Source organism: Pseudonaja textilis, chromosome 1, assembly GCF_049901715.1.
Source record: "Pseudonaja textilis isolate UNSWEBS1 chromosome 1, rPseTex1.2, whole genome shotgun sequence".
In the NCBI taxonomy this organism is placed as follows: domain Eukaryota; kingdom Metazoa; phylum Chordata; class Lepidosauria; order Squamata; family Elapidae; genus Pseudonaja; species Pseudonaja textilis.
Window position 1 is genome coordinate 291195008 of NC_141990.1, and position 144179 is coordinate 291339186.

Here is a 144179-nt window from a genome sequence, read left to right on the forward strand (position 1 = left end):
TGTCTTACAACCTGTTTGTTAATTAAAATCCTCATGTTTGATGGCAGCTATGTAATCAACAAGGAAATTTCATTACATTTCTATTCTAAAAGCATTACTGAGATTCTGAATATTCTTGCACATTATCCCTTTAGTTACAATCAACCTAGATAAAGCATAATGAAAGAAATGCATGTAGTCAATTGAGGTAGACTGATCTAGCTACGTCTACAATGGGTCAACTGTTTTTATATTTTGTTCACTTTTTGCACTGACATAAATTTTCATGCATACAAAAATATAGCTTTAAATTTGGATCTAAATATATTCAGTTGCTCAAATAAAAACAATATTAACAATAATTTGTAAAAGAGCCTGAGTTACTCCAAAGCAATCGTATTGTTTCTTATTTGTACAGCTATTGACAAATGAACCATTCATGGATGAATCTTACAATGGTCAGACAACTACTAACATTTTACTATTAAAATATAGGTACAAGAGGAAGAAATGTATCAAGGGTACTTCTATTAATGTTTACTAATAAGAATAAATACCATTGCTGAATTTAAAATTCTAACTTATTAAGGTGCCATGTCCTATAAGATTTAATCAATTAAACTTTTTTATTAAATTATTTAATTAAATTCTGTATATGTTTTTCTCTTGTTTTCATCTATGAGTACTTTCCAGGCTGTTCTATATTCACAAAAGCCTATGTCCTACAAAATTTCACAAGAAACATATTTTATCATGTATCTTTTCTTAATAATCAGAAATAGGCAGCATCAATAATTACTATTTTATTCTAATATGGTTTTTATGATGTATTCAGCGATCTAAAGATACAAACCTCTAAAAATGACACCTTGACATTTTTAACCAACATGATTAAAGCAGAAATTAAAAATATATTCAAGGCTGTAGAAAATTTGTCTTACTCTATATGTTCTGAACATGAATGAAGCAGAAGCAACTGGATGAGAGATTGTGGATACTTACTACCTCCCCAAGAGTCATCAAAAGATAGATTTCCTTTTAAATAAAGCGGTCAAATTACACAGAATATCAACTTCCATTACTGACAATTAAATTCAAATAAGATTATTTCGATCACATAACCCTCAAAGATTCAAAACTGGCATGCAACAATAAAAAAAATAAAACTCTTTCATATTCTATCCAATGTAATTTCTAAGTTCAGTTCCATAATAACTAGTCAATATCATTCAAATGGAAAAATGAAAACCAACAAATATAAAGAGAACAATCCATGCCTTGCAAGCATTCCTTCACTACTGAACAACAATTCTTGCCTACAGTACTGAACTGGAGAAAAATACTCATAATTATACTGTAATAGAAAAGGTGACTGTGTCTTGCATATCAACCACTGAGATACAGCTGTCACACAACTATGGCTAGAAGTATTTTTCCACTGATACAAGTAGAAGCAATACTATATTATTCATCAACACAAGTTGAAAGGTATCATGCTGTGTGAAACATGGATGGAGGAAAAGAGATGCATTCATAGAATATTAAAGTATTACATGGTGAAACAAATCGAGCTCATGAGTATACTACATATGAATGTAGATACTGAAAAAGGATAAAAGCACTATAATAAGCTTTACTCCTGAAAGTTATGGCAATTATCGTAACAGAGACTCTTTGGCCTACCTTGCAGAAGAGCTCCATTTCTCTTGATAAAGGTGCTTCCTGGCCAAATGGGTGGACTAGATGTGCTAAAGTTTAAAAAGAAGAAATGGTGTAAAGAAAAACATTTATATTTGGTGATTTGAAAATTGTCTAATCATACTTTTTATACATTTTTGTAAATTGGGACATCAGTTTTAAGAAAATAACAATTATCTTTTGAACAGAATTAAATATGTATTAATCATGTTCAGTTTGCAAAAAGAAAAAAAAGTACCTATTGTCTACCTATACACATTTAAGAAAGGGAAACTGGAAACAAAATGTTTAACCTATGTATTATTTCTTTAAAAACCATTAACAGTAAAGCATGCGTTAAATTTAATTTTAAAACACAATTTTTACATTCTCATATGCTTTGAGACAATTTTAAACAGAATTATATAAGCTGTTGATCTGGCCCTGAACTAGATACTATTTTATTTTAGTCTAGAACAACTTCTACCCTTAAAAAAAAAGATAAGCTATTCTAACCTTCATGAAATGTAAAAACATGTACAATATTAATACACTGCTAAATGCAAGTGTCCAGTCTGAGTAAACTATAAATAATTAATAAATAATTTCTGTATGTATTGTCAGATCAGATACATCATATAAAGACTTATGGGTAGCAGAACAGGAAGTGCCCTTGATTGATATGTGACATCAGAAACTAGAATAAGGACATTTGGGGAAAGAAATATATATATTTTACCATAAATTTGGATTTTGGAACATTCCTGGTCTGAAAAATGTAAAGCCACAATAAAAAATAAGTAAAATTGCATAAGTGGTAAATCAGGTATAACTAAGGAAGTTGCTTACAGTAAAATCTGCATCAGGGCCTCCAAATCAAATTAAGGCAACAATTTGCTCACAATCTGATTTGGAATGAGCACAAAGAACACTCAGGGAAAAATAATAGGCTTTTAAACTGTATTAGAGGTCCCATCTATGTACAGTTATTTTATCACACAATGCTGCTGTATTTGCAAAAATGCAGTAGCCCGGAAACAACCACTTACACCAAAGTTTTGCAACTCAGTTTCAAGATTTTCAAAAGACTATATGTACAAAATCAAACCATGAAATATGTATGTTTTAATAAATACATGAAATTATGATCAGCTATTTTCAGAGCTTGACTGATTTGAAGATATTTAAGCTTTAAACAAATAAGAATGAATTGACTGTAAGTAAAGTAACAGAAGCTATGATACAATCATCACTGTCTTGTGGAAAAACTGATTTTTTACCAGTTGCCAACTTTAGATTGATGATGCAGTCTGACCTTCACTTATTGTAATGATCATTAGTACTAGTACAGGATAAAGCAGTATTTCCTAAGAATGATCTATGCAAGATTGGCCTGGTATTATTAATCCCGATTAGCTGTGATTTTTCAGCTCTGTCAGGAAGATATGTATCAGATCTTATAAAGAAAAGTACCCCAAATATATAATGAAATCACAGACAAGACAACAATGTTCAAATATTTATATTTAAAGTGCAAAGCAAAAAACATGCCAAGCCTCCTCCTTCTTGTTCCACAAATATTTATCCCATAAGTAACACTTATTAAATTATCTGAACTTTTGTTTTTAACATTTTTAAATTTTCTTCAAATTACAAGCTTTGAGAAGACAACATCTGAATTCAAATATGTATACAAGTAAAATTCAGCACAGATCATTTTAAAATATACTTAATGTTAACATGTAGGCCCACTGCATTCTCATGTACTACTTTCCAAACATTACATTCACTAAAATATATACAAAATAGATATTGCTTAACTCTACAGATTCCTTCCCACCAATGTTCCTTATACAGGAGAGTTATCAACGTATGACAGTAATTCAGCCCAGTTGTTAAGTCATTGACATTATGAGCATTTTTTGTCAGAAACCGGAAGTAAATGTTAGCCTCTACTTGATTTGTCAATGAAAGGTTTAGGATACTGCTGTCACACTACCCAACAGCTTTTTTTGCCAAAGATTCAAAGAGTAAAAAAACACTTTAGAGTGTTTTTTACTATCCTTTGTTTCCCTAGTTTATTCCTTGAAAATCTATCATAGAAATTGGAAGATCTCAAATGACATCGAGTGACAGAAAAGTTAGAAAGAAAAACTGCCATTTACAAACCCACAATTTGTATGTAAAAGTCCTTCCTGTGTATTTATATGGTTGTTATGATTTCTGGGAAGAACAGTTACCATGTGAAAACCACTCAAACATGGGTGGAATTGATTGTTCATAATCAAGTTAGCAGGTAGCAATCAGAAACTACATAGCTATATTTGATAAATGCTATTATTCCAGCATTTTATAGATATTTATATATGATTAATCATTATGAGCACCAAAATATAGTTCTCACAATGTAATAAAAGTTGCTAATATTTAAGCCAAGAGAAAGCACTTTTAAAATTAAAAAAACAGTCTAATAGTAATTTAGATTTTTTTTTAAAAAAAGTCTAATAGTAAGCCAAACTATATCACAACATTATAATATTAAAATTAAAATGGAGTATCTATGTATGGAAATCACTTTAGTAATTTTTATTAAGAAGATCAAAGAATTTACTATACCTTCTGACAACTGTTGGCAGTTAATATCACAATTAGATGTTACCTAGCAACAGCTACCATATTATTTACAATTCAAGGCACAGAAGAAACAGAAAAATAACTGGACTAATTAAAATTGTATTTTAATATTTTACTGTACACAACATTTAGAGAAAAAACAAAATCTATATTTTCAGTGGGATAGATTAAAGGACATGCTTGATGTCAAAAGCATTTAAAAGGCTTAAGTGAATTTAGATTACAATGTGTTATTACTAATTTAATAAATTGCAAAAAAAAACCTGTGTAATTAACAATTTCTTGGTAATCTAATACAGTGATGCTGGCTACCACCTTGGCTAGCTTCAAAAAAGGGTAGACCTATCCATGGAAGTCATGAGATCAATAGCTATTGGCCTTGATGGCACTGTGACTGCCTCTGAAGGTCACTTTGTGAGAGACTGGTGGGCTTCCTTGTGCATTTAAGTGGCACTGTGAGTACAGGCTGCTGTATGTGATAGGCCAAAGGTCTGACCCAGAACAGCACTGTTTATGTTCTTATAACTGGCCCAGAGTCACCCAATGAGCTATGGCTGAGGTAGATCTTGAGCTTGAATCTTAGTCCCAGTTCAACAGCTTAACCAATATGCTGCAATCGTGGATTGATTACAACTTGAAACTGAAACTGAAACTTGAAACTGAACCACAACCACAAGATTTTGTGTTAGGAACATGAAAGAAAATAGTTAACTAAAATGAAAGTAAAATTTATTTATTTAATTTTAAATATTTCTATGGCTGCTCATCTTAATTCAAACTTTGGGCAGCTTATCACTAAAGGCTAACTTTGGACATTCTCCAAAGTGATGCAGAGGAAGCATATGAGTTTCAGGCTTTCTTTACTTCATATATATTACACTAGATCATGCAACTGTTTAGTCAGATTTTCTTAGTAACTCGTTTTTAAAAAATACTAAGCTTTTTAACTAACCATTTTTGATATATGACACCATTCTACACGTACATATTTCACAACCACGACCTAACGATATTAAATTAACCTTTATTATTTTAAAAAATAGCTTCCATATATAAAACATCCCGGAGCAGAGTTTAAAGATTTCATTGTAAATAATGTTCATTTTTTTCTAGCTTTCCAACTGCTCCCTGGACAAACAAGAGTGTAGTCTGTTTATATTCCACAGACACATACTTTGCATCGTGTTACAGGAATGGTATGTAAAAACCATGGTGATGGTAATGTATGGCAAGTGCAACTGATTCATATTTTTTCTTCCTCCAGAAGAGCATTGGGGGTGGGGGAGAAATACCACAACTCTGCTGTCTATCAGATGGCTATTCATAAAAAATAGAAACCCAAATATCCTCCAAAGGCTGAAAAGTAGGATTTATGTATGTTTTTAGAAAACTGGGCAGTTAAGACAATCTAACCATGGTTGCATTTTAAATAGAACAAGATAGCACTATTTGCAGACCAATATCTCACATCCAAATAGTCAGCTAGGTTTTGAGGTCTGAATTGCATCTTACTTGAAAAACTGGGAGTGGAAAGTGTACTATCCCTGATAGGGTTCTTTTTTTCCTCTAGAACAGTGGTTGCCAACTGGTGGGCCGGGGACCACTGGTGGTCAGTGCGAAAATTTTGGTGGTCCGCAGAGAAATGTCACCCCCAAAGCAATTAATCCAGGCTGCGTGAGAACATAAGGCTGCACCGCCACATGGCCTGTGGGAACACAAGGCTTGCGTCACTTACATTGTGAACAACATGAGGTAGTGAGGAGAGGGGGAAAAGGGCAGAGGGGGGGACTTGCCCCACTCACCCCACATGCCTGGCCTGGCCACCGGGCTGCTTCTTTCTTCCTCTGCTTTTGGCTGTAAACTTCTGTTGCTTCTGCTGCTTTCCTTACATGAAGCAAAAAGTATCTATCTATCTCTCTCTTTCTCCCATAGAATGGAGTTGGAGATGGTATCCTGCAATCCCAAATAAAGAACGATCTATCCGTAGGAAAATGGGGTGGGGAATTTTCCTGCATCTTTTTTTTTTCCCCCCCCCCAGGGTCGTTGCTGCTTCTGCTTTTTCCGCAGAGCTCCAGGATGATCAAAGGGCCAGTCCTGTGACTACTACACCTCTGGAATATAGGACCAACTTTCCCACAATGTCAGCAAGCCACTGTCAGTCAAAATTCATATTAGTGGTCCAAGGGATTTAAAATTATGAGTTTGGTGGTACCTGAGGTCCAAAAGGTTGCCGACCCCTGCTCTAGAAGAAATTTAGGGGATGGAGGGCTTTAAGCTTTAATTAGCATCATTCTTTTTTCACACTGCAATTCACTTTTCAAAAAAAAAAAACCTGAGATCTTTTGGCAATATAATTTCCTGGCATATAAAATAAGAGTGGCAGCAGGCAAAGACTGGATCCATTCCCATCAAACCCTCCAGGCTCAAAATCATCATCATCGTCATCATCAACAATGAATAGTATAATTCTTGTCTTTGATTGGTGATGATATCAGCACATTTCAGAGCCTGGTATTGGCACTTCAGTTGAAACAATGTTCTTAAAACAGATAGCAAAGTCAGATGAATACACAAATGGAAACTGCCATTTTGAATCACTTGTATTTAAATCCAAATGGCTATCCTTATGGGTTTGAATGGTGAGGTCAAAGGCCATATGCTCCAAATTAACTTCAAGTAAAGCAAAGACATAGGTAAATAAATGTTATTTAATATAATGTACTTGTAATTAGTAAGTTAATATAGTTGATATGATTACTTTTCACGCATTGTAACGATTTCCCCCATTGGCAAAACACTACAAATTATGTTCTGTAAGTCATACCCCAAAATATTTGGGGGGTCACACATAATTTCAGAAACAAAATACATTGCATGCATTACTGGATAGAAGTTATTTGTTAGCTATGTAAATATCCAATATATCTGGAAGACATCAGGCCAACCAACTATTTAAAAAAAAAAAAGGCTATAATTTCAAAATACCTTTCAAAAGGTATTAGATTAAAATGCTAATCTGAATGTCCTAAGGCAGAGGTGTCAAACTTGTGTCATGATGGCGGTGTCATGTGACTTATCAGTACTTCCCCTCGTACACTAAACCAGGCATGGGGGGGGGGGCAGCACATGATGCATGCAGGCAGCAGGCCGCGAGTTTGACACTCCTGTCTAAGGCATGAATGACCAAATCATTCCTTTTCAGCAAGGGATGCAGTAGCAAACTTTTCTAAATTGATGGGGGCTGGCTTATGTGTTATCACAATCCTACTTCAGCTTACTATCTGGGAATCAAGCAGCAATTCTATATAAACACTATCAGACATCAGATATACCAACTGAAGAGAGATGAGAAGAATGTACCATTTATTTATTTAATGGAAAAATTGCCGAGTTATGTAAACAATCTTGTGCACTTTTCACAGAAGTGAATATTATTTCTCTTCAAATACTGTCAATATTTTTGCAGCAATATTTTTACGTACAGGTAGCTCTTGGTTTGGTATCATTCATTTAGCACCTTCTGAAGTTATGACTGTTGCCTGATGTTACAGCCATTGCAGCATCCCCATGGTCATGTGATTGCAACCTAAGTGCTTGGCAACCCATTTACACTTATGGGTTGCCAAGGCCCCTGAGATCATGTGATCACTCTTTGTAATCCTCCCTGTGGAGTGCTTCCTAAGCCAGTAGGAAAGGTCACAAACCACTACTAGTGCCGAGAGGACTCCTTCTCATCTCTTACCTTCTGTTCTAAGGGCTGAAAATCCTGCTAAAAATCCTGACAGCAGCAAGAAAGCAATTGCAAATTGGACATTTTGTCTGTGCTGGTGGGCTGCAGCACACCCTATGCTGAGCTTCCTTTACCGAGACACTCTGCATTCCTTACTTGAGATTCTCTCTGTTTAACAACCTGCAAGATCATTTAACAACCAAAAAAGGGAGTGCCAGGATTACAGTCATTGAGTGAAACAGTCACATTAAATCTCATTTAATTATTGCTTTACTCAATGACCAAGACTCCAATTCCAGCTATGGTCGTAAGTTGAGGAGTACTTGTATGTGGAATATATCAATTGAAGTCCCTGTTTAATTTTAATGTTTCTCGAGTTATTTAATAAATTTACAGTTTCTACTATGTTAGTAAAGCAAACCTCTTGCCAGTTGAAAAGCTTTTTTAGTAAAACAAACCTCTTACCAGTTGAAAAGCTTTTTTACCTAGGGATTAAAAGCTGTAAGATGTGAGTACAACTATTTTATTCCTTTTTGCTTTACAGGTTAGAAAATTACCATATATGCCTTACTTTTGAAACCACATGTATAATTTCACATGATATTATTGTAGCCAATTGACATCTTCCATTATCAGGTGAATGAAAGACCTACTGAATATGAAATATGCAGAAAATGAAATTGAAAATAAGAACAGGAAATCTGAATGCATACACTTATTGGAATCACTTAAGCTGTATATTTAACACTGTTCATTGAAAATATTTTTTGCTTAAGCAGAAGTTTATAGACCATTATTATTTAATTTATTATGAATTTTATCCATCTATTTTTAGAAAAATTACAACTGATAAATTCAGCACATACACTGTCTAAATATATAAATAAGCACCAGTTTCTATCCAAAATCAGAGGTTTCATACTCATATTTAGTGTAGATCTACTGATCTGTTGTAAATCTGCTTTACAGGTAGTCCTCAACTTATAACCACAAGTGAGTACAACATTTCTATTCCTAAGCAAGGCAGTTGTTATGTGAGTTTTGCCCTATTTTATGACTTTTTTTGCCACAGTTGTTAAGTGAATCACTCCAGTTGTTTAGTGAATTATATGGTCATTAAGCAATCTGGGTTTCTCTGTTGACTTTGCTTGTCAGAAGCCAGCTGGGAAAGTTACAAATGGGGATCACAAGAGCTTGGGATAGTGCAACTATCATAAATTCATGCCAGTTGCCAAGTGCCCAAATTTTGATCACATGATGCTGTAGCAGACATAAGTGTGAAAAATGGTCATAAGTCACTAAACGAATGGTTGTAAATTGAGGACTACATGTATAAATTCTGTGCTAAAATGAAAATGAATGCTACACATGGAGAGACCAGTTCTGATATACAGATGGAAATAAAAAAAAAGACTATTTTCTATACTAGCAATTTTTAAAATCATTCTTTGCCTCCCAGGTTCTAGAATCCAGAATTCTTAAGCAAGTGTCTGCAATAAAATATAACATGTATCTCACTAGAAGGGAAAAATGACCAGTCTTCACCTACAACGAGATTTAGACTTACTTATTTTCTAACATTCAGTACTGCTGTCAGCCTTCTGAGAATGTTGAAAGTCTCTTTCCTTACTAAATTCAAGGCAAGCACTGTGTTGTTTTCCAAGACAAATGACGCTAATTACAAAGGTAGTGCAGTAATTCATTAAGCAGCAATAATCTTTCCATAATGAATGCAGAAGAGGTCAACTTTCTCTCTGTTCCTTGAAATTCTTCAGATAACTAGTAAAATACCAAAAAGAAAAAGGGGTCATACTGCATATCATGTAAGCATCTTGACTAATCTAGTTCTCCTTTCTTCCCTCAACTACTATTATGCATAAGGCTTTGCCTAAGTAAGCTACCAAAAATTTCTTCCACATCTATGACACATATTACTTTCCTTTACCAGTACTAGTTTCCATTACCCTCAATTTATTTTTTACTGATTTTTTTTATTTCCAAATTTTTCCTTTGCTATCATTGTAAAAGCAAGATGCGAAGGTATTGTATCAGCCAGATCAAAGAACAAGAGAACAGCAGGGTTGCATATTTGCTCCAGTCTTATTGTGCATGACACTAGGATAATCATAAACAATTATTTACATTGTTCTGATTTTATTTCATTTAGTAATAAAATTTTTACCATTGCAAGCCAACTGAATGTTTATAATACAAAGCCACTGCACAATTTTAATAAGAAAAATAGTCTTTATAAAGTATCAATGTCTTCAATAATCAGACAACTGTCTAAGATAAATTTTCAATGAGAACTAATTATATTAAAAACTTCAAAGGCAATTTAAGAAACTGTACTGATTTATAAATACTGTTTGAAATCTGAATTATTTACATATAATTACATAATTATAATTATATAATAATTATGTCTAAAGGACAAAGCACATTAAAACTCAGATTGAGCTATATCCTCAGGAAAGTTTCTTTTTTTATTATATTCACAAACTCTCCAATTCTAAATTAATTTAATTACGTGACTATAAGTAATTCACAGAGGATGTAACTTTCATTTTCCATGTTTTAACTTCTCTGAAAATACTCTTTTTTAAATTCCTCATCCCAATTTCCAGCATGTTTCTATTTCAGGAAAAAGTCTACTCTCCTGATAAGATGAACATAAATTCTCCTTTCACATTCTGAAGAGATAATTGGTTTTTGCTCCCTCATTTATTAAAGCTAATTGTTTTGAAAACTTTACTCTAAATGTTAACAAAGTCACATATGAAATCAGAAAGAAGTCAGGCTATCTGCAAAATTAATATTTTTGCAAAAGTCAGACATGGAATATGCATAGGTCATATAGAAAGGTATCATATTTTTAACCTAACTCTATACATGAGGTGTAAAGCAAAATTTCTATAAACCTCTATCTATATAATTTACTATGCATGGAGCCTTCTGGGACCTTGACCAATTTTTTCAATATTCCAGATTGAAAAGAAGTCACACATAGAAAAGATCTGTCCCCTTCAGATATTTATGATAAGTCTACCTTCTTTAGTGGATGACCTCCAGAAATTTTTAACGATGGTAGGGAGGGACAACCAGGTTTGGCTGAGAGTACTGGTCTGATTCTGCTACTTGACCTGATGGATCAGATGTTGTCAAACAGTAGGGCTTGAAGGTATTATGTGACAAGTTAAGCACTATTCCATAATGTCATTCTTTCCTTCTCAGATGCCTCCCATTGCTCCTTATATTGTCAAGCACTGAGAAAAGAGTAATGTCTGATGGGTATCTTCTCTCAGTGATGTGTACTGAATGAAGCAGGAACATGTATAAAAGCTCTTAAATGTTATTTTTACTCATGCTCCACTATTCTAAGAGAAGAGGGAAAGACGTGACAGGATGAAGAGACCCAATCCTTCTTGTAGTCCTTCAGGTATGCTGACTAGATGAACTCCAGCTTAGTTTTATCTCTGTCCCACTGTTTGCCTGCATTGGGAAAGGCAGAGACAAAATGACCTAATTCTGTCAGCACTCCTCTGCTTTATACATGCTATAGTCTCAAATAAAGGGACAACGTATAGAGCAATGGAGGATGGGCCTTGGGCAGGGATTCCTCACTAAAAGTATCACAGACCAGATGGGCAAGTCTTGTATTTAGGATTAGATCTCTGAGACAAAGATTTTCATTCCTAGATTGTACCTTCCGTTTTTCATCCCTGAATACTGCTTTAAAAGACCATGACATCTAGCAAGCAACTCTATGAGAGAAATTGTCATGCAGAAGAGCTGACACACACACACAGGCACACACAGGCACACAGACAAATATGGAGGTTATCATAGGGCTACCCAAACTGTATCATCAAGACTGTTTTGTAGAAGTACATTTAGCGTTTATATAAAGATCAGCTGCACCTTCAAATTCACAGGACAATGATCACACACACAAGCTTTCCAAACCGAAATGGCTCATTAGCTTGAACAAAACTGTTGAATTATTCTTAACAAAAGAAAGGCTCTTTATAAGATTCATAGCCACTTTTCATGACCTTCTGCTCTACTCCCTACTCTTTTTTGGCCTTCAAATTCCAATCCACTTTAAACTATCTCAAGACTAATTGGTGCCAGGACTACTTTGCTTTGCCATTTATATTATTTTCCTTTTCAGTGTTGTTGAACGCCTAGAGAAGAGCAGGATCTGTAACACCTTGCTTCCCTGTGGGTGTAATTTAATAATCAGCAGAAAGTATTTTTTTAATTGATTGAGCATCAAGGTTTTACAGAGACATGTTTCACTGTCAATTAAGGGAAGACTGTTTTGGCTATTCGTATTTTCAGCATAGAGGACAATGGAAAAGGACTTATTTGCTGCTATGCACAACTCAATTTTATTAATGGGTCAAATATTTGCTTTTTAACCTGTGCTGCTTTCCAAAGACAAAACAGTAATTACATTTATCAAATAGTTTTGGGTCTAAATTAAATGTAGAGGTAGATGTGTGGGGTTGGGACAAAGTAGACATGGTCTCATTGGTGAGAACAAGGAGAATAAAGAAGTGATGTTCTACTTGGCAAGATTAAAGAAGTAGACAGTAAAAAAGAAACTTTAGAAATTTGCATATATTCTTTGGCTTTTAACTTTTTACTATGCTTATAGCAGAATGTGTCTTTCAAAAGTCATCCCTCTCCATTTCTATTCTCGTAACCACCTCAGAAAGAGATTAGGTTACAAAAATGCAACTGGTACATTCAGTGAGCTTCATGGCTAAATGGAGATCTTAATTTGGTTAACACAAAACCCTAAATTGCTAAATTGACACAATCAACAAGGAATGTGAGAATCAAAATAGATCACAAAATCTGGCTAAGTGTAGGATAAAATACCCTGTTTGAAGAAGTTATAAGTGCTTCTTTGAAAGAGAGTTTAAAATCTATTGAAAAGGCTATTTCCCTTTTAACAGTTGCTATTCATTGAGGAAACCCTGAAATCTTTGGTATGGAGTTCAATGTCTTTGGGCTATAACTTTATCTACCTCTCCATGAAAGACATGTTACCCTGAGCTGCACACATTTAACTGTAATGAATTGCTTACCAACAGAATGGAGTAACATCTGTCATTATGTAACATGTCCTTTTTTATTCTGCCATGGTGACATAGTGTTGGTAATAACAGTGTTTTTCAATAAAATTAATGACCTTACTATTCTTAGCCAGGATCTGGAAAAAATTACACTATAGTTGCCCTAGTGCAGTGGTTTTCAATGGCTGTACTATGGTACACTGTATACTAAAAAAGGTCTACATCAGGGTTGTCAAACTCCCGGCCCATGGGCCAGATGTGTCACCACGCTGGCCACCCCCCCACGCCCGGTTTAGCAAAGGGGAAAAAAGTCTCAATGGATCATGCGATGCTACCTGGACGGCCTGTGTTTGATACCCGTGGTCTACACGCAAACCGCATCAGCCAGAACTGCACCTCCACGACATCACTGGGGTAGACTGCTTCCATTTTTCCTCTCAAGCTCCAGTAACCTGTGATGTCATGGGATTTTGGTTTTGAGACCCAGAAGTCTCACCTACAGGATTTGTGGCAATGAGATTTAAAAGGTTGAAAATTTTGCCCTAGTGCAAAAACAGGCAACCTGCAGGCCTGCAGATGCTTTGGATTACAATTCCCCTAATCCCTGATTGACTATGTGCCTATATTTTGTTTATGCTGGGAATTACATATATTTTAGAGATTTAATTCCTGCATTTTTAATGAAACAATGCTGGGATTCTATTACTAGACTTCATCCAATTTATTCTAGTCTCTAATCTTGGTGGCCCAGTGATTAGAATGCAGTATTGCAGGTTAACTCTGCCCACAGCCTGGAGTTTGATCCTGATGGGGCTCAAGGTTAACTCACCCTTCCACCCTTACGAGGTTGGTAAAATGGGGACCCAGATTGTTGGGGGCAATATGCTGACTCTGTAAACCATTCAGAGAGTGATATAAAGCACTATGGGATGGTACATAAATCCAAGTGCTATTGCGGTTTTCATAGAGTTTCACAGAGAATTTATTTCACAATTTGTGGTGAAGGACAGTCAGTATGCAGACACCCAATCTATATATAAATTTTCCATTCAATTCTTTGAATAAGTGTCCAAGGGCAATGGTCAACAAACACATAACATTAGTTTGCTTAATGATAATGAAAAACAAAAAATATAAGATTATAAATTCGTATCAGCCAGCCCGTGTTTTTTTTTTTACAATCCTTCAAACAAGGTGCCTGGACCTAGCTGGTTTTGCTGAAAGTGTGCAACATGTAAGTGAATAAGTATACAGGTTCTCTTCAACTTATGACTGGTTGCTTAGCAATCATTCAAAATAATGACAAAACCCTTAAAAGTACTTATGAACCAGACTCAAAGATCTGATGGCCAGCACCCCCCAAAGTCATGTGATCACATTTTGAGTGCTCAGTAACCAGCCTGCATTTATGGTGGTTTGCAATATCCCAAAATCATGTGAACCGCAATTTATGTTTTTTGCTCAATTTATGTTTCCAGTGTTCTGGTTTCTGGAAGTCATTCATTAAAAAAAATGGGTCAACCATAAAAAAATTTTGAGTCACCCAATGCACAGTTGATCATAAATGTGAGCTGGTTGCCAATCACCGGATAATGTGATCATGCGACCCACAGGGCAATAATGATGGTGGCAATTGTAACTTTGAGGATGTGTTTCAAGTAACTTTTGTTGAGTCTGATGCAATTTTATGTCTATACTACTAAAACTCGTGTCCAGTAGGATAAAAATATAAATATGATTAAATATAAAAGTTATAAAATTTAAATTGATTAAAACTATGTGTAAAGCACATGAGTGAACAAAAAATATCAAAATCAGTTGTTTCATTTATTTCATAAAGCTATCCAGCATGTTATATTGCAGTGTGAAAAAATATTAATTGCTCTGTTCCTTCAATCAGTTCAATTAAACTTGTAAGTTATCGGAAGTACTGTAGAACTAGCTGTAAAAATGGCTGTTTGAATTGGGCCACCACTTACTTTGTATCAATCTCACAAATTTTGTTTCCTCTACCACACACATTCTAGATCTATATCATACTATATTCAAAAGAAATTCTTGAAAATCTCAGTAAAACATAATAATTAATGCTCTTTAGTTTGGAAAAGGTTAGAAAACTATAAAGTTTTGAAGCTCCACCAATCCAGTCTAACATCAAGTGTATTTTATATTCTAAGTGACCAAGTGTTTCTTGATTGCAGTAAGTAGAAAATCAACAAATAAATTGTCTGAAATGAGGACAACTTGGGACCATAGTATGTCTTTTCAAGAATGGCAGTAATAATAAACTCACTATAAAAGCACAGCATTACATCGTCCAAGCATTCACAAAGAATTCAAAAACAACATCAAAATACCTACAGGTTTTTCTTTTCTTAGCTAAAGTCGGCATTCATGAACTTGCCACGAAGAAATGCAGGTAGACCTTGTTTAACAGAATAACAGAGGGATCAAGAGGGATATAGGAGGTCTTCTAGTCCAACCTCCCGCTGAAGCAGGAGACCCTATATCATTTTAGACAAATAGTTGTCCAGTCTCTACTTAAAAGCCTTTGATGTTGGAGCACCCACAACTTCTGAAGGCAAGCCATTCCACTGGTTGATTGTTTTTATTGTCAGGAAATTTCTCTTTAGTTCTAGATTGCTTCTCTCTTTGTTCTGTTTCCAGCCATTGCTTCTTGCCTTCCAATTCTTTGGAAAATAAATTGACCCTCCTCTTCTTTGTGGCAACTTCTCAAATATTGGAACACTGCTATTATGTCACCCCTAGTTCTTCTTTTCATTGGACTAGACATACTCAATTCCTGCAAACATTTTTCATATGTTTTAGCCTTCAGCCCCCCGGCCATCTTTAACAATTGCCCTGTTTAGCTACTATTTGAAGTTATGATTGTTTAACAATTGCCCTGTTTTGCTATGGTTTGAAGTTATGATGGCACTGAAAAAGTAACTTTACAACTGGTTCTCACACTTACAACCTTGCAGCGTTCCCATAATGACATGATCAAAATTTGGGCACTTCACATCCTGTGGCAGTCTTCTGGCTATGTGAACTTGAGCAGCCAACTTACTACAAGTAGAGTCAACTGTGAAGCCAGTGGAGAAAGTAACAAGTCATAGTTACATGATGGCTCACTTAACTACAGCATCTAAGCGTGTTAAGTAAAACTGGAATTCATTAAGGCAGAAGCCATAACTCACTAAGTATAACATTGGTACTTGTCTGAGATAGTTAAGTCAAACTGTACACCAACACCTCATAGAAAAATCATGGCAGGTTATTTGAGGAATTCCACAAAATTTGAAACAGTTTGTTACAGAGAAGTTAGCTAGTATTCCTATAAAGATATGAAAGATTGATAAATAGAATAGAATTCTTTATTGGCCAAGTGAGATTGGACACACAAGGAATTTGTCTTGGTGCAAATGCTTTCAGTATACATAAGAGAAAAGATACATTCGTCAAGAATAATAAGGTACAACAATTAATGATAGTCAAAGGGTACAATAAACAATCAAATCATACTATGAAACAGTCAATATAAATCATAAGGATGCAAGTGACAAAGTTACAGTCAAAGAGTCACAAGTGGGAAGAGATGGCTGATAAGGATCAATGAAAAGATTAACAGTAATAGTAGTGCAGACTTTGTAAATAGTTGAACAGTGTTGAGGGAATTGTTTAGCAGAGTGATGGCTTTCAAGGAAAAACTGTCCTTGTGTCTAGCTGTTCTGGTGTACAGTGCTCTATAGCATCATTTTGAGAGTGAAAAGAGTTGAAAAGAGTGTTGGGCTTACCTGAAACGCATCTTCTAGTTGTACAGGAGGAGAATCCAAAGTGTGGGCTGTCTCCTGCTTCCTTGCTTAAAGATGGAGTCAATCAAAGTTTAGTCCAGCCCCCTTTCCACTGCACATGCCCAGTTTTTGATGAAGGCTGATGATTGACTTGGAGAGTTCTTTGGTGCTCGTTCTTAACTGTTCTGAGCTTGGGACAAACTATCTAAGGGTGGGATTTGGATTCTCCTCCCGTACAACTAGAAGATGCATTTCAGGTAAGCCCAACGCTCTTTCTCAGTTGTATGGGTTGGAGAATCCAAAGCATGGGACGTACCCAAGCTAATTGTCCTGAGGGTGGGCCAACTCCTTGTCCTGAGCCCCCATCTCCATGTGAACTCTTTGTAGCACTCTTCTTCCAAAAGATGCTTCCACTGATGCAAATGTATCCAGTTTATAATTTCTGACGAATGGAGATGGCGATGACCACGTTGCTGCCCTATAGATCCCTTAAATCAAGGCCTGTGTGTTCCATGCCGCTGATGTGGCTGCAATCCTGATTGAATGTGCTGTTATGTTACCCGGCAATTGCAACGATTGGCTTTCATAAGCTTTTGTGATACATGTCTTGATCCATCTGCCTATGGTAGATGGTGAAACCCTTTGTCCCAACGAACTCAGTCTAAATGAAATGAACAATGCTTCCGTTTTTCTAATGGGCTTTGTTCTCTTAATATAAATGCGTATAGCTCTCCTAACATCCAGGGAATGCCACTTCCTTTCTAGGCTATGGACCGGTTCTGGGCAGAAGTCTGGTAGTACTAACTCTTGTGCTCTATGGAATGTAGAATTGATCTTTGAGATAAAGGTCGGGTCTAATCTTAATACTACCCTATTTGGGTGAACTATACAGAGGTCCTCCCTCACAGATAATGCTGCCAACTCTGAAATTCTTCTGGCTGATATAGTGGCTATTAGGAAGGCCACCTTAAGGGTGAGTGAAGGTAGTCTTACTGACCTCAGCGGTTCAAAGGGCTCAGACATGAGCGCCCTTAGCACCCTTGTCAAGTCCCAAGTAGGGTACCTGTGTATTACTGGTGGCTTTAGATTGGTTGCTCCCCTGATGAACATGTGGATTAGGGGGTGTCGTGAGACAGACTCTGAGGTCCTGCAACTCAACATTGAAGCTATCGCTGCTACCTGCCTCCTTAAGGTGTTAGGGGTTAAACCCTTCTCCAGGCCTTCCTGGAGAAAATCCAGAACTTGAGTAACTAACATTGTGGTTGGATCTATTTGTTTCTTGGAACACCAAGTTCCAAATGCTCCCCAAGTAGCATCATAAATTCTGTTGGTTCATGGTCTCCTGGATGCCTGGAGTGTCTGAATTACCTTGTCTGAGCACTCTAAATGCTTTAGCATGGTCCTCTCAAGTGCCATGCGGTTAGTTGCAGCCGTTGTGGCTCTGGGTGTTATATGGCTCCCTGACTCAATTCTACCTTGTCTGGGGGAATTCTCCACGGTCTGGATACTGACAGATCTACCAGATCCACGTACCAAGACCTCCTGGGCCAGTGAGGTGCTACCATTAAGACCTCCGCCCACTCTTCTATCATTTTCTTTATTACCCTTGGTATCAAGGGGAGTGGGGGGAATGAGTAGAGCAAACCCCTTGGCCATGCTTCTCAGAGAGCATTGGTTCCTTCTACTCCCTGTGTTGGGAATCTCAAGTAGAATCTCGGGAGTTGTGCATTTGCTGGCGTTGCAAATAGGTCCAGGACTGCTCCCCCAAATCTGTGTGACAATTCCCTGAACAGGTCCAGGTGTAGGCGCCACTCTGAGTGGTCGACCATTGTTCAGCTGAGCCACTCCTGATATGTGTTCCGCCCTGATCGATAGAAGGTGCGTCTCCACCCAGCGGCCCAATCGCTCTGCTTCTTGCATGAGCGCTAGGGAGTGAGTACCCCCCCCGCCTATTGATAGGAGTCTTGGTGGTCACGTCTGTCAGGATCAACACATGCTGTCCCACTATCACTGACCTGAAGGCCCTTAGAGCCAGATGAGATGCCCTAAGTTCCAACCAGTTGATTTTGTTCTTGAGGTCTGACTGAGATCACTGACCCTGTGTAATCTGGCTCTGACAGTGGGTTCCCCAGCCTACTAAACTTGCATCTGTTGTGATAGTCAGTTGGGTGGGTTCCTTGAACCCACATCCCCTCGTCACTGCAGGTGATCTCCACCACTGGAATGACTGCTTCACTCTGGGGGGGACTCATACCTTGGTTCCTGTAGTGCCCTTGCCTGCTCTCTGGTAGGGTAATAGGAACCACTGCAATGTCCTTACGTGCAGCCTGGGCCAAAGTCCTATTGAGATGCACGATATCATCTTCCCTAGTATTTGTGACAGCAAGTCCAGGGACACCCCCGGAGCTGTGCTCACTTGATTTATTGATGACCTTATGCTGTCCTGTCTTTCCTGTGACAGGTAAACCTCACAGGAGTTGGTGTCTATTACAACTCCTAAGTGTTGTAATCGCCTGGTCGGTTCTAAGTGGCTCTTTTCGAAATTCACCAAAAAGCCATGCTCTTGTAATGTTTGTATCATGGTTTCTAGATCGCTCGGTGCTCTTAGAGTTGACTTTGACTGATTATTATGTCATCTAAGTAGCATTGGACCCATATGGGCTTTGTCCTGAGGAAGGCTGCAACTGCTGCCAGGACCTTGGTGAAAGTCCTCGGCGCTGAGGGCAGGCCGAATGGTAGAGGCCTGTACTGGTACTGTCTCCCTGCATAACAAAACCGCAGGAACTTCCAATGCCTCCTGGGAATAGGTATGTGTAGGTAAGCATCTGTGAGGTCTACTGATGTCAGGACATTCCCCTCCCGTATGCTCCCTAGTATAGCTTGCAGGGACTGCATCTTGAATCTCCTGTATACTATGTGCCTGTTTAGTAATTTGAGATCCAAAATTGGTCTCCACCCCCCGACGCCTTCTGCACAACAAACAAGTTTGAATAGAACCCTTGTCCCTGTTCATTCTCTGGTACCACTTGTACCACCCAAATGTCCAGATGATGTTGAACTGCTGTTTCCATAATTACCCATTTGGTTCTGTCCCTTGGTGTCACGCATCTTATGAATGAGCTCGGGGGTATGGAGATGAATTCCAGAACTAGGCCTTTCCTTAATGTGTCTAGGACCCACTTGTCCATTGTAGTCGACACCCATCAGTCGGTGAATAGGCCCAGCCTCCCGCCAATGGACGCATTGTTCCGGCTGTCACTTTGTATGCCGGAAGGCCCTACTGGTCGAACTCCAGAAGGGGCGCCTTCCCTTGGACTGTTGTCACCCAATCTCTAAATCCTGACCTATCTGGATGTCTCGTAGGCGTCTGTGTGTACTGTCTCTGTGTGTGTAGAGAGTGGCTGAAGCCACCCCCCGATAGGAAAGGGCTATTGCTGTGTATATGAAAAAGGTCGCCTATCTGCCTGACCAAGTTTCCTCTTGTCCTTGGTTTCAATCAGTAATGGCTCAATGGCCTCCCCGAAAAGTTTGTCCCCTTTAACTGGAGCTGATGCCAGTTTTCATTTATGTTTCAGATCTGCCTGCCAGTGGCGGAGCCAAACAAGTCGCCTTGTAGCCACTGAAGCTGCGATGACCTTAGTTGCGTACTTGACCCCATTAAGTGTGGTATCTGCTATGAACTCTGTTGCAGCAGTTATTTTGTTCAAATCCTGTTGCAATCAAAGATTGCCAGGTGGCATTCTTTCCTGCATCTGTTCAATCCATATCAGGACTGCTCTGCTGAAAAATGATGCCATGAACGTTGCCTTTACCGCCCACGCCACGACCTGGTGAACTTTTTGTAGGGTCTGTTCTGTTTTCTTATCCTCCCCTTTTAGACATCCTCAGTTTCGTTAGCCAACACTGTAGCAGACATGGAGGCTGCCACAGGGCTGTCTATCGTGGTAACTGGGAATAGGTCCACTAGTTCCACATTATAAAATTTCCTCTTATTCCCTGGTGTTGGGAAAATAACTGGTCTGTCCAACTGATCTTCCACCACTTCCCTGAACAATTCAGGTGAAGGTATGGATTCACTTTCACTTGGTTCTAATAAAAGATCTTATTTTTGGGATCAGATGGTTCTAACTCAGACCTTTCTGTCCCTGTGATCCTCCCCAGGCTTGTTGCTATCTTAGCCTTTCCCAGCAGCATCTTAAACAGCTGGTGACGAAATAGATCTGTGAATATTGGAGTTTCTGGTTCACTAGTTTCCCCATCTGAGAAAGCTGACTCCCTATATTCTTCCTCTCTTGAAACAGAGGCCTCACTATGAGTATCTGATCTACTGAAACTGTCTCCCTGGAAGCCCAGTTCTTCCCTTACTCCTCCTGCTCGAGTAGAATGATAATGAGCATCCAGTCTCCTCTCATTATGTATCAGGCTGGGTCTGTTACCCTGACTGTCCCTGAATTCTGCTATCATTTCTTTCATCATAGCCCTCATTTCCTCTTTAAAGGACTGTTCCCTGACTTCCAATGCTGTGAAGGAAGAGCTAGACTCTGTCGAAAATCTCTTTCTCTTGGAGGAGGGCTCTTCATTGCATGCCTGAGAGCACTGTCTTTCTGATTCACTCAATCCTTCGTTCACACAAACAGCAGGCCGAAAAGGCTGATCTTCAGCGCCTTCTAGTGTTGCGCTCCTTTCCTGATACTTCGCTTTCATTGGTTTGCCTGTTGGAGCATGGGAATTTCCATTATTCTCCGCCTCCTTTTCTGCCCTTGGGAAGCATTTCTCAATGGCCCTTTGCCTCCTTATTGCCTCTCTCTCATCTGCCTTGGACACCCTGCTGAGAAGCCTTTCTGAAGGTCTCCCAGCCTTTCTGGGTTCCTATGTGCTTTGCTCTCTGCTCAAACTGGGAGCAGGGGATTCCTGCTCCTCCAGGCTTGCCTCTTTCAGAAATTCGGCCATAGTCTTTCCCTTTGGCTTTTGCCGATAAGAGTATACTCAGACTGGCCCGAGCATGGACTCTAGCCTCCCTTTCTCCTGGGGAGGCTTGTGTGGCTGTGATGGAAGCTTGCTCAGCCTAAGACTAAGTTTGCCCCCAATTAAAGAGAGCGCTGGAAGCTTGTGCAGCTTCTGGTTTGTTTAACAAAGGCTTTGGGAAAGCTGAATTAATTTGCCCTCCTTTTTGCTAGCCTATTGAGAGCCTGCCTGCTCTTACTGAGGCTGCTGCCGCTTATTCTCTTAACACCAAACAGCTATGTGGGCTTTCCCGTCTTGGGATGAGGTCCCGGCTCTTTCGCTTGCTCACGGTTTGCTGACTTTCACTCTTTCTCTTTTCTCTCTTTTCTTTTTCTCAAAGAATCCAAAGCGTTGATCCTATATTTTCTATCTTTCCTTCTGAGCACTCTCTCCTTGTTGTCCTCTTTGCATGAAGACGGAGTCAAAAACTGAACATGCACAGTGACAAGGGGGCTGGACTAAACTTTGATTGACTCCATCTTTAAGCAAGGAAGCAGGAAACAGCCCACGCTTTGGATTCTCCGACCCATACAACTGAGAACAGTTTATGTCCTGGATGTGAGGAATCTGTAAATATTTTTATAGCCCTCTTTTTGACTCATGCAATATACAGCTCCTCGATGGAAGGCAGGTTGGTAGTAATTGTTTTTTCTGCAGTCCTAATTATCCTCTGAAGTCTGTGTCTGTCCTGTTGGGTTGCAGAACCAAACCAGACAGTTATAGAGGTGCAGAAGATAGACTCAATAATTCCTCTGTAGAACTATATCAGCAGCTCCTTGGGCATTTTGAGCTTTCTGAGTTGGTGCAGAAAGAACATTCTTTGTTGTGCTTTTTTGATTACATTTTTGATGTTAGGTGTCCATTTTAAGTCATGTGATATAATAGAACCTAGAAATTTGAAGGTCTCTACTGTTGATACTGTGTTGTCTAGTATTGTAAGAGGTGGTAGTATGGGAGGGGTTCTTCTAAAGTCTACCACCATTTCTACGGTTTTGAGTGTGTTCAGTTCCAGATTGTTCCGGTTACACCATGAGAAAAGTTGTATAACCTCCTGTCTGTATGCGGATTTGACGTCTCGAATGAAACCAATCATTGTTATGTCATTTACAAACTTCAGTATTTTAACAAATGGATAATTTGAGATGCAGTCATTAGTATATAGGGAGATGTCGAGAAAGCGCACAGCCTTGGGGGCGGGGGCTGTGCTAATTATACAGGTATCAGATGTGATTCTGCCTAGCTTCACCTGTTGCTCTCTGTCTGTTAGAAAGCTTATGATCCATTACAAATGTGTTCAGGTACTGCTGGTTGGTTAAATTTAGTTAGAAGAATGTCTGGAATGATGGTACTGAATGCTGAACTGAAGTCTACAAAGAGGACCCTTGCATAGGTATTTGGAGATTCAAGGTGTTGTAGGATGTAATGCAGAGGCATATTAACAATTACAGGAAATATTTTGTTGCATTTATTGCTGCTAAAGATGGTACAATTATTGACTGAACCATCAGGGAAGTTAATTTTTTTAACACTAGCATCCTACCTTTGGATTGCTCTGTTCAGTCAAATGAAACAACCATTTGTTGTTTGTTTCTAAGATTTGGGTCATATATCAGCAGGATCCAATTCTCTTTAGATATCAACAAATCCCGAAGAAGCTCTGATAACATTAAGTGCCAAAAATTAAGCAAAATTTCAGAAAATCCAAGAGATACTTTTCTCTGAATCCTACATATGTACCATTGATAAAAAAAACATTTTGTTCTTTTGATATTTTTTTTAAATATGTGCTTTTGTGGTTGGTTTTAAGTTTTGAGTCACAGTTACAGGGCAAGTCCCTGCAATTACCCTGGCAACAATATGAAGCTGATTTACCTTTGTTTTCTTTCAGGATTTTTCAAACTTTCCAATCTACCCCAAAGATTTAGGATTTCCTATCAAATACTAAGCTAGTCCAACCTTTCTTTATATTTTTGAAATTCTGCTTAAGGAAAAATAAGAAAAGAAAGTCCTACAGGAAATATCTTCTGCTTGTCTATTTTTTTATTGATTTTGTAAATGAAAGATGCTTATTCTGATAAAGAAAATTGATGTTGAATCAGCAAAATAATACAAAAAAAAAAAAAAAGCTGGCCAAACTTGGCATGTCCTGGTAGTATTGGAATCTTATATAAAATATTGGCAGCTATTGCAATCAATGCATGAACAGCACTGCATTCAGATTACAACATATATTAAACCAGATGAAGCTTGCAATATTTGGATCATACTACACCCAGATCCCAGATAACTGAAAAAGAATATGCGCACCACAGAAGCAGCACTGAGTAGAATAAGCTCTAAAAACACTGTCTGTCAAACTCAGCAAATGCCTTGCTTTTTTCCAAGGTTTGAAAGACATGACCAGTGGGTCACTTTCCCTCTGTGGTTTCCTGCCAGACAAACTGTATAAATCTTCTAATTCCTTCTCTTAATCCAACCCCCTAGAGGTTTTTTATTACTGGAAGAATTAAAGCCATTTTGCGTGTAGTTTGAACTATGTAGCAAGATCCACTGTTTTGGGGAATGCAGTGGAATGCTGACATTTGATTTCTCCTTGAAGATAGCATCTGTTCATGTAAAATCACAGTCTTATTACAAAATGCTGACTTGCAGGAGAGAATCTGCTTTCATTTTTGGAGATTTCAATCACTTCTGAAAACTAGTTCTGCAGGTTTACAACAACAGAGAATATCTGACCGGAATGAATGCTTCAGGTACATATATACATACATACATACATACATACATACATACATACATATGCAAAAGCATTATTTAAGAAATTGCACGTAGGATTTCATGAAATGCTTTCAGTTTCAAACAGCACCTTGTAATGACCTCCCAATAGAAGTTTATATAATAGGAAAAGTTTCAGCAATGTGTATTTTGCATTCATGAGCTAATCCAATATTCTACTTCAAATACTTTATTGGTATTTTAAATAAGAACTAATAAGCTTCCCAAGTGAGAGGGAAAAAAGACTTCAATTTTTAAAACATTTTTTCCAATTTATTTTCCTCAAAATACTTCCCAAAAAAGTTGAATGCACAAATATTACAATATTAACTAAGGTTTCCGTGATTTCTGAGCTGGAAGATCAGATATTTTTTCCCTTCAACTACTTGTCATCCAAATTTCCCAATCTTCTTGAGACAATGAATATTATTATTATTACTTTTACTGTCAGAGTACAACATGTGTACAATGAGATTGGCTGAACCTCCCTTCATGCACCCCCCCCCAAAACACAACTCACAGTGAGGACAGAAGTCCCTAACATTTGGAACATTTATGGTTATTCTTTCACAAATGATTTAATACAACAGGCACAGCCAATCACATAGCACCCATTTACCAGAAGGAAAACAGAGGATTAGGGTTAGGGTTATCCACAAGTAATTTTAGGTCCTGCTCTAACTCCTCAGCTAAACTTTGAATTTTGTTATTGTGAGTCTAGCATATTTCCAAACAAAACACAGTCCCATAGTCTTATGACAACTAATAAAATTGTTAGAAATATATATTTGCATTACTACCATAATTATTACTATCTAAAAATAATAAAAAATAAAACCAGATAGGACAATAACTTGGTGTGGCACCGAAATTTTTTTTTTAAGTATACATTCGCACTCTGGTTATAATCCAACAGTAACAAAATTTACCACTTTACCGCATTTCAAGCTGCAATCTCCAATTGGAGGCGTACTTTGAATTACACACCTTATTTAATTTGTAGATTTTCTTGTTCTTTTCCATCTCTTACATTTTTAAATATCTTGCCCACTGAGGAAAACAGTCGTGCCATTCTGATTAGTTCTCAGAAAGATACTGCCCTATTTGTGCGTTGGGTTTTTTTTTATAGACCAACATGATTGTTGTTGCTTTTAATGAGCAAAAAAAGTATATTGTACAGTCCAGAAGTTAATAGGAACTACACAAAGATGCAGAAATGTAAATTATTGCTTTTAATCTATTGCATAGGAAGAATCAGATGCAATAGCTGATTTTTGTCAGCTTCAGAGAATATCTATGTCTTCAGTTTAAAGGCAGATTTTTTTGTACAACTTTACCATATAAGTCAAAAGTGCTATAGTATTGTAAGAAACAAATGAAAATAATTTCAATCCAGGTAAAAAAGCTACATCTTTATTTTCATTTTTCTTATAGAAAAAAAGTTCACTTCAGTTGTTTAATAAACTATTATTCCAGTTCTTTAAAGGCTATATTTTTTCTATAAATTTAAACATCAAAGTGGAATGTTATCTATTAGTTTAATATACACTGCTAAAAAAAATAAAGGGAACATAAAAATAAGACATCCTAGATCTGAATAAATGAAATATTCTTATTAAATACTTCGTTCATTACATAGTTGAATGTGCTGAAAACAAACTCACACAAAAATTAGCAATGGAAATCAAATTTAGCAACCCATGGAGGTCTGGATTTGGAGTTACACTCATGACCTCCCTACAACGCCTGGGCATACTCCTGATGAGGTGGCGGATGGTCTCCTGAGGGATCTCCTCCCACACCTGGACTAAAGCACCCCCCAACTCCTCGACAGTCTGTGGTGCAACATGGTTTTGCTGGATGGAGCAAGACATGATGTCCCAGATGTGCTCAATTGGATTCAGGTCTGGGGAATGGGTGGGCCAGTCCATAGCATCAATGCCTTTGTCTTGCAGGAACTGCTGACACACTCCAGCCACATGAGGTCTAGCATTGTCTTGCATTAGGAGGAACCCAGGGCCAACTGCACCAGCATATCGTCTCACAAGGGGTCTGAGAATCTCATCTCGGTACCTAATGGCAGTCAGGCTACCTCTGGCGAGCACATGGAAGGCTGTATGGCCCCCTAAAGAAATGCCACCCCACACCATTAGTGACCCACTGCCAAACCAGTCATGTTGGAGGATGTTGCAGGCAGCAGAACGTTCTCCATGGTGTCTCCAGACCCTGTCACGTCTGTCACATGTGCTCAGTGTGAACCTGCTTTCATCTGTGAAGAGCACAGGGCGTCAGTGGCGAATTTGCCAATCTTGGTGTTCTCTGGCAAATGCCAAATGTCCTGCACGGTGTTGGGCTGTAAGCACAACCCTCACCTGTGGACGTCGGGCCCTCATACCACCCTCATGGAGTCTGTTTCTGACTGTTTGAGCAGCCATATGCACATTTGTGGCCCGCTGGAGGTCATTTTGCAGGGCTCTGGTAGTGCTCCTCCTGTCCCTCCTTCAACAAAGGCGGAGGTAGCGGTCTTGATGCTGGGTTGTTGCCCTCCTATGGCCTCTTCCACATCTCCCGATGTACTGGCCTGTCTCCTGGTAGCGCTTCCATGCTCTGGACACTATACTGACAGACACAGCAAACCTTCTTGCCACAGTTTGCACTGATGTGCCATCCTGGATGAGCTGCACTACCTGAACCACTTGTGTGGGTTGTAGACTCCGTCTCATGCTACTACTAGAGTGACAGCACCACCAACATTCAAAAGTGACCAAACTATCAGCCAAAAAGCATAGGAACTGAGAAGTGGTCACCACCCACAGAACCATTCCTTTATTGGGGATGTCTTGCTAACTGCCAATGCTTTCCACCTGTTGTCTATTCCATTTGCACAACAGCATGTGAAATTGATTGTCAATCAGTGTTGCTACCTAAGTGGACAGTTTGATTTCACAGAAGTGTGATTGACTTGAAGTTATATTGTGTTATTTAAGTGTTCCCTTTATTTTTTTGAGCAGTGTATATTCACTGCAACAAGTATCAGCTAGAAGTTAGGTAATATTTTCTACACTAGCACTCAAATGTCACTACAGTCATAAAAGTAAAGTGATTACTGAGACATGGACAATACAGAATTGCTATCACTTATACCAACCTCAAATACTGTTTATTAAATATCCAAAATAGCACATATCAAGATGGACTCAACTAATTTGGAGGAGCCCCAAGCTTTGCAGAGGTGGGAGAAAGTATTTAATGGGGTACCTAAAACTACAAAATCTACAGTATTTAATTGTGAAGGATTGGGGAGCTACAAAAGAGCCATGAAAGAATTTGAAAGAATATAATAAACTTTGTGAAATAAAAGGGGTGACTGTTTATAAAGATTACTAGGTGTAAATAGAAATACACATTATTTCCATAAGCAAGGAAGATAAAGCAGCAATGGTTAACTTGATTATTTTATTTAAAGAGGAAAATGTGTTCTTATTTGGGTATCACTTCTGGAATTTGTACTTTGAAGGAAAAAAAATGAAACTCTTATTTTGGTTTTGTTGATTAGAGAGATTTGGTGTTATAGAAATGGCTGGTTATATATTAATGTGTAAAAGCAAAAAGTTGAGGCTGGAGTGTGTTTATCTTGTATTGAACTAGGAAGAGTTGAAAAGAGCTTTGGTCTTACCTAAAACGCATCTTCTAGTTGTACGGGAGGAGAATCCAAAGCATGGGTTGCCTCCTGCTTCCCTGCTTGAAGACGGAGGCAATCAAAGTTTAGTCCAGTCCCCTTTCCACTGCACATGCCCAGTTTTTGATGAAGGCTGATGATTGACTTGGAGAGTTCTTTGGTGCTCGTTCTTGACCGTTCTGAGCTTGGGACAAACTATCTAAGGGTGGGATTTGGATTCTCCTCCCATACAACTAGAAGGTGCATTTCAGGAAAGACCAACGCTCTTTCTCAGTTGTACAGGTTGGAGAATCCAAAGCATGGGACATACCCAAGGTAATAGTCCTGAGGGTGGACCAACTCCTTGTCCTGAGCCCCCATCTCCATGTGAACTCTCTGCAAAACCCTTCTTCCAAAAGATGCTTCTGCTGATGCGAATATAGCCAGCTCATAGTTTCTGATGGAGATGGTGATGCCCACGTCGCTGCCCTACAGATCTTCTCAATCGAGGCTTGTGTGTTCCATGCCACTGATGTGGCTGCACTCCTGGTTGAGTGTGCTGTTATTTTACCTGGCAGCTGTAAAGATTGGCTTTTGTAAGCCCTTGTAATACATGTCCTGATTCATCTGCCTATGGTTGATGGTGAAACCTTTTGTCCTAATGAACTCAGTCTAAATGAAATGAACAATGCTTCCGTCTTTCTAATGGGCCTTGTTCTCTTAATATAAATGCGTATTGCCCTCTTCACGTCTAAGGCGTGCCACTTCTTTTCTAGGCTATGGACCGGTTCCAGACAGAAGTCTGGTAGTACCAACTTCTGTGCTCTATGGAACGCAGAATTGACCTTTGGGATAAAGGTCAGATCCAATCTTAATACTACCCTGTTAGGGTGGACTATACAGAGGTCCTCCCTCACAGATAATGCTGCTAATTCCGATATTCTTCTGGCTGATGTTATGGCTACTAGGAAATCCACCTTAAGGGTGAGTGAGGGCAATCCCACTGACCTCAGTGGTTCAAAGGGCTTTGTCATGAGCGCCCTCAGCACCCTTGTCAAGTCCCAAGTGGGGTACCTGTGTATCACTTGGTGGTTTTAGATTTGTTGCTCCCTTGATGAACATACAGATCAGGGGATGTTGTGTGAGGGACTCCGATGTCCTACAACCCAATACTGATGCTATCGCTGCTACCTGCCTCCGTAAGGTGTTAGGAGTTAGACCCTTTTCCAGGCCTTCCTGGAGAAAGTCCAGCACTTGTGTAACTAACACTGTAATTGGGTCTATCTGCCTCTTGGAACACCAGGTTCCAAATGCTCTCTAGTAGCATCATAAATTCTATAAGTCAATGGCCGCCTGGAGTGTTGGCTGAATATTCTAATTGCTTTAGTGTGGCCCTCTCAAGTGCAATACGGTTAGTTGGAGCCACTGTGACTCCAGGTATTGTATTGCTCCCTGGTTCTGCTCTACCTTGTCTGGGGGAATCCTCCATGGTATGGATACCGACAGATCTAGTAGATCTGCGTACCAAGACCTCCTGGGCCAGTGAGGTGCTCCAAGTAAAATCTCTGCCCCTTCCTCTATCACTCTCTTGATTACCTTTGGTACTAACAGAAGTGGGGAAAATGCATAAAGCAGCCCCCTAGGCCATGCTCCTCAGAGCGCATTGGTCCCTTCCGCCGCCGGTGTTGGAAATCTCAAGTAGAATCTCAGGAGTTGTCCATTTGCTATAGACGCTAACAGATCCAGGACTGGTTTGCCTAATCTGTGTGACAGTTCCCTGAACAAGTCTAGGTGTAGGTGCCACTCTGAGTGGTCGACCGTTGTTCTGCTGAGCCAATCTGCCTGAGTGTTCTCCACTCCCGATATAAGTTCTGCTCTGATTGATAGATGTATCTCCGCCCAGCAGCCCCATCGTTCTGCTTCTTGTATGAGTGCTAGGGATTGAGTGCCTCCCTACCTGTTGATATGCATCTTTGCGGTCACATTGTCCATTAGGATTAACACGTGTTGTCCCACTATTCCTGACTTGAAAGACCTTAGGGTCAGGTGAGTTGCCCTGAGCTCTAACCAGTTGATGTTGTTCTTGAGGTCTGTCTGAGACCACTCTCCCTGTGTAATTTGGTTCTGACAGTGGGCCCCCCCAGCCTACTAAACTTGCATCTGTTGTGATGGTCAGTCAGGTGGGTTCCTTGAACCCACATCCCCTGATCATGGCCTGCAACCTCCACCACTGGAGTGACTGCTTCACTCTGGGAGGGATCCACACCTTGGTCTCTGCATTGCCCTTGCCTGCTCTCTGGTAAGGTAATAGGAACCACTGTAAGGTTCTTGCATGCAGTCTGGCCCAAGGTACTATTGAGATGCACAATATCATCTTCCCTATGTGACAGTAGGTCCAGGGTCACCCATGGGCTGTGACCACCTGACTTATCAAGGATCTTTTGCTGTTGTGTCATTCCTGTGATAGGTAAACCTCACAGGAGCTGGTGTCTATTACTGCTCCTAAATGTTCTAGCCACCTTGTCGGTTCTGGGTGGCTCTTTTCAAAGTTCACCGAAAATCTATGTTCCTGTAATGTCTGTATTGTGGTTTCTAAGTCTCTCTTTGCTCTTAGAGTCGATGTTGAATGTATTAATATGTCGTGTATGGGTTTTGTCCTGATATAAGCTGCTACCACTGCCAGTACCTTGGTGAATGTCCTTGGTGCTGAGGACAGGCTGAATGGTAGAGCTCTGTATTGGTAGTGACTTCCTGTATAACAAAACTGCAGGAACTTTCGGTGCCTCTTGGTAATTGGTATGTGCAAGTAAGGTCTACTGATGATAGGACATTCCCCTCTCGGATGCTCCCTAGTATAGACTGTAGGTATTGCATCTTGAATCTTTTGCACACTATGTGTCTGTTTAGTAATTTGAGATCTAGAATTGATCTCCACCTCCCACCCACCCCGACGTTTTCTGTACAACAAACAGGTTTGAGTAGAACCCTTGTCCCTGTTTGCTCTTTGGTACCACTTGAATAGCGACAACTTCACCCAGACTTGATACATTTTATTTCCACAGATCTGCCTGGCCAAGAAACTTCAAGCAATAATTTAATGTTTGGTTAATGCATCAACAAATATCCCTTAACTGAACTGATTTTAATCACATTGTTTTCTTTAAGAATGTAAATATGTTGGTACGTAAGCTTATTTGTATCACAGAAAAACTTTAAAGCTGTATTTGCTTTGACATAAAATGCATTATGTCAATTGTCTCAATGATAGTAATTCTGAAACAAATTAAAAAACTGTTTTGAAACCTACTGTCAAACCTAGTCAAATAAACATAGAAAACCTCTGTATGGAGAGAGTCACATTGTTCAAATTATCTTCTTTTCCCATACAAAAAGTGGAATGCAACAACAACATTCAGAACAAGTAGGATAAGGGAGGGAATACACTGTTTCTAAACCATTACTGTTACACTATTGCCATGATGGTGAATCTATGGCACAGGTGGCACGCACAGCCATTTGTGTGGGCATGTGAGTCCCAGCAAAACTTACCTGCACTACTCATGCGCACGCCTCCCAGCTGATTTCCTGCCCATTTGAGGCAGTTTTTGGCTCACAGAGGCTCGAGGGAAGCCTCTGCAGCCCCAGGAGACTGAAAAATGGGCCCATTTTGGGCCCATTTTTTGGCTTCCAAAGGCTGCAGAGACTTCCCTCGAGCCACTGGGAGGGCAAAAACAGCTTACCCCGAGCTCCAGAGGCCTTCCAGAGGCTGAAAGCAGGCATTTCCGGTATTTCCAAAGGCCCATTTTTCGGCCTCCCAAGGCTACAGAGGCTTCCCTCGAGCCTCCGGGAGGGCGAAAAAGGCTTCAAACAGGCTGAAAATCAACTGGGTGGCACACCCATGCGTAGTGCAGGTAAGGGGAATGTTGCGCATGCATGCGCAGTGGGATGGGGCGCATTGCACTGTGGGTGCTGGCACACACACTTTTGGCACACCAGAACAAAAAGGTTCACCAACATTGCACTATTGCATCCAAGAACTGAGATTACACCAAATATGATATCTACAATACGCTGGCAAAGACAAAATGGCCCTTCATTGTAGACTATCTGAAGCTTTCTCGCATGCCCAATTGTATTCTTCACTTAATGGGGGGAAAAAATCAAAATAAATATTTGAATGGCACATATAACAAGAGCTTTGCAGAAGAGGGTTATTGTTGCTGAAGCATATAATGTGACCCAGTATGCTTGCAAAATATTTAACTAGCTCAGCCTTCCTCCAATCTGGTTCCCTCCAAATGCTGCAGCAGCAGCTTATAATTACCAAAATTCCAAGCAAGCCAGTGAATTTCTGGATTTAGTTGAATTATTGAATTGTATTCCAGCACATTTGGAGAACGAATCTGCTTCCTAATTCATACATGAATAATACAGAATGAACCATAAACCAAATGTTTTTTTTTTTTATGGAATTCATTGATCAGGAAGACACTGTAGATTATAGTTATAATACGTTTAAGTTATAATCACTTGAATATAAAACTTTCAATTGCTGTTCTTTATTCTTTCATTTTTTACTACAACAAAACATTTTGTAACTTCAAATGACCATACATAAGGAGTTCTTAATAATCAAATTAAAAATAAGGAAAAGAAAATGAAATGTCTCCCCCACCTTTTTTTTTAATCAGGATGATAAAATGTTCAAACCCACTGTAGTTTCTATGTAAGGTTATCTGTTACCAAGGCAACAGTGCATGTCTTAGTACTAATGGCCTGTCCTTTTGCCAGGCAACAAACAGCCTTGTGATGTAACTGCACCTGTCTCAGCTATGCGTTGCTATGGAGGCCTTCTAGTTACTATGGTTACCATCACGCTAATCGCCTAGCAAGGGCAGACATACAGCCGTTGCCTGCAAAAGCCCAGCTGTTCTTCCCAATCTCTGCCTGAAGATTGATTGTTTGGGCCATGTGATGGAACGCACGGCTCAGCAGAGATGCTCAGGCACTTTATTAGAGTTACCAGAATGAAATTACATTGCAAGTTGCCACTTCTTAAAGGAATATTATAACTGAAGGGTGTAACTGAACCCCCAAATCTCAATCTTAGTAAGCATTCAAAAATTGCTATCAGACAATCATTTGTGTAACTGATGTCTGGGCTCAAGAAAAAAATGAAGCCATGGCTCTATTTTATACAGTTTTCACAAAACATTTATTATTCATAACTATCTAACATCATGCTAAGTGCTACAGCAATTATGGATTCCAAACTTCCTATAACAAATCACATATTTTCAAGCAGATTTGAAATGTGGCAGGTTTTACATCTGCCATACCTTTTTTCCACTGCAGTAGAACAAAACGACAAACTGATCCATGAAGGTTTTTTATTTCCTGCTATTTTAAAGTTACCAGACCTGACTGACCCTTTTACCAAACAGAAAAGCACTATGGCAACTAACATAATTGCTCACATTTGCTTTGCAGAGCAGGTAACCACAACAGCAGCAGTTTAAAAACAAAACAAAACACATACTTTCATCACCTGGAAGCCAAAGTTTATAATGAGGCAATCTTCCAAACATAGCATTAGAGAGAAAGATTCGGCAGCAATCTATCCACTCATGAAAGCATTACATGAAAAGCTGGAATCTTTTCTTATACTTCACAGCTTCTAACACAAGTACAGAGATTTTTGATAATAATTACAGAAGCAGTGCAACATAGAGTAATTAATTGAAGTGGACATGTGATTTTCATCAAAACTGGTAAGAAATTCTATAGTACAAAGTAGGGCTGTAAGAATACCTATGGATTGGCAACAGGTGGGGACCTACCTTTTTTATAATTAATGCAACCATATATGACTGGGATTGGCAGGCTCTAGTTTTTGTTGATTATCATGTAGTTTTGAGAGGACCACTCAATGTATTCAGGTAGTTTGATACACTCAAAGAAAAATGCTGAATAAGCCTTACTCTGAACATCAATTGGTGGGAATAACCTTGATATGACTGCAAGCCCCAGCATTTTTTTTTTAATTATGTCTAAGAAGTTGTCATAAGCAGGACAGTATGTCTATGGAGATTCTTAGTAATCCAGGTCATGGTTGTCCCAAAGATGTTTGTTTTTTTAATGGCAACTAGATTTTTTTTTCCTTGAAGATGTTCTGCATTCTTATCCAAGAAGCTTCTTGGATGAGGATGAGAATACAAAACGTCTTCAAGGAAAAACAAAGTCCAGTTGTTTTTTTGAAAAGGCACCTTTGGGACAAGCAGGGCAGTACTTTCCTAGTTTTTTCCCTACTTTTTGAACAGAGGTATCTTAGAATTGTGAGGCCAATAGCTATTTTATTCTTTTAAATACATTCTAAGGCTTATATGGTAAGGTAACCGCTAAATATTTTAAAAAATTGATCTGATTCTTGATTTTGCAGTAGTGAACACTAAAGAAGGAAATAAATTATCAGTCTGAGGATTACATGCCATTTATTGGATGCAGGTTGCTCATTTCTACTTCGGCCACTTATCATACATTAGTTAAATTTTACTTATTTAAAAATTGCATGTATGCATTCCTTCTAGATTTAACATATTTGAACAGATGAATTCACTTGCAAACCTGAAGTCAGTACATAGCTGATTTACAGACTTTGCCATGTTCATATAAAGATATATTCAAGTTTTCTTACCTTTGATATGCCTGAGGAGATGCTGGAGGTGTGCTGAACACATGGGAATATGGGTGATAGGGTGTCTTTTTCAAAGCCTGGATAAGATTTTGTCTATATTCTGGGTCTATACACCACAAAGACCCCTTGCCAATACTCTGCAGAGGATAATACAAAAAAATCATAATTTTAAAATAATATATTTTTCACATTTCTCAGAACACCGAGAATATTTCTTCCTGCTCATAAAAGAAAGCAGATCTCATTCTTTGACATAAATTTCAGAGAAAATCCTGCTGCACTTCATTGCTAATGTTTAGGAGATACAAATGCTATTTGATATTAAAAATGGTAATAGCTCTTCTTGTTTAGATTTTTATCCTGCCTTTTAAAAAAGATATACAACTTAAAGTGGCGAGCATACCAATACTCCTTCCTCCTCCTATCTTCCCCACAACAATCACCCGAAGTGGGTTGGGTTGAGAAATGGTGGCTGACACAGTCACCCAGGCATTTTCCATGCCTACAGTGGGACTAGAACTCACAATCTTCTAGTTTCTAGGCTAGCACCTTAATCGCTACATCAAACTACTTCCCTAATTTGGGGGGAAATTCTCTTTCTCCACAAGTTGTTTAGCAGGGGGCGGAGAATCACAGTCCGGATGGATAATGAATAAACTTCTCAGATTGAACTTCTGTTGTGGATATTCTAAAAGAAAATTGGAGACAGTGGTTTTGAACACTAACCATCAATGAAATAGTTTTGATTGTACAGCCAGAAGACATTAATCCCATTCTTTACCATAACCTTATCAACTTTCTGCACTGTCTGATTAGTACCATAGCTCCAAAAGTAATAATCTAAATAAACTTGGGTAGATAAACGTATTTAAGACTGTTATCAGTTTGGGTGCAGCTGCAGTACGGCTTCTGGTCCGTGGTCATGTCTCATCATCTGTGTGGGTATGAGTCTGCTTTCTACGTGGAAGTTTGGTGGTAGCATCTTGTGTGGCCCTCGTGGGTGTGGGTCTGGTGTCATTCTTCATGTTAAGTACTCATTTGTTAATTAGGGCAGGTTTCCAAATGGCTGGTAGGTGGGAGGTATCATCTCGTTTACTCATGCTGTGTGGGCGTTTTTTCTATCTCTATGGCTTCTCTGATTATTCTGTTGTTGAAGTGTTCAGTTTTGGCGATAGTTCTGGTATTTTTAAAGTCAATCTCATGTCCTGTGGCTTTGAGGTGTTGGACCAGGGAAGAGGTCGGTTCTTCTTTTTGATTGAGTTCTTGTGTTCTTCAATGCGTGCACTTATTCTTCTGTTGGTTTGTCCAATGTATGTGGTGGGGCAGGCGGTGCAGGGGATTTGGTATACTCCTTGCTTTTCTAACTCGATTCTGTCTTTAGGGTTTCTTAGGATGGTGGTTTTTCTTCTTCTTGTGCAGAATCCTGTCTTAATGTTGTGTTTTTGAAGGATCTTGCTGATTTTGTCTGTAGTGCCTTTTATATATGGGAGGAGGGCTTTGCCGTTCTCTTGTTCTCTGTCTTAGATTTTGCTTGGGGTTTCTTTTTGAATTAGGTGGGTAATCTTTCTTTGGAATCCATTGACTGTTAGTATGTTAGTGAGAGCGTGTAGTTCGGTTTTTAGGTGTTGTTCGTCGGCTACGCATTTTGTTCTGGAGATGAGTGTCTCGGCTACAGAATTGATCTGTGCTGGGTGGTGGTGTGAGAGTGCATGTAGATAGCGGTTTGTATGTGTTTTCGTCTGCTAGATGGTATGTCCTAGGGAGCCATTGGATTTTCTGTATACTAAGACATCTAGGAAGGGAAGTTGATTGTTAGCTTCTGTTTCCATGGTGAATTGTATTTTGAGGTGTAGGCTGTTGAGGTGTGTGAGGAAGTTGGATATAAATTACTATCCAACACTGAACACTCCAGCAATAGAATAATCAGGGAAGCCATCGAGATAGAGAAACACCCCCATAACATGAATAGACGGGACGATACCTCCCGCCTACCAGACATCTGGAAGCTAGCCCTCACCAACAAACAAGTCCCAGCCACGAAAACCAACACCAGACCCAAAACAACACAGGACATCACCGCCAACCCCCCTCATCAGACCCAGGCCCAAGCCCATCCTATAAACGAAGGACAACCACCATCTAGAAAACAGACCACGGCTGCTTCGCCAGCTGTCACACACCCCAACCCCAAAACCAAACAAGTTGACACGTGCCAAGAACACAGACCCAGACCCCAAACTCGACGCCAGACTAAAACCCAGAATGCTACATCACAGCCACCCGCTCAGGATATCACATCAGAAAACTCAGGAAATTACACCACAAGAACTCAAGAAGTTGCAACACAGCAAATGAACCAGGATATCACAGCACAAGACCAAGGATACCACAGCAATAAGTCTCACAAGGTCATCACACAACCCATTACCCAAGCCGTTACTAGACAGGCGGCTAATGGAAAAGAGATCAAAACACAAACGACCCAGGAGATTACAACACAGGACCCAGGATACCACAACAAAAGAACTCACAAGCCCATCACACAACCCATTACCCAAGCCGTTAAAACACGAGAGGCTAATGGAAAAAAGATCACTACAAAACAAAAGACCCAGGAGATTACAGCACAAGATCCAGGATACCTCCACAACAAAACTCACCAGGCCATCACACAGTCCATTATACCAACATCAACCCCATCAACCAATCAAGAGGCAGCAGCGCAGCCAACCAGCCCAGCACACCAGCCCCCGTCTTTATAGAGACGGCAGCTCCAATCACATACTGTTTGCACTGGCACAAAGCCGAAAGCACCAGCCTGAGGATGGCGAGTGGGACCTCGCCGAAACGTCGCCAAGATACTCTTAATCTTACACAGGAAAAGACCCGAACATGTGTGTGTGTGTGTGTGTGTGTGTGTGTGTGTGCGTGTGTGTGTGTGCATGTGTGTATGTATGTATGTATGATGTATGTATATATGTATATGTGAGATATAGATACAGATATATATACACACACACATATACATATATGGTTTATCCTAGATCTGGTACCCATTGATATGAGGATGGGGACAATACTGCATGAGCCCAACCCAACATGTTATTTATTGATGATCCTTTTAATCTGACAACTCTTTCCTTTCCCCTCGTTATATCAGCTGCTTTTAAAACATCAGCATGTTGGATACCATCTGGACTATAGCTTATAACACTGCAATATACAAATAGCACTGTTTGCAATATTATATAATAATTCAAGAAAAAGTTCAGAGCACAGTGGTTCTCAACCTTTTCTTCACCATGGAACCCCTTTAAATATTCTTTGTGGTCACGGACCACCAAGACTTAACTCTGCGAACAGGTTGAGAACCACTGACGTAAAGCATAAATTTTAATCTTAAGCTTGTCTAATTGGCTGCATTTAGAGTTAATTCTAATCCATGATTTTAATAACCATGGTCTGCTGAACAAACCATTGGTGTACATACATTAAAAGTAAACTAACCACAAATATCAGAAGGGTATCTAGCTCAATTGTACATTTATTTTTAAATTATTGATGCTGCTCTTCTAATTTAGATATTCCCATGGCAACTTACACCATACACACAAACAAACAAAAAATTAGATTTATTAAAATGAATAAATTGTATTATATATAATAAGATCAATAAAAACATTAGCTGGAATATTTGTAATGTTTCTATTGATATTTAGCACATTAGTGGTGGTTCAGTGGCTAAGACGCTGAGCTTGTCGATCAGAAAGGTCGGTAGTTCCGCAGTTTAAATCCCTAACACCATGTAATAGAGTGAGCTCCTATTACTTGTTCCAGCTTCTGCCAACCTAGCAGTTCAAAAGCATGTAAAAATGCAAGTAGAAAAATAGGGACCACTTTGGTGAGAAGGTAACAGCATTCTGCCCGCCTTTGGCATTTAGTCATGCTGGCCAAATGACCACAGAGACGTCTTTGGACAGCGCTGGCTCTTCGGCTTTGTAACCGAAATGAGCACCACCTCCTAAGCCAGAAACGACTACTACATATGTGTGGGGGGAACCTTTACTTTTACCTATATTAACTAATGATTCTTGTTTTCAAATTAATTAATTTTGGATATATTTCTATATGTCCCTGGAGAGATATTAATTTTGTAATTTATTTATTTAATTTATACAGTCGCCTATATTGAACTAGCAACTCAGGGTGGTAAACTATAAGGCCTGCATCTGGGTAGTCATTTTTTGTACCTAAGCACAAAACAATACTAAAACCATGATTCTAAATATAATCTTGGGAAATGGATGTGAAAATATAGAATATGCATTCCATCAAGCACCAGGGTTTCCATTCATGATAACTATTGCTGTTTAATACTTGTATCTTAAACTGGGACTGGAAACAAAGACCCAGTGAGATTTGACTAAAGCAAATATAACAAGTTCATAATGTAATTCAGTTTGGTATAGTGGTCAAGGCATCAGGCTATAAACTGGGTGACTGTTAATTCTAGTCCAATTTTAGGCATGAAGCCTAAAGATCTTGGGCCAATAACTCAGCCCTAGGAAGGAGGCAATTGAAAACCAGTTCATAAAATCTTGCTAAGAAAACTGCAAGGACTTCTTCAGGTGGTCACTGGGAGGTAAAAACTGATTCAAAGGCACGCACACACATTCAAAAGTTCCTAATAACTAAATCATGATTCGGCAATTATGAATACATTGTCTACTTTTGTATTGTCTCCCTGGCATACATATCCTATTTTCTAGTTTTGAACAAAATCAAAATAGTTTTTTTTTGTATCACAGAATTAGAAAGCATAGCTTGGAGGAAAAACGGCAGTAAAGTAATTTCCAAGCAATGTTTTCAAGTCTGAAAGCCAGCTAAGGTCTCCTCAAATCCAAAATGAAATTGGAATTTAGAAATAGAGATGACAAGAACTGGCTTCTTTATCTTCAAAACAAAGATAACTTAAATTGCATACATTCTAACAATCTCAACTGCACATATACAAAGATATATCATACAAATGGGCTAAAAATATATGTATTATGCATTAACAAATATCCTCTTATATCATTACTATAATACATTCCTGTATTATGGAAAAATATTATTGAACACCTGCTAGGTAAAAAGTTGGGATATAAATCATCAGTATTATGTAACTTTCTTGTAAACAAAAAAACCAATGGCATGGACACATAATTATTGATAAACCTAACCTAATATTTTGTAGCACATCCTTTTGAGGCAATAACTACAATCAAATGCTTTCTGCAGCTTTGAAGGAGACTTCACTTCTCATCTGGCAATTCGACCCATTCTTGAGCAAATTATTTCAGCTTTCTTATGTTCAGACGATTCCTTTTCCCAACAGTAAGTTTCAGCCCTTTTCATAATTGGTCTATTGGATCCAAATCAGAATTTATAACAAGCCACATTAAAACAATCCAATGTTGGTTTTCAACCATTTTTGGCTTCTCTTAAATGTACGTTTTGGGTCATTATGTTGCTAGTGGGCGCATGACCAGAAACTGAGACACAGCTTTCTAGTACTAGGTATTATATTTCGCTCCAGAATGCTTTGATAACTTCTGATTTCGTTGTATCTAGCACAGATTCAAGGAACTCAGTACCAGAGGCAACAAAACAACCTCATAACATTATAGAACTTTCTATATGTTTCACATTAAGATGGCATTTTCTTTAAAAGTGTTGTTTTTTTCTTCTTTGAACATATCTGCTGTGACTTACTAAATAGTTCTAATTTTATTTTGTCTGTCCAAAAATCAGTCTCCCAGAAGAACTGTCAACTTCAATGTGGATCTACTGTGTCTATCAAAAGTGGGGTCTTCCACCACAGAAGCTAACTTTAAGACAGATGGAAAATGTATAGTGTAACTTTATATTGTGGTATCTTGATTTTGGAAATTAGCCAGGATTTTTTCTGATTTATTTTCTTGCTCAATCATTGAAACTATTCTTCAATTCAATCTGGGGTTTGTTTTTCTCTTGGAACTATGTCCAGGGAGGAAAAAGCAAAGTCTCTGCTCTATAGACTATGGAACAAAGAATGACGGATGACATTTATGTGTGTTAGTTTCAACTTATTTCAGAGCAAATTGGGATTATTTGGGAAAAGTCAAAGGGACCCCATACTTTTGGCCACATCATTTATCATTTTAAAATGTTATAACTACACAAATTTTAGTCAACTCTATTGTTGAACTTACGATATTTTAAATAATTTATCTATCCAGAAAGTCTAAATTTCATGAGCATTGTTATTATTTAACTCTTTCCTGGCTCTGCTTCACCAATGTCTTCTGGGATTACCTGAAAAACTAGAGCTCTAAATCCATTGGGAATACTCAAATTTAGCCCAAATAGCGCCAGGTGATTTTAGTGATGTGCACTCTTCTCCTGCTTTGGCCAGTATGTCTTGTGTTAGTACCACAAGTACCATTTTATAGTGTCTAGGAAGACCACATGTGGAATATTGCACCAAGTTTTAGTCACTACAATGTAAAACAGATGCATTCTAGAAAGCGTGCAAAGAACAGCATAAAAATGATTAGAGAACTGGAAGCTAAAACATATGAAGAAAGACTACAGGATTGGATATGTATAGTTTAATGAAAAAAGGAATAGAAGCAACATAATAGCAATGTTCCAATATCTAAGGAGCTGCCACAAAGAAGAGGGGGTCAAACTTTTCTCAAAAGCACCTGAAGATAGAACAAGAAGCAATGGATGAAAATTAGATCATCCAACAATGGATGAAAGTAGACCAGGGGTCTGCAACCTTAAGCACTCAAAGAGCCATTTGTACCAGTTTCCCACAGGGGAAAAAAATACCGGAAGCCATAAAACCTGGGTGGGCATGGCCAACTCGATGTCACTCACTCCCACTCAGTCACATGATCCCCTAGCCACACCTACCCAGCCACAAAACCCTATGTCTCTCTCCCCATCTCTCCCCTCTCTATATCTCTCTGCCTCTCAGCTGTTCAGCTGAAGTCCAGAAAGAAAGGGAAACAAAGCTCCACTGCAAGTAGAAAAGTCTTTATTCGTCCATATATTATTCCAGGTTCGGGTAACAACAAGCATAAAAAATGATAGTAAAGTCAGCTCTGGAGCACGTCGCAGCCAGAGCTGTATTTATACACCAGATAATAATGTAATAAGTTTATCCACCATCCAGTGAACGCTAACGCTTACTTTCCGGTCACTATGTAATCCTCGATACCATGCATTCTTCTGTTAATTATCCACCTGCCTTTACCATACCCTCGCCACAGCACACTCTCCATATCCCACCAACTCCCCTGTGCCCTCCCAGTGTATATTCACCCCCTGAGGTCATTATTTTAATGGTCAGCATGTTCATCGCTCTGCCGATAACTGCCTGCAACATGTGCTGGTTAAGCATCTGACATCATCAGGACTCGTCGTCCATCTCCATCGGCAATTCCGACCCGGTGTCGGTCGGCTGGCAGGTGCTTCCTACCGCGGTAGAATACTCAGACGCAGTGGAATGCTCAGTGTCACGGCTCCAGCATGCCATGGGGACGTGACAGGCGGCCCCCTCTACCAGGAATCCGCCTGCAACACAGTAAAAACATCAGTGTTAGTGACATCTATGATAGTTAATCTAATTACAATGTGGGCCCAGGTTTGTCAGGGTATGTATTATTGAAACAACGCACTAAACAATCTGCATATACATAAGATGCCTTCACCCAGGATGCCTCTGAGACCGGATATCCTTTCCAGCGTTCTAAATATTGGATATTATTCCTTCTTTTGAGGGAGTCAAGAATTCTATCTATTTCAATTTGATCCGTATTTGATCAGTGGTTTCTTTTTTCTATTTCAGGCGCTTCGTTTTGGGAGTCAATGGTTTTCAATAAACTGATATGAAACACTGGGTATATACGACCCAACATTGATAGTAACTTTAACTCGACCGTGACAGGGTTAATGATTCTTGTAACTGAGAATGGGCCCAAGTATTTGGGTCCTAATTTCTTACTGTTCAATTTCAGCTTAATATATTTTGTTGAAAGGTATACTCTATCTCCAACCTGAAAAGGTTTATGGTCTTGCCACTTCTTGTCAGCATATGTTTTATAATCCATCGCTGTTTTATCCAGAGCTTTTCTGACATGTACCCAACTAGCCTGTACCCGTTGTGCCCATTCTTGGACACTGATTGGGTCATTGGGGTGACAAGTAAAATCCGGTAATGGGCTAAATTCCAGGTCATTCACCACATAAAATGGACTGTATCCTATACTATTGTATACCGCGTTATTATATGTGACTTCTGAAAACGGTAACAATTCCACCCATTCCTGTTGTAGGTAAGACACATATGATCTTAAGTATCTTTCTACCATAGCATTCACTTTTTCTGCTGCGCTATTTGTGCTTGGATGATAGGCCGAACTTAATCCCTGGGATGACCCCAACAAGCGGAGGAATGTTCTCCAGAATTGTGCAGTGAACTGTACTCCTCTATCAGAAATTACTTGTCAAGGGGTTCCATGTAATCAGTAAACCTGTAGTATAAACATATTGGCTAAGGTCTTAGTTGATGGTAAACCCTTACAAGGTACAAAATGTGCCTGTTTCGAGAATAAGTCGATGATAGTCCATATAACTGTATGACCATTACTGTTTGGTAACTCCACAATAAAATGTTGTGGTTCAGATACTGTTTGTAACAACCCTAATGGCTTACCCAGTCTTGGTTTGGATATCGCACAGACATGACTTTTTTTTACATGCTTCTCTATGTTGAGCCTCATCTTTGGCCACCAAAATTGTCATCGAGCTAAAGGCAAGGTTTTTAAAAACCCAAAATGTCCGGCCTGTTTGTCATCATGACACTTTTCCAAAATATAATTCCTACATTTCTCTGGTACATAAATCTTGTTTCCTCTCCATGCCAAATTATCTCTATAGGAACCCAAGTCAGCATTACTGATAATCCTATCTGTTTGAGTAGCTTCTCATAACATATCCTGCTTTACATCCTTTAATCGTATGGCTTGTCCCATGTTTCTGGGTATGGTATCTGATATGAGAGGCTGAACAATCACGTCTCAGATCATGTTGTATTGAGGTAAACGAGACAGGGCATCCTCCATGAAATTTTGGCCCCCTGGTACGTGGCACAGATGAAAATTAAATCGCTTGAAATACATAGCTCATCTAACCTGTTTGGGAGATAAACGGGGGCGCTTTTGTAAAGCCTCCAAATTCTTGTGATCTGTCCAAACTTCAAAAACTTCTTTTGTGCCTTCTAACAGATGTCTCCATGTATGTAATGCCCACTTCACTGCAAAAGCTTCCTTTTTCCAAATTGCCCTTCCTCTCTCTTGGAGTGAATTTACGGGAAGTATAAGCACAGGGTTGCAACATTCCTTGTTCATTTAGTTGTAAAAGGACAGAGCCGACAGCTACGTCGCTGGCATCTGCTTGAACAACATATTGTTTCATGGGATCAGGATGTGTGAGAATTGGTGCCTGGGAAAATAATGCCTTCAGATTGTAAAATGCTTGTTGACACTTTGTGGACCACTCAATTTTTTGACCGGGTGTTGGCTTTGTTTTCTGATTCTTTGTTTGTAGCAGTTGCATTAATGGCAACTCAATGCTAGTGAATTGGGGCACAAACTGCCTATAAAAATTCACAAAGCCAAGGAAACTCTGCAATTGTTTACACGTTTGTGGGATTTCCCATTCCAAGACAGCAGTCACCTTGTTGGGATACATTTCCCAACCATCACTGGAAATACTATACCCAAGATAATCTAATTTATTACATAAAATTCACATTTCGACAATTTCACATATAATTTAGCATCTAATAAATTTTTTAATACACTTCATACTAACTGTACATGTTCTTCCAAAGTCTGCGTGTAAATTAGGATGTCGTCTAAATAAATGAGTACTCCCTGATATAAATGTTCATGCAGTACCTCATTGATTAGCTGCATGAATACCATTGGGAGAAGCCTGAAACCCAAAAAGCATCACCTTCAAATGGAAACTACCCAGGGGACAGTTGAAGGTAGTTTTCCATTTGTCTCCTTGTTTGATACATACCCTGTAATATGCTTCACGCAGATCTAACTTCGTGAAGACTTTTCCAGTAGCTAAGGTGGCCAATAATTCGCTAATTAATGGTAGAGGATGTACATTTTCCACACATACAGCATTAAGCACTTTAAAATCCACACACAAGAGCAAAGTTCCATCCTTTTTCTCCCTAAATAACACCGGGGCTGTTATATGTGATCTTCCAGGTTGTATGAAACTGCGAGCTAGGTTTTTATCCAAATAATTCCTCATCTCCTCCATCTCCTTGGGAGTCATAGCATAGATATGGGGCTTAGGTAATTTCACTCCTGGGATTAATTCTATAGCACAGTCCGTTTTGTGGTGTGCGGGTAAGATTTTGCACTCCTCTTCACTGAATACCTTTGCTAAATCCTGATACTCAATCGGATCGGGGAGATTTGGGTGTTCAACTATGGTGGCTGCTAATTCTTTCCGTGTATTCAGTGTGGATTCCCCTGGACCTGACTGAGGGGTTTTTGGTCCTACTACAAGTCGTAAATGACAGCAACCACCTTCCCACCATATAGTGGGCTCCCACTTATCCAACCATACAAGTCCAAATATCAGTGCCTCGCACATATGTGGGACAACAATAAACCATAGATGTTCCCAATGAGTTCCAATTTCTACTTTAACAGGAGTAGTCATCATCATTGCTGGGGATCCACCAAGCAGGGACCCATCCACCTGTTTGAAATTCATTGGCGTAGGCAACCGTTCCACCCGTAAGTTCAATTCATCCACCACTCGTTGGCTAATAAGACACCTGACAGCCCTTGTCTATCAGTCCCCATATCTACCCCTCAGTCCCGTGTTCACGCCTTCCAATACCACTGGTATCACAAAAGGACGTACTGGAGCACTCACCATAGTATCGACGTGGCTTTCCTCACCACTATCATACAACCCTGAAACAACCCTGGGTTGACTCCGTTCCTCCAATTGATGTTGTCTTGATGGTGATGCTTCTCCCTTCAGTTTTAGAGTTAGTCCTTGTGATTTTTCAGCACCAATTCCCTGTTTCCTAAAGCTGAATTTTGTCACTGCTCCGACAGGTGCCTTTGCCGTTTTTTTCACACACTCATTGGCAAACTTGGGGCATTCTAATGCCCTATGTCCTATTAGGTTATATCTGAAACACCTAATCGCCGGTCAGCCCCTACCACCCGGTGGACCATCTCCTTGCCTGCTCCGACCTCCCATAACACCAAGATCAGCTTATAGATTTTTCGGATTGGTTTGGGCTTGGTTCTGAACTCCCTCAGTCCAACATCCAATTCAACCGCAGTTCTGTACCATTCTGTCAATCGTTGAGGGACTCCTCTATATAGACAAGCCTGTCTTAAACTATGATCCAACCCAGCACAGAATTCCCAGAGCAGCAGACACTCAGGCCAGAATCTTAACTTCCCAGCTAAACGTCGGAATTCCTGTATATACTCAGTTGCTGGTCTCCCATCTTGCTTCAACACCATGATAGCTCCCTCAGTTTGGTGGACGTGAGACCTGTCCTCAAAATGATTGCAGAGTGAGTCCAAAAAAAGATTTACATCTATCAATTCTCTGGCCCATTCACTATGTAATTCCGCGACCCAGTCCGCTGCATCCTCAGTTAAAACCCCCGTGATAGCTACCACTATGGACCATTGTGATGGATAGCAAGAGGCATATAATTCTAGGTGATTGACAACTTGGCTTAGGAACAGTGTGATACGGTCTGGGTTACCGTCAAATGTAGTTTGCAATGGTGGTGGTCCCCACACCATGCATTGTGGCCACTGGCCAGACATCCCCTGATGACCCCAGGAACCCTCCTGCTGTATACGGCGAGATGGTGAATCCCCTCAAACAAAACTTGATGACATATGCTTGGTACCTCCTGTCCTGGGTTCTGATGGCCCGACTACATCAGCTAATGATGCATCAAACCCAAGTGTAAAGTCACTTCCAGTCCTTTTACTATTACATTCTCTTCCTTCTCTAGGGATGGAACTGAAATAGGAAGTATCATCAATACGAGCTCCTGACTTCTCCCATCTACTCTTTGGGCTGGGGTCCTGTATACTTAGATCTCCATACTTCATGCACAATAGTTCTATAGTACTGGCTCCCAAACTGGAGGTGGAGGTACTCCAGGCATCTTCTTCAACTATCCTCCTTTCCCTCCACTTCTCAAAAACTCCAGCATTGAGAGGTGAAAAGGCAGGGGTTTTTCCACGAATACCTCGTGCCCCACACTCCTCCTGGAGCTCCAAATCACTCCTCCTTTCGTCCCTTGTCTAGGGCCAAAGAGTTTTCCATGCCTCCCCTTCCATGTCTCTGCGTAGTTTAGGTCTAGTAACTCTTTGTATATCCTTGAGAATATCCCCAGTATCACCAGTAGATGGCGGTTCTCTGCTCACAAGCCCATCTGTAGACTCACGCACTTCGCTGTCCTCTGGAGACGTCTCTTCCTCATCCACCTCAGATGCAAACGGCAAATCTGAATCCACATTTGTGCCTCCCGCCATCACTCCTCAATGCAGCAACACCGAACAACCAATGGAGGGAAGGAGGGATGACAGGAGCATAAAAGGATTTGAGAGACTGCCCTTCTCCCCCACTCTCTGTATCTCTCTCCCCACTCCCCCCCTCTCTCTGTATCTCTCTCTGTATATCTCTCTCCCCCTCTCCCTATCTTCCCCTCTCTCTGTATCTGTGTGTGTGTGTGTGTCTATGTCTATGTCTGTGTCTGTCTGTCTCTCTCCCTCTCCCTCTCTCTCAGAAAGCCGTGGCTGGACCAAGCCAGCAAGCTCTCCTTGGGGCTCTCCGCTACTCCTTTTATTTCTTCTTTTTGGGGGGAAATATTGGCTGGCTGAGGAATGATCACCAGCCGCAACGGAGGCTTCCCTTCAGGCAATCCTCCTCCTCCCCTCCTTCTCTTGCAACCCTCTGGTGGGCTGTAGTAGGGCCAGGAGGGTGCACATGCATGGGGAGACTCTTCTTAAGCAACTCTTCTCTGGCTGCTCTGCGTGTGCCTTTGCTGTGCTTTGGCGCTCGCTTGAACGTCTTCCCATGTGTGCGCACCCTCCCGACCCTGCCACAGCAGGCCAGAGAGTCGCGAGAGGAGAAGGAGGGAGAAGACGTTTGCCCGAAGGGTTGCCGACACCCAAACTAGATCTCTCCTGGGTCTAGACTAGAAAGAGATCCAGACTAGAAAGAAGGAAAATTTCCTGGCAGTTAGAACACTTAATCAGTGTTAACAGCTTGCCTTCAGAAGTTATGGGTGCTTCATCAGTGGAAGATTTTTAGAAAGAGATTCATCTGAAATGGTATAAGATATCTTGCTTGAGCAGAGTAGGACTAGAAGATCTTTATGGTTTTCCAACTCTCTTGTCCCATTATTCTGTTATTCTTCTTCTCTGAAGGATATATGGGTAATAACAAGCCATAATAATAAAAGAGTTTCCAGGGAATTGGAAACACTCGGCACTTAGGGGCCTTCAGTTCTGCAGATTAAATGGGTGTTGTGAATGATGTTACTGAGAGAAAATTCACATATTGGGATACCCAGAGGTTATGCATCATCAACTCTATGTTAACATCATGGGATTTACTTAATAAGACACATTAAAAGCCAGATTGAGCATTTATTGTTCCACCTGGACTGTAACTATCCCATTCAACTAATGTTGGGAGCCATGGTTTTCAAATCAGCCACAGGATTAAATGTCCCCTATGAATTCTCCAAATTCTGGCAGCATCTGCTATCAACCCTAAAGCCAACAGAGGCTCTAGTTGTGTTTCAAGATCTTATAAACACCAAATCATTCCTAAAATCTCCCCCTTGGGCTAGGAGAAGATCCAGTGATATCCCTTGATGTTTTGACCAAGAATGCATTTCTGTCAAGGGAGAATTACAAAAATAGCCCTCAAGGCTGATACATTAAGTTACTTTTCACAATAAAAATCCAGTTGATTGACCAACAATTGGAAGCTAGGATTCCAGCTACCAAATAGGAATTTGTAGCACATTTTATAGCTTGTTTCCTTATCTCCCAGCCTCTTCAATGAGACTGGGTATAGTAATCCTCCATGCCCCATTGTACCTCAGTGAGAGATCTTGAAACTACCATACTAAATCAACTGAAGTACAGGAAAGTGACCGAACCCTACCCTTTATAAAAAATATTGACTTCTTTCCTGATATTCCTTGGTATACATCTCCTACATTCTGAGTAATGAGTATACCCTATTAACTGAGTAATGAGTATACCCTATTAACTATATGCTGCTTTGCTGATGGACTGGCTGAAACTGGGAAATTCCTGACAGACAACCTGGCATGATTTATAGAGGATAGATCTACAATAGATCAATGCACCATTGATCTTGCAATTTTTTACAGAAAATATACACATGGACAGCTTCTCATTAATTACTTTGAATAATCTAAAATCACCTTTCAATTCTATCCCAAGACTTTGGTGGAAGTTTCCCTTTCATCTATCACCCAATGGATACTTTCAGTAATCAGGATGCTCTGTAAAAACATAATCACTCAAATAAGGTGTAACAAAGATGAGGGTTTTTTTTTTACTGCAGATACTATCATCTGCCAAGGTGTAAAACAATTTAGTTCCCCTACTGCTGCAACAACAATAAAAGTATTCACAGTAGGATATGTTATTCTTTCAGGCAGCTTTTCCCAAACTGGTTCCCTCCAGATGTACTTTGCTACTTTGGTTGTCCAAGAAAAGAAATGGCATATTAATAGAAAGTATAACCCAGAATGCTTAACCCATATACAATCAATTTGGGAAATACAACTTCAGCATGTATTTTTTTAAATAATTGTTTTATATAAAAGTGTATCAATGGGAAAAAGATTTATTATATGAGTCTTAGTAATAGTAATAAAGTGTGCACCTTTGCAGGCTAACCAGCCTCAGGTTGCGGTGCATTTTCTCTGGCTGTTTTTCACAAGATTAAGTTCTTCTATTAAGACAGTATTCTCCTCCATGCTGCATCGAGAGCCCAGGATGGGTTGACTCCTTCCTATGATGTCATAGCTGAGTCTGTACTAAGATATAAAAGCCAGCCCCCGGGAGAGACCCCAGCTTTTGACTCAGCTCCTTTCAGTCAGTAGCTGTGTCTCTGAAAGCGTTCTGTTAGATAGCAATCACCAACGATCTTCAGTACTTTTTTCCTCTCTTCAAGCAGCTCCGAGGAGAGGAGGTCTCTCTCCCTCCGTCCCTCCCTCCCTCCCTCCCTCCCTCCCTCCCTCTCTCTCTCTCTCCTGCAACGTTGGGAGCAGCTTTACAGAGCTCTGTGCAGGCAAGCTGGGCAGCATCTGCAGACCTCCCCCACGCCAGCAGTTTGGAGGGATCGTAAACACGATCGGCAAACTGATAAGAGCTCAACCCAGCTGATTGTGTAGCTGGTTGCTGTGTTTTTCCCTTGCTGACTTCGCTCGGGGCTCTGTATAGCCTAAGGAGCGATTCTTCAATTTTGGAGCCTGTTTTCCTGTAGTCAGTGGCCATCTTGGATTCAAGCCTTCCACCATGAGGTGAGCGGCCATTTTGTAAGCCCAGGGGCCATTTATACCCTAAGGGGCTTAATAGAAAAATTTCTAAACAGCTTCTTTCCAACGCAAGAGCCTTTATTTTACAAATGGAGCAAGATAAGGCTCTGGCAGAGCTTTCCCCACCAATGGAACAGTCTCTTAAGCCCAATAGGAGAAAAAGACGTAGGCAACGCACCCAATCAGTCCAGAGGGAGGTGGCTTCAAAAATCAAGGGTAAGGTTCTAGCCCCTAAGAAGGCAACTCAGGCTGAATTGAGGGCAGAGAAGTGCAGACATGCAGCTCTAGAGAGGCAGATCAACAGAACTATTCAACAGAAGGGAGTGCAACTACAGCATGTTTCAGGTGATACTCGTTGGCCCCAACCAAGCCCTCCCAGGGGAGGAGAAGTTATCTATGAGCCTTTCCATCCTCCATCCTGGTCTCCTGAGGCTCTTGCTGTACAGTCAGATCCTCAGGATTTAAGCAGATCTGGGCCTTATTTCCAACAGGCTTCTGTGCCCTATGCTCCTCCCCCTCCCTCCAGGCCATGAACCTCTCCTCAGTCTAGGCCTGAAGCCACCTTCACTTCCACATATCCAAGATGTAGTCTCATCAGCCATTAGGCAGGGATTGGCTGAAGGCTTCAAGCAAATTCTTCAACCTCTGGAAAGGGTTCAGGCCCTTCTCCCTTCTCAATCTATAAGTTCCTTGCCTCATCATCCTGATTTACACAGGCCTCAGGACCTCAGCGTCCATTCTTCTCTACCAGAATGGGAGGAGGTTGATGAGGAAGGAAGGCCTTCACCATCTGAACACAGTTACTCCTCTCATTCAGAGTGTGAAGAGGGTGAGATTTTTGACCAAAATCTTTCAGAGGAAGAGGCTTCTCGCCCAGAGCAGACATTCTCTGCATTGGTCTTCAAACCTACTCTCTTCAGACCATTACTCAGCAAGGCCTTGGTCACTGCCAAGCTGTTGCCAGAGGAAGTGGCTCCCGAGCCACAAGGAAATCCCTCTAGCCAAGGGGATTCACTCTTCTCCAAGCCTGTAGTGCGTGCAGAGGTTTTGCCTTCTCCCATTTTGTTCCTGGACATGGTTAAGGAACAGTGCGCTCCTCCTTTGGCAGGTCCTCGCCCATCTTCTCTAGATAAGCATTTCTACAATGTCAGCGCAGCTCTGGACAATGCCCTGGCAGTGCCTTCTATTGACATTCCAGTTCTGGCCTCGTTCTCATCTTCTGGCACTCCCACAGAGCCAGAAGATATCCTGAAACCGGATGATAAACATTCTGAACAGACCTTCAAGCGCAATCACTAGGCTGCTGCTTGGGCTGTTCGGGCTTCAACAGCAGCATCCTTCTTCACCAGGGCATCCATACGGTGGCTGCGCCAACTCCAGAATAGATTGCCTGCTTCTGACCTTCGGTCTCACCAAGATCTTAATAAGATTATTGCAGCGGCGGAATTCACTGCGGATGCCACTCTCAATTCCGTCAAATTTGCATCCAAGGCCATGGCATCTTCTGTAGCAGCAAGAAGACTTTTATGGCTCCGAAATTGGCAGGCAGAGTCATGCCAAAAATGGAAGCTGGCTTCAATTCCTTTTGCAGGTGATAAGCTTTTTGGCGATGCTCTGGAAACTTACCTCATCGAAACCAGAGATAAACGTAAAATTCTCTCTTCCTCTGGGAAGAAAGCCGACTATCGCCCTGCTCCTTATCACCCTCCTGCCTTTCAAGCGGAGACCTCATCTCGCTTCCCCCGCTCTCACAGGCCATACTCCCAACGCCAAGACCAACAGGCGGAAACATCTGGCAGGCAACAACCTTCTACTGGTAAACAGCCCTTTCGGGGGGAGGGGGGCATTCCTTCCGTCGCTCTAAGTAATCCCTCATTCTCCCCACCCATCGGAGGTCGCCTGGCCTTCTTTGCCTCCAAATGGGAGGAGTCAACGATGGACGCCTGGGTGCTCAGCACTATTAGGTCAGGGTTACAATTGGACTTCCTAACCCCACCCCCCCAATTTTTTTTGATCTGTCCTGTGTCTCGGGACATTTCCAGGCAAGCCCTCATGAATCAGGCCATTCAGCACCTTCTTGAAATCAGGGCTATTCAACCTGTTCCCCCGTCTCAACAGGGATGTGGGCTTTACTCTCGCCTTTTCATCGTTCCCAAAGCCTCAGGGGGGTGGCGAGCCATCCTTGATCTAAAATTTCTCAACCAATTTGTAAAATACAGGCAGTTTAAAATGCAGACTCTGCATTCTATTTTAGAGAGCGTTTCCTCTTCCATCCTTGCGACCCATTTGGATCTGTAAATTACCCTGTCATGTCTCCAGAGCCAAGGATTTTCCATCAACACCAAAAAGAGCCAGCTCTCTCCTACAACCAAATTGCAACACTTGGGAGCAGTCATCGATACCATGTCGTGCCCGGTTTTCCTGTCCCCAGCTCGTGGAAAGAGCCTTGCAGAGATCATCAGCCAGATCCAGCAACATCAAATTGTCCCCCTGTTGCTGCTGTCCAAACTTCTGGGGAAGATGGTTTCCTGTATTGGCATCGTCCCGTGGGCTCGGCTCCACTCCCAAGCCATCCAATGGTTCCTGCTTCCCTACCAACGAGCAGGAACCAGCCACTCATCCATCAAGGTCCCACTCCTGCCACAAATCCGGAGATCTCTCAATTGGTGGCATTCCCCATCTATCTGGAGGGGACTCCTGTTCAGGGACCCAGACAGGCTAGTGATAACCACCAATGCCAGCCTCCTGGGTTGGCGTTCCCATATGCAGGGCCAGATAGCTCAGGGTGTTTGGTCCAGATCGGAACAGACCCCTTCCCATAAATTGGCTAGAGCTCAGAGCCATTTTTCTGGCTCTCAAGCATTTCAGGCAATCAGTGACCGGCTCTCATGTTCTAGTCCTTATGGACAACATGGCCACAAAGGCTCATGTCAACTGGCAAGGGGGGACGAGGTCCAAAGCCCTCATGACAGAGGCTCTACGGCTGGGGTTATGGGCAGAGAAACACCTGTTATTGATCTCAGCGGACCACATCTCCGGGGTCAACAACTCCCAGGCTGACTGGCTCAGCAGGAGCCTAGTCAACCAGGCAGAATGGTCCATTCCTCCGTCTCTATTCAGGGATCTTTCCCTCAGATTCGGAACACCGGAGGTGGATCTTTTCTCCACTCTTCAAAATGCCCAAGTCACCAGATTCTTCACCAGGTTTCCTTGCCAGGGAGCGGAGGGGAACAATGCTCTTCAGTGCAGATGGCCCAAGGGTCTCCTGTACGCCTTTCCCCCGCTTCCCATCATTCCGGCAGTAATTTGGAAGATGTTGGAGGAATGTGCGGAGCTCCTCCTCCTGGCACCCTATTGGCCAAGGAGGACCTGGTTTGAGGACCTGGTCAACCTATCGGTGGCTTCTCCTTGGAGGATCCCTGCCCATCTAATCTCCCTTCACCAGGGGGCCCTCCTCCACCCAGAGCCCCAGTGGTTCAAGCTGACCATGTGGCACTTGAGCGGCAGCTGCTAGATCTTCCAGAAAGGGTCATCCTCACTATCCTGGCTTCTCGCAAACCTTCTCAGAGGTGCATCTATGATACCACCTGGAAGGCTTTTTCCCGATGGTACCTCAGGGAGGGAGCCCAGTTGGCAGAAGTTCTTAGCTTCCTTCAGCATGGGCTGGAGAAAGGTTTGGCCCCCCCAACACCTTATGCAGGCAGGTTGTGGCCCTCTCCTCAGTCCGTTCATGGGGTTCGCTTCCTTCCTTATCCCATCACACTTCAGTCAGGAGGTTTTTGAAAGGGGCTTCCAACCTGCACCCTCCGGTGGTTCACAGGTATCCTTCCTGGGACCTTCATTTGGTCCTTAATGCCCTTACAAAGCCTCCCTTTGAACCCTTTAGAACAGTGTCTTTCCATTTCAACTCTGAAGGTAGTGTTTCTTGTTGCCATCACTTCTGCCAGGAGGGTTTCCAAGCTTGCTGCTCTTTCCATCAGACAGGACCTTTGTTCCTTTCACGATGATAGGGTTGTTCCTCGTCTGGACCCCTCATTTATTCCTAAGGTTAACACCTGGTTTCACAGGTCCCAGGACATTGTTTTGCCTGACTTCTGTCCTCTCCCGCACCATGACTTAGAGCGGCAGTGGCACACACTAGACGTAAGAGGGGCTCTTAGAATATACATTAAGCGCACTTCCTCCTTCAGGAAGTCGGAAGCCTTGTTTGTTTCCTTTTTCCCTTCTCACTTGGGGCACAAGGCCTCTTCTCCTACTATTAACAGGTGGGTCAGGTCTTGCATTGAGCAGGCCTACAAAGCTGCAGCCTTCCAGTTCCCCGAGGTCTGATGGCGCACTCTACCAGAAGTGCGGCCACTTCTGCTGCCTGGGTGACCCAAGCATCCTTGGAGGAGATTTGTTATGCGGCCACGTGGACATCCCCGTCTCCTTTCATCAGACACTACCATCTGGATGCTTTTGCCTCAGCAACTGCAGCGTTTGGCAGATGGGTGCTTCAACCAGTGGTTCCACAGTCGGTGTGATGAGCCAGACAAGGACCCGCCCGTGGACGTGCAAGCTTTGGTATGTCCCATCCTGGGCTCTCAATGCAGCATGGAGGAGAATGGGCGTTGGTAGAAGTTACTATGAACGCCCTTTCTATCTATGCTGCGAGAGAGCCCAGCCCCTCCCTTGATTTGTCCAGAGAGGGTAAGACATATTTCTGTATTTATTTTGGGCTTTCAGAGACACCTTTCAGTCTGTCAAGTATCTTCGCCAAAGCTGGGGTCTCTCCGGGGGGCTGGCTTTTATATCCTAGTACAGACTCAGCTATGATGTCATAGGAAGGAGTCAACCCATCCTGGGCTCTCTCGCAGCATAGATAGAAAGGACGTTCACAGTAACTTCTACCAACGCCCATTCTACACCATCTCTTTGCTTCTTGAAATTTAGAATTGGCAAATGTAATGATCTGGCATCTGATTTAAATTTCACTTGCCAGTTTACATATGCTTGCAGAAATATTTCAAATGTGAAATGCCCAGATGGTGCTTCTGGAAAAAAAAATCTGTTTTACATCAATAATGCTTCTCTTTTACTACATTCCTCTTCATTGCACTACTTCCAAGCTTTAAAAAAACGTTATGCCATTAGGTAGCTGAAATCACTTTCATGACCTAAAAAGCTGTTTCGCAAACAAGTTGTTAAAAATGAATGCAATTTGTAAAACTGTGTGCTGTGTATACTGCAACACCATGCAGCAGGAATCTAGAACCCAAATGTATTTACCTATGCTGAGCTTCTAAATAGAGAATTCTACAGGGAGACAGGAAGGTGTTCCAGGACATCCTTTGCCCATTTCAGGCTGCATTGTCCACCTAATTCCTATCTTCAACATGAGACCCACTTTATTGTTGTTAATATACATATCTACATTCATACATATAAAGCAATGAAGAGGATCTCATGTTGAAGACTGTCATACATTAGTGTCAATAATTCAACAGCAAAAAACATGGAAGAAAATCCGAAAGTGAAATACAAACATAAACAATTTTCCAAACAAAATTAATAAAAACAAAAGAAAAAACAATTTGCAAATGTCTCTCTAAATACTTGAAATGGATTCTCAAGAAACCAACCCTTGAAACAACAAAGTCAAAACCAATGCAAAACAAAAGTAGTAATCTCATCTGTGAAAAATCTGCAGCAGTTATCTGCTTTTACCCATTTTTAGTTCATGTATTTGTAGTCTTTATTTGTTCTCTTTTCCCATCTGTCTCTTTTCTTCAAGTCCAAAAAAGGGGGGAGGGGGAGTAGTATTCTGATAATCCCTGACCCAGATTGAGATTTCAGTACAGCCTATGGAAGATCAAAGATTAAAAGTGAGCTAAACACTTCATCATTACTGCTGTAGAGAATAGGCCCCTCTGTCTCACCAACCTGCAGAGTAGTAGTGTTTTTCTGTGGCCGATCACACGTAATTACTATTTAACTACTACTAGATTTCCACCCATACCAAAATTTAAAGACCAAGTGTACTGGTGAACTGTCAGACTGTCCTGTTAACTAATCTAAAGCAATTCGTAATCTAAATTTTCTGGAGAGAGAGCTTTGAAAAAAATCAACCAAAACTTGCAGAGGCCCAATCAAGACGGGCTCCATAATGCATAGAACATGAAAAGACTAATCCAAAATATATGTACCCAAACTGGTTTTAAAAAACCATAGCAAATAGCAAAGAAACTAGGTTTCTGCATTCTAGATATTTTCTGTATCCCATGTCAACCTTTTGAAGAACAACTGGCAACTTAAACATAAATTAGTTCAGATCTGAACGGTACTTGAAACAAGTTATGATTATTGGTTGTGGTTAAGGCCCTTCTTATGACCTCTGAAATAGACCTGGATGTAAGTCAAATAACAATACAATGTAGGGTACTGAAAACTAGAAATCTAACTTTACAAAAAAAGGGCGGGGGTGGGACACAATTCATACTAGCATGAAAGAAATTATACTGATTTCAGCTCATACAGTGTGTTACTTTGTAATGAACAAAGGTTGAAAGCACACACTGAACTAAGACATAAGCCCTGGTGTATAAACTACAGTAACTGGATTAATACAACAGGGTAAACCAAGCATACTGTGCCATATATAATGTGTTTACAAAACCCAGTTTTAGTTACAGAATTACACAAATACTTATAAATTGATTTAGCTTTCCATCTTTCAGAGGTCAGTAAAATGCTATTGTGATAAGCAAAACCACAGTATGCTTTCTGATTGACATTCTGAAAATTGAGCATGTAAAATATTCATGTTGGGTGTCCCCAAAATTGGATTCCATGTTTAATCATCAAAGCAAAGGAGCCAGATGGATTATTCAGAGCTAGTAACCAGTTCAACTTTCCCTTGAAACAAATATTCAACTGTGAAAATGTTGGCCAACTTTCTAGTGATAGGAACACATTAAAGGCAGAACTTGAATCAATCAGCAAAGTTCATTTTCTCTTATTGAATTAAGTGTTACAGTTTTTGTGTTTGTGTTTCAATGTTGTCTTTACTGCAGCTATAATAAGAATACATATACACCAAACTTGTTAATGCATAAAGTCCCCAAAGTCAAATAGATGGGATGGGACTTCTTAAGAAGGCGGAAGCCAGAATTAAATTATGGCAACATTTACTCTTCCATCTAATAATGTTCATTTGAATTACAGCTGGACATCTCCACTGAACCTCTTACCTTCACAATCTGGCTTTGCCAATAATAAGTTCATGGAAAAGCCTCTCCCCTTTCGATTATTTCCCTTCCACATTTATAAAAATGTTCTTTTTGTATAAAGTTACTCTTCCTTGATAATGTAACTTGAGACTCTTCTACACCTAAAAAACTGTTGCACTGATTGCAGCTTCAGCATGCAATAATCTCTTAGAAATGCACTTTGTGCAAAGAATTTAAGCTTAAAGATTGGATTTCCTTTAACCTAACTAAATGATATGAAAAAATATAATACATTTACCAACAGCATGGATTTAATCTTCTTTCATAAGCATGATTTAAAATTGGTTGACATTTCAGTAGTTGCTAAAATAAATACGGCCATTAAGGAGGAATTCAAAACATAAATAAATAAACCTATAAAGATCATTGCTGAATCAACAACCTGGTTCCAATTGCCCAGGAGTTTCAGAGAACATAGCCATCTATAACAAACGATGATATCAAAATGACATGTGGATCATGACATCTCATTTGTGTCACTTGCATGATATTACTATGATACACACATCTGTATTTGCCCTTCACCTGGACACTTGTGCAAAAGACTGCAATATACAATCAGGATATTATGCAGTGATGAAATTCTCTAATGTTAGTTCTACCCTGTGCTGAAGAGACAGGGAAAACAAGCTACTTGTTTTTATTCTAGCTATCTCTACCTTACTTCAGTCCCATTAGCTCTAGAATACTTTACAGCTTCTGAAGGGAAATTAGGAAATAAACTGGCATATCTTCCATAAAGGATGCAATTCGATATTGGTATACATTATTGGTCATTTCACAACCACAACACAAATTGAAAAAAAAAATAAAACCTTGATGTTCTAGTCACTTGCAACCGATATGAGGATGTTTCTAAGAAGTCATTCGAGTATTTAACAATTCTTTAATTTAGTATTTTGAATTTTTAAAATTCAAATTATTGCTAATTTCTAATGTGATAAAATTTTGTTTGGCAAACTTAGCAGCACATAATAAGAAAACATAGTTTGGCACTTCATTCTACTGAAGACAATGAACCTGCAGCCTTTATAATACTTAGCTCTAAGTAGTCCTTCTATCCATGTAACACTGCAGCGTGACAACTCTATCTTATATCCAATTGCAATTTTGAGAACATTTAACTACAGAACTAAGGCATCTAAATCTGTTTGAATCTATTTCCCAGCAATTAAATTTAGTCCTTTGTATTCTATAAATAATGATTACAGAACAACTGTTATAGTATTTCTTTGATTAAAAAATAAGTATTCATTTGAACTCAGAAATTAAGTACTCCGACAATTTTCTAATGCAGAATAAAAATTCAACTGCTGAGGAAACCATAAAGCAAAACAGATGTTGTTGACATACTACTTCAATGCACTGTACCCTAACATTCAGCGGAATATAAACATTGTACCCAGTAAAATTTCTGCACACCTTCAAATCATTCTTAATAGAAAAAAATGTCTCAAATCTTTTAGAAAAGATTAAATGACTTTCCAGAAAATCTAGATAATTTTTACAATTTAAATCCCACAAAGTTTTTTTAGTGGCCCGGTACATATTGTAACACAATATTTCTTACCTCAGTCTCTCCCCATTTAGCATGTTATATAGTCCACACATCCCAAGGCAGAAGAGGATATGAAATACTTTTGTAACTTAAGAAAAACACTGGACTGTTTTCTTCCAACACTAATCAAAATCTGTGTAATTACCTCTACCCATGTGATAGCACCCTATATGTTAGCGGTGCTTATCAGCCAACCCCAAAGTACTCAATCTAACAAGAATCAAGCAATAAAATTTCTAACATAGGTATACAAACCCTGCTATACACAGCTTCCTTTACTCATGGAGAAACCCTACAAACTATAAAAAGAGTTGCATTTACAACAGCAGCCCACAACCTTTGAGAGATGTGTGAATGCTTCAATATAAAAGAATATTCCCAGTAATTTGTGATTGGTTGCACTAACTAGAATAGTTACATTTTGATGGTGTCAAAAATAACTTTCAAAAACATTATGCTCATGGCTTCTGCTGCAGGACTCTGGAATTTCCTCTAGTTCAGAGTTGAGAAATTTTTAAAATGAATACTTTTGACAATATTGGTAGCTGTGTGACTGTAGCTAAAAGCAGGCTTTAACTTCATGGCTTTGGACTAGTTATATAAAGTAATACTTCCATTCAACAAATCCTCAGTTCAATCATCCCATCAAAACAGATTTGCAAACCAAAGCAGGAATCTGCTTCGAAGTAGTAAATCAAAACAGGTGGCTTTGAATAGAATTTCAATGCACTTCCCAGGTCTAATGGATTGGGGGTTGGGTTGCTTGCTTCAGTTCTCTATTGTAACAGAAAATATCACTGCAACTTAACTTTAATATAAAAAATGAGAAAGATTGAGTGATGTGACAGGCTCTATGATACTAATGTGATTCACATTAGTACGATAGAGCTTGTCACATCATTAGAAAATGACTTATAACACAATTTTTAGGGTGACAAAGCAAACATTGGTTTGGGACGTATTCCCTTTTATAGCCTCAGCCTCTTTAATGTTGGCCTCCAACAAGTTTTAATACTTATGCTGGTCCTGTCCACACCAGAATGATGACAGCTGATCTGAATTTTAGCTTAACTCATTCCTCAGCATTGTTAATATGGGCTTAAGTTTGAACAGTTTGGTATACATTCTTCAGTCAAACCTTACTTTCAAATTCAGCATGACAGATTTAAATCCTCATCAGTGATTAATGGGTGCCAAGTCTTACAAATGTTGGGCTACATATTTACAACTTTTAATAGAAGTGGCGAGGTTTTAAATGTGACTTGTTACATCTATGACATTATATCTCAATTTATGAGCCCTCTTCTGTTGATTAATTACCAGATTACTGCAAACCATTTTATGAGTTCTGCCATTGATGAGGGGAGGCTTCACATGAAGAGACAAACTTCTCAACTAGTTATGCCAATCTTTTTGTTACCAAGACCAAAAGCTGTGTTACCCCATTAAGTCAAACTAAATCATTCTTCTAAGTTCTGCCCATATTACTTCAAGCTTAACCCATATGTCTAGACTAACCTGACACCTACCAAAACCAGTGAGGTTCTTTCCAGGAAAAGTTAAACATGCCACTTTTTTCATATCACAAAATAAATATCCCACTACCTGAGGCAGCAAGGGCAATTTGAAAGCTGCTGTGGTTGTCTTTTCTTGAAGCTTATTATCTCTCCTTAAAAGAGGTAAAGGGGAGATATTTCCAAAATATATTATGTAAAACCCTGGAAAATTTAGCTAAAGTTAGACAATGTTTCCATACAAACAATCTTTCAATCTTACCATTTCCATCCCATTCTGCCAAAAAATAATGTCGTTGCAAGTGTTTTGAAGCCTTCCAATCATAGGCTATGAACAAATCTTTGCAATCCTTCCAACCTAAGTAAGGTTGAAAAGGAATCATGTAAAGGGCCAGTTATCTGTCCATCTTCAGCAGAACAATTCTCTGAAAACAGAACATAACAAGACTGGGGAAAAAGCCAGCAAAAAACCCCTGAAGTTTCAGAATGGGCCAAATCAGATGAGGGGCTTTGAATTAAAAAGATTCGCAAAAATATCCCAAATGCATTCTTGGAGGAGAGGCAGTTGGGGAGTGGCTCAAGATTTTGACAGCTGCTCCATTCTAAGCCTCCTCTATTACTGCCTCCTCCCTTGCCATCCATTGAGTGCATGCAATCCTTACCAGCATATATAGTCATTGCTGGTAAAATTATCAGAAAAATTCCAGAAGCCATGTCCTACAAGCTTTCCCTACCTTGTTTCCAATCAGACCTTACTTTCAATTTCTGGCAAAAACAAAACACACCCATTGTGGACAATGGATTCACTTAACAATTGACACATTTGCTTTACAACTGCTGTGTTTGCTTAAATTATCCATTGCAAAAACAGTAATAAAATCAGGAGTGGTCCCATGATGGACTGATTCTGGAATTTCCAGTTCTTCACACAAAACCAGTAATAGAGAAATACATCATCTGAATATGCCATAGTTTCTGTTCAGATGGCATATGCTTCTGTTTAGTGGCAAAGCACATGTTTTGCATGAAACAATCTTATCTTTATGACCCAACATCTTTTGGTTGAGACTGAGAAAGATCCTTGTCTAAAACCTTGGAGATCTATTATCAGTAAACAAATGCTGTAGACAATATTTAGCTAGAGCAGCTCGATAGTCCTACTCCATATAAAAATACTTTCTAACATTTCCAATTTCCTGAAAGAAATTTACTCATTTTTTAATTCATTATTTTAAAAAGAAATATAGAAACAAGCAGATATACCTAGACATTTTCTCTGCCAAAGTCTGAAGTTACTTAAAATTACTATTATGATCATTTTAGACCATATTACTAGACTCAGAAGTATCACTAATTACCGCAGTATGGTCTGAAGTACCTATAATCCTATGCCTATTTATTCAAAAGTCAAATTCCACTGAGTTCAATGGGACTTACTTACCAAATAGTCATTTATTACTGGTCAAACGGAGATTTTTAGTGGATAACAACACACTTTGTGAATGCAGACACACAAATCCTGACTACATGCCAGTATGTGCAGCTTTTACATGTACTGACAATTACTTATTTTGGTCAATGACAAAACCAAGGAGGTTGCTTTATTTTGGCTCTCCAAAGGTTTGATTTGGACACAGAAGCAGCACCAGGCACTGGGGAAATCAGGAGATTTAGGCAGTTCAAATGAGTATAAAGATTTTATTGCAAACTTCAGCTCTCTACAAGAATCTGATCAACTAGTGTTCATGGGAAATGAATGGGAGATAAGAGAAGCATTCAAGGTGGGCTGGATTTAGATCTCTTATGGGTGCACAGAGACTTGTCACTTATGATCCGTTTAACTGCCTCCTCAGGCTCAGCCTAGTCATCTCCTACAAGATGATCATTCAATGTTACTCAAAAGTTTCTGAACCCTTTTGAATTTTCAATATTTCTTCATAAATATAACCTAAAATGTGATCTATTCTCCATATGTCCATATAAACCTAGATAGAGACCAATTAAATAAATGAGTCAGAAACACATGTTGGAAGGGGCCATTTTTATTCTCCCTTTATCCAGAGTTAATATTTTTGTTTTTATGTTATTTATTATTGCGGCTTTTGAGATTTTTATTGGTTTTATATTGACTGTTTTATTTATTATAGTATGACACCCAGAATTCCCTTTGGGAGAGATGGGAGGCTATATCAATTTGACCAATAAATAAATTCATTTATTTATTGAGAATGATCCAAAGCTACATATGTATTTGTGAGACAAATATACATATCTTTGCTTTCAGTAAATGTCCCCCATCTTTGGCAGTAATAACTGCAATTAAATGTTTCCAATAGCTGTGAATCAGTCTGGTACATCTCTTCGAGGAATTTGAGCCCATTTCTCCTTAAAACACAGCTTCACTGCAGAAATGCTGATGGGCTTCTTCATATGAACTACCTGCTTCAGGTCCTTCCATAACATTTCTATAGGATTAAGGTCAGGACTATTGCAAAACATTAACTGTATTCTGCTTTAACCATTCTTTAATCATCCAACTTGTGTGTTTTGAGTCACTGCCCTGTTACATGACCCACTTTCTCTTGAGCTTCAGTTCACAGACAGATATCTTGACATTCCCCTGTAGAATTTGCTGGTACAATTTAGAACACTTAGTTCTATCAATAATGGCAAGCCATCCTGCTCCAGAGGCAGCAAAGTCGCCCAAACCAAGATACAGCCAACACCACATCCTTGAATGCAGTGTCTGCTTTTTGCCAAATGTAATGCTTTTCATTCAAGCCATAAGTTCTATTTTGGTCTGATCTCTCTACAAAATATTCTTTCAGTAGTTTTCTGGCTTATCCATATGGTCTTTCACAAATTATAGATGGGCAGCAATGTTCTTTTTGGAGTAGTATTTTTTTCCTTGCAGTCCTGCCTTGCAAACTTTTGTTGTTCAGTATTTTGATGGTGATCTCATGAACACTGGCATTCACCTATGCAAGAGATGTTAGTTCCTTAGAAACTACCCTGAGATTCTTCAAGACCTTGCTCTTAGTGTGACCTTGGTTGGTCAATCATTTCTGGGGTGAATTACATTGGTGCTAAATTGCCACCAATTATATATGAACTCTGGCAGTGGACTAGTGAAAGCCAACCTCTTTGAAAATGGTTTCCAGCCTGGTGACCATCAACAACTGTTTTTTGGGAGGTCTTCAGAAATTTCCTTTGTTAAGCCATGATATACTTTCCAATCCCTGTCTTGTGAAGATTAGACTTTGATAGTGAATACTGAGAATTCTATTCTTTAAATAAGGCAGGTCCTGATGCATTCACACCTAATTATCATCTCACTGAAACACCTTACTCTAATTTTCCCTTCAAATGAACTGATAATCCTAGCAGTTCACATACTTTTGCCACAAATAAGTATATAGCTTTGGGTAGTTCTTTTTTTAAGAACTATTTTTTTTAAGAATTAATGGATATAATTCATTAATTTAATCAGGTTCTCTTTATCTCTTATCCTATCTCTTTTAGGCCATGTCATTTTAGGTCCTATTTATAGCATTTAGCACTTAGACTTATATACCGCTCTACAGTGCTTTACAGCCCCCTCTAAGTGGTTTACACAGTCATCTTACTAGCCCCAACAATCTGAGTATTTATTTTACCGACCTTGGAAGGATGAAAGGATGAGTCAACCTTGAGCCCCTCAAAACAGAGATATTGGCGAGAAAAATATTTCAAGGAATTGCTGTAAACTATTTGCAAAGCATGCCTCTGGCTCCAAGCAACAGGTTGCTGGCACAATCATATTGCTTTTGAAGTGTACAAGAGCAAATAGCTTACTTTCTTGCTATCTGTCTCTGGAATCTCTCTACTCTGCAAAGGAGAAAAAAAGAAAAGAAACAGGCCAGCACAGGACAATACCTGCTGACTAAAATGGCAATTGCATGACTGAAGAACTCTGTGAAAGTCATAAAGTTATTTTTTCAGCACTGCTATAACTTTGAATGGTCACTGAATAAATACTACTATAAATAATACTAAGGACAACCTGCACAAAATTATATTATCTTAAGGAAAACTGTTCTAAAAAACTAAATACATTTGATATGTTGCAAAAAATGTGAAATTTACCTCAAAATTCATAAAAAATAGAATTGTTTCTAAAAAATACTCTGAGAAACTAAAACTAATATGTGCAGAAATTGAAAAATTTAGGGAAAAAAAATCAAACTTGACATATTTATAAAAATAAATCTGAGAATAACTGAATCTGAGAATCTGAAAATTTGCTTATCTATATCATCTATATGATTTCTTTGCTGCCTAATGGTTTATCCGATCAGAATTCAGATAAATATTAATTGATAAGATAGAAAACATCACAAATAGCATTACAAAGAAAGCCACGATTTCAAGTACCCTTGTTATTCAAAGCATAATATAAATACTACACAGATCACAATTAATTTCAGTCATTTTCTAACAATAAATTCCATTAATTCCTGACACTAGTAAAATACAAGCAGAGGTTGTATTATTTTGTATAATGCATTATTTTGTATAATGCATTATTTTGTATAAAATATGATTGATTGGCCTCATACTGTCTTCTCCTACTCTTTTTAGAGGAATTCACATCTTAAAAACAAAAAAACCACATCAAGAAGCCCTCTAAACATTAGTGAGTAAACCCTTTAGTTACATGAAGATTTACTTTCAATTCTTTCTTAATAAATTCCAGTACTGTATGATATGTGTGCCCAAACAACACTTCTGTTAAGACAAGTGAAGCAACTTGTCTATGTATGCACATACATAAGCAAACAACTAAGGACATACATCAAAATAGTCATGCAAAACTACCACTGCTTTAACATTTCGAAGAGAGATAGTTTAATTTGTGAAACATTAGAATGCTATATACTATAATATGCTAATATTAAAACAACACTATTTATAAGCAGTGCAGTTAAACACCTTTACTGCAACAATGCTATCCATGCCATTGTATGGAAATAGAAATGAGACTTACCCATATGGGCCTAGCTACTCCTCCTATTACCAGACTGCCCACATCCCTTCTGATGAGCACTAGAAATAGCATGGTGCAATGAAGCACAATGGACACTGGCCACCACCTCCCCTCCCAAATTCTGGCCTTTATAAGTTACTCCTATGTTATGAGATCCTGTAGTAGAATTTCATCCTGTCATTGTGCAATACTAAAGTACCTAAACCCAACTTTATTGTAAATGCCAACACCAGTATCAATTTTCCAAAAATTTCTCAGAAAGTGAATCAGGATTTCCCAAGCAATATAACATTTCTCACGCTGCATTAGGTAGAGCCTTATATCAAAATTCCAATACAAAGGCAATATATATGCCAGTTACTTGGATAAGTTCACTGCAAAGTGGCTTTCCAGATGTTACTGAAGTCGAGCTCTCATCTTGGCTATATAGTCAACACTGAGAGTTAATGGAACTATAATCCAATAATATCCACCAAAGGCACATGCATTGATCATTCTTGTTCTATGTTATCAGGAAAACTGTATCAAAATGGTTCCATTTCCAGTACAGTGATGGTGTTCAGAGATGGTGCTCCAAAGATAAGTGATAGTTTTTAGTTTTGGAGGAGTTCAACCTGTCTCGGGACAAAATCTGAGGTAGCTCAGGAATTCATGGCCATTTTAACAGCCATGGACCCAATCTAGATTACTGAAGACCCAACACACACTGGATTTTTTTTTTTGTCAGGATAGTTGCAGTGTGATCTGAATTTGGAGATTACCATCACCTGTCTATCATGGTCAGATCACTTTATGATTTCCTTGGAATGCTCTGGTGCTACTCCCTGTCACAGGAAGGCAGGACATATTTGATAAGCCACGGTGGCGCAGTGGCTAGAGTGTAGTACAAGCAGTTCAAATCTCACCAGGCTCAAGGTTATCTCAGCCTTCCATCCTTCCAAGGTGGGTAAAATGAGGACCCAAATTGCTGGGGGCAATATGCTGACTCTATAAACAGCTTAGAGAGGGCTGTAAGCACTGTGAAGCAATATATAAGTCTAAGTGCTGTTGCTATTGGTCCATCACAGGCAACTGATGGACTCTCCTGGGTTTCAGAGAGAACTGGAAGTTTAGTGCATGCTCCAATTTAGGCATCACCTGGAATGAGAGAACACATCTATGCACTCTATCTCCCCTTATAGTTGCCAGGATTCCCTTGGGTTTTTAAGTAATTGAGGGAAGTGAAATGAGATAAGAATGGAGATCAAAAAGGAATGAACCCAACTGACCAGGAGCTATAGCCACTATTTAAAGTGATACCTCCAATTGGTAATGGGCAACGGGTAAATGTCAATATTTCTCTACTCTTATGGCTTATAGAGAAAGCTATTAAGCAGCCCTGTTTAAAGTGATATGGTCCCCTGTAGAAAATGTTGAGATGGAGGTTCAGCTGCAGGCATATGTTAACTGCTGAATAAAATCACTCAGACTCACTACCAACTGAACTCTGGCTATGAAGCAGGTCCCATAAAGGCCCACATACAGTTGATTATCTGGGATGGCTTATGTAATACAAATATTTCAATAATATTTAAGAGACAAGGCTATGAAATCAACATATTACATTTTTTTCTCTACTTGATGCCATCTATTAAAAGGATGGTTTTAAAAAGTTGACTATCAGAACCCAGCATGTACTGTAAAAACATTCAGAAATGAGAAACATTCAAGTGGCTATAACTTAGTTCATAAATATTTGGGGACCTAGGGCAGGTGCACCTGCATACTTTTATATTCATACGCTGCCACATGGCACAGGAATTCCTAATTTATTTAAAAACAATTTATTTAAAATTGATACGGTCTTATTATAGTTCTTTTAAGAAGAGCCAATGAGCTAAGCCTAAGTTAGCTCAGTTTTAAATTCCCACTCAACCAGGGAGCTCACTTTGGATGGCCCCTGTGCCAGCCAAACTCTAGAATTACTAAGCAAAAGTGACAGAGAGTTTAGATGGCTAGTTTTGATCTCCTTGCAGGAAAAATGGGAAGTAAGTATCTGAAGTTTAAAAATACACTTTGGGATTTCTTATGCCCAGACTGCAATTGGTTCTCCTTATAAATAAAACCTAAAATTAAGAGAGAGAGAGGAAAGATTGTGTTCAAAGGGCCTTGATAAAAAATTAATTTCAGTTGCCTTTTGTATTCTGGATATGTAACCCTATTTAAAGAACAGAGGTTTTTAGAGTTACAAACTGCCTTCTAAAATGAGGAAAAAGCTTATGCTCTTGAAAAAAAAATAAAGAGGTTGGTAAATGGGAAAAAAGCTTTCACTGAAACAAATAGTGAGTTTTCACTGTTCTCAATCACCACAGATAGTACTGGATAGACAAATATGGTATAGGTATAGTAAGTCCTCCTGATATGATCACAACTGAGCCCAGAATCTTGGTCATTAAGTGAAGGAGTGGTTAAGCAAGATACCATGTAATCACTCTGCAAACCCAGCTCAACAACTGTGAACCAGCTCTCACAGATGTGATTGTTAAGCAATCGTGCAGATTGTTAAGAGGACTACTAGGGAGACAGCCGGTTACCCAGGCATGGCAGGGTGGGGATCAGTCCCAAGAATGCTGTTGTTTGGTAATCTTTTTGCCAGATTTAAAGTCTACTTCTCTAATGTTTCAAGGGATTTCCCCTCTAGAGGAACACAAACATCAGCACTCTGAGCTAGCATTTTGCCCTCCCTTCTGCAGCCTTTCTGAGTATTCTGGATGGGTGACGAAAATGCTAGCAAATGCAAGGATTTGGAGTCTTTCAGAACACTGCCCTTAGCTAGAGTTTTAGCCCACGAAGGGGAGGAGAAAATGCTAGTGAATGTCAATATTCTGAAGGGCTCAGAATGCTGGTGTTCACTAGTATTTTTGCCAATTTGAGGTCCATTCTTCAGTGTGTGGGAGAATTTCAGACACCTCATACCCAACATCCCCTCCATTTGTAATTTTCTCTGGCAGCTTCCCATTGACTTTTTGGGGAAGTCAAGAGTGAAGATGGCAAATGGAAATAACACAATCACAGGCCACTTGGCAGCAGTTATAAATGTGAGCACCCAAAATGTGTTTCTGTGATAGCATGACTTTTTATGATGACCAGAAGTTCTTTGAGTCATAAATCACTCATTCTATCTGTAACGGTGAACAGCTGTTAAACAACTGGTTGAATCAAGAACTACCTATACAACAATTTCCCATTATCCTGCAACTCAAAGTGGAAACATCCAACTGCAACCTACATTATTTTGTGCAATTATCTTAAATTATACATCAATATTTAAAGAACTATTGATAATATGTTTAAAATCAAACCATCCTGACCAAACTGAATGTACACAATTTGCATCAACTTTTCCAACAAGTAAAACACTTATTAATAAAAATAAATTGGTGTATAATTGCAGGGGTAGCATGCGTATCTGCATCACAAGAAGCAGCATACATTGGGAACCTATCTAGCATCAATTGCCTTTACACGAATTTTAATTTGAAAGAGAAGTAAATGAGATAAAAGACTTTGTGAGGCTAACTTAGGGTTAAAATTCTAATGGAGCTAACATTGCACACAATATCTCAACCACAAATTAATGGGGAAAAAATAAATATTCTTATGAAACTCTAAAAAATATTGCAGATAATTCTATAACAGCTTCTCTCTTTTAGAGTAGATTGACCCCTGAAGCAAGGCTGGCCTCCACCCTTATGGCCTTCCAGATCCAGGTAAATCTTCCTCTTCTCGAACACCTTCAGAGATTATTATAAGGATGCCAAATAAATGCCAAAAAAATTTTTAACTCATTAATTGTAGGGGAAATAAATTTTGGGTTTTATTGTTAAAATTAATTATAATATTGATTTTTGTACAGTATTCTATTTTGCAAGTTCTGTGGAAGTCCTTTAGGATTCAGGCAATGAATAAAGTTCACAAGTAATAGATAACAGATAATCAGAGTTGGAAGGGACCTTGTAGGTCATCTAGTCCAACCCCTCACCCAAGCGGGAGACCCTACACCATTTCTGACAAATGGCAATCTAATCTCTTCTTGAAAATGTCAAGTGATGGCACTCCCACAACTTCCAAGGACAAGCTGTTCCATTGGTTGATTGTTCTCACTGTCAGAAAGTTTCTCCGTATTTCCAGGTTAAATCTCTCCTTGTTCAGTTTCCATCCATTATTCCTTGTCTGGCCTACAGGTGCTTTAGAAAATACCTTGACACCTTCCTCCCTGTGGCAGCCCCTCAAATAGTGGAAGACTGCTACCCAGTTCCTGTAACCGTTCTTCATGTTTTACCTGCAGTTCCCTAATCATCCTGGTTGCTCTTCTCTGTACTTTTTCTAGATTCTCAAGTAAATAAATATCCAGCAATTAATACATTTGAAAACTAATATGCAGTTTAATTCCATAGTATTTTACTTTCAGCAAGAAAATATATTGCTGCAACAACATTCTACGGAGAATAATTCAACAGGCATTGAAATGTGGGAAATGATATATACAGAGGACTACGTCCCACTCTCTAAGAATGTCAGATTGAGATTACAGCCACCTCTAGAAGGCTCAGCAACCCCAGTGTGATGAAAAGCCCAATACACCCCCATCAGTGATGCAAAGCCGTGATACCCCAGGAAGACCCAGCTGAGTCCCAGTTCAGTCATTCTCAACATCATGCACTCCTACTGCGAGTACATCTTCTGCATCTTCTTGCTGTCATTGCTAATGAGGTCTGTCTGTCTTGGCCCTTTGTGAGGCAGATGCTGACTATGTGGGCTATTTTCTCCAGGTCCCGCAAAGAAGCCCCATGCAGCCAGCAACTGCCTGTGTGTGATGACCTGTAGTCTCTCAAAATAACCGAAAACCCAAAACATACATTAAAGTCCGGTATTGCCTTCAACTTAACTTCACTGTTTTATTAGGCACAGTTTAAAGTCACAAAAGTAAATAATGAGGCAAAAGGAAACCAAAACAAACCGCATTGACGACAGTTCTGAAGCAAGCCAAGATAATTAATCATACATTCCAGGAAGATAATGGGGAGAGTCCATGGGATTAGAATGCCAACAAAGATAAACCTCTTTCAAAGGAAACACTAAACTTTGACTCCAGCAATTCTGACTACACAGTTACAAACTTATATATACAGCTCCTAGTTGCAAGCCATGAGGAGGATCATGGTAATCTCCTCCTGAGCAGACCCCGCTTTTCCCTGGTCCTCTCCTCTCTGCATGCCTTAGGATGGATCCTCTTCTGATTGCTCAGCCAGCCTCTGCCCTTCCCCAGCTTCCTCCACCACCTCTGGAGCCATACTCCCACTCCCTGTTGGCTGTTCCTCCTCTTCCTCAGAGTCAGACTCCACCAGGGGCATGACACTATCCCCACCCGCAGGGCTCCCTCCTCCAAGACCAGGCGGACGAAGACATTGTAGAAACCAAGCGTGAAAGTCCTGGACCAAACGAGGAGCATGAACATCAGTGGCATCGACTCAGGTGAAGTCCTTTGGTCCATAACCCTTCCATGCCACCAAATACTGAAAGCGGCCCGCAACTGGCGTGAATCTCAGATGCTATCCACTTCATACTCCTCCTCGGCACCGGCAGCACTTCCACCCAATTGTCTTGTTGAGTATTACTGAAACAGCGAAGGTACCGCCCCAAAATAGCATTCACTTTCTCTGTCCCCCCCCCCCCGGGGTGATAAGCAGATGACAGACACGCCTGAACCTGCAGTTTCGCGAGTAGGGTCTGCCAGAAGCGTGCCATAAATTGTACCCCCCAATCTGATATCATGTGGTCTGGTAACCCACGCAACTGGAAAACATGGGAGATAAACAAATGAGCCGTTATCTTGGCCGATAGAAGACCCACACATGGAATAAAGTGGTCCATTTTAGTCAACATATCCACCACCATCAAAATGGTTGTAGCACCATTCGATGGTGGTAATTCAATGATGAAATCCAATGAAACTGCCCCCCACAGTCATTCTGGCATGGGCAAGGACTGCAAGAGACCAGGGGATGCACTAGGAGCATACTTGGCTTGGCGACAGATCACAAAGCACACCACATATCCCGACACATCATGTTTAAGTCTCGGCCAACAAAATGTCCTAGAGATGAGATGCAGTGTTTCGAACACCCCAAAGTGTCCCGCCGCCGGACTATCATGACATTGACGTAAGATAAGGCCATGAAGAGGACCTCCAGGCACGTAAATGCGATCACGAACCGCAACAGGTCCCCAATATATGCCCAAGGAGTATCATCTCCCATTCTCATCCAATTCTTGACATCGAGCTGCCACAAATGGGTCCTGCCGCTGCGCCTCCTGAATCCTCACTCAGAGGTCCACAGGTTCCTCAGTGGCCCCAAACCGCTCCAAGGAATCACCATTCGGGGCAAGATTTTATCCTCCCTTCGGGTATACTCGGGCTTCCAAGGCAGGGTGACAGCACGTTGATTCCCTCCACCCGGAACATAGGTCACCCGGATATCAAATCGAGCAAAGAATAAGGACCATTTCACCTGATGCTGGTTCAATGTCTGAGCTGTACGTAGGTGTTCCAAATTGCGATGATCCGTCTGACCCTCGATTTGGTGACAAGCCCCTTCCAGGTGGTGCTGCCATGTCTCAAAAGCAACCTTAACCACCAATAACTCCTTGGCCCAAATCGTATACTTGTGCTCTGGAGGCGACAACTTCTGGGAATAATAAGCGCACAGGAACAAGGTGTCTGCGGGAGCATAGGCCTGGAGGAGCACCGCACCAACAGCCACATCAGAAGTATCTGTTTGCACCACAAATGGCTGACCTGATCAGGGTGTTTGAGGATAGGCTTGGAAGCAAACGCGACTTTCAACACCTTGAAAGCTGCCTGCTCCTCAGCACCCCAATGGAATTTCTCCCCCTTCTTGAGCAGATTAGAAAGGGGAGCAGTCAAGGCAGCAAAGTGGGGAATTAACGTGCGGCAATAGTTCGCAAACCCCAACAGTTGTTGCACATCCTTAACCCACTGTGGAGGTTCCCATGCCTGCAACGATTGTATTTTTTCCGGGTCCATTTCCACCCCGGCAGGTGAAATACGATGTCCCAAGAAGTCATTCATGATTTGTGCAAACTGACACTTCTCACGCTTCGCAAACAGGTGGTTATCACGCAAATGTTGCAACACCAGCCGCATATGTTGCCCGTGTTCCTGCAGGGAGTCTGAGTAAATCAAAATGTCATCTAAATAAATGACTACGAATTGATCCAACAAATCATGGAAAACATCGTGCATGAAATGCATGAACACAGCTGGGGCATTGGTTAATCCAAAAGGCATCACGGTATACTCAAAATGCCCATACCTCGTCCATGAGTGAGCCACACCCCTGCTTCAACTCTCTCAAACATCTGTTTGCTGTTTGGCTTCGAACAGGGTCCTCAAACATGGCCTGAAACTGATGGCAAAACTCAGCGTAGTTGTCCAACACTTGGTTGGGCTGGGTCAACAAAGGCATTGCCCAACGTGCTGCAGAGCCTGACAACAAACTAATCAAAAACCCCACCTTATCCCGGTCAGTGGGAAAGTCCTCAGGCTGAAGGCTCATGTAAAGCTTGCACTGCCTAAAAAATGCTGGAAATTGGGCCAGCGAACCATCAAATTTATCTGATACTGCCACTGGGTATTTTCGGCGTGGCTGGGCAGCTTGCATTTGTGCCACCTGTGCAGTCAAAAGAGCCACTCGCTGGCTTAATTGAGCAATCTCTGCTCTGAGCTGAATCATGGTCACCCCACAAAAAGCAAAAATAAGCTGAAGGGGTGGAGGGAGTCAAAATGTGATAACCCATAGTCTCTCAAAATAACCGAAAACCCAAAACATACATTAAAGTCCGGTATTGCCTTCAACTTAACTTCACTGTTTTATTAGGCACAGTTTAAAGTCACAAAAGTAAATAATGAGGCAAAAGGAAACCAAAACAAACCGCATTGACGACAGTTCTGAAGCAAGCCAAGATAATTAATCATACATTCCAGGAAGATAATGGGGAGAGTCCATGGGATTAGAATGCCAACAAAGATAAACCTCTTTCAAAGGAAACACTAAACTTTGACTCCAGCAATTCTGACTACACAGTTACAAACTTATATACATAGCGCTCCCAGCTGCAAGTCACGAGGAGGATCATGGTAATCTCCTCCTGAGCAGACCTCGCTTTTCCCTGATCCTCTCCTCTCTGCGTGCCCTAGGATGGATAGGGGATGGGCCTGGATCCTCTTCTGATTGCTCAGCCGGCCTCTGCCTTTCCCCAGACTCCTCCACCACCTCTGGAGCCACACTCCCACTCCCTGTTGGCTGTTCCTCCTCTTCCTCAGAGTCAGTTTCCACCAGGGGCATGACACTGTGAAGAATCAGGTGGTCAGGTTGGTCAGCAGTGGGAGCATGAAGACAGTGAAGGACAGCTGGGATGGCAGGGGCTGTGGAACTCAGGGAGTCAAAACGCATAGATGGAGAGAAAGTAGGAGGGTGGGGGAGCTGAAGCACCCCTGCAATCATAAGTTCAGGCAAGCTGCCAAGCACCCAAATTTTGATCACGTGGACTTTGAAATGGTCATACTTCAAGGATTAGTTGTAAGTCCCTTCGTTCAGTGATTGTAACAAATGATCTTAAGTCAAGGACTTCCTTTAATTCTTTTGTGTCAGCTGTCATTTTTCTTCTAATGCTGTTTAACAAATAAACAATAATGCAACAATCAAAACTGTTAATATACACAACTGCTTCACAAATGAATTACCCCAAAATAAATTTTAAACAAATTTAAGAAATGTATCTGCTTTAGCATTACAAGTATCAACCTTTAAGCTGCACAACATAAAATTTCACACCTAAAAAGATTAATATCACAATCGCACCAGTAGTCGGATTCAAAAAAATTTGCTACCAGTTCTGTAGGTGTGGCTTGGTAGGCGTGGCAGGGAAAGGATACAGTAAAATTTCCATTTCCACCCCACTCCTAGGGGAAGGTTACCACTGGTTCTCTGAACTACTCAACATTTCCACTACCGGTTCTCCAGAACTGGTCAGAACCTGCCGAATACCACCTCTGAATCACACCCTTGCAAAGCAGATGTATATTTAAACTAAAGGAGAAATTAGCTATTTTCAGAATACCCTTTTGTGTGTGTGTGTGTGTAAAAACAAGAATCTCTTTTTTAAAAAGCCGTGATGGCAGTTGAGTGGTAAAAAATAGAATGATAAAACCATTCAGCTTTTGACTTGGGTAATATATTTAATGATTTGCACTTGTTACTTGTAGTTGGAAAAAAAGCATTTATTTTTAGTGAGCCCACACAGATACCTGTGAAAGGGATGAAAATAGCAAAAATGAGTATGATGTGTAAAAATATTGCCTGGAGTAGAAAGCCAAAATTAGTCAGAACAAGACTGCTGAGTTTCTAGTTCTTTTGTTTTCATTACAGACACTGAAGCTTCATCCTCCTTTAAGGCTGAGATATAAAATAGTCCACGTATTGTTCCACTTCATAAAATGCTTAATTTTAATTGAAGTTTAAGTGTGCTTTCCTTCTCACCACATACAACGGAAGTAACAGACAATAATAGGGATATTATACACTCCTGTGAAGCTTAATTCTCTTATGTAGCTTAAATGACCCTTCTGAAGATGAAAAGCCCCAGTTTTGCATACATTCTAGGACTTATTTAATAAACTCAGACAAATTCTGAATAAATTCATTTAGATTGCTTAGCATCTTTCAAAAGGTATTTCTTGGGTTAGATCAATTTAGGAATATTTCATGAAAAACAGCAACCTGAAAGAACCAGAATTTATCAAGTATTGATTATCTTAGCTGTAAAGTACAGTCATCACTGAGATCATACATTATATTCTATGCCCCGGGAAAGAAAATCTAATTAATTTAAATTGTATAATCTTATGTAATATTTACTGCTTAGAAGATTTTAGAAAGCTATACATGTTCTAGGTACTTGAAAATAGTCACAAAATAATGACTACTGTTTTTAGTAATGTTTTTAGCAGTGTTTAGTACTATTCTTCGATTTTTTTAGCTACCTGTCCAAAATGAATAAATGACATCCTTTCCTGCTTTGTTTCTGTGAAATTCAAAATATGTTATTTCTATTTAAAGTTTTTTTTTCATTGATTATACAGTTTCCATTACCCAGTAACAATCCTTTCTGCTATGCTTTCCATCAGACTTGGACCTAGAACTGGGAAAAGGAAGAGAAAAATTATTGGAATTTGAGCTAAACAAGCTATGGGTTCCTACATAATTAAGACTAAGACCTACCACAGTATACATAAGCCTACCCTGAGCTGATGCTCTTCAACCTTGTTGGAGTTGTAATTCCCATAAATTGGAGAACATCAAAGTGGAGAAATCTATCCTCTTCTAACTAACAATCATGGAAGCAACCTGCTAGAGCTGCATCAGGTCATACACAGTCCTTGGCAACTTTTCTAAGAAAATTCTTTCTGTTGCTGTTGAACACAGTAGTCATTTTGCATAAACCAGCTTATTCAGTGCATAGACAGCCCCTAACTACATTACTATTACCTGTGATTTTATCTTTGTATCACTACCAAGGAAAACGCAGATCAGCATGATGAACCTGAATTATAAAGAAAAATTATAGCAATATAGAGTGACAAGTACAGGTTTTCAAATATTACATTAATAGTCAACTCTTCTTGTTAGCTTTGGGACGTATCTGCTGTACAAAGTATAAGTATTCCTTGACTTACAACCATTCCTTTAGTGACCGTTCAAAGTTAGAAAGGTAGTGAAAAAAAGTGACTTATGACCATTTCCCCCACTTATCAACAATGCAGCATTCCCATGGTCAAATGATCAAAATTCGGGCATTTGGCAACTGACATGTATTTATGACAGTTCCACTTTCCCGGGCTCACGTGTAACCTTCCCAACCGGTTTCTGACAAGCAAAATCAATCGGGGGAGATGGTTCATTTAACAACTGCAATGATTTGCTTAACAACTGTGGCAAAAAAGGTCATAAAATGGGGCAAAATTCACTTAACAAGTACCTGGCTTAGCAATGGATATTTGTGCTCGTAAGTCGAAGTCTACCTGTAATCTTACCAATCTTAAAAATCATGTTGCAGCAAATTTGGAAATATTAATTTACTTGTAATATTTATTAGCTGCCCATCTTGCTATTTGGTAACTGAGCAGATTGCAATATGAAAAGATAAAACTGTATAAATTATAATAACATAGATACAATACTATAAATTAAACTTAGCTAAAAAGATGGGAGAGAGGGAATATAATGAGGGGGTAGAGGATGGGATCTAGTCTTAATCCATCAGCCACCACACAAAATGAAGCCTCTCCATTTGCAATTGTTTCCCATTAATAAGAGCATCATAGCAAGGGGGAGTTCAGCAAGAAAAAAGTTTCTTCAAAATGCTGGCGTTTGCTTTCCTTCATCTTGCCTCTAATTGCCATTGTTCTGAGACTGGAGAAAAGGGAGAAAGTCATATACAAGTTACAGAACTGACTGTGCAGCATGTCTATGTACATCAATTTAAGAAACCTGAATAATAATAATTTCTCATGATCTACCTTAAGAGTCATTCAGTTGAAAGATGGATGCATAGAAGCACAACTATTTGATGGCCAGAGATTGCAATCAATATTAAAAAGGACGCAAAAAATTTGGTGGACAGGTTTTTATTAGATTTTAGAGGAAATTAATGGTTGCTTTTAAAAACCTATTTTATTCAATTTATATTACAATTTTAATAGATTTTCTCTTTTGCAATGCCACTGATTTTCAAGACAACTATAATCAGATGGGGCTATAGAGTCCACTAAAATACCATTTGGGGCCATTTGGAACCCTGGAACTCCACATGTTAAAACTAACACTGCAATAGCTATAAATATTATCTATGTAGTATAATAATAAGCATCGCTTTTTAGAACATTTAGAATTTGATATTGGGGCAATGGACGTGCTTATTTTTTAAAAATATATGTATTAAAACTGCATCACTGTACTTTGTCCCTATGAACAAAATAAGGACAAACTTAGTTCTCAAAACAAGCTCATGGACTTGTCTTTCTAACGTATGTCTTTTTTTTTCAAATCCAGAATAAAATATGCAAATTCCCCAACATACCCAATTATAAGCAATTGTCTCTGCTAAAGCAAAAAAACCAAAAAACAATTAAGGAAAAAGAACTCAGAGATTACTCTGAAAGCAAACAATGCTATGAGAGTCTACGATAGGGAAAGACTACTCCTCCCACATCATCAAGCTGAGTCTGCCAAGGCTATAAAAGCCAGCGCCTGCGACTGGCCCCCAGCTTTGACTCAGCTCCTTGTCGTGAGCAGCGTGTCTTGGAGATAGGAGCAACAGCAGCAGCAGCATGAAAACAGCGAAAACGAAACTAGCAACTCCCGGGGATCTGGTGAAGCTTAGTTGTCGCAGAGGGTGGGGAGCCGCTCTCTTTTAACAACGAGGCTTCAGTGCTGGGGCTTTGGAACAGCCAAAAGTGAATTTGGGCCTGGGATTGCTTATTCAGGTCTCCCAACACCACAATTTATAGCATGCAGTCCGGGGAAGCCTTTTGCGCCGTTTTGGAGCACCTCTCAGCCAGCGGCCTTACAGAAGCATGTTGGGCGTTAATTAGCCTCTAATGAAGATTGAGGCTTGCTCAGGCCTCACAGAGGGACCTCGTTCACCTGGCCTCTAGGGAGGGTGGCACATTAGTGAGGCAGCTCTCAGTGCCCCCAGTGTTTAGCCCATGAACAAATGGAGAGCATACAGGCCCAATCTGACCAACTGGGCCTAGAAGAGGCCCATTGTTCTGAAGGCCAGCAAAGAGAAGGAAGCAACGAGACTATGCAGTCAGGGAGGCAGCGGCAAAAATTAAGGCCGAGGCCTTTGCAACTAAAAAGGCATTAAAATCCAAAGTCAGGGCCAAGAAGAGAAGGCATGTGGCCTCAGAGAAACAATTTGCAAAGAGCCTGGAACAGAGAAGTGAGCAAAGCCACCAGTCTCCTCAGTCTGGGGATCTGCAGGCCAACCCTCCAGCTGTATCCAGGGCTGAAGAGGCAGAACTAGGCTCCACCAGTCTTCCTCAGGCATGGTCCTTAGAGAGAGCAACTGAGGGGATTTTCCCTCAGGTTTTCAATAGATCTGGGCCTAGTTTTAGGCAAGCTATCCAGAAGCATCCAATCCTCAGAGTAATTTACCCCAGGGTGGGCACAGGCAGAGGCCACCTTTACACCTATAGCTGCTGGCCTTTGCCCAGTGGATCCACCTATAAGCAATAGGCTTGAGGATCTTAAGGATATAGTTTCTGTAGCCATCAGACAGGGGATTGCTGAAGGATTTCTTCACCTGACTGGGGGGCGGGTAGGATTTTCCCCTACCTTCCCTCAGGTAGTCACTCCTGAACAGAGGGGGTTTTCCAGGCCTCCTGAGCAAAGGTTTCCTGATTGGGGGTATATGAGGAAAGGGGCTCTATGGATCCTTCAGACCAAAGTAACTCCTCCATATCTGAGGAGGAAAAAGGGGAGGTTAGAGATTCCAATCTATCAGAAGATGAGGGATTAAAGCTTGAGCAACCCATTTTTTTCAGGTCTTTTTAAGCCGCCCTTGTTCAAACCTCTATTGTACAAAGCCCTAGTTACTGCCCAGCTGGGACCTGATGAGGTGGCATCAGAACCCTCAGGGGAAGCTTCAGCCCAGGGCAATTCTTTATTTTCAAAACCAATTGTTCAAGCTAAGGGGCTTTCATCACCCAAGTTATTTTTAGATCTGGTGCGTGAACACATCTTCAGGATTGGGGCCATGCCCTTCATCTCATGACAGGTGTTTTATAACATAGGCCCTTCCCTGACCAAAGCCTTTCTAGCACTGCCAGTTGATTCTTCTGTGGTTGCCTCTATCTCCACATCTGGAACTCCAACAGAACTGGAAGATGTCCTTAAGACTGATGATAAGAGGTCAGAACTGACTCTTAAATGTACTCACCAAACAGCAGCATGGGCTGTCCAAGCCTCCACCGCATCCTTTTTTATGAAGTCTTTTCTGAGTTCGCTGTGCCAACTATAGGAACACTTGCCTCCCAATGATACCAGGTCCCACCAGGACATAAATAAGATCATAGCTGCAGCACAGTTTACCAATGACACCACTTTAAACTCTGCAAAATTTGCATCAAAAGCAATGGCATCCTCGGTGGCAGTGAGATACCTTCTGTGGCTGCGCAATTGGCAGACAGACTCACATCAAAAATGGAAGCTTGCTTCTGCCCCTTGCTTGGGTGAGAGTCTGTTTGGGCACACCCTGGAACCATACCTGGTGGAAACCAGGGACAAAAGAAAGATTCTTTCATCCTCTGTAGAGAGGTTGGGTTTTCGTCAAGCTCCATACTTCCGACAATGTTTCTTTCAGCCTGAGTCCAACACCCATTTTCCTCAGGGTCAGAGAGGGTTCCCTCCTCATCAGGAGCAACAACCTGAACGATCAGGCAGACAACAGCAGTTTTCCAGCAAATGGCCCTTTGAAGGTGGAGGAGGCCATTCATTCCGATGCTCTAAATGACTGCCCTACTTCCCCTCCCATCGGAGGTCATTTGGCCTTCTTGGCTTCATGGTGGGAGGAAACAACTTCAGACACCTGGGTTCTCAGGACTGTGAGGTCAGATCTTTAACTTGAGTTTCTCTCCCTCCTCCACGGTTTTTTGTTTGCTATCTCGAGACAGTTCCAGATGGGCCTTCATGGAATCAGCCATTCAATATCTGGTAGACATAAGAGCCATTCAGGCGGTTCCAGTGAATCAACAGGGGCTGGGGTTCTACTCCCGGCTCTTTGTAATCCCAGGCCTCCGGGGGCGATCCTCGACCTCAAGTCCTTGAACAAGTTGATTCCCTACAGGCACTTCTCCAGACAATTCGGAGAGCATTCGGGAGGGCGGCCTCCTCTCATCCATAGACCTCATGGAGGCATACCTCCCTATCCCGATCTGGCCCCTTCATCACCAGTTCCTTCAGTTTTGCTACAACAAGCACTACCAATACCGGGCCCTTCCGTTTGGCCTCTCATCAGCCCCCAAGGTATTTACCAAAGTTCTTGTGGCATGGGCAGTATCCCTACGCGCCTCCCAGTGAAGATCCAATGCTATTTGGACAATATCCTGATTCAGTCATCTTCAACCCACTCTGCCCACAGCGACCTTCAGACCACGATGCAGATCCTGCAGGAACACAGTTTTTCCATAAACTTCAGCAAGTCATCTTCTACCAACCACCTGTCTCCTATACCTAGAGGCAATCATCGACACAACCTTCTGCGAGGTCTTCCTTTCCCCAGATCGTCAAGAGAGTCTGAACGATTTGATAAACTGGATTCGACAGCAGCACACAGTTATTCTGTCTCTACTATCCCAACTCCTAGGAAAGATGATTTCCTGTATAGGCATTGTGCTGTGGGCCAGCCTCCATGCCCGGAATCTGCAATGGTTCTTGCTGCCATTTCAATGGGCGGGAACCAGCCACTCATCCATCAGAGTCCGAATTCCTACACTGGTCTTACATTCCTTCCAGTGGTGGCAGTCCCAGACCATCAGGAAAGGCCAATTTTTCAAGGAGCCAGATAAACTCATTATCATGACAGATGCCAGTCTTTATGGCTATGGGGGTGCATCTATAAAGCGAGATAGCTCAGGGTCATTGGTCCCAGACAGACAGGTCTTACCCCATCAATTGGCTCGAACTCAGGGCCATCTTCCTGGCTTTGAGACATTTGAGAACAAGGTGACAGGGTCTCACGTGTTGATTATGACGGACGTGGCCTCCATGTCAACAGATGGGGGGACCCAGTCCAAATCCTTGATGCAGGAGGCCAAACGTCTAGGGCAGAGGACGGAGAGGCACCTTCTGTCCCTCAGAGCAGACCACATCTCGGGGGTCGACAACATCCAGGCCGACTGGCTGAGTTGTACTGAGGTTAACCACTTGGAGTGGTGCCTTCATCCATTCCTGTTCCAAGAACTGTCCAACAGGTTCAGTCCCCCAGTAGTAGACCTATTCATCACTCCCCAGAATGCGCAGCTAGACAGATTATTTACCAGATTTCCTACCCAGGGAGCGAAGTGGACCAATGCACTTTGGAGCAGATGACCTCCAAGTCTCCTCTACACCTTTCCCCCTCTTCCTATCATTACAGCCACCTGGGACCCATCTCAGAAGTGCTGGTGTTCCTACAGGAAGGTCTAGATAAAGGGCTCTCATCAAATACACTCTGCAGATAGCTTGAAGACTTGTCCTCATAAGATAATTATAACTCTCTGTCCCACAACTCATCAATACGTAGGTTTTTGAGGGAAGCCTCAAACCTACATCCCCTGGTAGTTCATAGATATTCCACTTGGGATCTCCCAAAAGTACTCCAGGTCCTGACGGGACCCCCATTCGAACCGTTAAGGTTGGTGGATCTCTGCTTCTTGATCCTCAAAGTGTCCTTCCTGGTGGCTATCACGTCAGCCAGAAGGGTGTCGGAATTGGTAGCTCTCTCGGTGAGACAAGACTTGTACATTTTTCACAAGAACAGAGTAGTGCTATGATTAGACCCCACTTTTATTCCAAAGATCAGTTCTTGGTTCTACAGGGCACAAGAACTAGTCCTACCGGATTTCTGCCCTAAGCTTCAACATGAGTTGAGTTGAGTTGGAACACAAATGGCATACACTGGATGTGCAGAGAGCTCTCCATATCTATGTAAAACTGCAACCTTTTGCAAGACAGAAACGATGTTTGTGTCCTTCCAACCAGCTTCCTTAGGGGGAAGGCTTCCCCATCCACAATGGGCAGATGGATCAGGGCTTGTATTTCCACAGCATATGGTTCCCAAGAAGCTTACTGCCCACTCTACTAGGAGTGCAGCCTTCTCGGCAGCCTGGGCTACTCAGGTGTCCATTGAGAAGATCTGCAGGGCGGCTACCTGGGCATCTCCCTCTCCATTTATCTGGCACTATCCACTGGACTCCTTCACCTCTGCAGAATTTGGTAGGAAAGTGCTTCAGAAGGTTCTTCCAGTGTTGGACTGGGCGGACCAGATGTAGACCTTCCTCTGGACATACAGGCTTTGGTATCCTGGACTTTCGTAGCAGCGTGGAGGAGAATGGGCATTGGTAAATTTATCTGAGACTCCCTTTCTATACATGCTGAGAGAGAGTCCAGCCCCACCCTGTGTTCGTCTGGTCATTGTTGGGGAGGGATCTTCTCACTGTTTTGTTTTTCAGAGACACGTCACGTATGTCAAGTTTCTTCGTCGAAAGCTGGGAGCCAGTAGCAGGGGCTGGCTTTTTTAGCTTTGGCAGACTCAGTTCAATGATGTGGGAGGAGGAGTCTTTCCCTATCCTGGACTGTCTCGCAGTGTGTATAGAAAGGGTATCTCAGGTAAATTTACCAACGCCCAGTCTGTCAGATTTTGCTAAAAGGTGCTTTTGTCAAAACCTATCTGGAAAAAAAGAAATCCCAACACTATGCTTCTGTTTTAAAAATGTACTAGTTTTAGCTATGGACTTTAATGTCCTCTTGATCTAGAATTGTGTAATATTTAGCAGGGAATTCCTCCACGTCTCAGTAGTCTATATACACTCCATGATACCATAGAAAAGCAGAATAGAATGCCATTTGAAAGGTGACTCTTCAAAGCTCAGAGAAGATATAGGAAGAATTGTTGGGAGGAAGATGGACACAACTAGAAATAGCACTGTAATATATAATTGGTGGCATCTGCATTAACAGACTCAAGAGGGCTCCCATCTCTAAAGCCATGGGCTGAGAAGAAAAATTATTGGTATGAACTTGGTTTGAATTTTATAAAATTCACCATGGCATAAGGCTGGCAGATAAATCCTTCCTATCTAAAGGCTAGATAGGGAGAGAGAGAGAGAAAACCATTTCAGCTACTGCAACCAAGATGCTTGCAGACGTCTTACCTGCAACAGCACTAGTCACAACCATATTATAGCAGAACCGCATAATGCATTTGAACTAAACACGATCCTTTGCCTGCAAGCAGAGGAACTGCCACATCAGTAACTCTGTTGCTAAGGCAACTGCTTATTTTCCATATCAACCGCATGCTCATTGTTACAGAGTCACATATACAAGAACAATTCCTCTCTATAGCCAAGGACCAGATGGCAGTAAAGCTAGGAAAGGCACAGACTAAAGGGATCGTACTAAACGGATGACATACTAGTGCATTCAATTGATGGAAACAAAAGCAAATGGATACAGAATTCGACTAGTAAGAGAAAGAAAAGGGGAGAAACCTCCCATGTCATAGTTACAATGCCATCATTTAGACTTCAGGCTTGTACATACAAGCTGATTTTACTGACAAAGACCTTTGTAATGACACTAATGTTTTTCAGCAGCCATCCCATCCATGCCCCATTTCTATCTAAAACAACTTTAAAGTCGGTTTTGTTAGTATACAACTGTCGATAGCACACTTTACCAAGAAAACTCAAAGGTGATTTTTGAAGACATTTGACAATAAAAACCCAGTGCACGTAGCATAAATCTAACATTATTTAACAACATGTGGGAAAATTAATCAGCCACCCAGAGAAATCCCAGTATTTAACAAACCTTTTTTATAGTGAGTACATGTTTGCTGGTTCCTAGCCTATTCCATAAAACAGAAGAAAACGTCAGTAGGCAACATCGTTCTTAGGAACACCTGGTTTTCCTAAAATCTGCTTTGTAAACAGTGGGATTTAGGAAACTAAAGGACAAACTATATCACATGTCTTGATTCTTTCACTTATCGGTCAAAACATTCATTTGTTTCCTTGTTTATTTTCTGTTACATTTATAACAATAGCTATCTCTATCATTATTTGAGGATATTATATGATTAGAAACTTGTTCAGGATGAGTTTTTATCTAATATATGACTGTGAATTCTTTCATATTTACTTTATGGGGAAAACAAAAAAACAAAGGCAAGATAGAAATCCTTATAAAAATTAATGAGACATTTAAATCCTTATCGAATAGAAATAGTTACTGTTTATTTTAAGTGGCACTTAACTATTGGATTCAGACCTAGACTATAATATGCACACATTTAAAACAGATCACTCTAAAATCTGTAAATAAAAAGTAAGTATAAATGTACTTACTTACCCAGGTCACCCAACAACATGTTCTGGGGGCAGCTTCATAAAAAATAAAATATATATATTTTAAAAAGTAACAAAATTTACCTATAAAGAGAATACCAGTCTAGCAACAAAAACAGGCAATGACTTAAAGGAGCAGTCCTATGCACTATCAAAACCTGGCAGATGCTGGTATGCTGACTGAAAAGAGAATACTTTGAGTACAATCAAAAGTGTATTTTATGCAGTGGAAGATTGCTAGCATTCTAGCAATCTTATTGTGTTATTCCAATCATCCCCAAAGCGTAAAGAAAATGTATGCCAGTTCAAGAGCTAGAATACTTAATTCCCTTCCATTGGAGATAAGGAAAAGAGTACAGACCAACTCAAAAAGCCAATAAGGCTTAGAAATTAAGAAATACATATTTCGCTCCACAAGCATGGCAGGACTGTTCTGTTAGCCAAAAAAAACCCTGCTCAATATAACATATCCTATGATTGGAATATGACCTCACATTGTGATGGATTCACTCACAGGAAAAATACATGCCTGCAAGACCCAAGTTACAGAACTAAATCATCCATTCAGATTTTAGGCACACAAATGTCCTTCCTGTTACTTGACATAGCTTTGCAAGAAGTTTAATTTTGCTTTGTTTTTTAGTATTTTATTAGTTTATCAAAATGTAAAATAGAGAAGTACAAAGAAAAATGAAAATAATGTTAAAATAAGGGAGAAAAAGAAGGGAGAAGTGTAGGGGAAAAGGGAAAAGAAAAAGAAAACAATTGACTTCTGATCCTTTTGGTGCTGTAGAATAAAGTACCAACATAAAACCCCAATTTTTTACTTTTATATGATAATATATGGTTGCCATCTCTATAACAACAAATCTATCTAATAATCAGCAAAAGCCAAATCAAAATTTCATTCTTTTCACCCCAAGCACAAAGTGCAGAAGCGGTTTCCAAGTAGAAACAAAATTAATTGTGTTCTTTTCTTTAATCAAAGCAGAGGCGGCTAAATAGACCACTTTGAGTAAGAAGTTTAATTTTGGAACTTACATTCTACCAGCAAGATTTGGGGATTCAATGACCAACCTAAACATTCTTGAGCAAATATTGTGGCTTCCTATTATAAAATGTTGCCATCCTGTATTTGTTAACATATCAAGCATTCTTCTCTCACCACCATCAAAGCTACAGACCTGAGGCTGCAAAAATTACACACATAAGGAAACATCAATGTTTCAAGTACATTATCAATTACAATTACATTATCTTTACATTTTGAGAAAGTAGGAGGGAAAAAAAGCTGACATAATTAATTTATAGGGAAAAAAAGAACTGACACCAAATGTTTATGTAGTCCTTTTATACATTGTTCCAATCAAACATGTTCCTTCTCAATTTCAATTCTCAATTTCACTTCCTTGATTTTGTTTTTCTTTTTCATGGTGTATATCATGTGTTTTAAGAGTTTTCAATATGAGAACAATAAATTGTTAACATCTAAAAGCATATATATAGTTAGTCTTAATTTAATATCCACTTGTGTTCAGCAACTATCTAACATTATGATAGTGCTTAACAAGGTTACTTAGGATGGATCCTCATAGTTCTGGCCAGGGGTGGGATGAAAATGTTTTTATTACTGGTTCTGTGAGAGTGGCTAGGTGGGCATGGCCATGCGACTAGGTGGACATAGCTTTTTTTGCAGCACCCCCCCCCCCTCTGTTTTTTGCTTCCTGGGTCTCAGGGAAGCCTCCTGGGAGCAGCAAAAAGACAGCGAGGGGGATGTCGGAACAGCTGATCATCGGGAGGAAAAAAAGAAAAAAGAAATAGTGACTGGGTGGGGCGGTGCTGGAGGGGGAGAATGCAGTCAGCGATGTTATTCATGTGCGTGATGTCAGGGGCACGATTTGCTGGTTCTCTGAACTGCACAGAATTGTAACAACCGGTTCTACCGAACAGGTCTGAACTGGTATAATCCCACCGCTGGTTCTGGCCATCACAGTGTATTCACAGTCAGGTAATCATGATTTGGACACATAGTAACCAGCTTGCAATTAGGTTGAGACATCCTACAATCACATTACTGCCATTTGCAAATTTCACCATCAGTTTCCAACAAGCAAAAGTCAATCGAGTAGCAGACTGGAGATCACATCACTGCGGATTATGCAAATGCACAAGATTTACCTACCAATGTGAGCTAGAACTGTCGGAACTGTTATCCAAAGTCAGTGCATTCATATTATGTGCCTAATAACTGCATCACTTACCAAAAGTATTCCTGGTTAAATTACAGTTGGTAACAGAGGGTATGGATATTTTAAAATGGAATATTTAGCTATAAGTCTTAGACATTAGATTGTACAATGAAATAGAAATACTCTACATGGAAATATGCCCCCCCTTTCCCAAGTTGATGCCATCTTAAGATATTGCACATTTCAACTCCAGTAATTCTCAACCAGTATGAACTTTGCTGCCTGCAATTCTGTGAGCTGTAGCTCTAATACAGAAATGAAACAGAAACAGCATAATTTTGAACTTACAGTGATAGCACAAAACAACTTAAACCCTGTGCTAAATACTGAATACTGAAGAAAAGGAGACACAATATCTTTTGGCCAACTGATACTGTAAAATCAGTTCCTCCTATCCAGTATACCAAGCTTCTATTCTTGAGATTAATAGCAATAGGGCCAAACACATTTTTTTTCAAATTATTATATGAATGATAGCACCACACCTTGGCAGTTTTAGGCTAGAACAGGGGTGTCAAACTGGATTTCTTCGAGGGTAGGGCCGGATCAGCATTATACTTCTTCTCAGGCCAGACCGGGGGAGATGGGGAGACAGGACAGGCGCCTCCTGTAGCACTCTGTGCGCACCCTCCATGCCCTTTTTTGGCCAGCAGAGTGCTGCAGGAGACTATCCAGGCTGAAAGAAGGGCACTGGGGGGCACAGGGGCCTCATACCCCTTTTGGCTGCCGGAGGCACTGCGGGCCAGTCTTTGCTATTTCTAGGCTGGCCCCGTGGGCCAGATTTAAGCACCTTGTGGGCTGAATCAGGCCTGCAGGCCTTGAGTTTGACAGCCCTGAGCTAGAATTTTTCAAGAAAATGCTCAATTGCCTCTTAGTGTGGTTTATACCAGGGGTCCCCAACCACTGGGCCGCGGACCGGTCCGTGGATCATTTGGTACCGGGCCGCAAAGAAAATAAAAATAAAATAAAAATGGCGGCTTTCTTCGCCTTCGGTGAATGCTGCTGGGATCAGGGATCAAGGACACAAATGAAAGAAGGGGAGGGAGGAAGCAACCAAAGCCCGTCCTGCTCTCCGGCTCAGCAGCTTCGGTTTCCTCCCGCCTCGTTCCTCTCTCAGTCGCTCTCTCACTCCTCCACCAGCCCAGGAAGAAACTGCTTCAAAGAAGCCGGCAGGGTGGCTTTTCCTGTCGGCGCAGCTCCTCCGAAGCGCCCGTTCACCCCCACCCCGCCACCCGCGGTTCAATCCAGTGCTCCGTTCTGCCTGCCTGCCTGCTTGCCTTCGTTTCTGGTTGTTTCGGAGTAGCTTTGGCTGAGAATAATAACTATTCGCCTCTTTTACTCAGCCGAAGCTGCTCCAAAACTACCAGAAACGAAGACAGGCAGGCAGGCAGGCAGAACGGAGCACTGGATTGAACCACGGACGGCGGGGTGGGGGTGAACGGGCACTTTGGAGGAGCTGCGCCGACAGGAAAAGCCACCCTGCTGGCTTCTTTGAAGCAGTTTCTTCCTGGGCTGGTGGAGGAGCGAGAGAGCGACTGAGAGAGGAACGAGGCAGACACCTGAGGGATAAGGCTGAGGGAGGGAGGGAGACACCTGAGGGATGAGGCTGAGGGAGGCAGGGCTGAGAGGCGTGGCTTCTCAGCCATCCTGCAGGGACTTGTCCTGAGCCTCCCTGAACTTGGTGGTTTGCTCGCAGACGTTTTATTACCCAATTAGGTAACAACATCAGATGTTATCTAGTCAGGTAATGAAATGTCTGCAAGCAAACCACCAAACTCGGACTCCTCCCCCTCCCCCCCTCCTTGAAAAAGTGTCTTCCCCCCCGGGTCCTTGAAAAAGTGTTTCTGCGTGAAACTGGTCCCTGGTACAAAAAAGGTTGGGGACCACTGGTTTATACAATACTCCTGAAAGTTGTATTTCAGCACCTATTTATTCTATTACTTGTATCTTTGCATGTTTGTTATCCTTCATAAGAACACAGCCCCCAACACATTAGATGCTTAAGCAACTTTTGGAATTCAGATCTCTGATCTCAGAGATGTTGTTAAAAACAATGTCACATCTCTATACCTATGCTGCAGTTTATAAGAGAGTGATAATTCCCCATAGCCTAATATTTAAGTACTAAACTGGTAGCCACAGGCAACCAGAAATTGCATCTAAGCATAAAGCAGGCTAGCCAGGCAGAGAGGAACACAATATCCCTTTTCCACATAGATACCAGATTGGATGGTCACTTTTTCATTTTAGCACAAAAATGAATTTGATTTTGTTTTTCTTTGTTAAGCCTAGGAGACTGGTCAATTTTTGCAAGCTCCTAATATATGCAATGCCATAATAGAGTTTTCATAGCTTGAAAAACACAGTTATTCCCTGCACTATTTTAAGCAAAGTGATTCCACCAGACAGCATAAAGTAGTTAAATAGGAGAGGCTGAGCGATTCCACTGGTAATTAAAGACAGCTTGGCCATTCAAGAACTGTTACCTAGTGGCTTCCTTTCATAATGCTACCTGAATTGTCTCTCTTCCAGCTCACATATTTATATCTCGTGGGAAGAGAATGCTGGAATGGATAAGCCTTTGATCTGATCTGGATGGGCTCTACTTATGCTTTAATATTAGGAATTACCGCTTGAGCTTCAGTTTTCTTCATTTTATCATTCCTTTCCAATCTTGCTCTCAAACAGTGTGTTTTTAAGTTTATTTTTGAGCACTAGGCTATTATGTTAACTGCTTTTTGTAATTCATGTACTTTTTAACTGAAAAGTAAAAAGGCTTTAAATAAATACAACACATCTCAAAAACGTTTAAATACAGGGGATCCTTTAAAATCTTATCACTTAAACTTTTCCAAACTATGTCGTCCAAATAAATAATTCTGAGACTCTCATTACAGTGGAAACATTCATCCTCAAAATACAGGTATTAAGTTAGAGGAAGTTGCAGCTCAGAAAAAGAAGTCTTCCAAAAAGTGAATGTAGGTTTTAAACTGAGGGAAACATTTTGCATGAGATTTGTTAGATTCGTATAATAATAGCCCAAGTCATGATACAATTTAAGTTTTCACCTAGCATGTTGTATAACCCTATGATTTATGGTTTAATACAGTGTATACCTCTAACCAATGTTGCTTTATTCAAAAAATATTTAAAAATTGTGTCCTGCTACTGAATTTATAAAATAACAAAGCATTCCAAACCCAAGAAGCATTTCTTTTACGTATTATTAAAGTGAAAATAATGTTCATAACTGAAAAAGCTGCAAGAATCAGTTTATAAATGCCCACAAATTCCCAGAACTAAAAGAATTTTAAAGTGTAATTTTGGAAGTACAGGTAAGTGCTCAACTTACAATCACAATTGAGCCCACTTTCTGTTGCTAAATGAGACATTTGTTAAGTGAGTTTTGCCTCATTTTATGGCCTTTCTTACCACAGTTGTTAAGTGAATCACTGGAGTTGTTAGGTTAGTAACACAGTTGCTTCCCGGTTGACTTGGTTTGTCAGAAGGTTGCAAAAGCACATGATCCCAACACAATACAACCATCATAAATATGAACCAGTTGTCTGAATTTGATCACATGACCATGGGGATGCTGCACTAGTCATAAGTGTGAAAAATGGTCACTAAGTTACTTTCTCAGTGCCACTGTAACTCTGAATGCTCCCTAAATGAACTGTTGTAAGTTAAGGCCTACCCGTTTATCATTTGCCACATATCCTTTCTTTGGACAGTAATAAAAACAACAGATTAAAAACCAAGTTTCCAATAGAAACACTGAAAAAATTAGAACCACATTGCTCATTTAATGAAACTGTCCAACATGAAACCCAAAATATTGCTATTACTCTCAATTAAGCCAAATCTGTTAATTGGCAAGAGACTATCAGTTATGTTATGAAATCATATGCTTAAAATGCATGCTTATATTTATGTTTTAACTCCACTGGAGAGGAGTAATGGGGCGTTGGTTCTTACCTGATACGCTTCTTCTCGTAGAGCTGCGTAGAGCGTCCAGAATGGGAGGTGCTCCAGTCTCGGCTCTCACAGGCTGAGCTTGAATTGAGGAACGCTCCTCCCCATCACGTGGTCCTCGTAGCGTTCCCCAGTTTTGCGAAGACGAGAAGGAGAAGGCCTTATTCTCATCCTAACTAAAAGCTAATCTATTGGCCGAAAACAAGATTCCCCACCAGACGGGTAAATGGGTGGGGCTGGACGCTCTACGCAGCTCTACGAGAAGAAGCGTATCAGGTAAGAACCAACGCCCCTTCTCCATAGAGCTGCTACGAGCGTCCAGAATGGGACATACCAAAGCTTGGCAAGTCCTACAGGCAGGATCCCGTCTGGTTCAGAATCTCCTCTGGAACCTCAAGGACCCGCTGAAGGACCCGCCTGCCAAAAGAGGCCTCAGCTGAGGCGAATACATCGATTTTGTAATGCCTGATAAAAGGGGATGGGGATGCCCAGGTGGCAGCCCTACAGATGTCAGTTATTGAAGCTTGGGTGGCCCATGCGGCAGAGGTAGCCGCGCTTCTGGTGGAGTGTGCGGTCACGCCGGGGGGAACAGGTAGGGCCTGTGCCTGGTATGCCTTAGAAATGGCGGCCCTAATCCAACGGCCCACAGTGGTAGGAGTCACTTTGTGGCCGAGGGACTTAGGCTGAAAAGACAGAAACAAGGCCTCTGACTTCCGGAATGGTCGGGTGTGCCTGATGTAGATCCTTAGGGCGCGCCTCACATCAAGGGTGTGCCACTGTCTCTCCCTCTCCCGAGATGGTCTGGGACAGAAGTTCGGGAGGATGAGCTCCTGAGCTCTGTGGAAAGCTGAGTTGATTTTTGGTAGGAAAGTGGGATCAGGTCGGAGAACGACCCTATCTGAACGGAACACGCATAAGTCCTGTCTGATGGAGAGGGCTGCTATCTCCGAGATCCAGCGAGCGGATGTGATAGCCACAAGAAAAACAGTTTTGAGGGTCAGGAACTGGAGGGAGGCCTCCCTGATGGGTTCGAAGGGAGGCTTGGTAAGAGAGACAAGGACCTTATTGAGATCCCAGGTGGGATAACGGTGTATAGTCAGGGGATGCAGGTTGGAAGCTCCCCTGAAGAAGGCCCGGATAAGGGGGTGATGAGAGAGGGAACCCCCTCTATCAGAGGGAACAACGGTTGCCAGGGCCGTGACCTGCCATCTTAGGGTGTTAGTAGATAGACCCTTATTGAAGCCCTCCTGAAGAAATTCCAGGACCTGAGCGATGGAGGGAGAGAGGGGATTGATCTGGAGTTTGTGAGACCAACTACGAAAGGCGACCCACGTGGCGTTGTAGATTCGCATGGTTGAGGGCCGTCTGGCTGCCAGAATAGTGTCTATGACTTGGTTGGAGAAGTTTTCTCTCCTTAAGCGGTCCCGCTCAACCTCCAGACGGCTAATTGGAGCCATTGGGGTTTCGGGTGTGTGAGAGGGCCCTGGGACAGGGAGATCTTGTCGGGTGGGATCCTCTGGGGGGGGCCACCGAGAGGTTGCGAAGGTCCGCGAACCAGGGACGTCTGGGCCAATAAGGGGCCACCAGAAGAATTTCCGCTTGTTCCAGGATCAGTTTGTGGATAACCCTGGGGATAAGGGTTAGCGGGGGGAGGCGTAAAGGAGCCCTGGGGGCCAAGGGCAACAGAGGGCGTTGTGGTTCTCCGCCCCGTGAGAAGGGTACCTGGAGAAAAACCTTGGTAGCTGGGCATTGAGCGGGGATGCAAAGAGGTCCACCTTGGGAAGTCCGAAGATTGAGACTGCCTCCCTGAATAGGGATGGGTGGAGACGCCATTCTGCTTGGTCTAGGGTGGCTCTGCTGAGCCAATCTGCCTGGATGTTTAAAGCCCCCGAGATATGGTCTGCCTTGATGGATGACAGGTTTGCTTCCGCCCATCGGCACAGGCGTTCGGCCTCTCTCATGAGCCGTATCGATTGGATGCCCCCTTGCCTGTTGATATGGGCTTTTGCCGTGACATTGTCTGTAAGGACCAGGACGTGGCGCCCGCGTACTTGAGGTAAGGAAACTGCGGCGCCAGGTAGACGGCGTGGAGCTCCAGCCAATTTATGCTGCAGTCGTTCTGTTGCCGACCATTTGCCCTGGGACGAGAGGGAGTGGACGTGAGCTCCCCATCTGAAGAGGCTCGCGTCTGTGGTGATGGTCAGCCGGTCGGGCTCCTTGAAGTAGTGGCCCTTGTTGATGGCCGGTCTGGTCCACCAAAGGAGGGACGTGAGGACTCTTGGAGGGACTCTGACCGGGAGTCTTGAGTTGCTCCTTCCTGAACGCTGATGCGGGAGCAGGAACCATTGAAGGGACCTGGTGTGAAAACGGGCCCAAGGGATAACAGAGATACATGAAACCAGCTTCCCCAAGAGCTTTGACAAATCTAACAGAGACACTTTTTTTGCCCGCCTGATGTGCTTGATGGATTGTTGAATGCTGAGAAACCTGTCCGGGGACAGGAAAACTAGCTCCTGAACCGTGTCGATCACCGGCCCCAAATGGGTAAGCCGGGTAGAGGGGGAAAGGTGACTTTTCTTCCAATTTATCAGGAACCCATGATCCTGAAGGGCAGTAAGGGTGAGCCTGGTGTCTCTTTGAGCCTGATCTTTTGAGGAGGACAGGATGAGGATGTCATCCAGGTAACAGTGGAGATGGACCGGGAAGGATCTCAGGTGGGCGGCCAGGGCCGCCAAGACCTTGGTGAAAACCCTGGGAGCGGAGGATAGACCAAAAGGGAGTGCGACATACTGGAAATGCTGTTTATTATAGGAAAACCGCAGAAACTTGTAGTGGGAGGGCCGAATTGCAATGTGCAAGTATGCCTCGGAGAGGTCAATTGAGGTGAGCCAGTCCCCTTGTCGGGTTCCCAGGAGAACTGATTGTAAGGTGTGCATTTTGAATTTACGGGGGGCTAGGAAGCGATTCAGCCTTTTCAAGTCTAAGATAGCCCTCCAACCCCCCGAGTGTTTGGGCACTACAAACAGATGGGAATAAAACCCTCGTCCCCATTGAGCGGCGGGGACGGGTTGGATAGCCTTTATATTGAGGAGATGACTGATGGCGGCATCCATGAGGGCCCGCTTAGCAGGGTTCTTGGAAGGGGGGGAGGACATGAAAAAATCAGGAGGAGGGGACTGGAATTCAAGGGCAAGGCCGAAACGGACCGTGTCCCTGACTCATGCATCAGTAGTGGTGGTCTCCCATCGGCTGGCGAAGTACTTGAGGCCACCGCCAATGGGGGGAAAGGTTGAGTTATCTTGAGCGGCGGAAAGGCCTGCTCCCGGATCCCTGGAAGGGCCTTTTATAGAGACCATCCCTTCTGGACCTCTCGGTTGAATCCGCCCGGTCTTGCGGTGGAGGGGGTCTGTAGGAGGGAGATCGAAGGTACCTAGGGGGGAAAGAGGCCTGGAAGGAGGGCCGAAAGGAACCTCGTCGAAAGGAGGCGGGGGCTCTGGAGTCAGACCTCAGAAAAAGCGAGGGAAGGTATTTGCGCTTGTTGCGGCTCTCAACCAGTAAGGGGTCAAGGACCGGCCCAAACAATTTACCTCCCGAAATGGGAGCGGATGCCAATTTCACCTTGTTTTTGATGTCCGCTTGCCAGTGGCGGAGCCAAAGCAAGTGGCGAGCGGTGACCTGAGAGGATATGGCTCTGGTGGAGAATTTCACGGCCTGATAAGTAGCGTCGGCCGAGAACTCGGCCGCGGCCGTGAGCTTTGCGATGTCCTGATGCGCCCTGAGATTGGACGCGGGGACATGTTGCTTAAGCTGTCAGAGCCACCTGATTGAGGATCTGGTGAAAAAGGACGCAGCCGTGGCCGCTCTAATAGCCCAGGCGTCGGATTGGTGGGCACGGCGCAGGGCTAGCTTGGCTCGCTTGTCCTCTAGTTTCAGGGCCTCTAAGGCATCGCTAGGGGTCAAGGAGGAAGCCAGACCCACGATGGGTTCGTCAACAGAGGGGGGATCTAGCAGGAGAGAAAAATCAGGGTCAAGGTTGAAGAAACGTTTGTCCTGACTGGAAGGGGCTGGAGGCGCCCCCGTAGAGGCCAGTTGTCTGGAAACCAGATCAGAAAAGATAGGTGGGACCGGGATGACGTCGGTCTCTACCACAGGCTGACTGAAAATGGAGTCGTGCCCCCCCCCCCCCAAGGCTACAGGCTCGGGGGGGGAGGTCAGGCCAGAGATGGTTTTGGCCTTGAAAAGGATCGACCTGAACAGGTGCGGTTTAAACAACCCCACAAAGGTGGGCTGGTCCGGGGTGAGGCCTTCATCCTCTGACATCTCCCCCTCCATTGGTTCTGCCCGTGAGAGGGGTTCGCTGTAGATGATGGACCCCAAGTCAAGGTCCTCCTCTTCCCCAAACTGAGTAGGGTCCCCGTGCTCCTGCTCCTCCTCCTCTACCCCAAGAGAGAGAGGCAATTCCCTCTGGGATAGTACCTGACCATGCGAAGCATCCGACCTGGAGAGCGATCTGACGGATGGAACCTGGATTTCAGGGGCCGCAGGCCGAGGGGCCGGACCGGCCATCTGCTGGAGCCCTTGCGCGATTCCCTGACGGATGGCGAACTCCATCCATGATCTCATATTCTCAGGGATTTCAGCCATGGGATGTTCCTGTGGTTCCTCCTGGCGCAGGCCAGCAGCAGTGGGGGTGAAAGTAGCTTCAGGAGCTTGCCTAGGCAGCGAGGCTGAGGATTGAGCAGGTGAGGAGGGGGGAGGAGGCTGAGAGGAGGTTGAGGGAGTAGCGGGAGGAGGGGCCAGAGGCACGGAGCTTGACTCTCTAGACCGCCTGTCTATTTCCCTCTCTAGTGCCTTGTGGCGTCTGAGGGCATCCCTCTGAGAGGCTTTGGAGGTCTCCTGTGCCTGTTTGCGCAGGTAGTGGGTTTTGGATTTGGCCTTCAGAGAAGGGCCACGTGAAGAATTGTCATCTGCCATCTAGAAGAAGCTGGAAAGAAAAATTATTTAAATTAGTATGAGACGGTTGGCTCATCTGAGTGCGACCTACACCAAGGCCGGGTATCACAGCGGTTGTTTCACACACCTCTTTTAGTGAAAAAATTGATATTATTAATGTTTTTTTAAAAAAACTGGGATTACAGCCCAATCAGTTGCAATGCTTGTGTTATTAGAGCGGTTTTGCGTGAAGCCAATTAGCCGAAAGAACGCCAGGCCCATGTGTAACAGAAAGGCCTACAGCAGCTATCCCCCAGATCGAAACCGGGGGGGTTGAGAAGTGAGGTGCTGCTACGTCGCCAGCTGAGGAGGCTGCGGAGCCAACGGACCTTATGGGTGCTCGAGAACCCTTGAAAGAAGCGGCCCTGAGGGAGCGAGCTACGGCTTTAAGCAGTCTCTGAGGAGCTGCCTAGTGAGAGTTTTCAATCAACGCAGTCCGGCAAACTGTTAGAGAAGGCCCCAAAATGGCATCGGCCATGCGGTCGCGCCCAAAATGGCGGCCGCCACGCGGTGTCCAAAATGGCGGCCACCACGCGGTGCCCAAAATGGCGGCCGCGAATGCACGAGGGGGCTATCAGCGGCGGTTACTCTCCCAGAATGAAGGGGCCTATGAAGGCCCAAGAAGAAACGGGAGGAACAGGGGGAATTATCTCCCCTGATTACAGGCGTTCAATGGGGGGGAAACACCAAAAAGGAGGCAGGAAACGAAAGCGGTGCTCAGCGGCAGAGCAAACGAAGCGGTAGGCAGAAGTGGGGGCAGCAGCTTGACGCGCTGGGGACTTGCCCAGGGTAAAGAATTAAACTTCCCCCATTCCCAGGATGGGGATAACTCCCCTAGGGAGCTGTAGACCCCAGGGCAACTGCGCAAATAAGGAGAATCAAAGGTCCAACCTGATAGAAGTCCTTTTGAGGAAAAAAACCTGAATCGGCCACGAGCTAGTAGAGAACACAGCCTGACTGTCTCGAGGCTGAGCTAAAACTGGAGAACGCTACGAGGACCACGTGATGGGGAGGAGCGTTCCTCAATTCAAGCTCAGCCTGTGAGAGCCGAGACTGGAGCACCTTCCCCATTCTGGACGCTCATAGCAGCTCTATGGAGAACAACTCTCCAAGCAACGATAGCAACTTCCTTTTCTTTAAAGGTAGCATGAGACTACAGCTGGGTAACAGGCTATAGCAAAAATATCCTATCTGGCTTAATTCACAGTAGACCAAACTTATTCATATGCTTATCCACTTACTTTTCTTTTGTAACTTTTGCTATTTGCAATTCATTCTATTTTTCCCTTCCAGATGAGTTCTGTAAGATTTTTTCTTGCTGTTTAAGTAGACACTGAATTTAATTACTCTCGTAGCCTGTTCAAATGTTCTGCCTATCCCTGCATAGCTAAACCAATATAACATGTTGCACTCAAATATATCAAAAGGGCAAACCAATATTCTTAGAATTCCTTAAAATGTTTGGATCAAACATCAGGATTGACAAAGGATAAATAAAGGATGCTTGAACAAGGGAGAGGAGGGGTGTTCTTGATTTCTAGAAATTTATCCTTTCTACTGTAACTTGCTTCCCACCTGTGTTCTATTGGAAATATCCCTAAACTCGTTGGAACAGATCTAACAGGAAAAAGACAAGCAGAAACATCCAATCAAAGTTAACCATTTTCTAAAGTTTGCTTTAAAAAAGAAAGTCCTCGCTGTAGCATCCCAAATGTTTTATAGCTGCCAAAACACATATGAATACAGATACTCAGTGTAATAAAACAAATTATAAAGAGAAGTCTAAATTAAATGAGCATTTATTTTCCATTTAATTTTTGTACACCTCAATTTGCTCACTTTCTGAAAAAGAAAATGGACCCAAGTGCTCGACAAAGTTCTAATGAATTTCAACAGAACATTAAATTACTGAAAAGTTTTAACTGAACAAAACTGAGTCTGAACTGCCAAAAGAACAAAAAGCTTAAGGAAAAAAAAAGAAAAGAAAAAAACATAATCCAAACACTAAAGAGATTTTGGGTGTTATGTATAACTTACTCCTGGCTAAGTTTTTTTTATTATTTTGGAAAAGGTTTTAGTTGCATGTTAAAAAAAAAAAATTAAACATGCTGAAATGAAATTATAAACGTCTATTTTAGGAATTACATGGCTCAAATTCTGAATAAAGATAAACCACTTTTCAAATCACAATTACACTTTGCAATAAAAATAAAACATATGGGAAATAACAACTTTGGATAAAAAAGATTTTTAACCATTTTACCACTACATAGGGGACACTGCAAAATATGAACCAGTTGCCAAGCATCCAAATGTTGATCACATAAGCACAGGGGATGCTGCAATGGTCGTGAGTGTGGAAAAGGTCATAAGTCACTTTTTTCAATGCCATTGTAACTTCAAATATTTGCTAAACAAACCACTGTAAATCGAGGGAAACCCATATGATATGCCATATTATACATTTTTCAAAACATGGTTTTGAACTCACAAAATCAATTTATTTACAGTATTTCTATTCTGCCTGAAGAGTTAAGCAAACAAGATTAATAGTTTGGACAAATAAAGTAAAGCAATGGCTAATTATCTCTTCAAATGGAGTCCATGAACCAAGCTTAATAGTATTTTGATATTTTACAGTAAACTGCAGTTAAAATTATCAGATTTGTAAATTTACATGTTAAGTACAAGAATTTTTTAAAAAATGCTTTTTTTCCAAGTATGGAAAAGTATTTTTCAGGCTTAGTAAAAAGAAAAACATTGGTAATTCATCAAGTTTCAAGTTTCACCCCCAAAGTATCAATGCATATGTCACTGAGGCCATACATACTTATTAGCTGAGCTCTGCGATTTATTTGGTTTTCAAGTGACAAATTGGGATTACTAGCACCTTAGCACTGTTGTAACTAATAGCATAAAAAAGAAAATCTAGATGCTTGGCCTAAAAATGAATACATTATTTGTTGATGTAACTTGAGTGTAACAATGTTACCAAGCCAGCACCTTATATTTGAGTTTAACTAGAAGTCCTCAAACTCATATCCTACCTAACGTAGACAATGTTTTTGAGAATCATAGAACTTGTGGTCCAACCATCCCCATTCCCTGGAAAAACAGGACTGTTTCATGCCCTAGATAACACTGTATCTATGTGGAATACAGATAGGTAGTCCCCAACTTATAATTGCATCATGACCGTTTGAAGTTAGACTGGATTTCAAAACAGCTACTTATCACCTATCCTTGAAAGTGACTACACACACACACACACACACCAGTCCTTTTGGGCGCTTAGCAACTGGTACACGTTTACAACTGACTGCAGCATCGACAGTCATGTGACACAATTTGAGACTTTTTGCCACTTTCCAGCAGAAAATGGCAAAGTACCCATTGGATATACTGGATTCACCTAATTATGTGATTCACAGTGAATCATAAAAAACTCATAAAAGTCAGTTTCAAGCACACGGTGCCTCAATTTACTATTATGATAACTTACAACCATAATAGAGCCCAGATTTTGGATATAGGTCACAGGCTAACTACATGCTTTTTTTTAAACATACAGGATATATGTATACAATATATTTTTATACTGGTTAATCAAAGTTTATTCAATTCAATTTTCTAAAACTTGATAACACATGAATTTGTCCTATATCTGGATATTAGACTAAAATATGGTTATGGATAAGTTTTGGTTCAGTGTAACATGTGAACATAACCAGAATATGCCTTTTTATTTAGAGGTAAAAAAAATTCTAAACAGAGTTAGCAATTGCAATGCATCTTTTAAAAGATATATTGAAAGTGAAAACTAGAATCTTGATTTAAAGATATTCTTTATTTTTTCCTAACAACTTATGACTAAATCACCTTGATTTTTAAGGTAATATATCCACTCCACTTATAACAATATCACATTTTAAAAAACTTCATCAGATTCTCAGTAGGAGACTACAAACAGCTGGAAAAGATGTTAACACAACAGAAATGAGAGTATCTGGTTGCTTGAACCCAAAGGAAAGTTGGACAAGGATACAGAAAGTCAACAGGAGAATGGTTGAAAGAAAAATATCTGAAAAGTAATGTACTTGCATTATTCCTTTCTTCTGAAATTTACACACACACACATACACAAGAATCCAACACCAAAGAATGGTCAAAATAATCTACATTTGCTTCAGCCTGTTGAATATCAAATGTCTTTTCCTCAAACAGGGGTTACCAAATAACTCAGTAGAATTTTTACATTTACTAGCATTTTGGAGAAAGAAAAATTTGTACATATATATATATGGGGCTAGCCCCAAATTTAAAACTGAAAGACAAAAATAGACAAAATTAGTAAGATACTACACAGACATCACATCAAGACTGCCTTCAAAACAGACAGAAAAATATCAGCCATCCTTAGAAACCCCAAAGATAAAATTGACCTGGAAAACCAAGGCATATACGAAGTCCCCTGTGCATCATGCCCGGCCACATACATTGGACAAACCAATAGAAGAATAAGTACCTGCCTGGATGAACACAAAAATGCAGTCAAAAAGCTGGAACACACTTCCTCACTAGTCCAACACATGGAAGCCACAGGTCATAGCATCAACTTCAATGGCACCAAAACCCTAGCCACCATAGAAAACCCCAGCCACAGAATCATCACAGAAGCCATAGAGATTGAAAAAAGACCAGAAAGCATGAATAGAAGAGATGATTCCACCAGATTGTCAATCATTTGGAAGCCTGCACTCACAAACAAAAAAATCTCCACACCACAAGCCAGGCAAACACCTGGGCACAGACAGATCCCCCCTGATACCTCCAGCTCAAACACACTCCAACCAGGCACCCAGATGAAACCTAGCTTCCTAACTAATGATAGCCGTCCATTTACCCGGAGCCAAGCTGCACTAAAGGCCTCCAATAAAGTAACACAATGTTGCCAGCCAATCAAGAGACAAAAAGAGCCAAAAAACAGACAGAAGATACTAGAAACACCAATCAAACAGAACACAGCAAACTCCAAGACCAATAAACACAGACCAAGACTCCCAACCAATCAGGATGAAGAAAAAACCATTCTGGCACAGCAATAGCCTGCCCCAAATTTAAATCTGAAACGACTGTAAAAGTCCGACTCACATATGAACACTATCCAGAAGCCTGATGATGGCAGATGAGATTCTGCCGAAACGTTGCTACAACTTTAAAAGCACAACTACAATGACGTGGGAAAATACCTGAACAAAGCTGAATGCCATACATACATACATACATACATACATATATGCACTTTAAGACTTAACTGCTGTGTGTCACAGAAAGTTGAAAATACATTGGATTTGATAGAAAGGAGGCATCAATCATTGTAACAAGGCATGTACTGCATAAATATCATTTATGTGTTGCTTCTAACACAGCTGTGCAAGATACAAACATTCCTCAAATCATTCTTAATCTCAGCTTTTACATTTTACCAACAAGAGATACCATCTAATGGAAATATTGGTGTGTCTCAAAAGTAGCTACAAGAAGATTTAGATCATAATAGATTCAATAAAAGACTGGATTATATAATTCAACAACTAAAGCAATGGCAAGAGATAGTTATCCAATCAGAGAGAACAACCTTGGTATAAAAATGGTCCTACATTCAATTTTTGCTTCTTTAGTGCAAACAATTAGGCAGCAGGTGCTTAAACCTCCAGATCTGCTGCCAGTGATAAAATACTGACCAGAAAGACTAAGTACTTAGAAGCATCTTCTGTAAAATGCAATCCTGGGTAGAAAATCTGTACATAAGCTATTTATCTCAAATCACAGTGCTTTTTTTGTGCAAAACTTAAGACTTTCATTTCTCCTCAGCTCAAATACTTGATCCAAATTTAAGCAAGCAAAAACCCAAGCCAAAAACATATTCTTTGATTCCTAGATTTTTTTTTCCCATGGGTCAATTTGTGAATTTTACCGAACTTAAGATATAGATCTCATCAGTTCCTTGCATGGCAGCAAGCAACCCAAAATAAACCAAAGTTACAGCAGATGGTTATAAATGAAAACTTAATATGCAGTAAAAATTACTGTTTAGTAATAAACTGAAAACTGCAAGATTGCAAAGGTCTGTGCATGCAACACTAGACATAAGAAATCAATTTCTTCACATTCAATTAAAGTGGAAGAGAAGCAAAAACTGCACAGATGTATATAAAGCCAAGCATTGTATTCAACTCATTCTATGTGATTCCATGCACCTGGTATGTCTAAAAATTATCAATAAAACAAAACAGCCTATATTCGTATCGTAGAGATATATAATATGGAATTTAAAAATGTATACTACATATTTATACAAACAATATCTTACAACTGTCTAGAGAAAAAAATTCAATGTTTTATGAACTAACCACTTGAGATCAAATATTATTTCTTAAAATGCATGGAACAATACTGAGAGTGAGGAAAGAGACATGCAACTGCTTGACCCACTTGAACTAGAACAACAAAACCCAAAACCCAAAACAGTAATAAAGATTAGAAGACTAAATGGATTTTACAGACATTATTCCAGCCTCACCTGACTTCTGTCTTTGTCCACTTTCTTAAAACATTTATTTAATGACAGATTATGCCTCACAGAATTTTTCCATCCAGTAGGAGCATTTGCAAAATAAGGAAAGTGTTCCAAAATCCAGTTGTATATATCCTTCACAGGAAGCCGCTTGTTTGGAGAGTCCTCAATAGCCATAAATATGAGGCAGCTAAATGAATATGGTGGTTTACAGTTTGGGTTCTGCTTGGCATCATAGGGCATGTCAGCATGAGCAGGAGATGGAGGGGTATCATCATCCAGGTCTTGAACTGGGCTAACACTTCTTAAGACCGAGTCCCCAAAACTTTTCAGCAAGTTCTTACTCTCATGTAACCAATTCAAATTGGTAAGTTCCTCATCTTCTATAGGATCTTTTTCCAGTCGAAGAATAGGCAAAGAAAAGTCTAAGTCCTCCTCGTCCTGTAGAGTTTTTGATAGGTCACCATCTGTATAACACTGGCTCAGTCCACTGGAAATGGTAATTCCCGAGCCTTCTGGCTTCTTACTAGGAGGCATAACTGGACCCATTTAGTTGGAGGCTCCTAATAAAATAAATCCAAGTTTTGTACAAAAAAGGTTAGGTAGATAAAAAGAAAATAACATTCAAGTAACATTTCCTAGCCTGTATTTGGGCATTTTACAAAGTCTAATAGCTATGCACCCTCCTAGACGCACATATCCAGGCTGATACAAGCAACATTCAGAGAATAAGACAATGAAATTTTAATTTTTGCAATAAACATTATTGTATTTTTTGAAATACATTAATTTTTCCACCTATAAACAACAAAAACCAAGGACATCATGCTTTATCCATTAACTTGAGAAATAAGCAAATGCTATCAATTTTACTTTCTCCCAAACTAGCATATCATATAGACTTCAATATCACTGGTCATAATAACAGTTACTGTTTTGTAATAAGCATACAAAATTGAGAGCTTAAGACCAGTTGCTTCATGTTAATTTCAGCTGTTTCACTTCCAGTGTGAGCACAGCCACATTATAATTATAGCCTCTGTAACTTTGACTAAACACACAAACAGGCAAAACTCCTTTATACACACACACACACACACACACACACTCTTTTACAACCAAGCATTCACTCAGATTCCCAAAGAAATTACAATAGAATTTGTGGTATGCATTCAGAATTAAATTTTAGTGATCTAAATACAAGTTAGAGAAGCAGAGAAAAGTTGCATATATAGAAAAAGAATTCACACCCCACAATGACAAATTTAGCTGAAATTACAATAAACAATGAATGTGACAAGCGTGACTTAGAAGAAAGCATGAACAGTGATGTCATACATAGATCAGTAGATAATGTTGTTGCTATACTGGGCTCAGAGTATAGTATGCAAAAATAGATCAAGCTATATTACATGTTAAAAAGCAAAAGGCACCAAAGCTAGAAAATGTGTACAAACAAAAAGCCTGACTATCTGATATTTGTTAGGGAAATATTTCAGAAAGTATTATAAACATTAATTAAACCTAAATTCAGCTATCAAGATTAAGCAATCAAGGCCACATCTTAAGCCGTTTACTCTTTCTCTAAAACAAGTTGATTAACAATGATTATTTTATCTATCTTCAATCAGTATTCCATATATTATTGTCATCCTCAAGATACTGACCACCACTACACATCATGGCTTTGGTCAATCAAGACTTTTACATAATCGTTTATAATAAGATAAAGTGTAGACTAAGTTGCTTGTGTTAGTTGTATTTATGCCACATGCAAAATTTCCATGCTAACTATAAAGGTAACACTGGTTCCTTTAGGCACCAGTTTGACAAGTATGCCACAAATATCATCAAAGTTCAAGCATGTTCACACTACACTATAAAATTAACATCTCTAAATTAAAATAATGTAATTCTTTAGAGATAGTCTATATTTGTTAATAAGCATTTTTAGCCATTTGATGGAAATGAAAAAAACAGTATGTATCCTGATTGGTGTTTGAATAGGAGACCAACTAGAAACCTACATGTAGGTTAGAGCTGGACACTGAAAAAATCAATCTAGAGAAATGGCAAAATATTTTGCCAGTATTATTGACAAAGTTGTCAATAGTTGTCAATTAGTTTGATATCTAAGCTTCATTCAAGGAAGGCTTTACATCTGTGCAACTTTTCTAGAATATATTTTCCTTTATATCAATCACAGTTATGATAAGCATATTTTATAGTGTAATGTCAATGCATTACATGAAGATTTAAATGATTAGCCTCTATACAGTGCAACATTTTTTATATAAGCTCATTAAACATGTAACCAGGCTTTCTTCAATGTAATGCCTTCAGCATATGCCACTTCTAAAACTTCTTAGGAGACTCTTTGGGGAAGATTTTGAGCTTAAGCAACACTTTGCAATTGAATTTATTAAAGAAAACAAATATGCAAAATTATTAGAAGCATCTTCAATGTAAAAAAATTACAATAATTTAATATGACATGTCAAAAACCTATGTAAAAGACTTGATGCTGTTAAGATGCTTCAAAACATTAAAAAAATTATAATTACATAAGAGGTCATTAAGGTGAGTTGAAAAAAAAACACAAGAAAAAAAACAGACTTGGAGATAAAGTTTGAAAAAAATGAAGCTGAAGGAAAATATTAAAATATTTGAAAAAGTTAAATGAATCTATTTCATACCACTGCTATTAATGAGAAAATGTATTGATAATACTTCAAAGTTCTACAATTAAGAACAAAAATGTGATTAAGATGTTCTTTAAAATTATAAAAATGGAAACTACATATCCCTTGTTTGAAAGAAGGGGGGGAAGTAGTGAGAGTACCCCTAAACATTGCTCAAGAAGAGTTTTCAATGCTGTTTTTCTTCATAATGCTCAAGAAGAGTTTTCAATGCTGTTTTTCTTCATAATGCTGTTTTAGTGTGAAGAAATGCTGCCTAGTGAAGACGCTGTTAGTACACTGAAACATGGAAGCACTGAGGAAGTAAGGGAGATTACTGCAATGTGTATCCCTAAAACATTAATCTCACCACCTTTAGTTGAAAGCAATGTGGCCAAATGCATTCAGTACAGAGAACTTATATCCCATGAGCAAGCTTTTAAATAGGAAAATTATATCATGGCTGACAACATAATTTAATTGCTCTGTTGCTATGACAACATGCTGCTCTCTTTCAGTTTAATTTGCTTACTTGCCAGCATTCTCCCAAAGGACTATATAATACCATCAATTTTCACACAAAAACTAGGGACTTCTAAGAGCTTATGTTAGACTGGCAACTCTTTCCAATTCTATAGATACGGGGTTAACTTCATGGTTTTCAATATGCTCTGAGTTAATTAAAATTATAACCTTCCAAACAATTTGTTTGGATTAATAGCCACAACCACTTTACTACATGTTTTAAGCATGTGATTTTATTTATGTTTATGTAGAGTAAAAGCCACTTGGATCATGCTGGAAATGTCTCATGGATTCTAATAATAATAACTGAAAAATATAAATAACTTAATGAGAAATGCTGTGCATGGCTGAAGGAGAGATTTTTTTTAATGTGCATTATACAATGTATTTTTCCACATCAACAGCTTGGAAACTATAAGAAGTGCCTCTTTCATGTGCCCAAGGGTAACAGTTTCCAGAAGTGATGCAAAAGAAATGCTTAAGTATTTCTAGTGTACCTAGTGTAGACCTAACTGTACAGTTTCGAGAACATGTTTACAGCATTTCAGTTGAAACAACAGCAGACAATTTCATAACTTAAGATAAATTATGGAAAAGAGAAATTCTAGTTTAGATTTCCATGAAGGAAAAAGGTATACAGCAAAATAAGTTTTAGAAACACAGCTGAGTTTTCCTCAGCTAAACTCCAGCTCAAGGGAATAACTTGTCTACCATTTCTAACAAAATTCTAACCAATTACATACAACTTAGCAACAAATATTTTGTAAAGGGGTAACTCTTATCAGATGCCCTCAGAATTTGACACCAGTGTGTGTAAAATAAACGTTACTGCTGCTTGAGCACAGCAACTGGTTTTAATATTTAGAGTTGTAAAACTGACACAATACACAAAAAGGAAGAATTACTAGTTACTATTGTTTCTCCAAATAACTTACATCTATGCAGTGATATATATTTGAAAACTACATTTGAATGGTATATATTTAAAGAAATAATAAAACAACAGGCCAATATTTTTAAGTGAAGAGAGCAGTCAAGGAGACTGCACTTTGCCTACACTCCCTACTGTACTTGTCAAAAACATTTGAAGGGGAGAAGGAGGCCGCTGATTGGTTGGGATTCAAATCAATCAATAGCGTTGCTAGGCGACTAGAAAACTGCACTTATGTCTATACAGTGCCATTTGCAGCGAACATACCTTCAATGCTGGTCAAATATCTTAAACCTTGCATTGGCCTATCTTCTTCTACATCACGCCATCATATAGACGCGCCCCCCACCCCAAAAGCTTATGAATCTATGTCTGTAAAAATCATTTTAAAAGTCTTAATGCTAAAGCTCATTCTACTAGTTTTTTTAAAAAAGATGAGATTTTAAAACTTGAGAAAAAAATGTTCCCCCAAACTACAGGAAGCAATTGGAAGCAATCAATGTCGCAAAAAGAAAAAGAAAAAATACAAAGGTTGCAAAGGTTGAGTTCGTCTTCAAACTACACCCCCCAACTTTAAAACACAATACTAACTCTATATTCGTCAAGCGTCTTATCAGTTAGAACTAAAGCAGCAATAATAAAATTACACATTCGGGTCGTGCCTGCAAACTCTCGGCTCGACCCGCTTCACCTGACAACACCAAGAGGATTTACATCCCCTTATTTCCAAGAGGAACAGGAAGTTGTTTTTAGACATTCCGAACTGATTTTACTGCGTCTTGCGCCCAATTCACCTTTTTCTTGTCCCTCTTGTGCATTTTTTTAGCCCCCCTACTTCTTTCGATTCCAATGCAGAGAATCTTACGCAATCTTCCCAGCGAAGGTATTACGGTTTGAAATGAAAGAGAATCTCTACACAGAAAGCAGAAAAGACAAAACGCCCAGACCATATACTAAACACACACGCGTGCACGCACACACGTATGTTAAAAAATCTAAACTTACCTGTCCGGGGTGAGTTCTAGATTTTCCCTGCCGCCTTTCCCGTGATCATTATGCAAACTTTTCATCCGATTGAACAAGGCATTGCTTCCTCCCCCAGGCTGAAGCCAACAATGTGGCCGAAGGGAAAGAGCGAGGGGAGCCCAGAGCCGAAAAGGAAATCCGAGGCGAGCATGGGACCCTGCTGCAGTTTCACCCCCCCGCCCCCGCCGCCCCTCTTTGCTTCGCCTCAACGCTCCAGCCGTCGTCTCCCCTTCCTTTCCTCACTTCCCACCCCAACCCACCCCCCCGTCTGAGCGAGTGGAGGTTTGGGTCGGAGGTGCCAGAAGAAAGCGAAATTGTTTCCACGGCAAACAACAAAAAAAAAGGCAACACATGACCGCGGGGGGGGGAAAGAGGGAAACGTGGGCAGGGCCAGCAGAGACTAGCCGCCACAGAGGGAAGGAGAAGGCAGGGCTAGCGGAGGTGGGTGGGTAGGTGGGTGCGGGGGGGGGGGGTAGAAGAAAAGAGGGGGGGTTATTGCTCCGCGACCCTAATTGCGAGACAAGCGCGGGGTTAGGTCGGCGTTTCCACCCACGCGCGCGTTCTCCGGCAGCGGCCGCCCCGCTCTCACTTCCCCCCGCCGCCCAGCTAGAGAGGCCTGTGAGCCCTCAGAAATTCTCAGGCTGCCGCCTCCTTCGGCCTCTCCTTCCACCACTTGGAGTCCCAAACGCTGCACATGCCCTCCTCCTCCGGTTGTTCTGACTGGCTTCTCCCTTTTTCTTTCCCCTCCCCACCAGCCTACGTGGTATGTGGGTGAGCCTGAAAGTCACTCCAGAATATGTGTGTGTGTGTGTGTGTGTGTGTGTGTGTGTGTGTGTCTGTGTGTCTGTGTGAGAGAGAGGGAGAGCGCGCGCCACCCTTCCGCGTTTTTTTTAAAAAAAATTTTTTTTAAAGAAAGGACAGTTCTGTCTTTCCAAAACTGCAACTAAGAGATAGCACCTGCTCGCCTCTGCTTAACGAAAAGACGCACGCAGGGAGAGTGTTGGGGGGGACTTGAAAGATAACTCTTCCTGAAGGATCAATTCACTTCTGAAGTAAATCCCCGTGAATTCAACTAGATCTCGCTCCTAATTAAGTAAAACTAATAGGCTATACAGGCAATAATTCTAGGAATTGAACTGGGAACAAGCTGTATCTGAACCCAATGGCTCTGCCCACCTGGCACTCTTACCCTTGGTTAGTGTAAAAATGTTTACCCAATGTTGACGTTTATTGATATATAGAGTGTCTTAAAGTTTGCAGTCAGATTAAAATGTAGCTGGCTAGTTGGTGGTGTTCCATAAACAAAGCCAGTGGGACACCATGACACTTATTTCACTGCTTTTCTTCATTAGGTACATAAAGTGGCCAGTTGGAAGATTAAAAAGTCAGAGACAGACTCACAATCTCTCCAAACTGTAGTATGGTTGGGTTGGTTGGGTTCAACATAATTTATGAACTCAGATGTTACCATAAACTAGGAATGACCACATGGTTCAAATTGTTTTGGTCTCTAGTTTTCAGAATCCCTGATCACTGAAATGAAAGTCATGAAATCAAGACAGCACCTAAGTTGGCTTCACGTAAATGCAAGGGCAAATAGAGATCTTGTGACAGATTCATTGGGGGAAAAAAAACTTTTTTTCAGGTGAATGCTATCCAGAGGTCCATTCTAAAGTATATGAGCAAAATACAACTTTCTTATTTCAGCTCTCTGACACTTAATGTGATTTTTAGAGACAATTTCACCTTTCCCCCCAAACAATGCATTTTCATATTGGAAAAATAATATTTTATAGGTTATGAAAAATGCTTCAAGAAACTGATATTACTGAGGTTTGCCAGTCACAGAGCAAATAAGAAACACAATATAATTATAGTGAAATTTAACAAAATGAGGAGGTCTGCAGTCTTGTAGGAATACTTATTCCAGTATCTCTACTTGGTTCAAAGTTCATAATCTGAATTAAGCACACATAGTGTTAATGTGTCTGTGTTCACACACTATTGCAAAGTATGCATACTTTGTCATAATGTTTTATTGAGTGAATTACAACTAGCTATTTCTTACACTACTACTTGTTTTATAAACCATAATAAAATGAGTTTACCTAATGCATTAAGACAAAAGTACGCACACAATGTAATATCTTACCAACTTGTCCATGTTTCTGGAATGACATCTGGCGAAGCTTTCAAGACTCATCTAATGGAGCAAAGATGGCTTATATATAAGTATTTTTTGTGCTTTGACTAAAAGATGTGAAAATGGACACTGAAAAAAATATGAAAAACCAGAAACAACTGAAAAAAAGGAAATAGAATTTGGTCCTATACATACTTGTCTATACATATAATTTATACATAAATGTGTACCTATAGGTCCAACTTTCATTTTCTTTTTGTGTGTATTTTTGTTTTGGAACATAAGTTTAACTGCTTTTTCAATATTAGCAATATAATCTTATGTTTGAAGGACACAATTCAAATAGTATCCATTATGTAGTAAAAGTACAATATATAACATTGGTAATTTCTGCATTTCTCAAACAGTGCCTAAAATAAACTCAGTGCCTAAGTTCATTCCACACATTGAACCTCAAACTACAAGGTGTTCAATCACTGGTCAGCAATATTTTGGGACAAAATCAACTTAATGTCTCTTCTCTAAGCAAAAATATCCCCACATACGGGTAGTCTTCAATTTACAATCATAGTTGGGATTGGAATTTCAGTCATTAGTGATGCAGTCATTAAGTGAGTCATTATACAACCACCCAATTTTATGATCAATTACTGTAATCATTAAATGAATTGTGTGTTGTTAAGTGAATCTGCTTCCCTCATAGACTTTGCTGGGAAGGTCCAAATCATGTGGCTGCAGGACATTGCAACTGCTCACATTGCAAGCCAGTGGTCAAGTGCCCAACTCACAATCATGTGCTCTTGTGGGAGAGTGACAGTTGTAGGGTCCTAACTCACTCTGAACCCTTGTTAAACGAATAGTTGTATATTAAGGACTATCTGTGTATATAATTACAAGTTGGAATTCTTATTCACATAAATTCATAACTTGCTAAAAATCAATTTGATCTGTAAGTCCCTGTCAATGCAGCTGTAGGTGTAACCCTTTTGATTTGAAAATTTAAAAAAGTATTTTGACTACATGGGATAATTACATGGCATCTGTCCATAATTCCTCAAATAGTACGGTATGACTGCTCTTTGCAGCTATAGCATAATCCAAAAGAAAAATTATGGAGTTGCAATCAGATGCTATCTGCATCAGAAATGGGACAACTTGCTGCGGCCAATTCACTATGGCCAACTCATCATGACCAACTTGATGCAGCCAACTCAACATGGGATAACTCAACATGGCCAACTCACTATGGGAGAACTCGCTGCAGGACAATTTAACAATTCTATTTAATTATTTACAATAAATAAAAATTATTTTAATTGCTGCCACTTACATTTCATTCTGTTCCTCCTTTTAAATCCTTTCTTTAATGTTTCTTTGATATTAATGTGACTCTTATCCCGCAGCTAATTGTCCTGTGGCGAGATGGCCATGGCAAGTTGTCCTGCAGCAAGTTGGCTGCAATAAGTTGGCCATGGCGAATTGTCATAGACCCATCTGCATCACTGTTCGCTAGAGCATCTCTTTGTCTTTGAATCCGTAGCACTGTATAACCTTAATACTCATCTGAAAGTAAAAAGCACTGGATGTAGTGGGACTAATGCCCAATAGATTTTATATTCATTTATTTTTAATAGTACAATTAAGCCTAGTATGAATTGTGTCATGTATGTAATCAAAGAAAAAAAAAGACAGTCTCAACTTAATTGGCTCAAAAAACATTAGAGAAATTTATAAATTATAAGATTATCATTAGTTACCAGTCATGAAGCCTGTGTTTTGTCCTTCAGTTCTGGAGCAGTGGCAAAGTTCAACAGCACTCTAAACCATAGTTTGTTTAATTATATTTTATTGAATGAACTATACATCAAAATGAGTTTCACAACAAGACCATCATAAATTAGTGGTTTAATTCTGATAACACATTGCCAGAATTAAAGAAGCCACAATGTAGCTGATGTGGTGTAGGAATCAGATGAGTTTATGCATATGATTTGTTTGGGAAACAAAGCAGGACAGTGCTGTTCTTCAGGTACTGTTTAGGGGCTTCCAGAAGGCATCTAGTTGCCCCTATGCAACAGATTGCTGCATTAGCTAGGCTTCCTGTTGGATCCATGCATTTTTGTTTCTTCATAGAAACATAAGAAACTTTCATACAAACATGCTTCTGCAAATCATTATTTTTCAAAGGCTTTTGCATAAATGGATGTAACTAATACATTTCATTGTTAAAATGAATCACCACATTTAAAATCATTGCAGCATTTAAGTTTCTAAATTACCCAAATAAATAGTAACATATGATAACAATCACAGTAATCCAGAGACAATTTCTTCCTTTTGGAACCCTTTTTAGACAAGGCTGAATAGGTCTGTGAGTGTATATTAAGTATTATTGCTTTCCTTCTCAGTTGTATGACTAATAACATTAAGATGGTAACATGGTGTATATGTCCAGCACAGTAGCTGAAGTGAATTACTGATACTTACAAAACTACCCAAAGCCAACCCAATATCCAGACAATCAGAGATATGCAATATCCAGACAATCAGAGGTGGTATTCAACAGGTTCTGACCAGTTCTGGAGAACTGGTAGTGGTTTGGAGAGTAGTTTAGAGAATAGACAAATACCCCCTCTGATTGGCCTCACCACCATGTATTCTCTGCCTCCCGGGCCCCAACTGATTGGCTGGGTCTAGCCCTGCACAGGAGAACGGAGCTGGAAAGCAGGTTAGTGGAGTGGGGAGGGATTTGGATTTTGCAGTATCCTTCCCCTATCATGCCCACCAAGCTACGCCAACCAAGCCACACCATGCCCACCAAGCCCACAGAACCAGTAGTAAAAAGTTTTACTACCACCACTGCAGCCAATCGTTGTAACCTATTTAGAAAGGAATGAGTAATTAAAACCATGGCCCTTGTAAAGCAAAATGCCATTGTTCCTTTATCCTTGCTTGCCCTGCAAACAGGCCTGTTTATCTAAAAGTAAGGCAGACCTTGAATTATTAAGTCAAACAGCGCTTATCTCATGGCCCTTTTGCTGTTTTTAAAATACCCAAGTTACCAAATGTTAACCCAACCCACAGAAACACATATACTCGAAGCATTCTGAGAGGTCTTTCAGAATGAGATAAGTAGGTAAGTCAACAAGAGAGGAGACATTCTCTCTCTGTTTGCAACTGAAGTCAAAAGTCAAGTGTCTAAAAGACACACACACACACATGTAGGTCAATGTAACAACCACTGTTTTCAGTGGCAATAACCAGGAGCTCTTCAGGGATGTTTGGATGTATTTTTTTAAAAGAGTTAAAAGTGGCATGTTCCTGTGGTAAATAAGGTTTTATGCCATTTGATGTTCGAGGCAAAATTGACTTTTAATGAGATGAGGGAAAAGTTCTAAAGCTAAATAAAACGGAGTCCTACATGAGTTATGAGTCAGACTAAGAATGATTAGTTGGAAGTTGTGTCACAATGTATAATTTTGCATATCATGCAAAGCCCTATTGTAGTTTGTTTGGTTATCAACAAGTTGATAACCTAGTCAATTCTGGATTATTCAGTAAATGATTAAACACACCATAGCTTAGAATTATGTGTGAACTAGAATCAATGAGTCTAATGTGGTAAATTATGATTAAGAATGACATCCTCAGTATCCCAATTGCTGACATTAGTTCCATGTTTATAACTGAATATTGAAAACAGGCGTCCCTAACCTGTGGGCTGCAGCCCACTAATGGGCCATGAGATGTTTGCAATGGGACCACAGAAAGAGCTGGCAAACCTGCATGTGCAATCCTCACTTGTGCAAGCAGCGAGTATGCGTGTCATGCATGTGCTCCATTTAAGTGAGTGGCATGCGCATGTGCACGTCGCTCACTTAAATGAAGCTGCATATATGCGCTTGTCAGCCACTCATGGGGAACCACCCCCTTGCTCCCTCCTCACCAGTCCGCAAAGCTGGAAATCTGTTCTAAAGCAATTTTCTTTGGATATCGTATCTGATTTCATCCTGTCTTTTCAGCCCATATCAAGCTTTCTTCATACATATGAAGAGAGATTTTTTTTCCCTGGAAGACATAATATGTATTTTTACATAACATAATCCATTAAAGCATTCACTTAAATTATGTTTAACATAACTTTGCCAAGGAATACTTTCTGTCAAAATACTTAGATGTGAATTGATGCCTTTTCATGCCATTTATACCACTTGTTGATACTGGACAGAACCTGAAAGGTAATTTGATTGCAAAATTGTATATTCATTTCCAGAATATATAATTTCTTTTCTAGAATATAAATTTGCATTACTGCAAGCAACAATATGAAAAACATATTAACCTTCACATTCTTTTTTTCTCATATCTGATTGAAGTTACATCAATACTCGGATCATTAACTTGTTGGAAGTTATAGGAACTGATGGAAAACCCACTGAATAATGGCAAGCAATAGAAGAAGTAACGGGAAAGGTTTTAACCAAACTATGCTAGCAAATCTCATTGTCCTCATGAGAAATTTATATACAGGTCAGGAAGCCATAGTATATATAGTACATAGAGAAACAAACTGCTCCAGGTTGGTAAAGGAGTGTGGCATGGCTGCATATACTCCCCTTATTTATTTAACCTATATTCTGAATATATATTAAGGGGAGTGGATTGGAAAAAGATGAGCATGGTTTTAAAAATGGACAAATAACCTGTAAAGTACTAATTACACTACCCCGATAGCTAAGAATGCAGATTTGTAAGCCCTAGTACTAAAAGTCAAAGAGCAAACTGAAAAAATGGAACTAAAATTAAATATAAAGAAGACCAAGTTAATAACAGGTAGAACAGCCAACCTTATAATTGACAATGAAGATCTCAAAATGGTGGATAGCTTCTCCCTTTTAGAATCAACCATCAAAGAAACAGGCAGTCAACAAATATGCTGCAGACTAGCACTTGGTAAAGAAGCTACAAGATCATTGGAAAAGATATTCAAGTGTTATGATGTATCTATCTTTGCAAATATGAGAATTATGCAAGGCATGATTAGTGACAATCTAAGGAGTGGTGTGGTGGACTACAGATGGAGCTCTCACTTCATAATCAAGAGGCTGTGAGTTCGATCCTAGTTTGAGGCAGATATTTCTCTCTCTGGGCACAATGAGAATATATCTGCTGAATATAACTCTGCATTGGTGACAGGAAGAACGTCTGGCCAGAAAACATTCAGCTCCATTCTGCTGCCCAGACTCCACCCCGCAAGGGATTATGGAGTCATTAAAAGAAGAAGAGGAGGACAAAGAGGAAAAAGAGGAAGAAAAAGAAGATTAGTGACAATTGATGGAAGTAAAAGTTGAACTTTCGAGAAGCAGGATGGGAAGAGTATTGACATTTCTGAAGATTGGTGTGGGAGAAGACTCTTGAGAGTACTGTGAAGAGGCCAAGAAAACAAATCAATGTATCATTGAACAAATCAACACAGAGTTATCATTTAAGGGACAAATGACCTGGAAAAGCCTCTGATACTGGGGAAAGTGGAAGGAAAGAGAAGAAAAGGATGATCAGCAGCAAGGTTGATGGAGTTACTTACAGGGGTGGGATTCTACAGGTTCTCACATATTCTCTAGAACTGGTTGTTAACTTTCTAAGCAGTTTGGAGAACCAGTTGTTGGAAGAAATCTCCTTTTGTTTTTTTCCACCCTTCTTACATTCTTGGCAGTATGCCTAGACTTACTGTCTCAGAAGGAGGTTTTTTCCTTTGCTGGTACTTTCTTAAAGGGAAGGGTTGTTTTCAGCTTTTTACACTGCTTTTGGGAGGAAATACTCCCGTTGGAGTTAGCACTTTGAAGAAATAATTGAATAATGAAGCAGAGCTGCCAGAAAGAAGCTTTTAATGACAAAGAACCAAGATGAGTGACTCAGCAAGGCTTCTTGGCTAACTAGAAAGATTGACATTCGAACATGAGTTTACATACCCTTTTTGAGTTTTGGTCTAAAACTGGTGACCATTCAAAGTTACAATGGCGCTGAAAAAAGTGACTTATGACCATTTTTCACACTTATGATCGTTGCAGCATCCCCACTGTCATGAGAGGCCAGGCGAGGAGAAGCACCCTTTGATGTGAATGACATCGAGTTGGCCACGCTCACCCAGTCACATGACCAGCAAGCCAGGCCCACCAACTAAGCCATGCCCACAGAACCGGTTGTTAAAAAAATTGAATCCCACCCCTGGTTACTTATAGTGGTGATGGAAAACCCGAAAAACCAGCTCAGGGACAGATTGTCCCGGAAAAAAAAAGTCTATGTGATTGCTGAAATTTGACAATTACTTGATGGCACATTATCAATCAATCCTATATCCACACAGGTCTTCCTTTTTTCTTTCTAGTAAGAATTATTTGCAATTACACCTTCAGTATCTGATGTATAGCATATAACCAAAATTATTCAATCACCTTAATGCTTTCTTTGAAGGTTCATTTGATTTATCATTTATACAAGATAACGCAAGCAAAATTTGGGGGAAAATATCATAGCAGATCCTTAGCTAGCACACACAAGGTTACCAACTATCATAAACACAAATTATATGTCTGCAGTTTGTACATTATAAAATGATTTTCATGCAGTAAAGAAGCTGTGAAGTATTTTATATAATGGTCTCCTACAATCTTAGATGAATATTGCTAGTCTAGTTACATGTCTTCAGAATGAAAAGCTGTACACTTTGCCCTAAAATTACATACTTGGGGCAGACTGTCAGTCAACATTACAGACCTAATCAAGAATATATTGACTCATGAATGATGAGGAAAATGCACACAAATAGTAGCAAAGTGGAAAAGGCAAAACAGCAACAACAATAACAGCCAAATCACACAGATTTATGACACAACATTTGCCTACACAGAGATTTTGCCAAGAATTGGATTATGAACAAGTTCTCGCTTTGTCACTTCCTCTAAAACATGTGGGATATCAGCCACTTGATTTAGGTACACTGGTAAACTAGATTGAATTTTGATAAATTATTTTATATGGAGAAATGTCTCTTCTTAATGCAAACAGGTAGCCATATTATTCCACTGTCGCAAATACACACGCACACACACACACACACACACACACACACCTTTGCATTTTAAAGATAAACAGGACAAACATATCCTCAATGAAATCATAGCTTAATATAGTGTTCTGGAATTCACTGTCTTTGGCAGAGTCTTGGTAAAGTGTATTCTGTCCTTTTTTCTGGACAGATGGGCACATTTTCAAGTGATTATTGATTAATATAATGACCATATCAAATAAAATAAGATAAAAATAATAATGTGTTGAAATATTAAAAATATTCAATGAAATAATTCAGTAAAATCATGCCATTGGCAGTTGACCCCAACCTGATCCAGATAAGAAGCTCTCAGTTGAATGGAAACTTGGCAGTCTTTCTTACTGTCCATATGCAGCTTATTGATGGGGGTCACATTTCCAAATGCAGCCATTCATCACTTTCACTGTTTAACAAAACCTATGGACTATAATTAACATCCTGAGTTGTTCTTGCAAGAAAAGATGATGGCGGTGGAGGCCATTCCTTTGTTTTATAGGATGTCAGCTTTCTTTTTTTTTAGTTATGTAGTTTTATTTAACTATAATAACATAAATAGGCAAGGAACCAGCTGAATATTAAGAAGTCATCCAGCAGCATATCAGCATTCTTATGAGCACTATATTGGTGAATCCAGTGCTAGAGTATAAACTAACTCCTCATGTAAAGGATCTGTCCCTTGCAGCCTTCTAGCATTGTTCAGGAAATGTGAATAGTAGAGAAGAGAGGAGGAAGTTTATTTTGCCATTCACTAGTGAATGGACACAACTGGAGGCAACCTTGAATATTTTAGACTCCACAGTGAGGATTCATATTGTTTGGCTGAATAAAGGCACATGTAAAAGAATGTGCAGCCAGAAACTAGTCTCTTTCCTAAGCTGATTTATGAAATATTTTGTTTATTTTTTATTTTTCATTTCATTTTTTATTATATATTTTTAATTAGAATTTGATCTTTTGTTCACAGAGCCTGTTGAAGCAAAAGTACTATGACTAGCATTTAAGCATATTTTGTTCCAAACAGAATAAGTCTTACATCAAAAATATATAGATCTAGGATAGATGTACACATTTTACACAGTACTGTGATATCTATTTCTGGAATTGCATGATACGCATTCTAATCTGTCATTTCATAATCTGTCCTTATAAGAGTGGTTTCTGTCACATAGATGACAAGAGAAAAAGGGGGTCTGTAGCTGGCCATAATGGGGAAGGGGCACCTTCGCAGAAAACAGCACTCAAACAGACAAACAAGCAACCTCCCCCCCACCTCCAAAAAAGATAGTGTGAGCTAGGATAGGAAGAAGTTCATTGCTTAGCTCTTTAGAAGGGAAGAGATTAACAGGCAGAAAATGCTCATCTTCAAATATACTTCCTCTATCACATGACAATTATTTATCTCAAATCATTGATGTACAGTCCCAGGCAAATATTGGATTAAAAATAAAGAGTCAATGCTGTGCCAGTAGTGCAATGTCAATGCTGTAAACCTTTTTAGTACCTCCTACTTTTTTTTTCAGAATTATGATGCTTCGTGTGCTTTTTGTTTCAGTATGAATACTGCATACTGTAATTTGCGTGTGTTTCTGAGTAACAATTGCATTTGGCAAAAATATCACCTTCGTGATTCCTTATACATGAAAGGCACCCTAAAGAAAATGTAAGATGCAATAATGAAATGGGAGTGATCCAGTATGACCATAAATGAAGACTAATTAATCTGATTTGCAATTCCTCCAGCTGTGTTACAGGTACAAGACTGAACAACCTTTTTTCTGTCTAATGTTATTTTCCCTCAGGGATAATCTATTTGAGTTGCTGTATGGATAAGGCTAATGCAAGTGAGGCCAAAGATTATCTTGAAGATCTTTTCCAGACAGGATTTAGTCCCAATTTGAACATATTTACTCACTCCAAATCTGTATTGGGGAGGGAGGGAGGGAGGGAGGGAGAGAGACTCTTGTTCATACCACTGAATCTCATCAAATTTTGTTACAGATAATTACAATATTTTTGGAAGCATTTGAGCAAAGGAGGACTACAGAAAAAAAACTGTAGGTACTAAAGGCTATCCCTATTGGGGATAGAACTAAACCACTCTTAACACTTTACGACTTTAGGCAGATATTGCTTTTGCTGTACTTAAATATTTGCAAACCATCTAGAGATACACATGGGTATTGTTTGCATCATGCCAAATTCAGTAGGACACCTCCCCCCCTCCAATCTCTCTCTCCCCAGATGACAGTTCTTCCTTTTAAGGAGCAGGGAATAAGGAGAAGACACTTATGAAAGATTTGAATGGATCTTTTGCAGAGAAATTTTGAAATTAGGTTGAAGGATACAAGAAATTGATTCAAGGACTACATGTGATTCACTCTTGACTTAAGTGCTGGCCTGAAAGAAAAATTATCCCTCTCATCTTTAATTTGTGATATATTAATAGATTTCTAAACCACTGCATTTGTACAACTCAGTCATGTACAAGAATGATTGCAAACATGAACATAAAACAACCACAGTGTAGTCATCACAATGTAATAAAAATAGAACAAATAAACTAATTGGAGAAATATAAACATTTCATTTATTTATTACATTTCTATAGCATCCTAAGCAGGAGTGGGATTCAAATTTTTAACAACCAGTTCTGTGGGCATGGCTTAGGTGGTAGGCGTGACTTGGTGGTCATGTGACTGGGTGGACATGGCTTGGTGGTCATATTATTGGCTGGATGTGGCCAACTCAATATCACTCACATCGAGGCATGCATCTCCTCGCCTGGCCTCTCATGACTGTGGGGATGCTGCAACAGTCGTAAGTGTGAAAAATGGTCATAAGTCACTTTTTTCAGTGCCATTGTAACTTTGAATAGTCACTCCACACAAGCAAACTACCAGCAAAGGAGGGGGAAAAAACTCCAGAGGAGTTCCTGAGACAGGAAGTCTAGTCCTGCCAAGAATGTAATAAGGATTAACGGAGAGGCAGTTTCTGTAAACAACACCAGAATGTTTCCTTCCTGCCTTTCTTACAGGATTAGGCCAATAATTTCTTCTAACAACTGGTTCTCCAAACTGCTTAGAATGTTAACAACCGGTTCTAGTGAATAGGTGCAAACTCGTAGAATCCCACCCCTGATCCTAAGTGAGCTTGGGTGCTTAATTTTTTTTTAAAAAAAACATCCATTTGTTGTGGTCTCAGATATAATGAAATGCATGGGTAACCTTGAGGAAAGGGATGCTGACTAGAAAACAATCAGAAAGGAGGGGCAGAAGTTTAAAGTGAAAACGAGGGGGAAAAAACTAAGGAAGGACCCATCCTAATGGAGCAAGTAGTTAAAAGTAAAGGGTAGGAAATTTGTACTTTCAGGCTTGCAAGATTCTGTTAATGTAGCATTACAATAAAGTAAATTTAGGTCATCTGATCGGGTTTCCTTGCTGGTTTACCAGGGAAGGCTGACATCGCCCTGTAGTAGAATTTTTAAAAGTTGTTTCTAAAAGGATAATTCTAGGCCTAATCTCACTTCCCAGAAAATAGTGGCCACTTTCTTCTGGCTTCATCCACCTAATTTCATGATAGTCGGGGACAAGCAATTTTTATTCAGATAATTCATAATTGTGGTTGAAGCATATAGTGCCTCAGTATTAAGGCATGTAGTACTTTAAGGTTAAAAACAGGTTTAAATTAAAGTAAATTGAGGAAATATATCAGAGAAGCTCCTCCTGAGTTCTCACAAAGATAGAGGAGCAAAGTGCATTCAGACTTACAGGATTCTGTTAGTATAACTTTACAATAGTAGTTCTAAGCTATATTGCAATGGATCCTAGTCTGATATATCTTGAATGTCTGACATCTGCAGTAGTTTAACCAGTTAATAAATACATGAATTTCTCTTACAATGTCTGCGCACTCCAGGTGGTATACCAGCCTGATGGCAAGTCTTTCCTAGCCATAGCTTCCACCTGCCAAACCAACAATTTATGTGAATCTGGGAAAACTTCTTAGAGCAGCTCAGCTCCTTCAAGAGAGAACAGGAGAACTGGCAGAGAATCTCCCTGGAAATGGAGAAATTTCATGTTGCTTGGCTTTATCATCTACAGCATGCCACAAGTCATGAAAACTATAACTGCATTGCTAAGGTAACCCATACAGGTTATATACATTTTTTTTTGTTTTTACAAAAGAGGCTTGTTAAAGCCTTGGAGAAGCCTATTCAATAGGGCAAAGAAAAATTGAAGAGAGATCAAATATTCTGACAATATTTGAATGAACTAAAGATTAAGATTTTGAGAGGTAAAAGGAAGAAATATAAAATTGATTCCAACAAAGGAGAATATTTGTAGCTCAGGATTGGCATGAGGGGTCCTTGGTGCTTGTTTTCTTGCATAGGTTTCATTACCCTAACTAGATAACATTATTAGTGTAAGCACTGATGATGTTACCTAGTTAGGGTAATGAAACATCTGCAAGAAAACAAGCAAGCTCAGAGAGCACCAAGGACAGGGGTGGGATTGTACCGGTTCTGTCCAGTTCTATAGAACCGGTTGTTATGATTCTGTTCAGTTTGGAGAACTGGCAAATCACACCATTGGCTGGCCCCACCCCTCTTTACCCCCCCTCCCCTCCGCACCCAGTCAGTCCTTATCACGCATGCACGGCATTGGCTGCAGCCTGCTTTTGCCCACCCGCCAGGCAAGCCATTGCTGCATGCCTTCTGCTGTGGCCCTGCCTGATCTCCCTGGGTGAGTGAAGCTCTGCACGGTTCGGGGCCCAGTCACCTGCCTGCCACCTTTCCCCACCCCATCCCACTTGCCTTTTGCTACTGCCGCGTACTGCCCTAACCCCCAGCAGGTAAGGCCCAGCAGCTGCAGTGAATCCAGGCAGGGGGTGAGATGCAGACTGGTGGTGACCTGAGCTAAATTTCGCTATGCAGGAGAACATGTGGAGAGACTCATGTTCTCCTGCTGCTGGGAAAGCAAGAGAGTCTTTCCCGGCACATCAAAAAGTTTGCAAATTCCCCTCCAATAGGGAAACAAGCGGCTCCAGGCGCAGAGAGAAACAAGATTCAACTGGGCTGCTTCTCTGCTGCCCAGAGCCACCTGTTTCCCTATTTGAGGGAAACTTGCAAACTTTTCACTGTGCTGGGAAAGTCTCTCTTGCTTTCACAGCAGCAGGAGAACATGAGCCTCTTCACATGTTCTCGGTACAATGAAATTTAGCTCGGATTCACTGCAGCTGCTAGGCCTTGCCAGCTGGGAACAGGGGTGGGAGTGGGTGACCAGAGAGCATGACACTTTGCCACCCACATGGCCTCTTTGCTTGCCACCCCTTCCCTCTTCCACCCACAGCCCCTTTGTTGGACCTGGAACAATTGCCCCTGGTTGGCCCCGCCACGCCCGCCCGGTCATACCCATGTCGGCAACAGGCGTCATCATTTCAAAGTTGAGGGAGAAGTTGGGGAAGGAGGTGAAGGATCCTGCAGTATCTGGCAAAGGAGAGCCACTGAGAAGTGGAGAAGTGGCCTTCTAATGGTCCGACCTGACATTCAGGCCGGTGGGCCATAGAAAGTCAGAGCACTGAAGGAAAGGGGGATTGCCAGGGGGAGCGGCCCTCTCCGTGCCGAATTGGGACCATTCGAGGTAATCCTAGGAATTGGGTGAGTTGAGCCACAGCTCCTTGCCTTCTTAGCTCAGGGAACAGCCATTTTCTAAAGGAGGAGAACTGTGGAGGAGGGAGGTCTAGCTGAGCAACTCCTCCCATGTCTTCGCTGGATTATTTGGATACTTAACAAGCGAGCGCAGCTAAAGGTGCTGCTGTCACACATCAGCTGAGGCCTCACCCCACAGCTCCATAAAGCCAACACCAAAGAAGAGGGCATTCACGGGCAGATGCCACAGTGCAATGCTTGCTCGGATCTCGGCCACTCCAAACCATCTGACTTCAAAGCCCCTTCGGCTGGCTGAGCCAGGAGCCGCTGCTCCCAGGCTTCTACCTGCCTGTGCTTGGTCACCAACACTTCACCTTGCCCAAAGTGGCTGGCCCTGCCCAGTGGTGGTATTCAAATTTTTTTACTACCGGTTCTGTGGCCGTGGCTTGGTGGGCATGATGTGGCTTGGTGGTGTGGCTTGGTGGGCATGGCAGTGGAAGGTTACTGCAAAATCCCATTCCTTCCCCATCCCACTAACCTGCTTTCCAGCTCCATTCTCCTGAGCAGGGCAACAAAAGAAGACCCAGATGATCAGCTGGGACTCAGGAGGTAGGGAATGGATGGGGCAGGGCCAGTCAGTGGTAGTATTTGCCGGTTCTCTGAATTACTCAACGTCTCTGCTCCGGTTCTCCAGAACTGGTTAGAACCTGCTGAATTCCACCTCTGGCGCTGTCCCTCACCCTCCCCTCCCTCACCTGGCCTGAGAAGGTAAGGGCGATGGTGGGTGATAGCGAAGTGGTCGGGTCCCTATCTTCCCCTCTCTTCCCTCTCTCTCTGTGTCTCTGTCTGTCTGTCTCTCTCTCTCTCAAAGCCATGGCTGTGTGAAGCCAGCAAGCTCTCCTTGGCACTCTTTGCTACTTCTTTCATTTCTTCTTTTTGCAATCCAGATTGGCTGAATAATGATCACCAGCCATGGTGGAAGCGTCCCTTTGGGTGACCCTTCTCCTCCTCCTCCTCCTCCTCTTGCAACCGGCAGCTGTGGTGGGGCCAGGAAGGGTGCACACGTGCGTGGAGATGCTCCTCAAGCAAGTGCCAAAGCAGAGCAAAACTGATCATGGGGTGGGCGGCTGCTCGCTTGAGGAGGGTCTCCCTGCGCATGTGCACCTTCCCGGCCCCACCACAGCCGCTAGTCGTGAGAGGAGGAGGAAGAGGAGGAGGAGAAGGGTCACCGGAGGGACGCTTCCACCACAGCTGGTGATCATTGTTTAGCCAGTCTGGATTCCAAATAGAAGAAATGAAAGAAGCAGTGAAGAGTGCCAAGGAAAGCTTGCTGGCTTGGCCCAGACGCAGCTTTGACAGTGAGAAAGAGAGGGAAAGAGAGAGGGAAAGAGAGAAAAAGAGGGAATGAGAGAGAAAGAGAGAAAGAGAGAGAGAGAGAGAAGAAAGAAAAGAAAGAGAAAAGAGAAAGAAAGAAAAAGAGAAAAGCGAAATGAAGAAAAGGGAGAGACAAAGAAAGGGAGAGATGGAAGGAAGGGACAAAGAAGGGCTAGAAGGGATCTCAGAGGTCATCTTCTAGTTCAACCCCCAGTTGCAGCAGGAGATCCTTACAGAATCATAGAATAGCAGGGTTAGAAGGGAGTGTGTGTGTGTGTGTGTGTGTGTGTGTGTGTGTGTGTGCATGGCTGTCAAAACTCCAAAAACAGGTCAAGTAGCTCTGGGGAGGGCAGTCGTAAATTAGAACACTTACTAAACAACCCGCCATTAAGCGAGGACCACCTGTATTTGGTTTGCCAATCACATGGTTACCTGGCCCTCCCAGCCAGTCATGTGACCATCAAGCCACGCCTAGCCAATCATGTGACCATCAAGCTACGCCCATCCAGCAAGCCTCCTCCTGATTGCTACAGTGCAATTAGCCCAGGAAAAGAGGGTTCCTTCGGGCTCCCTTTTTAATGCCATATAAAGAATTCTTCTATGGAGAAGTATCCTTTTCCATTGCTGCCCCCTTCTCTGAAAGAGCATGGTGATGTTGCAGGAGAAATAGTGTTGGCTACCAGCCTGATTAGTTTTTTTAAAAAGTTGAACCAAATTATATAAGTCATAAGGACTGTGGGGATCAATGACTTGATGTCAGTGTGACTGCTTTTGGAGGCCATCCACTGGGAGATTAGTCGGCTTTGTTCTGCAGTTGTTGGGCACTGTGAGAATTGATTCTAGACTAGATGTCCTTGGGTCTGATCCAGCAGGACATTTTTTAAGTTTTTATTCTCTTGGAGTATTCAATTTGATTTGTTTGTCATATTTAAGAACAACCCATCTCCCTCACTGTGGGCCTTGCCCCAACATTACTGAAATTTTGGGAAGCAATTAAAAATTAATTCAACAAGACTTTGAAAAGGCAATGATTTAAGAGACATTCCTCCTATATAAAATATACAACTATATGAGCATGATTTCTTGGCACAAGAATGTTTTAGTATGTAATTGTTTATTGTTGGGTATTTTGGTTACCATATCTAATCTTGTTTCCATATGGCAAGACTGTAAACTTCTAAAGATTGTCGATTGGAATGACATATAAGCCTAGTTAAATAAATAAATGCATACATGTGTTTCTTAAGTTATTCTCTCCACTGAAGTTGTTTACATTAATTCTTATGAACCAGGGGTACAATTACTAGCAAAAAAATCTGTCTCCAGTATAGTTGAAATCTGAGAAAGATAGAAAAAAAGTGAACTGAATTAAAATCTAAAAAGAACTTTAGTCCAAATCAAGAATGTTTATAACATCTTTTCTTAATCAACTTATATTTAATGTATACTCAACCCTAGTGGAAGCCTTTGTTCAGTTATACATCATCTGTGTGTTTCTGTCTGTATGCATGTATTCCTCAGTAATAAAAGGAAGATATTATCATTTTTAATGCTTTCTCCAGTTTCAATTTTTAAGTTGTAACCTTTTGACATAGATGTCCACAGAAGCGGGATGAGATATGTAATGACAGATAATGTCACAACAAAACTACAGAAAGGCAAAGTTTGCATCATGGGATCACATTTTGTCATTTTGACATCATTGTGGTCAGGAACAGAATTTTAGCAGTGGAATGTTGAATTGATACACACAATACACACCAATGGCTATAATATGTTACTTGCACATTCTGGCTCTGGTTCAGTGGGGTCATCTTACAAAATAGATTTTTTTTCTCCTTTTTAATATCCCCCATGTACTCTCAGTATTTGTTTGTGGCTGGGAGAAATCCTCTAAGTAGAACTGTTGCACCCATAGCAATCAGGAAAAGCCACTGTACAGATTCTGTTCACTTAATGGTGGGTGTAGGCTAATATTCTCTTATTCTGTAAGGTCTGTCTTCCATGGTCTGTTATAAAATAGGTGATCATCTGGTTGATACCAACCTTTAGCTATCACATAGTACACCATATTGAGAATTACTAAAGATTCATAGAATATAATGGCTGGAAGTAGCTTTGTGCAGGATCCTGATCAGCAAACACTATCCTTTTATATGAGATTTTACCCATTCTCTCAGATGTTTTGAACCCATTTAAAAGTTAATCCATTTTCCATGCTCCAAAAATACATTAATCTCCAGTACAGTAGTCTATATTGGGGAGAATTAAGGTCAGCCACATAAAGATGTTTTTCCCTAAAGTGTTTCCAAACTACCATAATGTGCTTTACTTGGGGCTGCTCTTAAGGAGTATCCGGAAATTTCTGCTGATGCAGAATACAGCAGCACAGGTATTAGATGTGCTCCCAAAAGCACACCTGTTACACCTCTGCTGTGTGAACTGCATTGACTGTTAGTTTGTTTTCTGGTCCAATTCAAGCTGATTGTTTTAACCTTTCAAGAACTTCATGGTATGGGACCAGCTTATCTAAGGGACCCCTTTCCCCAATTACACCTGCCTATTCTATTAGATCTGGCAAAAAAGACATGTTGCCTGGTGGCCTAGAGGTGGAGCTCTCATCTCATAATCAGAAGGCTGTGAGTTCGATCCTAGGTAGAGCTAATATTTGGAATAGATTCTCCTGCTCAAGCAGGGGGTTGGACCAGATGACCTCCAAGAACTCTTCCAATTCTGTTATTCTATGATTCTACCATCTCTCAGAGATCTACATTTGGTGGATTCCAGGAGGCGGGCCTTCTCTGTCATGGCACCTGCCCATGAAACATTCTTCCTATCACTCCCAAATTAGATTAATTCTATCCCTACTATCATACCGGAAGTCCCTGAAAACTCCAGGAAACCAGAGATATTTTTAGATGGCTCCTTTTTAGTTGATTTTATTCTCTGTGTGTGTTTTGTGTGATTGATTTTTAAAATATTTTTATTTGCTATTTTATTGATTGTTGCACACCACCCAGACTCACCTTTTGTGAGATGGGAGGCTATATAAACACGATTAAAAATACTTTTATATTTTTTGCAGATGTTTGAATAGATCTGAGCTTTCTGATGCCTCCATCTCGTGCAAGGACAATTTTTTTACCCATCTTAAGAAACATCGGGAGTTTGCTCTTCTTGGTTCCTTTTCCTGCTAAATAAATTGAAAACGGCAGATAATCTAGAATTAAAATAGAAGAGACTTGTGGTAGAAAAGAGGTCTCAGGATCCCTATAATGTCAGCAATAGCTACCCAATCTTTGCCAAAGAAAAAGCAGCGTGAGAGTTCCTGGACAAGTATTGGAGGAGACAAATGGGTGGGAGAGTGGGCTGCAAGCAAAGGCAGCACTAAAATGAGACAGTCGGTCTACCACTCTACTACAAATAAGCTAACTGCCAAACTGTCATTTTGCCATGTGGCTGAACAGAAGGCCCATGTAATGACAAGCACCAAACTCATTTAAACTTTGAAAAGGTGACTAATGAGCTCATTCATCCCGCCTATAAATTATTCACTACAATACTGACCCCGCTGAAGACAAACTGCAAAGTAAACTTTAAACTCAGAAATCGGGGTGGAGTAGGGGGCTCCGAGGAACTGAACGTAGGCTTGCAAAACAGTTTTCAATAAAACAGATTCTAAGCCCACTTCTCCTCTTTTATCTGGACTCCTTCTTATGTGTACCCTTTCTTTAGTGTTTTAATTGAGTTAAAGTAGGCCCAGCTGTTGCACATTTATTTCTCAGTTAAAGAAAAAAGTGGATCTTCTCCTTCCTCTTCCTATTAGGTAGTATAGGAAACCATAAAACTGTATAAAATGCATTAAATTATGTTCTCCAGAAAGGCATGACTGACCTTAAAATGAAACCCTGTTCTACATACAAAAGTATCATATATGCACACCTGATTAATGAGAAGCACCACAACTAGGAGGAAAAGGACTAAAGTGACAGTTGCTTTCAATTATGTTAACTCTTGATTATCCCATTTTACATTTAATTCATCTCACCTAGAAATATCTGGTGAAGAGAAAATGTTATACCTAAATGCCAGCCTACCTGGATTGGTGACAAGTTTTCCCCGATAGTTTACACAAATTAAAAAAAGGAACACTATTAAAAATAAATGAGATGTCCCCATATTCAGCTTTATTATCAAAGCTAAAAAAGTGCAGCAACATCCCATTTTCCCCAGAACCAGCATTTTCAACTTCCTTATTACAAACAGGTACAGGCAATCTCAAAGGAGCTATCTTTTGCTGTACAATTCATCCAACTGTAGACAATGATATCAAAGCATTTATTATAACATAGCTGTTTGATTGGACTTTGCATAATTCCACACCAAATCAATTCCAAGTTCTTTTTGCTAATTTATATAAGGAACGTATGTGCCTTTAGAAATTCCCATTGAAACCTTATGTTAGTTAATGCGCAGAATGCAAAATTGAATAATGAACCAGTAGGCTAAAATCCATCTTCAAATGCCATAAAGCTATGGCATTTGATGTGCTTTTGGCATCATGTGACACTTAAAAAATAAGTAACGTAGATGAGAAGAAATCAGCAGTTTAATCTAGTTGCATACATCTTAGCATTGCATACATCTGTAGTTGCATCAGTTTCATACATCTGTAGCATTGTGATTTTGCTGTTATAAAAGCAGCCATCCTGTAGTGCTCCTCTGAGCAGAAATATAGTACATAAATGAAGCATACTTGAAATATAAAGACATGATCACCAAACAGGACCTGAGCTTACAGTATAATTTCATTCATTCCGTTTTTGAATGGCAGAATAACAGGATTTTGAAATTCTTGTCCTCACAATTGGTAAAAGGGAGAAAGGCTAGGGTGAAGGAGGGATGAAGATAATAGCAGCCAATTATTGTGCAACCTGTGAACATATCCACAAGTCTTAACTCATCAAAAGCTTTCCACCTGATGCGTCATGTATTGGGTTGAAGGGTGTTGGCAAAACTGCTCTGAAACTGTATCACATGTTTTCTCTCAATAACCAGTCTGACTAGCAGAGTTCACCTCTCTGTTCACTGATGAGGAACATTCATTTACCTAATGGCAAATGATGTCACTACTGCCTTGGGTCATGAGATAGATCAGGCCTGTCAAACTCATGGCCCACAGGCCAGGTGCGTCATGCGCTGGCCACTCCCATGCCCGGTTTAGTGAAGGGGGAAAAAGTCCTGATACATCACGTGATGATGCCATGACAACGCAAGTTTGACACCCCTGAGATAGATAAAAAGATGTACAAAATAATGAATACAGCAGAAGATGCCCAGAGAAAACAAAATGTTTGTTGTTACGCTGCTAAATGTAATACAGGAAGGGAAATCATACTATAGAGATATAGAAGGTGGATAAGAACTGGCAATATGTCATAGCCCCAGGGCCCTCCAGAAGTTTGGGATTTGGGTTCCTTTCAATCCCAGAACAGAATATGGGATTTGTCTACCCTATAGAGCAGTGATCCCCAACCTTTCTGGTTCTGCAGACTGATAGGGGGAGAGAGGATAGTTTTGTGCATGTGCTCATTGCTTGTGCAAATAGAGCCTCATGTGCTCATGCACTCAGCCGCTGCTTGTGTGGCCTGGTTCCCAATGGGTTGCGGCCTGGGGGACCCTTGATATATAGCCATAACATAATAAGGACAAAAATCAAATCAAATCTAAGTTTATTCTAAGGATGCAATCCTATGCGCACTTACCTGTGAGTAAACACCATCTAACATAGTGGGATTTACTTCTGAGCAGACATGCATAAGATTGTGCTGCATACCTTTAAAAGAAAAGAAAAGACAAGAAGATTCACTACAAGAAAACATTACTTCCCCAGTGCAAGGCACCATATTTCTCTTCTTTTTTATTACTGTGCTGTTAATTTCTACTGATTCTGGTCCTATGCCTTTAATCGCAGCCTGTTTCATTGAAGAGATTATAATATTTTACACTGGCTGTGTTTTTGCCTAACATAGCATAAATTAGCCAACCATATTTTAAGCCCAGTGTTGTGCATGACCAAGCTTGTCTGCTTAATTGATGGTTCAGTATGTTGAGTAAATCCAGAAAATTTTGCCCTTCAGTGAAACTTTCAATGGGAAGAATGAAATCAGACTTCAATTCTACATCTAGAAAATATTTAGTTCCTTGTTTTTGGTATCTATAACATGATTTCTATATCTTATTTCCTCATTCAGTTTTTTTATACTCTACCACAATTCTCACTTTTTCAAAACGTCAGCTTTATGAGTCTACCATCCACAGAACATTATACCACCAAGAAGCATAACCAAACATTATTGTAAAGCAAATCAAAATATTAAACTGAAATTTATTGCCATCAGATGAGATAATGGCCACCCATTTAAGCAGTTCCATGATTAGCCAGGCTATCAATGGCTATTCTTCATAATGACCGTATACTACTTCATGAGTCTTAGGCAGTGTTTTGTAATCAGATGCTGAGGAATGACAATATAAGAAGGCTGCAACTTTCTGTCTCTACTGGCTGGCCTACTCTATATGACTTCTTTGTTTATATTCTGACATGGAGCTTTCATATGTTCTATATCTACTGTAGCTTTGCCATTTTTTTACAATCTGCATTTTTAAGACAAGCATGGGTTGTTGAAGTTATGGAGAAAACCTCTGCTTCTGGATTTATGTCTGTTGGGACAACTGCTGAAGTAAAAATATATGTACTAAAAATTTCAAAATTATATAAATGATGGTCAGAAAAGTATTATAGTACAGATTAATAGTACAGATTAATCAAGATTAATAAAATGATTAAGAAGCTGGTAGCTTTTCATTGCAGTTGATACTGGAACAAATGGATTATCTTGAAAACATTCAAACTGGATTCAGAACAGGCTATGAACATTACAGACATTCAGTATATGCTAACCCCCACGTCCAGGATCAAATCTTGATGCAAAATACTGGACGATTGGGTCCAATCTAATCTCAGGGGGTAACACCTTCCATTAGGCAATAGAATCAACTGAAAAGGCTCACTTCCTGGATTTTGCAAAATGACATTTAACAGAGAGGACCTGCATCATGCATAATGAGATAGGTTAAAAATGACTGGGAAGAGACAGTCCAGCAAATAATCTGTCCATGTACCACAAAAACTCCTATAGATGACAACCAGCACCTTGAATTGCAACCCGAAGCACAGCGTCAACCAATGCAGTTCTTAGAGCACAGAAATATCTCTACACTGAGATATACTCATAACTACCTCTGGTGCTACATTCTTCACCAGCTGTTGCTTCTGGATGCTCTTCAAGGGCTGTCCAACGCACAGTGCATTTCAGTAGTCCCACTCAGGTGGTGACAAAAGCATAAGTAATCATAAGCAGATCTCCTGGTCCAAGAAAGGACACAACTAGTGCACAAGGTGAAGTTATTTGAAAGCCCTCTTGCCCACAACTGCTAATTGTTCCTTGTGTAGGAGTTGTAAGTTCAGTACAACCCAGTCTGCAGATTGTTTATCTGATCCAGAACAAGAGATGGTAAATCGTTAGAGCCATTCAGTCTTGGTAAAGTTGTGCTGAAGTCTGTTCCTGACTGGTACAGCCTCTAGACACTGAGACAGAACCTCCAAGTGGCCAGCCAGAGATGTAAAAATGGGTATCACATACTGATGATACTTCATCCCATGCCTGCACGTGACCTCACCCACAGGCTTCATATAGGAGATAAACAGGAATGGGAAAACACTGAGCTCTGAAGCAAAGCATGGGCCATAGATTAGATCTGTTCCCCTTATCAACGCTCACTAGAACTGACCCTGGAGGAAATTAGATAGCAAAAAAGAGTTCATAGGAATACGAATGTAATCTCTGCCTGCAATTCCTTAAACCAGACATGTCCTTTCCCAGTATTTTTTTTAATAAGCTATTTAAAAGAGTTGTAAACACTTCCCTCTTAACATATTTTAAGGTTTATCTATTTTAATTCATTTTAGACTTTTGGATTTTTTAAAATTTATAAGCAATTTAGAAGTTTAGTACTCCATAATTACATAAAGCTAAATATTAATCAATGATACTGTTATTAATAAGTAATTCAAACTAAAAGTCAAATAAATGCATACTAAATGCATATATAAAAGCACTAATATAATTCCAATGCCTTTATAATACCAAACTGATTCACGCAGCTGATTCAACATAGAAAATACCTTTTCCAAAATCTACCTTAGTTGGATAATTGGCCTATCATTATTATTTTCTATACTCCCTAAAGAATCTGGGAAAGACTGTAGCTCATAAGTAGACCATTACCTGTCTACAGTTCCATCCCTGCCTCTATATTTAGAACTAAAACCCATATAACTGTTGCCAGTCAGACTAGGCAATTATAAAGCTAAATGCACTAGCAGCCTAACTGAAAACTAGATCACTTTTGCCGTTTTTATCTGGATATTCTTTGTTTTACTTCAAGCTCTTTTTTTTTCTATATTTCAACTCTCCGATTTGGTCTCTCCTGACTACTCAGCTCTACAATCAGTCACTGCTGTTGTTACTGTCACTATCATACGAAGGTCTTCTTTTAAATATTTATACTGACTTTCTGTCTATTTCTGGAGCAGTACAATCTCAAACGTGATACATTTGTACTCTCACTATGCAGTCAGTATGATAGATAGAGCATTGGCAATGAAGGAGACAGATCTAAGAGCAATTTCTCAACCTCATATTTAAACAACCACTACTCCCATTTCCAATACTAATACAATCCTAACAGTCACATTTCAGTTACCTACTCACCAGTGTTTCTGGAATCATACAATCCAACTAAGTTGAGCAAAAAGACACAATTTTTTGAAGACAGAATGTTGCCCACTTTCTCCAGCAAATCCCTGTTGCCCCTATCAAAAGCACAAGGGTACTGGCATGACTTCATTACTTTACTAAGCCCATCTCCATTGGCCACTAAATGCAATCCTTGTTTGTGAGATTTGTTCTGTGCTGCAAAGTATATTGTAATGGAGGAACTTGCTTTTTCAGTATTTCAGTTTATATCCCTGGAGGGCAAAGAAATTGACAGGATTTTAGTATTTTAACAATATGGCTGATTAGATTGAGTAGGTTTTATCATATGCAGACCTTATGGGCAGGGGTGGGCTTCTACCGGTTCACACCAGTTCTATAGAACCAGTTGTTAATGTCACAGGTAGTTCTAAGAACTGGTAAAATCGACCCCTGTTTGGCCCCACCCCTCTCTGCTGCTTCTACAGGCCAAAAAACAGTTTTTATTACTACACACACGCGAAAATCCCTTCTGCATTCTACCCCACCCACCCAGCCCCCGCCCCATCTGCCGCTCCAAAGTTTAAAAAGCCCGTTTAAAACAAAACGGTTTTTTTTTTACTGCGCACGTGCAAAAATCCCTTTCTCATTCTCCCCTCCCCTCCCCACCCCTACTTATAGCGCATGTGCACTAATTACAAAAAATTACCCATGCGGCGCCATCGCTCACATCAGCAGCAGCAGCAGCAGCCGAACCAGCAGCCAGCCAGCCAGCCGGCTGTCCATTCCTGCCTGCCTTCTGCCGCCCTGCAAGCCGCAAGCCCCGGTCACCACTGCAGCTAACCATCTTTGCCCAGCTGGCCTGCCTTGCCCTGCCTGCCTCCCGCCACTGCCGCTAGCTGGCTTCACCCGCCCGGACTGCCTACCTTGCCACTGGCCTCTGAAGATGCGGATCAGTAAGTACAATTCTCCAACCTGGTCACCTACCTACCACCGCCAGTCCCAGTCACCCGCCCCCATCTTTGCTCGCCCGTGGCCCTCCATTGTTGCTGCCTTGCCTTCCCACCACTGATTGGTAGTGAGGAGGCAACAGCTGGCTGGCTGGCCGGCTGCTGGCTCTTTCTCCTTTGCTTAAAGAAACATCAAGATGAATAGTAAAATATTTTTTATTTATGTCTTTATTTATTTCTTTAGTATCTGTTCTGTTTTTATGATTAATAAAAACAAAAACGGATAGTAAAAAAATAAATACATACATAAATAAAAAAGCAACTTACCAAAAGGGAGACAGGCAACTTCTTGTTACATTATCTGTTTCTGTTTAAATCAATATATAGCAACATCAGTGTAACAAGAAATTGCATGCATACATAAATGATTTTTTTTTAAATAAAAGTGTTTTATTTTTTTTAAATATAAACAAAAACATAAAACATAAACCATCTTCAGTTATATAGTGTGTTGGTTGGTACAAATAACTTGTGCACAATCTCTGCAGTCTTTCCTTTCCAATTTGCATTAATTGTTATATCATGCTAAGCAATTGGCCACTAAGCAACACCTGGTCATTAAGTGAGACCCACTTAAATTTGAGTTGCCAGCCACATGGCCACGTAGCCATGCTCACCCCAATCACATGACCACATAGCCACACTCAATCAGCAAGCCACTCCTACCCCAGTCACATGACCACCAAGCCACATCCACAAATTAGGCCACGCCCACAGAACCGGTTGTTAAGAAATTTGAATCCCACCCCTGGAGGCAAGCATCGGATCTGTATAGTGGCCCAAGTCAAAATGGAGAGCAGTGTCAAATGACTGGGTTACCATAACCTTTATGGCATGATTCCTGCTGGAAGAAGTGGGAAATCCTGATTTTGAAACTGGAATAGATAAATGTGACTTTAAGATACTGTGAAGTTCTCTGAGTTTTGTTTCTTGAAGACATTTCATTGCCCAACTAGGTAAAAACTTCAGTGTTATTAGAAGGGAGTTGGGTTTGTTCTCTGTTTATATACAGTAGCTTTCCCTGTGTTATTGGGATCCCCTCTAACTGTGGCAGGCCAAATATCTGCAAGCAAAGAACCAAGTTCAGAGAGCACCAAAGACCACATTTCAATCCTGAGCAGGGGTGGGATTCTACCAGTTCACACCTATTTGCTAGAACCGGTTGTTAACATTCTAAGCAGTTCGGAGAATTGGTTGTTAGAAGAAATTCCTGGCCTAATCCTGTAAGAAAGGCAGGAAGGAAACATTCTGGTGTTGCTTACAGAAACTGCCTCTCCGTTGACCCTTATTACATTCTTGGCAGGACTAGACTTCCTGTCTCAGGAACATCTCTGGAGTTTTTTTCCCCTCCTTTGCTGGTACTTTGCTTGTGTGGAGTGACCATTCAAAGTTACAATGGCACTGAAAAAAGTGACTTATGACCATTTTTCACACTTACGACTGTTGCAGCATCCCCACAGTCATGAGAGGCCAGGCGAGGAGATGCTTGCCTCGATGTGAGTGATATTGAGTTGGCCACATCCAGCCAATAACATGACCACCAAGCCACATCCACCCAGTCACATGACCACCAAACCACACCCACCAACTAAGCCACGCCCACAGAACTGGTTGTTAAAAAAATTGAATCCCACCCCTGAGGTGAATGCTAGCTTGAAAGATCTGTGTTTTCCTATCAATGGCCAGCTGAAGTAAACAAAGTAAAGCAAAAATTCTGGGAGTTTTCCTCTGTATAGAAGTTGTATGGAAGTTAAATGGGTTAGTTAAATGTATATAAGTTAATGGGAAGTTAAACGTATAGAAGTTAAATGGGTTGGTCTGATCTTCTGGAGCAGGGTTGATAAATACATGCAGTTAAATGAAGATATATGGTTTATAGTAATTATGAATAAAAAGGCTAAGGTGTGTTAGAAAGTATTAATTGGCATCATCTAGATTGTGTATTTGTATAAAATTAAGAATCATAGGCTGGTCATAGTTGTATTTTATACTCCAGTGATAATGTTCTAAATGAATGCAGTTCAGAGGGGGAAATTTCTCTGTCAGATGATGTGAATGGCTGATGGGAATGAGATGACAGAGTACCAAAACAGCTATTGGTTCATTCAGAAACCCAAAAATGACTGAGAATAGTGAATACTGAGTGTCTGCTTAGAAAAAGCTCTAGTTGGTAAAGGCACAAATATATTCATATGCACCTATGGCAAAGGAATGAATATGGATCTAATATATGATAAATGATAAGATTGACAGAATTAGTAAAGAATACGATGATGTTGAGCGATTTTAAATGTGGGGCAAACCATTTGTTGGGGAAAACAGATATGGAAGAAAAGCAAATTGAAATGAGAATTACAATTCAACAATTGTAGGAAGCAAGAGAACAAATCTTACATTGAAAAGCACGATAAAATAGATTAATCTTCCAAAATAATGAACAGAATGTGAACAAAAGACAATGTAGAAGCTGACTGGAACAGAATGAAAAGAATTATGTTACAATGTGACATAGAAGTATATGGAATTACACTGAAGGGAATTATAAAAAAGAATACAAGCAAGAGTTGAGAAAATGAATGAAGAAAGTTTAAATTGGACAGCTGGTAATAGAAATATAGTGCATGCATGTGGACTAGGAACTGGAAACTGAACATTTGCTAAAGAAATTCAACCTATTTTACAGTGTTATATGGCAGTAGATTCGGATGTATTGGAAATGACATAAAATGCACCAGCAGTGGAACATTTAATGTAAACTGTGTGGTCAAACAAAACTATTCTTAACAAAAGTTAAGAATGAATGGTAATAAATTAATGTGAACTGAATATAAAATGAGAGTTATGAAAGAAGAACACTGTGGTAGTTTGGTCATATAGAGAATAAATAAAAATTGAATTGTAAAACAAAAATATAAAGGAAGGCTTAATGGGTCAAGACCAGTGGTGGGATTCAAATTTTTTTACTACTGGTTCTGTGGGCGTGGCTTGGTGGCCATGGCAGGGGAAGGAAACTGTAAAATCTCCAGTTAGAGGTGGTATTTGCTGGTTCTCCAAACTACTCAAAATTTCCCCTACCAGTTCTCCAGAACTGGTCAGAACCTGTTGAATACCACCTCTGGTCAAGACTATTAGAGCTAAAAAAAAAACATCTGCATAGAATTGATGAGATTCCGAGAAAGAAAAGACGAGAAATTTAAAGAAAAAAAATGCAATATATTAAACAGTATGTGAATATAATAAAGCAAGGACAGTTCACTAGGACAGAAATTTATAGAGAAGCATAGTGAATGGTATCAGTTTAAATTAGATTTAGGTTTGTTTCCTTTTTTCTCTTTTTTCCCCATTCATTTCACTGGCTGCATTTTTATACTTTTCTTCATGTGGCATAACATTATTTACCCTGAAAAGAAATAGCATGGTGAGTGTATATGCATAATGATTACTCTGCAGTCATGCATTCTGCCAAATTAAAAATTGCATTTGGTGGCAGTTTTTGAGTCTGGATTTTTGGGACCATAGCTAATCCCAGAACCTCTTGGGTTGTATACCTGGGCTATAAACAGAGACATCTGTTTTTTAAAATATTTGTCAGGATGCGGTTATAAGGGAGGTAGTAAGATGTAAGTACATGTTTATTCCAAGAATTTTATATTGTTTCCAAATATTTAAGAAAATCCTAAAGTTGTTTACAACAGGCATGACAACATTAATAATACAGTAGGAAGAACTGAAACCAAAACCAAAATTAAAAGTGTTAGAAATATTATTAAAGAGAAAAGGCCAACACAGGTGATTTTTTTAAAAAAATGACTAAAACATATCAGCATTGGGAATTGTGGTTCCCCAGCAACATAGATGTCATTTCACAGAAGTTCACCACTATGTCATCACCATGAAATCTACAAATATCATATTTCACTTTGGAATGTCAAGTAACATGTCTTGAATGAAAGTGTTTTCTCAGGAATCATTGCTTTATGTATACAGGAAGTCCTTGTTCAACAATCACTCATTCCACAACAGTTCAAAGTTACAATGGTGCTGAATTGGAAGACTTGGGACCTCGTAGTTGTGGCCATTACAGTGTCTCTGTGGTCACTTGGTCATGATTTCGGTGCTTGGCAACTACCTCAAGATTATAGTTGCAGCATCTCATGATCATGTGATTATCATTTGCAACCTATATTGCCTACTTATGGCAAGCAAAGTGAATGGAAAAGCCCTCTGGAGATCAAAAATGGTAATCATATGATATCTAATGACGTAACAACAGTGACTGCAACTGCCACTGTAATTCAGCACACTCATATGACAAATTACAGTATGTGGCAAATCTACATGAGGTACTTTGGAAGGGCAAGAAAACAACTGAAAATGGAAGATTATTTAAGCCTTCTTTAAAAGGAACTTTACTTTGGTCCCACTTTATAATTTCTATACAGATGGTCCTTGACTTACAACCACAATTGAGCCCAAAATTTCTGTTGTTAAACAAAACATTTCTTAACAGAATAGAATAGTATTCTTTATTGGCCAAGTGTGATTGGACACACAAGGAATTTGTCTTTGGTGCATATGCTCTCAGTGTACATAAGAAAAAAATAAAATACATTCATCAAGAATCATAAGATACAACACATAGTGGTAGTCATAGGTTACTAATAAGCAATCAAATCATACTAGGAAATAAAACAATATAAATTATAAAGATACAAGCAACACAGTTATACTCATAAGTGCGAAGAGATAGGTAATAGGAAGGATGAGAAGAATAATAGTAATACAGTCTTACTAAGTAGTTTGACAGCGTTGAGAGAATTATTTGTTTAGCAGAGTGATGGCATTCAGGAAAAACAACTCTCCTTATGTCTAGTTGTTTTTGTGTGTAGTGCCCTAAAGCGTCATTTTGAGGGTAAAAGTTGAATCAATTTATGTCCACAATGTGAGAGGTCTGTAGATATTTTCACAGTGAGTTTTGTCCTATTTTATGACTTTTTTGACTGTTGGGATGCTGCAAAGCTCCTAGGTACAAGAACAGGTTGTAAGTCACCTTTTTAAAGCACTGTTATAACTCGAAAGGTCATTGCGTGAATGAACGTAAGTTGAAGATTACCTGTTTGTCTAAATTTCTGCATTTCATTTAGAACCTTGTTCAATACAACAATAAACTTCATAGGAAGTTTATTCAAATCATGTTAATTAGGGCAGAGATTGCAACCTCATGTAGCTACGATTTTTCTAGAACAGTGGTACTTAAATTGTTTGATTCTATTAGCCTCACAGACACACGCAAAAAAGACTCTGTTGTTCTATACAAGTGTCTTGGCAGCAGTAGCCACAAAGTGGATCCTTGTAATTCCGAAGAATTAAAAATTGCTTCATATACCCCCTCCATATTCCCAAATTACTGCCAGTTTAAGGACCACCACCAATGTGAGATGAAGCAGCCACATCTCGTTGTTTAGGATAGAGAAGATGAAGGTCGGTTGAAAGTAAGGAAGGAGATACCACAATCATCAGCGTACTATCCACTATAATGGCAAAGTTAAAAAGATAGTTCAGATAAGGGACTTAAGTCGCATGAGCACTGATTTTTGCCATTCTGTTGCAGTACTGAGATTGTTGTCACTGCCAGAAATATATTTTGCTGCCCAAAATATATTGATGTTGGTTAAGGGCTATTATAAAAAAACATGGAAATTCATGGGAGGAGTGTGATCCAGTCAGTTTCTCTCTCAGCCAACTTCTTTTCCTTGGCTGGAAGAAGAAGAAAAAGGGAGATAAAAGTGCTATACGGAACCTAAACTCACACACACACACACACACAAATAAATAAGAACTATAGACGCACTTCACAAGGGGAAACCTAAGCACACCACTTAATAGCATGGATAATGTATCTCTCGATGCACTTGGCTAGTTTATTTAACAAGTGCAAATTAACTTCAATTATTCATTATGCTCCTTTGTGCCAACCATTTCTGGCTTAACATATCCTGCAAAAGTGATATGTGTTACTTCTGCAAGTAATATGATCAATCAACATTTTTTCTCAATTAGCACAATTGTCTTATTGTCTTTACAATAACAGTGTTCTTATTCTGGATTACAACCCTTGTATTTTCTATTTCAGTATGTAAAACCCCTTCCTAGGGTGCATAGCATTTGATTGCTTAACTGAATACAAATAGATCATGAGTTTATTGTAATAATGTATGTCTTAATTATTATACCAATGCACAAGCTGCATTTTGTATAAATTGCAACTATAGAGGTTTTCCATGTAAATTTACTTATATTTTTCTACTGTATCTTTAACTGAAACTGAGTTTAACCCAAAAATCACCCAGTAAATGTCTGAGATTACCCACAATGATTAACTGTGGCCTTTTCAGGGGCCCAAGAGATGTCATGCTATTCCATAAATATACCATGTGTTAAATCTGTAATCCTTCTTATAATGCTACTATAATTCCAAGCAATCTAGGCAGCCAGGCCCATTGTGAGAAATACAGAAGGGCCATATATCTATATACATCTATGAAATAGCACACAGTATAATTCCAACAGAGGACAAAGCAGCAGCTGTTGCTGCCACTTCAATGGTGATCAAATTATATTTTTAAAAGAGACATAGAGCTGAAGACACATATTTTGGATTAATACAACAGTCTCTGAGTGCTTAGGAAGAAGCTGCCTCATCATTCTAATAATCAAAATAAAGTGTTTTTCTCATCATCACTTTAACATGGGATCAGAAAATTTTGATTTTCTGATTTTGAAAATTTTGAAAACCACAAGTATGATAAATTTTGGGGGATAATTGCTGGATTCCATTAAAGGAAATATTATTATGCCAACCAAGGAAATAAAAAAATAGCAAAAAGTATAATTGTGCATCACTTTTATAGATCAACTAATCTAATGTGCAGGTGTGAAGTTCTTCCAGAATTCTTCATCAGTCACAATGAAGGTAAATACAGTCAAAGAGAGGTGCTGCAGGTGATGGCTGACATTTAAGCCTATATTCAATTACCACTGTAATTAACCATAGGCATTAAATTCAGGCTGAATTAGGAGCTGAGCTGTTTTGTGATGTATCTAAAACTCTGCCAAGGGATCCTGGAATGACCCACCTTTTAAAAAATAATATAAATTCCAACTGGTATTCTCTTTGTATAAATGAAGACATTTTAAAAAATTCCTAAACTCCGATGAATGGTAGTGGCAAAGAAGCATTTTTTTCTCTCTCTCTCTCTCTCTGGTGAATTTTATCAAGTGTGGTTTCATTTGGTCATGCAACCCCTTCCAAGAGATTTTTGATGAATAAGCAAGTAGCACATCCAAAGGAAATGAAATCTCACCTGCAATTCTTGTGAACTGTAAAGGTAGAGAAAAACTTGTTTAACCTCACTGGGAAGTTCTGTGTAAACATGTGCAATGTGCAATGTGCATATCAATCATATCACAGAACAAGTTGTTGGGCGAACATGAAATAAAGTTTAGCAGTTATCTTAAATTTTAGTAACCTTAGAAACACACACACATACACTTTATATGTAAAGTGTGCATGCACACATGCGCACACATATATAAATACATGGGTGGTTTTCCTTTAATGAAAGTAAAGAATAACACACCTGCTTTAGCTTTTCTTCATTGCAAACTTAGATACTACAGGCTATGCTTAATTACGTCATTCCTAGAAAAAGTCAAAACAAAACGGCAAGATTCAAAGCTGTCCTTGATCCAAAGTGCTCAAAGTCAAATGCAGTTGCACCAACAACAGATCTGCCCTAAAATGTTTACATTGAGTACAAAGAGGGGAAAGAAAATTATATCAACTTTACTTTTTCAGTTCACCTATCCTGGAATGCTCTGTATGTTTGAAGTTAATCAAAGTGAAAGGTATATATGTACGTATTAGCTGTATGACCAGAAAGTTGTGGTTTTCTGTATCTTTTGAAAACAGGAACATTTACCAGCAAAAAAAAAAATGTTTCCACAGAGTTTTTATCACCCTATGAATAATATCAAATGTGAACAAGACATAATTAAATATCTACAGGTGACTTGGCTGAACTTTTAAATAATAAACAAGGTATTTTTCTCATAGTTCAAGAAAGTACTGACTTTGTCTACTTGCATGACATAATCTTGACATGCTGATTTTGCCCCATTGTCCCTCCCACTCAATTTACAGTACTCCAAAACAGTTTAAATACAACTCCCTGCCCAAAATGTTTACTCACCTACAGCACGGGTGTCAAATTCGCGGTGTCATATTGATGTCATATGACATTTTGCGACATTTTTCCCATTCACAGAGCTGGGATGGGCATGGCCTGCGCATGGTGCATCCAGCCCATGGAACACCAGTTTGAACCCCTAGATTCTACAGCAATGTAGATCTGGGGAAACAGCCGCTTTCCTTGATCAGTCTTTATTAAACCTTATACCAGTCATTTGGTTTTAAATTTTATTTCCTATTACCTCTCAGCTTTTGGGATATTTCATTTCTTTTTATCATCTTGTTGATTGTGTTGTATTTCAAGTGAATGGAGAAATGATGAAGCAATGCAGCCATGGACTTTAACACTTCTGTTAAAAGGAAACTCTGGAAGATATTAGAGATCAGGCCAATTGTTTATTCAGTTAAGAGATGTTCTTTCTTCTGGCAAATAGCCAATGAATTGCTAGAGTTAGCCTGTATAAGGAAGTAAAGTGTTCCAACCAAAATTGACAGGCATGTTCAATAATGGGGAAATGGTACTTTAAAACGCAATAGAAAAGCACAACCAGAGGCCATTTCCCTAGTAATTAGAGGATGAATGCAAGGTGACATTATTTTTTTCTGTTTACAGATCATGGTTGCTGGCCTACTTTGGCAATGGTGCAAATGGGTAGTGTGTCCAAACTCCAAGTCACTAACTCTATACAACAGAACTGAAAATCCATTAAAAATTTAAAACTGTGATTAAAAGCTAGGAAAGCGTAGCAAATTTCAACAACAATGCAGTCACTTCAGTATGTCACTCATCTCCTGGAGCCTCTGAGCTTGATAGCATGACCAGATTTCTGAATAGCTGAGCTATTTCTGAGCTTGATAGCATGACCAGACTTCTGAAAAACCAACAGGAATTGAGTCAATCTCACTTTGTGTGGGAAGTGGGAGAGGGTCTTCCATAAGGGGAGCAGAAAAAGTCCACCTCTTGGGTCTTATCAAGTGTAGCCCCCTAGCAGACTGGGCTTATTTATTTATTAAACACAATTTAGATGCTGCCCATCTCAAAGATAGCATAGCATTCCTCTTCTGAGGGATCCGATGTGATGATCCTTACATCACCCATGGATTATATGGCAACTACATGCAACACAGAATTTGCTCAATGAGTATATCTCTATAATTACTCTCCTGGTTTATCACATATCTATATGAATACAACAATCTTCCTGCTGCACAGACACCAGGATTTTGGGTGGAGCAGTCAGGAAGTGGTGCACTTGTCCCCAGTTTCCTTTGTATAATTCTAGTTAATAAAGGAGGTTAAAGACCTAATAATACCAATGATAGTCCAAGTTATGAGGTATAGAACTAGCTTTTGTACCTGCACCTGCATTTTTCCAGTATTTAAATTGAGATGACTAGGCACAAGAAAAGGAATCTCTGAACAACAAGTTCAAGTCATGCTACACCTGTGTTGATCTTGCTTCCTGCAAATTAGATAAATCAAGATAATTTCCTCTCACTATAGAGAGGTGGAGACCTCAACTGGAAACCCTAAAACCATTT

General features: G+C 40.3%; 1 protein-coding gene and 1 long non-coding RNA gene across 4 annotated transcripts; one reads left to right on the forward strand and one right to left on the reverse strand.

Annotated features, from left to right (window-relative positions):
* Positions 1–1597: 1597 nt before the first annotated feature.
* Positions 1598–109006, reverse strand: FOXN3 (forkhead box N3). The gene is made up of 4 exons (XM_087922085.1): positions 108265–109006; positions 103132–103688; positions 35033–35169; positions 1598–1727 (listed from the first exon to the last, which is right to left on the reverse strand). Exons 2-4 carry the CDS (start codon positions 103672–103674, stop codon positions 1613–1615), a joined length of 795 nt encoding a protein of 264 aa, XP_087778211.1. The 5' UTR covers positions 103675–103688; positions 108265–109006; the 3' UTR covers positions 1598–1612.
* LOC148128251 (uncharacterized) lies at positions 33907–78223 on the forward strand. Of its 3 annotated transcripts, XR_015741119.1 has the most exons (5): positions 33907–34109; positions 40272–40411; positions 42915–42989; positions 69791–69847; positions 76348–78223. It is a non-coding gene; the product is annotated as an uncharacterized LOC148128251 (long non-coding RNA). The 3 variants fall into 3 exon arrangements; XR_015741121.1 differs by lacking the exon at positions 42915–42989; XR_015741120.1 differs by lacking the exon at positions 42915–42989 and having other exon boundaries at positions 69796–69847.
* Positions 109007–144179: the final 35173 nt, after the last annotated feature.

Excerpts from the sequence above, each read along its gene's own strand:
- FOXN3 (XM_087922085.1), bottom strand. The coding sequence starts at position 103,674 with ATGGGTCCAGTTATGCCTCCTAGTAAGAAGCCAGAAGGCTCGGGAATT. Across the intron at positions 35,170-103,131 it reads TGGACAAAGACAGAAGTCAG|AGTATTGGCAAGGGGTCTTT; the intron begins GTGAGGCTGGAA and ends TATCCTCTGCAG. Across the intron at positions 1,728-35,032 it reads TCTCCTCAGGCATATCAAAG|CACATCTAGTCCACCCATTT; the intron begins GTAAGAAAACTT and ends TTTAAACTTTAG.